Below are 122666 nucleotides of genomic sequence, written 5' to 3'. Positions count from 1 at the left end.
AGGTACACTATACTCACCCAGAATCACTGCTTAATGTTTATATTGCACCGTCAAGACCAGGATTTATAGATCTATGTTGTTGGTACAAAATCTGTTGCCTGGGACTTCTGTTGTTTGGGCCCTGGTGAGCACCAAAAACTTGGTGGCTAGCAAAACAGAACAAGATCAAAGTTTCCATTTCTTTACAAGCAGAACACCAATCTCTGGAGTGATTTATTAATAGAGGAATATCATTACATAGGCTGTGAAAAAAACTGTAGTAATTTTAGGGTTGGTTTACAAAGAATAAATAAAACAACAGTGCAAGAGTACAAACAATGGCATCCTTTGTTATTATGTCACTGCTTTACTTTTGCGACAGGTGTGGCAGGATTTTGTCAAAATGCCATGAGTGACAGTGATGCTCAAAGGCACCACAGAGCTCACTCCACCCCCCAACCCTCATCCCAGGGGCCGGATGCACAGGGGGACCGTAGATGTGATACTGGAAGGTGCTCAGAACGCTGTCTCACTGTTGAGAGTCCTTTGCACTAGCAGGAGAGTAGAGGAGTACCCAGGGCCCACAGAAATGTCTAGCAGAGCCCTTATTTCAGAACTGAATCGAAACAATACATACTTGTTTTCTAAATATCGAGACACTATGTTGGCAAAGCCCTGAAGTCCAGGTCAGTTTGATTCATTGTAATCTGTATTGTTTGATATATACATGCCTGCATATGAGCTCAGAGGTGGCTTCATTGCTTTCTGTGAATAACAAAAAAAAGTAGACACAAAGTAGTGAAGGTTAACAGCAGAGAGTGAAAGCTATTGGGTTTTAATAACTTTTCGAAGATGGAGTCATATTCTTGCCCCAAATAAACTCTATGTCATATACATAGAATTAAGGCTTCTAAAACAAAATCTGCTGTCTTTCATGAGCTAAAATAAATTACTTATTTTTATGTGTGTTGTAATAATAACCAGCATGCATCAGAGGGAGTCAATCAGATATTATTGCACGATTTTAAATGTTGCAAAGCAAACCACAAGCCACAAGGTGCCGCTATTCTCACTGTCAAATAACCAACATTGCCTGCATTTCACTTGCCCAAAAAATTTAGGATGATAGGAAAAGTTGTTAATGATACCTAGAAAAGCAGTTACAAAAGCCGAGGAATGATTTTGCATCCTGATGACTCTCCTTGAGGAATTACGAGGTATGTTATAATTGCTTCACTGCAATCAAACCCATTAAAACAAGGAATTAAATTCAGCATGAACAGAACAACAGAAGGGAGTAAAAGGCAGAGATAGAGCCAGATAAACTCCAAATAACTCTTTGTTTCTTTCCACTCGATCATCACACAAAATTCTGATCAGATGCTTTAGTCTGCGGTGTAATTAGTTTGTACCATATTTAGACAGGCTCTTAACATTTTGGAGTTCATCTCCCAAGATCATGGTGCTCCACTTGTTATGGTATTATGCACAGACTTTTCCTTAATTTAAAATCTGTCTCATTCTTCATCTGCAAATGCCTTCTGGCAGTTTTGTCCTTCTGTACCTGTGAAGTATATGAGATTAAGTAGTTAATGGCTCTTTCCAGTGCTTGCTTCAAGAAAAACTGGTCTGTACTGATTGGTTTAAAATCCATAATGAAATGACCTTGGCAAAGATTAGCTCACCTTGATCAATAGAAATTATTGATTCATTTGCTTTGTAAAGAAAGTTGCAAGTGTCTTGTTAAGGAAATTATAAGGCTTCTTGTAGTAACCCCAGAGTGCTTAAGTACTTGCTGAAATGTATGCCAACTTTGTAATAGCTTGTGGTGATTATTCTCAAGAATTACAGGTTCTCCTGTTTTTTAATAGCTACCTTGCTGAGGAGAATTTCATTCCTTCTCCATCAACGGCTGTAGAAACATGTCAAACAGAAGACTGTCCTACTTCACCTCACTGTAGGACCTTCACCTCACTGTAGGACTAGGGCGCTTACTATATTGTCAGACAAGATCAAAATATCACTAAGAAAGTGTGGACTGTAGGTCATTTGTTAGGTGTTTCTTAGTACATATGGTATGATATTCAGTAGATTTATCATCCAGCGTTAAAAGGGCAAGCTCTCATAGCCCTCAGACTTACTTCTTAGATTTGTAAAGAGGGTATGTGGTAATTTTTATCATACAGTTATCACTAATAAAAAAGACAAAATGCAAAACCCTGAGGAAAAAAAATAATCCGACTGTTTCCAGAATGGCCTAGTTTTAAAGGGATCTGATTTTCAGACAAACTGTTGAATCTTTTGTAGAAATCGCTCTTGGAAATCTCCACTAGCTCCATGGAATTCAGGAATTATTTGTTGTGACACGTGAATTTTTCTTCAAACTCATGGATAATCCTAATTTTTTAAAATTCATTAACGATTGTAAGTGTTTGAATGAAAAGATTGCAGAAAAGTTGGGAATAAAGTAAAACTCACTAATATGTTGTCCTGAATTTATGTTAAAGCCTTATGTCAAAACATTTTTAGGCATATCTTTCTATATAACAATTTCAAAAGGAAGAAGGATTGGATAGTTCATCAAGTTTGCAATTACACTTAAACTTTCACTTCTGCTTAGCCTACTTTACACTGTTTCGCCAATGAAACAAATGAAAATTTACTGATTAAATGTCAGGGTGAGAAGGCTCAACATGAAAGGAAAACTTCAACAACTGTGAGACAGCTACAAACTTCTGGTACATTGCCTATGTGGAGTCAAGTATACAATTAATTTATGTCTCAGGAACAGATTATTTTATCTCATATTGTGAAATTACTTTTAACCAGATGATCTGCATCACAGAATGACCTGCAACTGGATTTTACATATAAAAAAAACAATGTAAAGGTACTGTACAAATTCTGAAGTTGTAGTAAGTAGGTCCTGCAAGTTGCAGTAGGAAAATTTTAATCTCTTCGTAGTTGCTATTTGAAGACTTTGTTTACAAACACTTAAATGCAGATAGTTCAATGTCAGCAGAAAAATAAAGCAACAGAGTAACATGTCTTCTCTAATATGCAGCGTTAGAGCGGTATTTGTGGGACCAATAAGTAAGTCAAAGCTCAGATTTTCCTCAGTTGCTCTAAAGAGAAGACAGCAAATGGCTAAAGACATTTAGGCACAAGAAATAGTGCATAAAAACTCTTGTTCAAAGAGTTAAGAGTTTTGCAGACAGAACATCTTCTTTCACAAAAGGGTTTTCAGAACTCTTCCCGTTTCTGTTTGCATAGCCTTTGATTTGGTATTTTTTACTTAAAGTTCAGACTTTTCTTTTAGTTTGTCAACTCATTTGCTTTGTTGCTTAGATTGAGTTTTTCAGGCAAAGACCCTGCATCTGAGTTTGTTTGAAACACTATAATTTGTTTCAGATATTTTCCACAAATATAAATAATGTTTTCAGGGATGCTACTAAACTTGTGATTTTAAGGATTAGAAATAAGGATTCAAAGACTTTCAAGATTATTTCATTGCCAACTATTCAATTGTTCAGTTTTGCAAGTAATGCAAACTTTCTGCCTGTATTCAAAAAAAGCTAGCTTGTCCTTCACATTGCAGGACTAAAACCGAGTTTCTTAATTATCCTTCCCTTCTTAGGAATCTTTTTACTTTGTTCAGAGCAACTCTTTCAATATCTTTCCCTCTCTCTCACAAAAATACATACAATGCAACACACCATACTGAAACAAATGTAAGAAGCCTCTGCAGGTGTTCTCAGTGATCAATTTTGTTGAATATCTACTGTATTATTTAGATGCCTGTGTGGTGTGCAGTCACATTCCAGCTGTGCTTAGCATCATACACATGTACCAAGGAGATAGCCACAATTTTTCTTGAAGCTACAGGCTGTCTGACAGCAGGGTCCTTTTTTTCTTGAATATGAAACATAAGTTGAAGGAAATGGAAGAATACCACAGAAAATGAGGGCACACAGATGAATAGGCACTGACTGACTACATGTTATGTGTCCAGTTAGTTTCTGAAATAATGAAAATAGCTGTCTTCAACACAAATAGGCTCTTCTGTAGAAAGTCTGTCTAATGAACTGCATCATCGTCTTGAGCAAAGTTGAAAAACTGACTGCTGTGAGAACATTGCATTGTCAACACATGGATCTCTCTGTTGGCTGCCAGTGTGTAAGAGATAATATTATTCTTATTAACATTACTGTACCGGTTTTGGAGACCTAATCAAGAGTCAAGGCTGACTCATATATAAAGATGCAACATATTACGGATATTTGCTACAAAGATCTAACCTCAGCATAAGGCCAGAGATAAATATGGACAGTCAGAGAAGCTTGGACGATTAGTGTGACAGAAAAGACCATTATCACAGCAAAGTATGATGATGACTGTATGTAAAAATATTAAGTTATATTAAAAATGAGAGATGACAGGTAAGCTTTGAGGGCTGTACAAGTAAGGAGAATCCTTGTATTTGAAATGACATACAGCAAGAGTCAGGGGCTGAAGGAAACTAGACATGTGACATGATGAAAACAAAAGGTTAAGGAAATTTTATTTACATTCAGAACAGATGCATAGGAAGCAAGACTGCATCATTTCTCTTTTCAAGGACGAAGAAAGGCTTTTGCAGCAACTAAGTCATAAATTGGGAGTCCAGATAAGAATCTTAGCTGCATAAATAAATAGGAAAGGCCATGGATTAGAGATGTTGTATGACAAGATCCAGATAGCCCAGAGAAGTAACAAGAGAGGTATGAGTTGATGAGTTTGCCCAGTTACCAGCCCGAGTAATTCACACTATGCTGATATTCCACAAGGACAGAGAAAAAAAGGTGGCAGTGGAGAACCCAGAGGGAGATTAATGTTGTTTCATTCCTGCAGAACTAAGAACTAAACAAACAGAAAGAAAAAAAAAATACTTAACCAGCTACATTTTCATTTGGACAGTAGAGAGAGCTCCAGAACAAATAAAGAATTTTCAGTTTAAAACACTAGCTGAATCTGTGTTTGAGGATTCAGTCACTCAGAGAGAAACAAGGTGTTGAGAAAAAAAAGAGATGAATACTGTGGGACTCTCCCTCCTTTACCTATTTTCAACCTGCTAACACTTGCACACGTGCACAAACACACAGGCTGATCATGAGTTGAAGAGTCCAATGCTGAAGGAGTGATTAGAAAACATTAAATGCTTTCTCCAATTCTCTCTCTTATGCCAACTGAAAAACACTCAGTCTTGCTGAATCTTACTTTTGGATAAAATCTTGGCTTTTCGATAGAAAGTATACGAGTAGATGCATGCTGTCTTTTCAAGGTGTAGGATCTCCAGTTTGACCCAACGGTTCAAAGAAAGTTCTGAATGGAGTCACAGAAATACTGATTAGGAATAGAAAAAAAGCTCATATTTGATAGCATCTGTGCATAAATTACCATAGAATTGCTTTAATTGTGCAATGTTACAATAAAGCTGCCATCCTTTATGGCTATTTATTTTATGAAGATGCCAGAGCAGCTGATAAAGCACAATAAGAAGCTTTACATCAGTAGCAATAATCAGATGTAACCATTATTGTCACTTTACAACTTTTCTGCCATGGGATCATAATTACAGCAACACCCAAGGTATGAATTATCCCCTCATGTGTCCCTCTGTAGTATCAGTGACAGTACTTGCCCTGCACACACGGGAGATAACCATTATTAGTTTAGCTTTGAATACTGTTTGAGATCAAATCCACGCAGTAATCCATGTAGCATAACGTAACTGATTTTTGCTGCTGTCAAACCAGATCCTTGAGATGTCTAGATGATGAAGATCATATAGCTTAACACATTTTTGGTAACACAAGCTTTACACAGAAAGTCAGAGCCTTTCTCTGAAAAAATCATAGTAACATCACATTCAGCTAGATCACATTATCAATATAATGGCATAAAAACAACAGCCAAGAAACAAAATATCCCTGAAAAAATGATGTGAATAGAAGCATTTGCATGCTACATACAGCTTTTAATCAGGTAGTTAGATCTAAAATAATTATAATTTCAACTGTAAAGCCACTGCCCTAGTTTTTTACATAGCTGTAATTCAAAATAGAGAACTTTTAACACTTTCTAACATTTCTTATTAGCTTTTCAGCAGAGGGACAGAATACGACTTCCTTGTGATCAATTGGAAATAACAGCAAAAATCAGCCTTTGCACGATAGTAACTATATTTTGTGTGAATTTGAAAGAAATGTGTTAACAGTGTAAAGGCACTGGGAGAAGATTCATTTCCTTTAGAAACCTGTATTATGAGAGAGGAAATAAGAGCAACGCATTTCATATTAGGTAGTACATCATTACTTAATACATCATTACACAGTACATCATTACCCTGAGAAAGAAACTCTTCTTCATTTGATAGCTGAGAGAAGGATACCAGAGCCTCACATTCAGTCTTTTTTCTCATTTTCTTTCAAACTGTAGATGTTTCAGGCAGTGAGTGGTGCAGTATGATACAAGAAGAGGCTCTTTTTGCCTTTAGAGGTAAATCCACACAAAATACAGGAAGATATTTCTAGGAAATAGGTATGAATGTATAGGAGAAAAACAAAATCTCAGCTATTCACTTTATAATACCAAACAATTGCTATTTATTTTCAGTCAAAAGCATAGTATGTGATGGGGAAATTTTGGTTACAAAAACGACCACCATGACCTTCACATAATTTACTGAGGACACATGGACCAAAATTATGTACATTATTTCACCATCCTGTTATTCTTCAACCCTATTATCTTGGAGATGAGGGGAGCAGCACATTTACAACCACGGTTTATCAGAGCAGCCTTAATATTTGTTTGAAGATAAGGCTAATGCTTATCCTAGCTCCCATAAAGAACTTCCATCTTCCTACAAATACTCTCCACTGAGCTAGAATTTATGTAAACGAAATGTTACTATTTAAAAAGCTGTTAAACGCAACCATACTCAACTTTTTTTTAACAGTTATCAGAACAAACACAACACAATTATTTTCTGTGCTGCATGCAATGGAATGGTCTGACCCAAAGCTTTTTAAAGAGAAGGGAAAGAATAACATTGATTTCCAATGCATTCTGGCTTAGCCTGTAATGAAGTGCTCTACTGGTGCTCAGTAAACTGATGTGCAGATATCATAACGGTCATCACAGCAATGTTCCAATAGAAATGATTAGATATGAAAATAAAGTCAAAGTACTGTCCAAACAACTGCTTACGCAATGTGTCATTTATGTGTCACTACATCTCCTGTTCAGATGATCACTGGGCTAACAGAGTGAAAGTTCATAGGCAGACAGTCCTCTAACTTTCACTAATGTAGGTCATTTAGGCAGACAAAAATGCTCTTCAACTGACATTCATCATTTAAAGAGGCACACTGTAGGTTCTTTTAATATATTCCTCAAAGTGCTTTGCCTCTGGCTAAGATCTCTAAGAGCTGTTCCTTGCACTTACATTTTATTGCACGAATATCCTCTAATCTTAGAGCCAAATTTACTTCTCTCAAATATTTTCCTGATGTTCCTACACACCTTATGTAAGTTATTAAATCTGTAACACTGATTGTTTTTTCAGTTTGTTACCTTTTTCATATTTAAATTACCTGAGCATTTAGAGTTTCACACTTCACCAATAGAAAACAATTCCTTTCCCTGGGCCACCTAATAAAATGCTTGATAACAATTTCAGTGACGAAATTTTTCCCAATATCCAATCTAAACCTCCCCTGATGCAACTTGAGGCCATTTCCTCTCGTCGCCTGTTGCTTGGGAGAAGAGACCGACCCCCACCTCGCTACAACCTCCTTTCAGGTTGTTGTAGAGAGCGATAAGGTCTCCCCCAGCCTCCTTTTCTCCAGGCTAAATCCCAGCTCTCTCAGCCGCTCCTCATAAGACTTGTACTCTAGGCCCTTCACCAGCTTTGTTGCCCTTCTTTGAACACTCTCCAGTACCTCAATTTCCTTCCTGTAGTGAAAAGCCCAAAACTGGACACAGTACTCAAGGTGGGGCCTCATCAGTGGGGGGACAATCACTTCCCTAGTCCTACTCACCACACTATTCCTGATAACAGGCCAGGATGCTGTTAGCCTTCCTGGCCACCTGGGCACACTGCTGGCTCATATTCAGCTGGCTGTTGACCAACACCCCTTTCTAGTCACTCTTTCCCAAGCCTGTAGTGTTGCATGGGGTTGTTGTGACCCAAGATCGGGATACCGCACTTGGCTTTGTTGAATCTTATACAATTGGCCTCAGCCAATTGATCCACCCTGCCCATATCCCTTTATAGGGCCTTTCTACCCTCAAGCAGATCAACACTCCCCCCCAATTTGGTGTCATCTGCCAACTTACTGAGGGTGTACTCAATTCCCTCATCCAGGTCATTAACTGATAAGGATATGAAAGAGAATCGGCCCCAATACTGAGCCCTAGGGAACACCACTTGTGACTGGCCACCAACTGAATTTAACTCCATTCACCACAACTCTTTGGGCCCAGTCATCCAGCCAGCTTTTCACCCGGTGAACAGTACACCTGTCCAAGCCATGAGCAGACAGTTTCTCAGGAGAATGCTGTGGGAAACAGTGTCAAAGGCTTTACTAAAGTCCAGGCAGACAACATCCACATCCACAAAGCAGGTCACCTTGGCATAGGAGGAGATCCAGGTTAGTTAAGCAGGGCCTGCCTTTCATCAACCAGTGCTGACTGGGGCTGATCACCTGCTTGTCCTGTATGGGCCATGTGATGGCACTCAACATGATCTGCTCCATAACCTTTCCCAGCACCAAGGTCAGACTGACAGGCCTGACAGATCCTCTTTCTGGCCCTTCTTGTAGATGGGTGTCACATTTGCTAGACGTCAGTCAACTGGGACCTCCCCAGCTAGCCAGGACTGCTGATAAATGATTGAAAGTGGCTTGGTGAGCACTTCTGCCAGCTGCGTCAGTACCCTTGGGTGGATCCTATCCGGCCCCATAGACTTGTGTGTTTAAGTGGTGTAGCAGGTTGCTAACCATTTCCCCTTGATTATGTGGGCTTCATTCAGCTCCCCATCTCTGTCTTCCAGCTTGGTGGGCTGGGTACCCAAGAACAATTGGTCTTGCTATTAAAGACTGAGGCAAAGAAGATATTAAGTACCTCAGCGTGTTCCTCATCCTTTGTCAGTATGTTTCCACCCGCATCTAACGAAGCATGGAGATTCTCCTTAGACATCCTTTAGTTGTTAATGTATTTGTAGAAACAATTTTTGTTGTCTTTTACAACAGCAGAAGAATTACATTCTAGTTGGGCTTTGGCCCTGGAGTGGTCAGGCAGTTGGACTTGATGATTGTTGGATGTCCCTGCCAACTGGAACTATTCTATTCTATTCTATTCTATATCAATGTTTCTGAAAACTGCTGAACCGAAAGAAACCAAAAGTGGTCTTCTGAATTTGCAGCTTATGGAATCTGTTGCACCTTCGGAAACCTTTACTCCATTTCCCACTCGCAATGCACCTCTTCTGGGACTTCAGTGAGCATCCCTTCACGAGCTTGTGACAGTTGTGGTCTAGGTTGCGGCACTCAGGTCTTGGAACACCCCCAGGCTCTGAGATCCCACCTCCTCCCTGGGCAACCCTCTCCAGTGCTTCATGATCCTCACAGGGATTTGGGGTTGATTTCCTTATCTCCAGCCTGAACCTCTCCAGTTTTAGGAAATGCCACTGTCTCTCACCCTCCCACCAGGCAGTGCTGGGAAGTGTCTGTCCCCAACCCCTTGATGCCTTCCCCATGGGCACTGGGGTGTGCTGTGAGGTGCCCCAACGCCTTCTCTGCTCCATGCTGAACCAGCCCCAGCCCCACAAACCTTCCTTGCCTGCCCCATGCCCCTCTGGTTTGTTGCTCTGCCTCCTGCCTGGGACCCCAAGAGGGACGTAGTGCCTGGATGAGGCCTGATAGGTGCTGAGCAGAGGGGATCACCCCTGCCCACCTCCCCCCACCCTGGATAGGAGAAAAAATAGGAGAAAATCCCTAAGATCTAACCAAGTGCTGCCTGTGCCCCCCTGTGGGAGGAATTGTGGCCTGTCTTCCTTTTCTAGCATGACACCAGCTGCTGCAGTAGCAGTGAGAGGGAGCAGCTCAACATCCCCAGCTCCGCCCAGCCCACCGCAGAATGTGGAGAGCACGGCCATGGAGCTGAAGAACCACTGCCCAATATGCCTGGACAGCTGGGAGAAGGCCAGCTACTTGATGCCATGCCTCCACCAATTCTGCTACCAGTGCATCCTGTGGTGGGCTGAGAGCAAGCCTGACTGACCCCTCCGCCAGACAAGCCCCAGTACTTTGCACATCTCTCTTTGCAGGACATAACATCGTGCACTGAGGAAGCCGTGGAGAAGAGCAGCTCTGCTGCAAGGAACAGCAGCACAAGCCAGACACCACAGGCAGAGTCGGCGACAGCAGCAGCAGACTCCCAGTGCCCCATCTGCCTGGAAGACATCAGAAAGGCAGCCTACGTTGCCCGCTGCATGCACTGCTTCTGCTTTGCGTGCATCCGGCGGTGGGCCAGCAGGACAGAGACCTGCCCAGTCTGCAGGCAGCCTTTTGAGCGGCTGCTGCACTCTGTGCGAGGGGACAGTGACTACAAGGAGTACCTGGTTGGCTTGTCGCCCTACCAGCGCAGGAGGCTGGCCATGGAGAGAGCCCACAGCCAGTCGCCGCAGCACTGCTACAACCTGCACAGGTGGCCCACCAACAACCAGCGCTCGGCTGGCAGAAGCGGGCCTGCGAGGACCAGCCGCGCACAGAGGCAGCAGGGTGCAGCTCCGGGGCCCTCCAACGCCACCTCCCAGCAGGCTCCCACAGCCAGCACTCCTCAGGAGCCAACACCGCTGAGTGCAGGAGTGCGCCCACCTGGCCCTGCTCCTGCTCCAGACACACGCAACGGCACAGTGCAACTGCAGCCCCACAGCAACCGTCTCTGTTGCCTCCAATAAAGACCTTGATGCTTTCCAGTGTGTGTATGTTTCTCAACCAAAGAGCAACCCACCACAGGGAATGCTTTCCAACACCATCTTGGCATGTGAATAGCCACGGGGGAGAACTTCTCAGAGTGCACCATGATTTCATTTCACCTAAGTGCTGCAGCAGGTGACATGTCCCTCGTGCTCTCCCAGCCTCCCACTCCCGAGCACCAGGGCAGGACTGCCCAAGCCCTTTGACCAGCTGCCAGGTCCTGAAGACCTCTGCATTGTCTACATACCACTGACTCAGATTGTGCTGACAGGGAACCTCCTGGCCTCCTTTCCAACTGGTAGTTTCCTAGGAGCCCAACATTTTCCATGTCTTGTTCCATGCCACATCCTCCCTCATCCAGCTGGATCCATCTCCTTCCTCCACCTTTGGATTTCCCCAGAGACATCCCAGGATGAGCATCGCACATTTCCACAAGACCCTGAACATCATCCCCATGGAACATTTGGGCATGCCAAGCGCTCCTGCCCTCCTGCATCCTGCAACAACTCCTGCAGTGCTGGGGGCATTGACTCCTCTCAGCCTGCAAGGGCCCCGCACAGTGTTTCTGGGGGCGACCCATCCCAGCTCTGCAGAAGTGCACCTGGGGGGAATGGCTGAGAGCAAGCTGGACATCAGCCAGCACCGTGCCCTTGTGGCAAAGCTGGCCGGTGGTGTGCTGGGCTGCAGGAGGAGGAGTCTTGCCAGAGACTTGCAACCTCACCTGGAACTGAACCTGTCGACGGACACCAAAGGCAACAGGAAGGGCTTCCCTTCAATTTCAAAGGAAAGACATGAAATTAAAGCCCACTTACTCCATTTGAAGCCAACAGAAGTAGCATTAGCAAAAGAACTGGAGGACCAGTCCTTTGCTTACGGGAAATTTCAGGCTTTCTAGCTATGCTGCCTTCAATTTCTCAGTGTATTTTCCCCACACAGAATAACAGAATCACAGATTTATAAAATTTGGAAGGGACCTCTAGAGATCATCTAGTCCAACCCCCTGCCAGAGCAGGGTCACCTAGAGCAGGCTGCACAGGAACGTGTCCAGGCGGGTTTTGAATGTCTCCAGAGTTGGAGACTCCACCACCTCTCTGGGCAGCCTGTTCCAGTGCTCTGCCACCCTCAAAGCAAAGAAGTTCCTTCTGATGTTTAGGTGGAACTTCCTATGCTCAAATTTTTGCTGGTTACCTCTTGTCCTGTCACTGGGCACCACTGAAAAGATCCTGGCCCCATCCTCCTGACACCCACCCTTTAAGTATTTATAAGCGTTGATAAGATCCCCCCTCAGTCGTCTTTTTTTCCAGACTGAAAAGACTCAAGTCCCTCAGCCTTTCCAGATATTCCAGTCCCCCAATTGTCTTTGTAGCCCTTTGCTGTCCCCTCTCCAGCAGTTCCCTGTCCTGCTTGAACCAGGGAGCCCAGAACTGGACACAGTACTCCAGATGCGGCCTCACCATGGTAGAGTCCTCTTATGATCCCTATCCGCTTTCATTATTGTGACCCTCTGTGCTTTAATCACAGAATCATAGAATGGCTAGAGTTGGAAATGCCCTTAAAAATCATCTACTTCCAACTCCCTGCCATGGGCAGGGACACCTCCCACTAGACCAGGTTGCTCAAAGCCCCATCCAACCTCGCCTTCAACACTTCCAGGGATGTGGCCTCCACAGCTTCTCTGGGCAACCTGTTTCTCACTGTAAAGAATCTCTTCCTAATATCTAATGTAAATCTACCCTCTTTCAATTTAAAGCTGTTATCCCTCGTCCTATTGATACACTCCCTGATAAAAAATCCCTCCCCATCTTTCTTGTAGGACCCCTTTCAGTACTGGAAGGCTGCTATAAGGTCTCCTTGGAGCCTTCTCTTCTCCAGGCTGAACTGCCCCAGCTCTCTCAGCCTGTCCTCATAGGAAAGGCGCTCCAGCCCTTTGATCATCTTCATGGCCCTCCTCTGGACCCACTCCAACAGGTCCATGTCCTTCCCGTGCTGAGACACCAAAGCTGGACACAGTACTGCGGGTGGGGTCTGACAAGAGCAGAGTAGAGGGGCAGAATCACCTCCCTCGACCTGCTGGCCATGCTGCTTTTGATGCGGCCCACGATGCTGTTGGCTTTCTGGGCTGTGAGCGCACATTGCCGGCTCATCAACCACCTCCCCCAAGTCCCTCTCCTCAAGGCTGCTCTCCAGCCATTCTCTGCCCAGTCTGTATTTGTGCCTGGGATTGCCCTGACCCACATGCAGGGCCCGGCACTTGGCCTGGTTGAACTTCATGAGGTTCACACAGGCCCACTTCTCAAGCCTGTCCAGGTCCCTCTGGATGGCACCTCTTCCCTGCAGCATGTCAACTGCTCCACACAGCTTGGTGTTGCTGGCAAACTTGCTGAGAGTGTGCTCAATCCCAACATCCATGTCGCGAACAAAGATGTCGAACTGTACTGGTCCCAGTACCAACCCCTGAGGAATGCCACTCATCACTGGTTTCCACATGGACATTGAGCTGGTGACCTCAACTCTTTGAGCCAATTCCTAATCCACTGAGTGCTACCATCAAATCCACGTCTCTCCAATTTAGACACAAGGATGTCATGTGGGACAGGGTCAAACCCTTTGCACAGGTCCAGGTATATGACGTCAGCTGCTCTCCCCTTATCCACCAATGCTGTAATGCCATTGTAGAAGGCCACCAAATTTTTCAGGCACAATTTTCCCTTAATGAATCCATGCTGGCTGACCCCGATCACCTTCTTATTTTCCAAGTTCCTTAGCATAATTGCCATGAGGATCTGCTCCATGATCTTGCTGGGCACAGAGGTGAGACTGACTGGCCTGTAGTTCCCCGATACAGTCTAATAATGTGGGTGTGGAGGGGTACATTCTATGTAGAGGTATTCCTTTGTCAGCCTGAGTGGGCAGCCAAACGCGGATCTTGCATATCCATCCGGGATGGAGGAGAAGGTGATGAAGGCAGCTGGCATGGAGTAAGAGATGTAGGGGAGCTCAGTGTGGCCCAGGGTCGAGGCTGCAAGCCTGAAACCCTCTCCAGCAGAAAAAAAAAATGGGGTGCCCAGCTTTAGCTAGCTCCTAGCTCTTGGAAAGCCAGGCAGCACCGGCTGCAGGGGCTCCTCCGACCCGGGGAGGACATCCGCAAGAGCCAGGCCAACCGCCTCCCACCGGCGAGGCCTGCGGAGAGTTACCTCGTACGGAGAAACAGAAGCTCTGGGGAGAGCCGGGACCCGTCACGCAAGGGCGCCGGACGCCGCTGGGCTCGGCCGGTGGAGGCCCCGGGCGGAGGGAGGGGGCGGGCGACCATCAGAGGGCGCCGCAGCGGTGGCGGGAGGTGTGTCCCGCCGAGCCGGACCTGATCAGGGCGCGCGTTCTTCCCGGGCCGGGCTAGGCCTCGCCTGTCGCGCCGCGGAAGTGTACGGGAGCCGCCGCCGCCAGGTGGGTGTCCGCAGACCCGGCCCGGGCCGCAAGTCCCCGGCCCTGCCGTGTTAACGCCGGCTGGTGCCGAGCGCCGGGCCGGGCCGCGGGGCCTGGTCCGCGGCTGCAGGGGCCTCCCCGGCGCTGGCGGTGGAGGAGCGGCGGGCGCGGGCCTTGGGGCGGGACGGGGAGGCAGGGCCCGGCCGGCAGCGGGCCTGAGGAGGCCGCCCGGGAGGCCAGAGGCGGGGGGCCGGGGGCCGGCGGGACGACCCCTGGACAGCCGGTACTGGCCGGTCTCCTGCGCTCTCCCGCCTGTCAAAGGGCTTTGACTCGGTCTGGCTGTAGAGGGCATCAGTTATTTAGAAAATATCAAAAAAGAATAAGGCTTTCCCATTACAGGAGATAATGGCAAGGCCTCTGAATACACGCTGTACCCAATACTGCTTACCCCCGGCCCTTGCAGGGAAATGGATCATTTAGCTGAAAAGGTTTCAAATGGAGATGTTTAAAACAGGCTTTTAAATTCTACTACAATTCTATGTTATGATAATAGTCCATTGTATATATAAGTTCCTTAATCTGCAGAAAGTGTCTCATGGCCATTACATCAGCCTATTGAATGTTTTTTAAATTGGCTCAAGTTTGGAGTACGGGCCTCAGACAAGAGTTTAGAAGAGATACTTCTGGAAGGATCACTAAACAAAATTTGTTGCACGTTACGATGAAACTATACTTTTAATCTTATCCGGCATGGAGTGCAACAGATTTGTGGCATTTACACCAGATTACTGTAGTTTTGAGGAGAAAACATATAGAAATGTAGTGATTGATATATAATGTCACCTCACAGAAACACGTGGTATTACTGGTGACATTTTTGAATTTTGAGTTGAAACCTGATTCTTCCCTAAAGACCTTTAGAGTTAGGTGCGTTTGCAAAAAGAAGTTCCAGGATTTTCCTGTATTTTGTATGCTGCTTCTGAAAGGCTGGTGGGTTAAAAGCCATGTGGGAATCTCAACAGCTACATAATTTTGTGTCGTTGATCACGCATGCTCCTTGGTCTCTTGCTGTGGCATCATATTTTCTTGTTCAGCATTTCCCTCATAAGTAATCAAACTGACAACAGCAGACTGCCAGCAAGTTTGCCTTCTTTGATGATCATAGCTGGTGTTGAATGAGGGACAACAGAAGAATGTTTTAAACCACCACTGACTTGGGCCTTCAGCACATATTCTTACACCCACATCTGCTTGCTTTCCCCTTTCTCTTTCAGTTGATACTCCTTTATTGTGCTAGAATGAGGATTAAATGGAGGGTAGGTGTCAGTTTAGTAGAGAAAGTTTCTTTAAGACAAATAGCTAGGAAATGTCTGTGACATTTTCAATGTAACTTTTTCCATATTCTTGATGTGTTCCTGTCACTTTGCAGAAAGAGGTAGGATTCGTTCAGGTAATTCCCTTCTTCTGTCAAACCCAGGTTAGGGTTCCAGAATCAAGTACTACATGAATGTAAAGTGTATACAGACAATGCCTGCAAGTTCATAATAATTTTGTCCTCATGTATATGTACACAAATCCATGGAAAACTGGACATAATCCTGTCCAAATATGTTGATAATTATGCATATAAAACATTCAGAACCACAGAGCAAGAGTATATTGGTGACTTGAAGCTGAAATTACCTAAGAGTATATAGCATCATTAAAAGGTACATAGTTGGAGAAAAAATCAGCCATGCTTGTCTTTCCTTGATTGATGCTAGGATAAGGTTTATACAGCTAATTATCTTGTCTAAATAATGGCTAGTTTTAGTGTCATATTTTATTTTTCCAGCAGATGAGGATTTATTAGGTGATGGAAATTCTATTAACAGGAAATGAGTCCAGTTTGGCTTTGCAAAATACAGCATGGGCCAAGTCTAGGCTTACAAGCATCATTTGTTAATCATTTCATAGTATTTTAGTGTAGGGAGGGTAGGTTCTGAAGTTTTGGAAGCATCCTTCTTTACATTTACATATTAATTTTATTCCTCAAACAAATCTTTATAATTACTTTGAGGTAGGCTAAAGAGAGCTCCAGAATAATCATGTTGAAAGATTTTGTGTGTGCCTTCAGTTTTTTAGTTTCTTTGTAAAAAAAGACGGATATGATACAGACGTGAGCAGGACGTGAATGCTCTGGGACATCTGTGCGACACTTTTCCTTTCTTTTTGTCAGTGATGAAACCAGCATGGAAGTGACCCGTGAGGTTGGAGCTCTGCATTCCAGAAACGTTCTCAGCTTAGCTCAGGCCAGTCCTGGGAACCTGTTTGTTCACACGATGGTCATGTGCATGCACTAAACACCCATATGGCTCAGAGATGCTGTTCAGACAAATTGAGCTGCCGCAGTAGATTTGCCTGATGAGTGACTGGTTATTCGCTTTCATCAACTCCTGATCAATAGCAACTATACTTAACCCCTCACAATATTAGAACTCTTCAGTGTTTGTGTAAAACCACTGCTATTTGATTTTATCCACAACCTTTTCATTCAATCCAATAAAATAAGATTAGTAAATTCTACTGATTTCAAAACAAATTTCTGTGGGGGCAGAGCCTTAGGTGCAATCCTGTGAAGCTGAAGTTGCAGCGTGCTTTATCCCAGGTTAAACACAGCAGCTCTGACTGCTCTCCCTCTTAATGATGCTGTCTTGCAACTGTGGGCTTCGGAAGCATAGGGAAGTCAAGCTGTATCATCTGTACTGTGGGGACATGATGCCATCTGACAGTATTTTACCCTCCCTCAAGGCTAGACATCTCAGACTGCTTTATGATGATGGAAGTGCAGAGCATGCCTGGGGCCTGGATGGAGACAGGCATCATTTCATAAACCGAGATTAGTCCTTCGAGTCTTTTTGTAACTGACATTACAGTATGGCCTTAGTATCATTCTACATAGCTGAATAAATTGACAGTCAGGACTCTGTTTTCCTTAGGTTATTTATAAAAGCATTCAGCTGGTCTTACACTAACTCTGGAAACAGCAGACTCTTGCTTCAGTAGTATTACTGGACAATGAAGATTTGCTCCTGAATTCCCAAAATAGTATTTTATGTTTGCTTAATAAAATTTATATTAATAATTTAATTACTTAAAATTGGTAAGGAAGTAAGACACTACTATCTTCTTCTTTTTGTGAAATCCTGAAGCTTACGTACTGATACTGTCTTACTCATTCCCCTTCAGTTGATGTTTTGGTATTTGTTGTCCACTGGACTCAAATTTACCAGAGGGTGGAGGGATCAAAAAAGTGGGTGTAAAGGAGTGAACCAAAGCCATTTTATACACATAGATAGGATAAGATACACGAAAATCTAGGCTTTATTCATTCTGCTGTTCACAGAACAATTTGGGGGCATTCTCCTTGTTTTGAACGCACAAAATTTGGCTTGTGAGGCTGGCAACAAAAGCATTCATTTAAAAACTTACCAGAATGCAAACTATTTGATTTGGTATTTTTATCTTGCATACAAGCAGACCGACATGCTGCAGTTTTTTATGCCAAAACCACATCCATTCTGGGCACCTATTTACTGTGGACGTGAAAATTTCTAAGCGTGACTGAGACTATTTACTGTCATCATGATTTGCATTTTTCCAAAAGGTTCCAAGCTTATTTTTGTATTTATTATGTAAAATCCCAGACAATTCGATTTCCTCCTGGCTAAGTAAAACAAATGCAGTCGGTGCCAAGGACTATGACCAATGGCAGTGTGTGCCGTGCCAGTCACCTGCAACTTTGCAGAGACAGCAAGCGTAGCGCTCCGCCCCTGCAGCTGAGTCTTACTGGTATGAAGCCTGACACATACAGATGAAGAACCCTTTCTGTCCCAAATGGAACAGTAAACCCAAAGCCCATTCATTGCAGAGTACTCTATTTTAGACTATTTTTACAAGGTCAAAGAAAAAAAAAATCTGATTCTTTCCTAGCATCTGAAGTTTTATAATTCAGGCTATAATTTTCAAAGGAGAGTACCTTTTCTTTGTATTTGCTCTGTTGAAACTTCTTCTGGAAACTAGAGTCCTCTGGAAAAGGTGTCTTTGACAGTGCAGTAAGGCTGGTGGAGCAGCCACCACTGCTGGTGGAGCAGAGTCACATCACCATTTGATTTTTCTTGTGCTTCTTGCTTAGAAACATAGCAGTTAAGAAGCATTAAGTTTAGAGTCCACTGCAATGTTTTGTTCTTAGCGGTTACGCTGGCTAAACTGTCTCTGTTAAAACTATGTAATATTAGTACTGAGAGATTCAGTGAATGCAATAGGCTCTTTTCTTACTGAACATCCTGAAACACGCTTATCAGTTGCAGCGTAGTCCTGATCACGCTTAAGTTGTGTAAACTTGTGCCATTACATTGTGTGTTTGTGGTTAGCTGTAGTTAGTAGAACTACAGGTAAGTTGTGCCTGAACAGAAACTGAACAAAAGCAGTTTGGCTTTATGTAAAAGGGGCTTGATTTTCCCAGTGTGAATTCTGATGTCATGTGTCACATCTGCTGACAGTCTCCATGCAGACTCCCTTTTGCTTCTGTTTTTTGCCTTTCAGTCCTAAAATGCCTTGTAAAGGTCCTATTAAGACAGAAGTTTGGAGGAAGCACTGGTGTTATTAGTGATGTTATAAATAGGTGACTTCAGGACTACCATACGGCACCCTTCAACAACACTAAATTTACTTAAACTCTCCCAAAGAAATCACAAACCCATCAACATCTTTCATAAATCAATTTGCTGTTGCAGGAAGGACTCGGGACAATGTGCATACTTTTAATGTTACCAAGTTAAATCGTTTTGGCTGCAGCTTCTTATTCATTGCAGAAAGCATTATATTAATATTCTGATTAGGTACAGATTAGTTTTTTGATGGAATAATTTTGAGTAAGTAGAATATGTCAAGCACTGCAGAAAGATTACTGAGGTTCAAAGCACAGCACTTCACATTTTGTTAATATCATGTAATTCTTACTGGCATCTATGCAGTTGAAACAGCATAATGCATTTATGTCAGCATTTGTGTTAGGGAATTTAAATGGAGCATTTCAGCAAGAAAACGTAGGGTGTTTTTTTTAAATGAAACTACCCTTTTTGAGCTACCTGGTGTTTCTGGCCTGCTGCATAATAAACCATTTTTTTGATTAATGTGTTGATACTGTGAATATAAAAATCCTGGGAAAATGGTTTGATTCTCTGTATTTTAGAACTGCGATTGAAGTATCACATTTATCTTAACATTAAATTTCATGAGCTATAACTTGCCCCCCAAAATTTATTTTTACCTTAACAGGACAATGGTGCTTTGTTTTCTGAGCAGAACATTGCAACTAGCAAGACATTCATCCAGTCCACTGGGGAGACAACTCTGTTCAGCCAGCGCAAATAAGCCAGTGTTGACTTTATTCACCAAGGTAAAAGCTGTTTACAGAGTAAAGCTAGGCAAGACTGCATATTTATCAGCTTTGATATACATGATCCCAGATGAAATGGCTTGGCCGTGCTTTTTGTCCCCTTCAAATATGTGTAATATTGAGCATTTTACTTTGAGGGTGCCTTTTACATCAGGCTTTACAGCACAGTCCTGCTCTCATTGTAGCAAGCAAGTATTTACAACCAACAAATGAAAATTTCAAAATAGTTGTGTCTCAGTGATGCTGCGGTCCATTTACTAGTTGAAAATTGTTCTCTAACTGCCAGTATTTCATCCTGCAAATGGAGAACAAAGATGTACATAATCTGCCCAGGACAAGCATCAACAGTCAAAGTAGGCTTTTCAAAGCACTCATGCTTAATTTCAGCACTGCCTGTGAGACTGAAAATATATCCAAGTAGTGTTGGTAGCACACGAGAAAAAAGTAGATTGTGCTTTACCCTCTTTTTGCTCTATTGGCTGTGTCATGCTAACAGGAATAAAACACAGGCAGTTTTGTCTGTGGCATGAACAAACAGGATTCTTAAGCATATTTAGAAAACATGATGAGCAGGAACAGTCTGTTGTGAACTGTCAGCTTCCATGAACTGTTATTAAGAGCCCGTGTTATATGCAGAGGTCTTCTGTACTTTTAGACGGGATGGCACACAGCGGGCTATGCTATGTGTATGTGGTTGATGTAGCCTTCAAGAGGGGAATAACTAGAAGTGCAAAGCACTGAGAATGTTGACATCAGTATGGCAGTATTTGTTGGAGACGGATGCTATTAAAATAATTCCCTGCTCCTGCACAATGTTTGTTCATTCCATCCTTATCCATAAAGGAGTGTTTAAACTGTGTAACGTATGAATACGTTAAAAAATAAAAGGTCACCATCTGTTTATTAATCACACCAGTGCGTGCTATACTGTAAAGTTACAGCTCTCTTCCCCCCTGCCTGATCCAGCATCAGCTCTTTCAAAATCCAAATGTGATAAGACAGGGAATAATGAGCTTACCTTTGGGTTAATAATTGGAAAAAAGCTCTTTGTATGATTCTTCTGTCTTAAAATTTCTAACAGTAAGACACTGTATGAAATCAAATTTTCTAATAGCAGAGTTCAGGTAGTTCTCTGAAGTGGCCTCTTGTTGAATGTGGTTTTGACTTAAAAGGTTTTTTTATGTCTGATACCATTGGCAACTGCAAAGCAAAACGCAGACTCGCTTCTTCAGGTACACACTGCTCTAATGATCATGATGCATGATCAGCAGAAGTTAGCTGTATAACTGTAGTGGAAGATATGGGAGTTTTCAAAAATGAGAGGTTTTCTTTGACCCCATCACAGATCAAAGCTGTTGGCCAGTTCTCCCTGCTGGAAGTTACGATCCTCCCAGCTCTGCAGGTTGGAGGATCACCGTTAATTCCTTTCAGGCAAAGTCAGACAAGTTATCGTAAATCACCTTCTTTTGCTATTTTAACTGACCCAAGTGACTCAATCTGAAACACATTAGAAATTACTCATGTGACTTCCTCATTCCCCTTCTGTCAAGGGAGATTCTTCTGTCAAGAGTGGTAGCTGCAGTTGTTTTCAGCTGGTGATGGCAATGCTTTGAATATTCATTGCTGCTGACTGAAAGAAGGGGTCTGTGCACGACCTTCCAAACCATGCCCTTGAATCAGCCTTTAGAAGAGATGTTGAAAATTGTTAATTTGCACCATGAGAAAAATAATAGCAAATGAGAAATAATTAAATTTTGTGGCTGAGTAGTTTATTTTCATTTCATCCATGCTGCACTGATAAAGATTTAGAAAGCAGTGAGACAGGGTGGTACAGGAACCCACATTTACAGTAATGATCACTGCTGTCTATGTATGTTACTTTACGAATGATTTGTGTGTTCTACTGTATGTTTTAAATTGGTCTGAATATTTTCCTTTAGAAACCATGCCCACTATGTGATGAAGCAAAAGAAGTCCTTGAGGCACATAAGAGAAGGGTAAGGTATTGCAATACTGTATACATTTTCTATATAGAAAGAACGGTTAATCAGGATTCTTTCTTTGTAAAAGAAAATTGCTTGGATTTATTTGCATCCGTTATTCTTTCATGGGTGACCTCTTCAAAACAATTTCAGCACTGATTTCCATAAAACTCATTATCCAAAAGCATTTTGCGACAATGCTACTCAAATAAGTACTGGCAAACTAAACCAATATACACCTTGTTGCAATAGTTTTTAAAACCACTGCTTTTGTAAATGCTACTGCCTTGTCTGATAGAAGAGTTTGCAACTTTTATGAGCCAGGTAATGGTATCATTTGGGAATAATGTTAGTAAGTGGGGCTTCAAATATTTGAACTATATGTGATTGCAGTGTTTGCCGTTCTTCAGCCAGGTTTTGATCTGTTTCTTGAAGGAAGAAACTTAACAGAAGCCTTAAGAGGTGTTGCACTCTGAAGCCTAACAGGCAGCTGTTGTGTTGCAGGCTGCATATTTGTTGTGGTTGGTCCTCACAGGATGGTGGCTCTACACAGAGGATCGAGAATATTGTCCTGGACTGGAGGGAGTCATTTGTGGACATGCAGCCAAGGATTATGGCCACATACATTTGGCACCCACAAAATGGGCAATTGTCTACAACATGGAAGAATAAATCCAAAAGCACCAAGAAAACAGGCTTGCATTTCTGAAAAAAATATTGATCAAAAGACAAGCAGGTATTGCTTTTCAGTGTCCGCTAGGTACTAACATATTTGTTTTCTGTCAGTTTGTTTTACAGGAGGTGGATATTACCCTTCCAGAGAACTCGGCATGGTATGATAAATACAAATACGACATACCTGTTTTTCATTTAAATGGGAAGTTCCTAATGAAGCATCAAGTAGATATTCAAAAGTTTGAGGATGAGCTTACAAAGCTGGAGTTGCAAAATGATGGAAACCAGTGAAGAAAATGCAGCCACTCTGGTATGGATCTGAAAGGACTGTGCATCATGAACTGTGGGAAAAAGCAGTATTTGTTATCTGGCCTTGTGTTTCTTAGAACATATGGTACCAGCATCCTAAAAAACTTGAGTGACTTCTGTTCTATTTTGTATTAATAATGCAGCCCAGCTGCACCAGCAACAACCTTTTCTGTACCATTCACTTGGTGCTGTCCTGGGCTGGCTTTTATTGACAGAATAAACGCTGCTCCATAACAGCAGATGAAATGAAATGTGTTTGTATTGGGCTTGCATGGCCAGGTTTTGGTAGCGGGCGAGGGGGGTGGGTGCTACAGGGGTGGCTTCTGTGAAGAGATGGTAGAAGCTTCCCCCGTGTCTGACGGAGCCAATGCCAGCTGGCTCCATGACAGACCCACTGCTGGCCAAAGCTCAGCCAGTCAGCAATGGTCATAGTGCCTCTGTGATAACATATTTAAGAAGGGGTGGAGGGGGGAAAACCTGGGCAAACAAAGAAAGCAGCGAGAATATGCGAGTGAAACAACTCTGCAGACACCAAGGTCAGTGAAGAAGGAGGGGGAGGAGGTGCTCCAGGTGCTGGAGCAGAGATTCCCCTGCAGCCCATGATGAAGACCATGGTGAGGCAGGCTGTCCCCCTGCACCCCATGGAGGTTACCGGTGGAGCAGATATCCATCTGCAGCTCATGGAGGACCCCACACCGGAGCAGGTGGCTATGCATGGAGAAGGCTGTGACCCTGTGGGAAGCCTACGCTAGAGCAGGTTTGCTGGCAGGACTTGTGACCCAGTGGGGGACCCACACTGGAGCAGTCTGTTCCTGAAGGACTGCACCCCGTGGAAAGGACCCACACTGGAGCTGCAGCCATGGGAAGAACTGGCGTTGGAGGAGTTTGTGGAGGACTGTCTCCCATAGGAAAGACCCCATGCTGAAGCCGGGGAAGAGTATGAGGAGTCCTCCTTGTGTGGAGGAAGAAGTTGCGGAGACAACATGTGATGAAATGAGTGCAACGCCCATTCCCCGTCCTCATGCACTGCTGGGGGGGAGGAGATAGAGAAAATGAGGAGTAAAGGTAAGCCTGCGAAGAAGGAAGGGGTAGGAGGAAGGTGTTTTTAAGGTTTGGTTTCACTTCTTACTATCCTACTCATTTGATTGGTAATAAATTCGGCAAATTTCCCCAGGTTGAGTCTGTTTTGCCCATGAGGGTAATTGGTGAGTGATCTCTCCCTGTCCTTATCTTGACCCACGCACCTTTTGTTATATTTTCTCTCCCCTGCCCAGTTGAGGAAGGGAGTGATAGAGCAGCTTTGGTGGACACCTCATGTCCAGCCAGGGTCAACCCACCACAGTGTTCCAAGATTGTTAGTATGTGTAAGCTGCAAGTCTGTAAGAAACTTCCTTGAAAAAGTGTAGGGGTCTATCCTAAGTTCTCATTTGAAATGGAGAAGAGGGCATTTACTGCAAATAAAGAGGACACTTGCTTAAAGACAGCACACTCTCACTGAAGGAGAGTCATATCTAAAGAACAATGATCACAATTTGATACAGCTGTTACTAACACGCAAACACTGAATAGTTTATTTTTCTTCTAATGGGATGAACATGTGTTGTGCTTAAGTCTATTTTATCTACAACAGCAAGCTTTGAGCTTCTTAGTACTTGAGTTATTCCCAGACACAAGGAAAAATAAAAAGAGAGTGAATTATAATTGAGCCAAAAGAACCAAATAAGTAATGAAAACAGCATTTATTAACTTCAGATATGTCTCTCTGAATGCTACTAATTTCAGAGTGTAAAATGAAAGTAAGAAACCCTAAGAGTGTCATTAAAAAATTTTCTGGCCTAAGATACAGGACTTCTCCCCTAGACTCCAGTTATGCTTTTAAAAAAAATCCATGCTAATGTGTGATCTTTTCCCCTGCTTAGGGATGCTTATGGCATAATTCTCCATCATTACAAATCCAGTGAGCAGAGAAAACGTGTTTCTCTGATATTATGGGAACAGTGCTTGGTCCTATGGATTAGAGTTCTTTTGTAATTGAGCCCAGTCATTATGCTTTCTGATGGAAAGGAATCACATTTCAGTTCTGTCTGCAACACAACTGCAAATCCATTTATCATGTGGCAAGAATTCCATTTTATCAAGGGTTACTGCAATCCTGTTAGCGCATCGTCAATGTAGGGATGCGAGGTAGACAGACAGAATGCCTAAGTTAAATATAGTTTCAGGAGGAGGAGAAAGATTGATTTCCTGGAAAAGTCAGCTGTTTTAAGTTGAATAGTTTGCTGTAAGTACTGGAGAAAGTTGTTGGTATTTTTTATATACTTAATAGATCCTTTAACGCAGAAACTAATCTGTACCTGCTGCATTTCTGTTCTTTCTACTATAGTGGTGCTCAGTCTTCTCTCAGGAATAGGGACACTGACAAACGTGTCTTCACAGGGGGGAGAATACAGACACAATACCCAGTTAGAAGAGCAAACTGAAATTCATTAGGATTCATTATGGACTTTAGCTTTTGGAGTATGGTTCAATAAGAAGCCAGCTGACCTGCTGTGGTGAAAGTAGGTGGTTCCTATATGGCTCCATCTTACAGTGTCTTCAGCATTTGACAGATCATTTGCAACTCAATTCTGATGTGTTCTGCAAGCTGAAAAAATTCTGGGCAGTGGGGGATGAGAAATTAAAACTTCCTTCCAGTTCAGCAACTTGAGTCCACTCAGGAAGGGGTCTGAAAGTATCCAAGAGTTCCCAGGAAGGAGAGCTGCGCGCTTTTTATAGCAGAGAGCTTTAGGTAAGTTCAGCCACATCATCTGACTATACCCTACAATTGACAGGACTTCAGAAACTTCCATTTCATAGCACTTCACCCTCCTCAAGAGGTCCACAGAGAGAGACAATGGACACGATGGATTTACTACTAGTTTTGCAAGAACTAAAGAGAAGCTTAGAAGTTTAAGCATCTCCTTAAAACTGCTTAAGGCTTTTAATTAGCAATTCTGTAGCTGTTCGATCCAAAACTTAAATTACAGACAACTGTTACTTTTAAAGGAAAATACTCATCCTGACTTTAAGTAAGAAGTTTATTCTTTTTGTAGCCTTACTTTACTTTTAGGGCCTGCTGCTTTACCTTGATGTGGTCATTTACATTGTAGAGGAAGAGTAAGTTGAGGAGATTGTTAAAAAAAACAAGCTGAAACGCCTCAGGAGTAAGTGAATGGAATTGAGTAACGCAACAAAGCGTTATGTGTGATGCCTTCCCCAACATGAGAGAAAAAAACAAAAGGGCAAAACTTGAAATAGCAAGATGCTTCTTGAATTTTATGTTGCAGCACAACTTTGCCCTATCGACAGTGCTTTTCATCACCATTGACAGAAGAACAGGACCCTTGAGACAAAAACTTCTAATTTCTGCAGTTCGTAATGCTATAGTCAAACTTCTAAGTGTACCACGAGTTACTGTTAAATAATAGGTCTGAACTACCTCTGTATCAGCAAGCGTCATTTGCTTTCCTTCTAAAATCTCAGATGGTTTCAGAGGGCCCAGGTTTTTCCTTACTGAGGGTTTGTAATAAGAAAGCTGGCATACAGCACTTTTCAACCATAGTTCAAGTGCTTTTCTAAAATATAGCATTGTTATCTCAAAGATATGGAGGACAGAGGTCATGTGGACTTGCCCCATTTCCCAATATACATCACTGACAGAGGCTGGAATAGCCATCAGAGAGCAGTTTGCCTTTGTTTTATTTTTAATAAGGTCTGCTTGGGGAAGGAAAAAAAAAAAGGAAGCTAAAAGCAAACTTCTTAATCATATAGGAGATGATGAATCCCTTGTTCCTTATTCATTCAGACTGTGGAGGTTTTCTTCTGTAGCCAGTGCCAGATATTTTTTCCCCCTTTATTTTTTAAAGCAAATGATAACAGGATTTTTATAATAGCTTTTGTCTCTGGCATATCCTTTATTAGTGAGATGGAGGTTTTCCATTCGTTCTGGCTGTGGGTGCTAGTATATAATACACAAAGAAGGGGTGGCCGCTTCTTCCAACTCTTCCAGTGTACAATCAAACACAGCCCTGCATTGTGCATGCCTCAATCCTATTTTCCTGGTCAACACAAGTAGCAGATTCAGGTGTGTGAGAAAGGTCGTTGTAGACACACGTGCAACCAACAGGCCTGGACTCCCAGGTGAATGTTCTATGGTGTGGAAAGATCACTGCCAGCCACTCCTCTACAAACACCACACTGTCCTTCCAAAACCAAAATGGGATACACCGCCAAAACCTTCCAACGGTATTTGAGAAGATGTTACTGTTCTACAGTTTTAAGGGAGTGGAAGTCCTGGTGTCATCAGTTTGGATGCAAAAATAGGAGGTGGAAACAAGTCAATATGGAGTGTTGGTGGCACACCTCAAAGAAGGAGCTGTGCTCTAATTGTTTACAGATAAAGCACCACAGGACAAGGTGATGAGCAGGAGGCTGACAGTTGGTTTTGCATGGTAGGTGCTACTGCAGGTTTCTTATTGCAAAATTAGGTTGCATCAAGGTTGATGAAGATGTTATTCCTTTCTCTTAGGAATACAAAATACTGAAGTAAAAACTCTGGGAGACCACCTTCTCTTCCAAAGCCAGCAGCTCTCCTCAGTGGAATAAGGCAGCATTCAATGACTATCTTCACATGTGAACACTAAAAGCTCACATCTTCTAAGACAGAGAGGTGTTTCAGCATTCCACTTCCCTGCCATTATCAGTCCTAAAAATAGCTGTGTGAATTTATGATCCCATATACAAAATAATTAATTAACCTCAATGAGACCAGAATTTTACCTCAAATAGTTAACTACTTTCCATTTCCTTTGACATATGGGGAGACTGAATAAGTGCTTGTGTGACTAGCAGGTCTGCCACCTTCATTTTCCAAAACCAAGAAAGGATGTATCATACGTAAATTTGTGGGGTTTTTCTTCTTTTTGAATATAATAAATGCAGCAGGCTCCCAACACATGCATCTATCTAATCGAATGTGTTAAAGTATAACCTTAAAATGAGATGGCATATGCCCCTGCTGAATATATCTTTATGGAGGCATATGCAACTTTGTGAAAACTGGCAATTTACTCTTTTGACAGTGAACATCGGCAGGAGTGCAAGGCTCCATAATGTACCTTCTCTGTAATGTAAAAAGAGCTTGAATACTAGATGAATTTATTTCCTATTTCTGGCCAATTAAAAAGCACATACACAATGTCCTATCTTCTTCCAGTAACTATAAATAACAAAAAGCCAGCAGGCTTTCTTGCTTATAAGGTCTACTTCTCCAACTCTTTATTTGTGTCTTTAAATTACACACAGTACCTAGAAGGGAATGTCTCATTTCTTTGAGCATAGCACTCCTAGCACAGTGTCTTCCCATCCAAACTGGCCTGTGATACATCATCTCAGGCTCCCTCCTAGCTCCTTAAACACAGCTCTTTCCATAAAACATGGTTCTCATTTACGTTGTATTTTTTGTCCCTCTTATTAGCATCTAACTCCCCAAAATAACAAAAATTCTGCATATAGGCTTAGCCACTTCTGAAAGTATTAAACTCTGTTTCAGTCTTGTGCATGCATTCATCGTTAATCACACAGCCATCTGGATTAACTAGGAGTGCAGCAACACGTGGAAGTAAACAAAGCCACATGTGCAAGTTTTTGCAAGATCATAGCTCTTTTTTTTTTTTTCTGCTCAGTGACAGCATCACTTTACAGTCAGCTTTGCTCTATACTGTACCAATATCATGCCTGTTTTCCATCATGTTCTGCTGGCAAGAAGGCTCTGTCCCATTCTTGTGAAGTTGCTGTTCCTTGGATACCCAAACCTGATTTCTTGCAGGGCAGGACTGGAGCTGTGAGATACAGCTGAACAGGAAAGTTTCAGCAATTAGGGAATTCCAACTCACTTGTGCTGCTTTGGCAAAAGGCATAGTAGGAACAACAAAAGCACCCTCTGTCCTCTACCCTCACCTCTTGTAGCATTTCAGATCAAATTATAGTTCTTGGTCTTTATCTTCAGGTGATAGACAACAGATGCCCAGTTTATCCAAAGGGTAAAATGAGTTCCTCTGGAAGACAAATACTCTCAGGTATCTGTCTTGTCTGTGAAATGAACTGCAGCAGCTGAAGGCACTCCGCATTTTTCCTTCATGTTGCCTTCTGGAGTGTATGCAGTTGATCAAAACTGTATGCACAGAATATAAAGTAAATCTCCCCCAATCGTACACATGCACAAATCTTACTGCAATGAGACAACTACACCCACTTCTATTGGGGAGAAGATGAAAGAACATGTGACATTCATTACTGGAATGCACCTAGATACCGTGGTGATCAGGGCACATAAAACTGTCAGCTTTAATTCAGGGCCTTACTATAGGCCATATATTTTTAGCCTGCCTCCTAAAGAAATGAGACTTGGATCAAGTAATCATGTATCAGTCCAATTCTTTTACTTCCCTTCTCCCCTTCTTCTCTCACTCCTTCCTAGAAACGTTTAACACAGGGACCAGTTCAACAAAGCTGGGGTGGTTTTTTTCAGCTGTTACATTCCTACAAGTTTCCTGAAGATCTGCTCCAAAGAAGGTGACAGAAATCTCTCCATCCATGTCCCCCACTAGGGAAAAAGCATGCTGAATGAAGCCACCATGCATTTTGGCCAGCTGGGTGCTCCCAAGCAAACAGCAGAAGGGCAGCTCTGTACTGGCTGTGACATTTAACATCTCTCATCCAGAAGGCAAATCACAGCAAACATGCCAAGGAGTCACATTGCTGCAGTGGAAGGAAGTTTATGGGATAAAGAACAGGAATCCACTGGTAACCAGGCTCATTAATTTTGTTTCTCACAAAAGAGACTGTTTAGATGGAAACAAGCTCTTGGAATGCATCACTGCAAAGTTCAGATGCTTAGAGACAAAAAAAGTGGTCAGAAGCCACACTTGTACACAGATTTGATGTGTCTACAGGTCTAGATGCATGTTGAAGCTTCAGCTCTAAGAGGAGGGGCATCCGTTGCAACATGGTCTCCGTGGTGGTAAGGGTTGTCGCAGAAGATCTGTTTGCAAGGCTGAGTTCCAAGAGACTTCATTAATGTTCCCACCCCAGTGAACACATACATTTCTGCATAATTTAACTCACCTGCTTTCTAACAAGGTTTACTGAAGGACTCCAACAACCAGTGTTGGGCCCCCTCCTTTATTTTAATACAGTGGTAGCACCTGTATGCAGCTCCTGTTTCCACCTGGAAGAGCACCTGTGTCAAAGGGGGTGAGCACACAGACAGGACCAAAGAGAGGTTTCCATTGACAGGAAAGCAGAACAAAGGCAAAACCCCATACAATTAGGCTTCTAGCAAAATTTAAGTATACCGTGGTGGTTTAATGTGCAGTTGTATCAAGAGAACACAACAGTTTTACAAAAATATAGCAAAATAGATACTATCTCAGCCCTGCAATGTTCATTTATTTTTGAACAAAGAAAGCAAGGTTGCTTAAGGGAGGCCATGAAATGAAGAACTATAATTAAGCAAACAAAAATATTAGCCTTGAGGTTTCCCTTAGGTTATTCATTGCTATCTTAGGAACTTGGAGCTGTCATTTTAGATGGAGCTTTAACTGAGCTTCAGCAACTTCGGTGTTTTCATTGACATCGGCAGGAGCTTCGAGGCGCAGGGGTGCAGCAGGCTTCAGAGAAGCTTTTTCTTGCAGAGTACAGGAAATCTGGTATTTTGAGCTTTTAACGTCTTTTTGACTAAAAACTGATGAATTGTGTTTTCCATGGCGTGTGTTTGTTTGTCTGTCTGAATACAGACGCGGGTGTCGCACTGCCGTTCCCGTGAACGCCGACCCTTCCCGACGGCTTTTGCTACCGGGCAGCCCCCGCTTCACGCTGCCGCAGGTGCCTCCCGGGCGGCGGGGGAAGCCACGGCGAAGAGCACGCCCGCGGGGAGCCCTTGGCCACCGGCAGACAAAGGGCCGCTGGCCCCCGCCGGTGCCGCCGGGCCGGGCCGGGCCCTGCGGGCGGGGGCGGGACCGGGACCGCCTCCCCCGCCGCCGCTCCGCGGGTCAATGAGTTGTGAGAGGCGGCGGCACCGCGCTGCAGCCGCCCGCCCGGCTCCGGGCTGCGCGGCGGAGAGCGAGCGAGCGGGCGGCGGGAGCCGGGTCGCCCCGGCTACCTGGGAGGCACGTCCCGTGTTTGCAGGTGGCCGCAGCGGGTAACGGCGGGAGGAGGAAGCGTCTGCCGGCGGATCTGCCGCCTCTCCCCGTGGGGCGGCGGCCATCCGCCTCCCCACGCTAGTCACTGGTCTCCCGAGGGGCCGCCGGAGCCGGGCTGCCGCCCTCAACTTGGCCAGCGCTCGCCTCCGCGCCCGGCCCCGCCACCACCTTGCAGCCCGTCCGTGCAGATACACGGCGGCAGGGACAGCAGCGGCACCAGCAACGGGCGCGTCCCAACCCCGCCAGGAGGAAAGAGGAGGAGGAGGAGGAAGAGGTCTGTGAGCGTCTGCCCGCCCGTGGATTGATGGCAGCGAAGTCCCGTGTCGCCAGCCGAGCCGAAGGCACGGTGCGTGGGTCGCTCGGGGGCTGGCGGCTTCTGGTCGTGGCTGTTTTGTTGCTTGTTTGGCTGCTTTGTTTGTGTTTCGGAAGGACGGTTGAGGGCCCGGGTAAATGAAGTAAGTGTAATTGGACACACGCAAATAAAAATGCCTGGCTCTGAGAGGAGTGCGTTATCTGTACAGAGATGAATTACTACTACTTTCTTTTTTTGTTTGTTTTGGTGGGGGTTGTTGTTTGTTTGTTGGGTTTTTTTTCTTTTTGTATTATAGCTGACGCTTAATGTTAACCCTATCGTACAAAAAAAATAAAAATCAAACCCCAGTACCAAGAGCAAAAATGACCGGGTTAAAGTGATCTAGCTGAAGACTCTTTCAGTCAGGATTACCTTCATGATATTTTGGAGGGAGACGGGGGGCGAAGACAAGAAACACAGTTTCTTTCTGTTACAGGGGTTGTGACAAACCCTAGACATTTCTGAGGTTCAGCCAGGGGAGCTTCATATCCTTTTGCCTTTTTTTTTTTTTTTTCTTTTAGTAGCTAGGGATCATATGGCTCTTTGCAGATATCAGGGATTAGGAAGCTGCTCAGTAATAATGCCCGCATATGTCAGAGGAGTTTAACTTTCAGCGTCAACAAATTTAAAACTTAATTTTAACCCTGTGTTGCACTCATCTTTGGACGCGGGCTATTGATCGCGCGTACAGGAGGTATGCCGAGTAATGTCTCAACTGTGACTATACAGAGTAATCTACCCATTTCGAAGTTGTGAAACCAGTGGAAGCAGAGGATATTTATCTATTAGAAATGACTGGTTTTGGCAAGGATATTTACAGTCCATCCAATGCCCGTTGAAATAAACAGAAAAACTCTCACTGATGATGACTCATGTCTGTGGGCTTCAGACCAGGCTTCCAGTGTTGGAAACCAGCTGGTGCTGATCCTTAGCAGGGCACTTACTCCTACTCCTCTAGGCAACCCCACTACGGTCCCCGATCCTGTAGGTGACACTCCTACGGTCCCCACCGCTTGTAGTGGGAGGGGGTAAGGCGGAGAGAGGTAGCAGACAACAACTAGTGGGATTATGGCTTCCTTTATCTAAGTGTATTTGACAATTAAAAATAGTCTGGGATATGCGTTCTTTAGGGTTTTAAATGTCACTGACCTTTAATTAATTGCTAATGGCTTAGTCTGTTGCTGTCTCTTAGGCTGATGAAGCAGACGACTTGCAACTTGTCTTTCTGTGTTAATGACTACTGTGACAGTATCTCGGGGTGTACGATGTCTGTTTTGAAACTTCAGATGAAGTGCCGCAGTTACAGGTTTACTCGGGTAATAGACTCATTGGGGAGCACACAGATTAGCTGGTTGCCAGATTTCCCAGACAGAAAGGCCCTTGTCTATCATTTGTTCTGATCTCTTGCTTATTATCGGCCACAGGATTTCACAAGTAAATTCTTTATTAAGCCCATAACTTCTGTGTGGTCTTCACTTGCCGTTAAAGACAGGCTCCGTCCACAGCAGGAGTTCAAGCATGTTTCAAACTGTGTAGTGGCTCACAGGCTTGAGCTCTGAATGGGTGAGTAATATCTGCTACTTCAAATGTGTGTAATTAGGATGAGAGCTATTTTGGTCTATCAAAATACGATTTTGCATATAATGCTTATTAGAACACATCAGGATAATTATAGTTCTTGTGGCATATGTACTGGCAGAGACTTCCCCTCCTTGCATGAGAATGAAACGCTGTCGGGGGCTCCTCAAAGTGACTTTGCACTTGCCGTTGGAAAGTTCTTTATTCTCTCTGAGCTGTGGTGCAAAAATGATACCCCGGTTTCTGCTGGTTTCTTCTGCATTCCTGAATTTATCTGTCGTGCACATCAGATTCTGGTTGGGCTTTCTGCCTTGTCTTGTTATGGCTTTCTGCAGAAAGAGGAGAAAATGCTTTGGGTCATATCTGGACTTCTCAGCCCTGCATAGGGTTGGGAAGGTGGGCTGCCTCTGCTATCCCGTGGGCATGCGTGTGGCCATTGTGGCTTCCTGTTAGATGTAGCTTGTAAGCTGCTTCCCACTACCCATCCCCTTGGATGAACCTTGCTGTAGAGCATGGACCAAATCAGCCAGGGTGATGTAACACCACCTCTGTGTGAGCAGACAGTTAAGGCTTTTGGAGCGTGTCGAAGTGGCATAGGGCAGTGGGTCTTATGGTACCCAAGAGAGTTCCTCCAAAGATAGCACAGCTAATTAATGCAGGTATGGTAGCACATTCTGTGTTGTAGCTGCAAATTTTCTTCTAAAATTCCTCCTTCCACCGCTGGTTAGCTGCAGATACTGTGGATACCGATTCAGGACCCTGCCCGAGACTAGTCTGTCTGTTGCCTGCAGTGGCTGGACAGTAGAGAGGATATTTTGCATCCTCCTTTGACACTGCTGGGGTTGGCTTAGCTTCAAATGTTTTTTAGGCGGTTGAAGACTAAAGAGGTAACAACAGCTATATAGCACGGGCCTCTGGCACAGTTCTGCCAAAGAAATACCACAGCCTGATGTCATGCTGTTGCGGGGGCCAGCCCTGACTCCGTGAGAGGCAGGAGGCGAAAACATGGAAAATGAGTGGGAAATCGGGGAGACAATTTTCTAGCTTGCTCAGTTACTCTTCCCCACAGCTGGGAGCCAGTGGGGCATGTGGATGAAGTAGGACCTCAGGGAGAGAAAAAAGCCAGTCCTCCTTTGCCAAACCTCTGGCTGCAGTACTAGGTAGAGGTGGGCAAGCTCAGGTACTGGCTATGCTTTTACCATGGTCTTCACACGTGCTAATTTATCCTCTGTATTAGTGTGCCCACACTGATTCTGGTGCTTCAGCTGACTCCCGTAATGCTAGTTGTAACGTGTATGTTCTCAACCTGCAGGACTCCATTGGAAAACATCAGAAGGAGAAGTAGGAGGGAAAGGGAAAAACAACAAAGACAGCGGGGAAGAGAGAAAATCTGGCATGTTGTTCACGAAATATGGGCTTATCTAAAAGGAAAATCGACATATGTCTGCTCTCCCTTTTCCAACACCTTCCTGAATTTGTGTGGAGTATTGCTTGTTCCTTCGCTGCAGTAGATACAAACTCTTTCAGACGTGTGTAGTATTAGAAACGTCATCTACATTTGAAAACACAGCTAACATCTGCATAGCTTGTTCTTCGCAATTAGGTTTTTCCCCAGGTCCCTTGATACAAATTTTAGAGGGGTTGTTTTTGTTTTTGCCAACCTTCTGAATGGATGCATCCTCAGACCGTCGTTGATAGAATGACGTATTACTCTAAAGGTGACTCCAGATAGCTAGAACAAGCCCAGAAGAGACATTGTGGGCATCCTTCATTTAAAATAGAGCATAGATTATAGACCAAGGAAAAGTATGTGAGAACATTATAAAGGTAGGCACAGCACATTTCCACTGCTGGGCAGGGTGTCTTCCTTTCTGTCTGGAATCTGGCAGGAAGAAATACTGCCGCTCCTTAGAGCCACACTCTTAAAGGGAGGAAAAGTATTAATGACACTGTGCAGGAAGGCTTGTCACAAAATCGAAGTACTGAAAATCACCAAAGTGATAACACAAAGTAGAATGCTTATCAAGGAATTCTTGCCCTACCCATATGTCATCCTCGCTGTGTCCATCCACTCGGAGCTGTGCTGTAGTTATTCCTCAGTTCCCTTACTATGATACAGCCCTTCCCACAGCACCGTGTGTTATGTCTCTCTCTCTTCTGATTACTGAACCTGTTTTCACATGAATCTAAAACAAAAGGAAGGGAAAAAGAGCTAGGATCTCTCAGTTAAGCTTCATCTAAGGCACTGTAGACCAAAATTAATTATTAATTCCAATTATATTTTATGTCTTGGAGATATTGATATTTTCCATTCCAGATTGATGCCTCTCCAACTTCCTTTTTTTTTGCTGCAATAGCAAAGCTCTTAAACACATGCCTATTTTTAAGCCTGCCAGCAGTCTCTTTGACTTAATTCAGTTGAATGGCCTAGAGTGGCCAAGGGCATTCATTTAATACAAAATCCTCATTGGCCTGATGGCATTATAAGTTGTTGGGGGTTTGAGGGAGGGGGAGAGAGGGACGAGCTGTTTCTTCCTGAAGACTAGCACGATTCTGCCACAGCTCTCCTGGGTCAATTCAAAATGGGAATTCTTGTTGCGTTAAAAATTCTGGTCTCTTGGTACTTGCTTCCATCCTGAAATTAGTCTTTAGTGGAAAATTTAAAAAAAAACCAAAAGAAAAACAAAAAAAACCCCCAAAACATTCCCCTGGAAGTATCAGAACGTCTTCTTGTTTTGGTGTTTCTAAGGTGAAATGTTTAGTTTCCAAACTTTGTGTTTGAAAACAGCATGAATCCGTCTCAGCCTGACAGGGTCCTCCTCAGTCTCTTGAGTACCATTGGTGTCCCCTCCTCAGAGCTCCCAAGCAGGACTGCCTCTCCCATGGGACACTGGGATCTCAGAGGTCCTCACAGGTTGATGGCTCCCAGATTCAGATTAAGACCCGAGGTGAAATGCCTCAGTACATTTTTCCCAATATAAGGATGTGGTATTCTGTGGGCAGACTTCATGCTGACAAACCTCCGTTTTTGATGTGAGACTCACTCATTCAAAATCATTTTACCAGGCCTTGTTCATTCCCATTGAAAAATCTGAGGAATGGCATTTCAAGATGGAATTAAAAACGGTAACATCCACACAACACTTAATTGTAACAAAACCACATGTTAAATCTGTCCCAGGTATGTCTGTTTCTGACCTGGAGTATGTCTGCATCCCCAGTCCTGGCACTTTAGCATCCTTCCACACTTCCTTGTCTTCACCTTTTCTCTGCTTTCGGGTGTTGCGCTTTCCTGTTTTTCCATTTTGCTGGTATTTACTCGCTTTTTTTTTTTTTCTTGCTAGCCTTCCCCTTCTGAAATGTAGGTGGTAGAATGAGCGTATTTGCTAACATCATCATTCTGCATTTGCGTTTTCCTTTTCTCAGCTCAGTGTCAGCTTGTGCACTCTGCACAATTTAGGACAAGGATTTCTGTCGTCACCCTCCTGTGTTTGTACAGTGCCTGGTGCAGTAGGTCCCCACGCTTGGACATCAGCATGCACTACCGTAGTAATCATGGTCGTATCTCTTTGATTATATTAGGGAGATCAGTAAAGGAGATAAACTTCCATGTTCCACATGTGTTTTCTGTATTTTCTCTCATTTACAATTTGTTTTGAATTTTGTCACCTTCTCGTCAGTGTGGTTTACACAAAGAGCAAACAAACAGAAACTTTAATTACTTGGAGAAATGGCAAACACAGAGCATGTTGTGCTTAGGACTGCTGAAACATACAGAGAGCTTTTCAATGCCCAAGAAATTTGTACTTGTAAGATATGAAATAGGAATCAAACAATTTGGCTAAGCGTCATGAGCTGACTGATGTCCTTTCTACATCGCAGCAGAGGTGGGGTTCTGGGGGTGGGAAACGGGCTTCTTGACTTGCCTACATGGGGAACGTCTTCCCCTGTTGTAGGGAAACTGGTGGAAGATACTTCCACCACAAGAGCAGCCTAGGGCTGTTCCTTAATATGTTCCCCACAAACACCCTTGTCTTGCTGTGATGGAGCCAGTCCAGAAGCTTTGTGGGAATTTGAAATGGGGGGGGGGGAACTGCCTCCTGCTCTGGGAACCTCCACCACAGCTGCTTGGAAGGAGACCCTGCTTCTGTTCCACCAGGTGCTCGGTGGAGCTGAAACAGACCTGCTGTGCTTGAGGCTTTGCAGAGGCCAGAGGGGTGGTGCTCAGCTGGCTGAGAGAGGTATGCCAGCAGAAAACGGCTTGTTTATTTTCTAGTAGGACTAGTTTGGGGGTAATTCAGCACCCAGAGTTGTATCACTGTAAGTTACCAATGAAGGGGAAGGAACAAGAATCAGCACCAGGGCTGAAGGGGGAAGGGGAAGGAATGTAGTCCTAATGCTGCTGTAATATGGCTTAAACGGGGAACTGCAGCCCATCTGGTTTGCTGAATGTCACCTAGAAAATTTCTGTGTCCCGGGACCATGGCACTTTAATCACTCGCTGTACCTTCTTATTTTTTTCCTCTCAGCAGTGATGTTATTTAGAGTTGAGGTGGCGGATGCCAACACGTAGAAAGTCTGGTCGCAAATGTACATTGCCCCGTGCAAAGTAATGGCTAATAACATCATCCATGCTGTATTCGTGGATAAGGCAAATAACAACCTGCCTGCTGAAGCTTAACAAGCCTTGCCATTTCCAATTAGCTACAGGAAGACAGAGTGAGAGGTGACAGCTTCATAGCTACGATGTAGATCTCTCAGCTCTACCAACAGCAGCTATTCAACAAAGATGAGCAAGCTTAGGCCGTGGGTTGGGGTTAGGCTGGAAGGAACTGCAGTGTGTACACGAGCTCCTGAACTGCTCCTCAGGCCAGTTAGATTTTATCTAAATAGGAGTGGAAGTAGTGTTTACTTGCTGGTGAAAACCACAGCTTGCTTAAGGTCTTCTGCACATACAGTGTGCCTGTAAGGTGGGTGGGTATGGATACATTCTCGGGTACCAGCTGGCCTCTGCTAACTGTCCCTGTGCTCAGAGCTGCAGAGAGAAGGCAGCTCTATTTCAGAAACTTATAGCTGTGCTAGCATGCAGCCCAGCCCCATCTAATGGGTCCTAAGGGTACATTTACGGAGTTTTTTGCAGGTAGGGGCAAAATTGTTCTACCAGGCTGCATTAGAGTTATTACCTCATATCTGCTTCTGTGCCAAAAACCAGTCATACAGTTCTGGCTTGGCCTGGAGCATTAGGTATACCAAGGTTCCATTTTGCCTCCAAAAGCTTGTGTAAACATACCCTCCTTTGGCATCATTCCTGCTGCGGTGTCCCACGCTGACCCTGGACTGGAGCTTTCCCAGGCTCCAGCAGCACCAGTGCGACAAGCAGAAATGCATGTGCCCATGAAGAAGACCCTACAGTTGCGAGGTGTCGGGTGTTTACCCTTGGGGCAGCATGAAACCCTTCTAACCCTGCTCACCTGTGTTGTCACATCCTCAGCATTCTTCATTGTCACGGTTCAAGAAGGACAGGGAACTGCTGGAGAGGGTAGAGCAAAGGGCTACAAAGACGATTAGGGGACTGGAATATCTTTCTTAGGGAGAAAGGCTGAGGGACTTGGGTCTTTTCAGTCTGGAAAAAAAGACGACTGAGGGGGGATCTTTTCAACACTTACATATACTTAAAGGGCGGGTGTCAGGAGGATGGGGCCAGGCTCTTTTCAGTGGTGCCCGGGGACAGGCCAAGAGGTAACGGGCACAAACTTGAGCATAGGAAGTTCCACCCAAATGTGAGGAGGAACTTCTTTACTTTGAGGGTGGCAGAGCACTGGCACAGGCTGCCCAGAGAGGTGGTGGAGTCTCCAACTCTGGAGACATTCAAAACCCGCCTGGACACGTTCCTGTGCAACCTGCTGTAGGTGACCCTGCGCTGTCAGGGGGGTTGGACTAGACGATCTCCAGAGGTCCCTTCCATCCCCGCCACTCTGTGATCTGGATGGTGTAAGGAAACAAATGGGGCAAAAGGCAGCCCTGTCCACAAGCAGGAGAAGGGACCATTTTACCTGTAACTAAAAGGTAATCGTCACATCCTGGATCTATAAAACAAGATCCACAGCATGCTCAGCAATGTGTGCATATGGAGACAACACTGAGACGTGTAGATAGATTTTTACGGTTGTCACAGCAGCCATCAGAGTATTTGGAGAGGATTCCCCTGCACAGACACAGAAGTTGCTGTGTCTCTGTACCTGGGACAGCAAGACTGGACAAAACCATAAGCTGGTCTGAAGCATTTTTCAGTGCACATAGTTGTTCTGTTGTTGCTGCCCTTTTCCTTGGGTTATTTCAGTCTGTTATTGTTGTTTTGCTGCTGCCAGCCAGAATCTTATAAGCTGATTTTTTAAAAACAGGCCACAATTGTGTAAATGTTTTTTGATATGTGAGTGTTGTAACAAATTCCCATCTAACAGCAATGCGTTTGTTTTATTTTGTTCTCAGAAGGGCTGATTACTAGCATGCGTGTTTCCTGAACAACCAGTTTTCTCTTCTAGTTGTCACACAGTTTGATTTCCTTATACCACAGATTAATAATATCAGACTCATTCCTGCTGGCGAAACATGGTGCTTGACATCATGTTATCTCAAAATAAACAGAAAGGATGAGGGGTCTATTTATAAAATAGGTTATAACCAAGAAATTTGTAACCAGTATGAACTGACAAAGAAACAAGGCATACTGGAAAGAAATGATGGTGAAAGTGTCTGCAGTTTATCAGTCCTTAAATTCAGTATTTCCATAAATGGAGGTTATGAACAAATCTGTCTGTGATAGCTGCCGGGATGTAATATGCATGAATACCTGTAAGTCTTTTGGCTCATTTGTAATGGTCTTCTGTTGTTTGGTAAAATCATATTCAGGCCTGAAAATTGAAGTTATCAGTATAAGGAATCTGTATTAATTGTAAGAATATCTCCATTCATTTTAGCAAAATATTTTTTGCAAATGGAAATTACTCTTTTGGGAACATTGCTCTTCTAGGCATGCAAATTTAATTTTTTATCCTTTTGTTCCACAATATCTAGCAGACTGAAACCATTCTTGTGACAGAGAATAGCAAATGCATTTTTCCAGATCTTGACAAGTGGAATATTTTCATTTCTTCCCAGGTTCTTGAGTGTGCTGCCAAAAATGATTGTATATGTTTCTTACCTTGTCTGTCAGAACAGTTTAAAGAACGTCCTCTTCTTCATTAAAGTCATAATTCTGGGAAGACTGCACATGGGAGGAAGAGTTAGAGCAAATTTTCTCAACCACACACATTTTGCATTCTGTTTTAAGGAAAATTTCTTGCTTACCATGCTTTATTTTATATCCAGCTATCACATCAGAGCCAGTTTGACGGAAGAGTGTTGCAACTTGATTTAATTTGTATAGGTTTCCAATCAGAACTTCCAGTCGTTAAATATATTATGTAAACAGTTTTAAAACATCATTTCCTAATGAATTTTCTTAGAGAAGACAGATAGTGGATTACTGTTAAGAAAGAAAATGTTTTTCTGAAGGTGACTCCAGCCCTTACGTACATGTCTGCATTTCCATATCCTGTAAGACAGCCCTGTAAAGTTTGACGGAAGGTGTTTTTACTTTGCGGACTGCTTCGGTGGGAAACAGCAGGGGCTAATAGAAAACGTGTAGCAGAAGCAGTTGCAAAGGGAAGGAATCCGTGATGGTTACACACACGCAGCTGAAGCAATGCGAGTGAGTCTACTCTGCTGGAGCCAGAGCGCGGCATGAGACTTTCTGTGCGTGTGTGTGGTGCACTTTGAAAGCTCTTTTGTGATGCACGAAGGCAGCTGCTCGATGGCAGAAGCGACCCTAGAGTTTCAGAAATACATTTAAAACAAGTGTATCGCAAGCTGCTTCTGTCTTGTTTTGAAGGTTTGGGAGGGTGGAGTTTTGGGAATGTGTTTGTGTGCTGGCAGCAATGGCGTGGGAGGTACGGAGTTGTTACTCGTTCATAGCGGAGCAGTCCTTTCTCAGCTGGCTTAGGGTCTGCGGATCAAAGCTAGCGAAAACACTGAATTTTGAGTAGCCTTCGCCAGATAAGTGATCAAAATAGCTTCAGCAATCTTCAGAAAGGTAGTTTGCATTCAGCCAGGTATTTAAAAGAAGGGGAGGGAGATTTCCAAACTATGGTTCTTCAAATACCTGTGCTAAAAAGTATTAGCAATCAATGCAGTCTTTTAATTCCATCGATTAATTAAAATTAGTTTTTAATCTTTTCATTTTTGCTGTCCAGAATTGTAACTGTTCCTTTTCTTTGTACTGCCCCTTTGGATTGGATTTTGCTGTCTATGTTTCCAGTGACTGCACAAGAAAGTTTCCTGTCGTGCAGCCATGGCTAATGTAAACTCAAGGCACAATTTTAGGAGAGTTTTGAACATTGTGCCCACAATACTTTTTATCAAAAACACATGAAAATTGCAATTCTGCTATCTCTTTGAGGATAATATTAGCATAGTTCTCATCATCTTTACACTGTACTTACTTGAGTCTTAGCTTTGTGTTAAGAGCTCTTGTGGAGGCATTCCATAAAACTGAACAGAGATTAAAACTAATTGGTTTCTATGTAAGCCATTGTAGAAATTTGAATAGTAAGTTACAAGAAATTATCTTTTTTTCCTGCAGTTGAAAAACTTTGTCACAATAGAGTTCTTTTCCTCTCCCATTCTATAAGATTTTTCATAATGAAAAAGATCATTCATTATATGTTTTTAAAAAGCTATAAACTATGGAAATAAGAAGCAATGTGATTACTGAGCATCACTTATATCCCCAAAGTTTCAATGATGCAAAAGCAAATTACAAGAGCATTTCCAGTACCTCAAGCGAAGATTTTGCAGATAGTAGTCATGGTGGGTTTCTGGCCAAGAAGTAGAGAAGATGTAAAATGCCGGTTTCAAATTTCAGATCTGAACCGTAAGCTTTGAAAATCCCATGTAGAAATTGAAGGAGGAGGTTACTCATAGTATAACAGGAGATGGGAAATGTCACAGCTTTTAGAAGTCAAACCAATGCATCTTGCCACCTTTGCAGATATGTCCATGGTGCATATCTGAAAGACTGTGTAGGCTGAATTTCTCAGTTAAGAAAGAACTATTTTTTTGGTCATTCTGGGTTGTCCCCAGTTCCAAAAGAGTTCTGTAGGTTTGTCCGCTGCTGACCAACTCTGTAGCAGAATCTTCATTGGGACCTCTCTGATTTTAAGTCTTCTCATCTCTGCCTCTGTTACCTTGTGAAATAGCTAAGCCTTAGTATTCCTATATGAAAATACATTCAGAAGAGATTAGTTAATGCATGGAAGTCAAGACACTATTGAGATGCATAGTTTTATAATCTGAAATAATTCTGTGTCCCTGTTAAGAATAGTTTTTAATTTTATCTACTAATTATGAAAAGTATGGAATATGATATCAAGGGAGAAAATACTTACATCTAATTAGGTAAAACTTACGTAGCTATTTTTTCTGAAATTCTCAGGTTGCCTGACAAACTGTTTTACTTAGCTCAATTTAGGTGTTAGTCTTCTATTGCCCACCCCAAATATATGGCTCATGTGTTTAAGTTGAAAATGATGACTGTGAATAATTTGTCAGTGTGTTGTTTGCTCACTGTTTAATCAGAGAATCCCATGACTATTCAGCCGTCGTTTTTTTTTTTTTTCAAGTTGTATGAAAAATGGAAATCCTTGGTAAAAAATATTTTTATATTTAATTTCCATAATGGTTACAAGTTGATCTGTGAGCCAGAAAAGGGTGAGGCAAGGGACACATGCTTTCACACATCCATGTGAATCTTCACCCTTCTATAAGAGAATCCTCGAGTTACTATAAGAAAGGGAAAAAAAACAATGCAGTTTATCTTTGAAAATTGTAATTCTTAAAAGAAAGAAAAAAAAAAACCAAACAAGCAAGCTTGATATTAACCTAAGCACAATTTTGGAGCAGAGCAGAAGGCTTTTCTGCATCGTGTCTGCTTACAGGAGTACATCTGCTGGTGCCAGACTGAGACCTGGCTTTGGTTACCATTAGGAACTGTCCCAGCATGCTAGATTAGGTGGTTGAATACATGCCCAAAAAGCCTGGGGTTATTTGGATGAGTAGATAGAGTCATGCCGTGATGATTGAGTATGAATCTGTTATGAGAGCAAGTATTCATTCACTCTCTGAAAGTCCTGAGCAGAAAGAACCTAAGCTTTTAAATACAGGATACGCCATGCAGATGGCTGCTGCGGTATTGTGCATAAACTTCTAGGCTCACATTTTCATGTACCGTTCTCTGGATTAAATGCTTCAACTTTAGGCAGGAGGGTTCAAATCAGTCTCTCACAGCCTTTTGAAAGGAGCATTCAGGGGTCGTTTTTCTTGTTGGGGAGCTTCCAACAGCATGGTACCCTTTAGTTAAGTTTCAGATCCATAATCTTTGTCCAGTTGTTCTGGTTTGAGGTAAAACAGAACCAATTTTCTGTTTTGTAATTTTACTTTTTAGCTGGGCCTCTTCTAACTGACTAAACTCTGAAAGTAACAGCATATTGTTCAGACACTGTTCCCTCTCAGAGTGATGAGACCTGATTACACCAAGGAATGGTATGCACAGAGGCTCTTGCTTATACTTATTGCTATAACAACCAAGGTCAGCTAACGTCGCTGCTTGCCCCGTTAGAGGGTCAGAAGCGGAGAAGCACAGAGGGGTCCCACCTGCAGGGAGGAGGCAGATGGGACAGGTGACCCCAAACTGACCAACAGGGTATTCCATCCGATATGCATCACACTCAGTATAAAAGCTGAGGGATCAAAGGGGCAAGGGGCTCGCTCTCTTTCTTCAATGGCCGATGTGTGAGGAGGACCATGTCTGTTCGTCTGCCTTTGATCCCGATCCGAGCACTCCTGACTCTCGTTCCAGAATTCAGCTCCTGTCCATCGCTGACTCCAGTCTGGGACTGTCCCTGTGTCTGCTGGTGACACAATTGTCATCCTGGGAGCTGGATACGGTTTTGTATATATTGTATACTATTTTTCTTTAATTTTTATTATTCTGTTATTATTTGCTATTTTCTTATTTATTATTATTTTCATTAAAGTAGTTTAGTTCTTTTTCTAAAGTCGTAAATCTCCTTATTTCTTCCTCTTCTCTCTGAGGAGAGAGCAGGGGGGAGGGCCATCTGTCATTCTGATTGGCCAATCTGGCCAAAACCGCGACACCAATCCATAGGCGTGACCTGGAATTCCCTCCCCCCAAGCAACAGATTTGGTTTAGGACTGTCAAAGGGAGTCTGAAGTCCGACAGAAACTAGTGTTGCATGAGATGCTGGAACAGGTCCCTGAGCAGCAGTGGGATTTTGCTGCCTGGAAGGCTTCTCTTGGAGAACATAGGAAGCCGGTCAGTGGTGCTCTGCCTGTGAAACTCATGTCTGGACCGGCGCCGCATCGTACCGCTCTCGCAGAACTGCAGTGTGTGGTACGGCAGTGATCTCTGGACAAAATCATCCCAACTGGGATGGGGCTACTGTGGGCATGTCTGCGGCTGGCGTGTCAGCTGCAGTGGGGTTGTGTGCAACCTTGAGCTGTTTTTCATGTTTGTACTGGGTCTGGCTGGGATGGAGTTAACTTTTTTCTTAGCAGCCCATAAGGTGCTGTGTTTTAGGTTTGTGGCTAGAACGGTGCTGTCAAGGCTCTTGGTGTCTTCGCCCTCCTTGTCTCATGAGTAGGTTGTAGGTTTTGGGGGATGGCTGACCTGAGCTGGCCAAAGGGATTTGCCATAGCATACTGTGTCACGCCCAGTAATAAAACTTGGGGGTGTTCTCCTCCAAGGTGGCCATTGCTGCGCATCCGTCTGCCTGTGGGAAGAGCGACTGACTGCCCCTGCATCACTTCTTTCTTTTTTCCCCTTCTTTCCTTCACCGGTTAAACTGTCTCTATGTCTACTCATGAGGTTTTTTTGGTTTTGCTCTTCATGTCCTCTCTCCTGTCCCTCTGGGGGCAGGTGAGGTGGGCAGTGAGCAAAACTGTATTAGCACTTGGCTGCTGGGCAGGGTCATCCCACTACAATGCTTTATAAAGGAACTGAGGAAAGGAGCACCAGGCAGGTAATAGGATTGGTCTCCCAGGAGGATGCTACCTTCTTTGCTGATGTTTTTTTCTTAATGAGACGGAAAGCAATATAATGATCATTTAATTTGGGTAAGGTAGAAGGCTCCATAGTTCCTCCTTGAATGCAGATGTAGAAGTCATTAGCCGCAGGACAGGATGCACATGGGGGTTTTTTGAGTCCTGTCCTGTGATCCAGCGCAGTCTAGGATCTTGCTGGCCCCGGAGTCACCCTGGGATCATGGAGGCAGAACAAAGCTTTCATTTTCTTTGCTCTAACTGCTGCCAGTAAACACAAGCTAAAACCTGTTTCTGTTTTGTGAAGTGAGGTGATGGATGACAAGTAGTTAAATAGATGAGTTAATTTGAATGCTGTCCTACATAGTGTAAATATGCATTTCCTAATGAGGAATAACTAAGTTCTCCCTTTTGTATGTACTGCAGTCACACTTACTATTTACAAATGATGCAGCAATTTTGAGTAACTGTGGCTATTTAATCAACTCATTTTTTGATTTGCCAATTATGAATTTGCTCAGAAGGCAAAAACCAGAGCCTTATGTGCCTAATATGAGGCTGCAATGCAAGAGTGACTGATTGGATTGGTGGCTTGTGCTGCGTTAGTGATCTCTTTAAGCTACATCAGTGCCTTCATTTTCCCCCAATTTTTCAGTGGGAAATTTCACCTTAGCTAGTTTGGTTGTTTTGACCTCCTAAAGCATTTGACATTGTCCCCAGTCCTTAAAACAGAGCTGCTATCATTAGCCACAGGCATTTAATGTTGAAAAATTTGTGCAACAATAGATGAAGATGTCAAAGTGGGAAAACGAGTTAAAAATGTCTGAATAGGCTCTGTTTCCTCAGATAAGGGAAGAATGAGAAGTTGAAGCCTTTTGTCTTTTTCCTCTAAGAATATACTAAAGAGAGAACAGTTTGACTAGATCACATAGAATGAGTCCCCAAAGTTGACTTTCTGGCATAGGTGTCACCAAAGCCTAATGGAAATCATTCCATTTTAAACCGAAGTCTTGAATGCATTTTCTAGGCAACTTTTGCCCTTTAGTCCTTCCTACTTCACTGAATTATATTTATCTCCCTCATCATATTGATAAGAGTCTCTTAGCTCATCTCTGGACATCCCAGTGTCTTTTTTTGTAACAGACTATTATCTGTCTTTTTCCCTTGGCTCAGAATATTTGTCAGCACTCAAGGACAGTCGCAGTTTCCTTCGAAAGAAAACTTTGCCGGCAGGCAGGAGGGGTGCTGCAGTGTGCCCCTGGAGGTGCCCCATGGTGCCCAGCAGCGTGGATGGACTATGAGTGGGGACCTGTTTTGCTCTCAGGATGCGCTGGTGCGTGCACAGACACTAAAAACTGCAGAGCTCGGGAAGGGCAGTTCTGCCCTGCTCTGCAGACACAGTCTGTTTTCAGTCCTTTGTGGTCCCATCCCTTGCCCTCCACCATCTTATAATTTAGAAGACCCCTGCAGTGGTCACTAATGCGTAACAGTTAAACCTGTAATCTGTCTCCCTTTTCTTAGCATTTATCCCTCTGTTATTTCCTCATTAGCCCACCTCTCTGAGGCTTTCTGAATGAGGGTCTCCAAAAAACTTGAGCACAAAAAATTTGACGGCTTATCTTCTCCCTTGTACAGCTATTGGTTTCGGTTTTCCTTGTTCTCAGTCTAGCTTGTCAGACTCTTAACGAAGACCCGTAATCTCCTGCTCAGTTCTGCTGCATACTGAGAACAGCATTTTTAATTCTTCTTCTGTGTTATCTGTGGCTGTTAATTTTCTTTCTGACCCTGTCCTGCAAGCAATTAACTGCAGATTGGTCTAACCTTGTTCTTCCCGGTGGTCACAGCAGTCCTTGACATGGATTTGTCACCTCCTCTTTGGATGTGTCCACAAAACCAAATTAAATTTCTCTTCAAAGTCCCACATAATTTTACCTCCTTAATACCTGTCTTATCTAGTATGTTATAGCCACTTCTTTTTTCTCTGTTTGATCTTGTAATCATGTCTGTGTTTTCATTTGTGCTCCCATATGTGATGTTCATGACTTTGTCCTCAGAAAGGTCTTGTCTCTCCTCCTTCAGACCCTTCTGGAAGATAAACGCCTGCCACAATGCCTACAAGGAAACTTGCTGACTGATAATGACACATGAAGGGTAATTCCGAGTAGTTTACATGCTTCTGCTGGAGCATGGGGGATGGACAAGGCGACCTTCAGAGGTCCCTTCCAACCTCAACCTTTCTATCATTCTGTGATTCCACTTGTAAGAGCTATCCTCGACCACTTGTCCAGTAGTTTTCAACATTAACTATATATAATTAGAGCTGACAGTCCATTTTAGTTAAGCAACAGTCCATCTCATAAATAATCACTGTAGCACTATAAAAGGTGAATTATCTAGATGTGAGCACCTTTTACCTAAGTAACTTTTCTTATTCTCCTCTAATTTACAGTATGTTGCTTTTTTTGTATTTGGGTTATAAATGCTTTAGGCCAAGGAGTTTACCTATTTTTTCCCTTTGGAAAGTACTTCATATATTAGCGCAACCATTAAGAAGCAAGTAGCAGATCTTCTTTGGCTGTAATGCCACTATCAATACCAAGTAAGGAGCTCCTTTTATAAATATATATTTTTTTTAATATAAATAAATAAATAAATCTATATAAATATAAAAATGATAAAACTCCATTCCAGAGGGGTTCTGCTGTAGTTTTGCATGTGATGTCCTTGTCGTCACATGCTGCCAGATTCTGGAAAGCCAAGACAAAACAGCAGCTTCCCATCCAATCAAGGCTGAAGGTGCGCACATGCCACTGTTATCCATCGTGCTGTCAGGTACCACGCTGGGTATTTTGAGACTCTGACTTCATACGTTACCAAGAGGAATGCCAAAGCTAACAAAGGCTGATATGCACCTATGCAAGTGGTCACTTCCTCTTACTGTCTAGGAATTTGAAAAGTCACTGAGGAAAAGGAGGACGTGGTTTGGGAAGAGTGACTTCATATTAATGTATGTGTCCTACCTGAAGTGCCTAATGTTTTGGATAGTGAAAATGGCAGGGTCTCATCTACCCTGAAAAAAGGATGATTGAATTATCTCTGAACTGCTGATTAGTTCCTTTAATATTTGAGATGGTTAAGATGCAACATACAACAATGGAAGCATAGCATTGCTTAGAAGTACAACTTTGAAGGCTGTTCTGTTCACTTCCCAGCAGCCCATGTGCAGTAACTGTACTACAAAAGGCTGAGAACAGTTAAAAGTTTGTTCACTAAGGGAGTTGTAGCCCGATGGTGTCTACAGGTTATCAATTGTAATATGAATACTCTCTCTTCTGTTCATATTCTGTAGAATATAGTGATCTGTAAACACGTGAACACAGCTTTTCTTTTCTGTTTTTTTTTTTCCCTGCATGCTTAATGAGGTCAGGTAAAATCACTATTTTCCTTTTTTTCTGTACTAACCAATAATACTAAAACCAATTTTGTCTTCGTGCTGTTTGTGACTAGATTAATTTTTGAAAGGGAATCCTTCTGAACAAAATGTTAGTACTGGTCTTAGGATTTAATATATTTCACATGTGTAATGCTAAAGAATACTCACGGCATCCCCTGCCTTTAGTTTAGACTGTGGATCCCAGACAACTTCTGGAGCTGTGCCTTTATCAGAGCGCAATCAAAGTGTCATCAAGCAGAGATCAAGGGTTTTCCGAGCATTTGTAAATCAGGCAGAGGAGAGTGCTCAATGTTATCTCACTGAGGCAGTTTGCAATGGAGCCGTATGTAAAAGATCTGTAAGAATTTCAGCAACAAACCTCTTCTGCAGCGCCTGTGCAGAGACCAGTTTGTGGCCAGAGTTACAGATACGTTGAACTTACTGCCACAGCAGGTGCACTTTGCAATACAAATAGGCCAATATGTCCCACCTCAATGAATGAGCAGTTTTGTGTGTTGCATGATGCAGATGGACTATTAAGCAAAACCTGAAACTCCTCCCCTTTTGTGTCCGTTCATTTTTGTGCGTCGTGTTGGAGCAGCCACCAGAGAGTCTAGCACCAGAGACAATGCGGGCTTTTAAAGTAGGACGGAAAATCTTGATGAGAAAAAGTCTTTCAGAAAACTGTTCATTAGTATAGGAAGAGGTCCTGTGAACAAAACTGCCCTCCTCTTTAAGGGAAAGTTAATTCCTGACTCTCTCTGATCTTCCTCACAGTTTGTCATGGCTTTATGGACATGTAAGAAACAGCAGAAGGTAGGCATTTCCCCCCTAACCTGTGGTACATAAATATTCTCAGCCCTCTCTCCCTTCCTCTCTCTATGACAAAGGAAAATGCCAGGACTGAATCTAAGCCTTTGCAAATTTCTAATACACAAGGTGTTGCAGTGGATATTTTTCCTTCTCTGGCCTTTCTCAGTTCTGACACTGAAGCTTCCTCGTGGAAAAGGGCTTCGGTTCAGACACGTGTGGTTTCATCCTGAAAGGAATTTGAGGAAGCATGTATGGACAGGCTGGCATGGAAAACTGGAGTTTAAACTTAGTGTCAGTGGGAATGAACTGTGCTCAGTAAAATTTCAGATGGAAAGCAAGGCTCTATGTAGAGACACTTTGGATTTGACTGTGTAACACTTGTTGCATGACTGATCTTAAGGGGATCCTATGCCAACATTTGGTTATGGTGGTTGGAATGCAGTGCAGGACATGTGTGTGGTACGTGGTGCTCTGAGGTGCAGCCAGTGAAAATGACTCCAAATCGTCCTGGTAATTTGACAGAGCCCCGCTGCCGTATGAACTAACTTACTTCTGTATTGCTGCTGTGGAGGCATAACCACTGGAGAGAGCAAGTTCCACCTGGCACGTAAAAGGGGAAACTTGGCAGCCAGGGCTTCCTCTTCCTGCCGCTGCCGTTCATTCTGCGTGCAAGCAGGAAAAAGCCAGGCGGCACTTCTCTCCACCTCGGTTTTATTATTTGTAAAATGAAAATGACTGCCTTAAAGTGACGATTTGAGTAATGTTTTAGTACTCATATCCTTTGTAGAAAGGCATGGTAGGTTTGCATGCTACATAGAGCTTCAGTAAACTGACGATAGCAGTGCTGTTTGTCTGTGATGCCTGAAGGACCAGATTCCTTCAGGATATCTTCTAAAGCCATACCAGGTATGCTGATTTACTTCAGGTAGCCTGCATGACACATCTGTTGGTAGATTATCATCTCTGCCAGCAGTGATCACCAATCACTAAGTTTTCCTTAATGATAGCCAAAGGGAATAGTCATTTGTCTTTTCTCTAGCTTTGCGTTTTACTTCCCTACGCTGAAGCAGTTGCACAGTTCATTTTGCTTCGAGGTTGCTTCAGTCTTCTACGTAAAATGACTGTGATCAAAGCTTCACTTCAGAAAGGAGTTTGAAAAGGTCGTTAACAAGGACAGAATAGTGTTTCTTGATTTTTAAACTTTGCCAGCCCTCAGTTTATTCTCATAGTCTTACAAACGTATTCTCCATTCCAGAAAAAGCTTTGCTTTTTGCCTGCCCCTCCCCGCTCCCCCTGCCCCCCCCCCCCCCCCCCCCCCCCCCCCCCGCCCAGTTCTGGTTTGGCTGTTGTAATTGATGAGCTACTGCAGGTTGATTACCATTTCATTGCCTTTCTTTTTTCTCCGTATCTGCCTTGCGTTGTTACCTGCTTTCTCAGTTCCCCTTATCTTCCTCTCCTCTCCTGCCCTTGGTGGTCTTCACACCCCTCAGGGCTTCTCAGCATCAGCTGCTACCGGCATCTCTCACTTCTAACTCCAGTAATTCGTGTTGGCTGGGCAAGTGCTAAAACGAAAGGCCGTCTGCAGAGCCTTCGCACTGCATTTTTCATGCTGACAAAGAGGTTCTTCAGATGAACACGGCACTCACCGGTAGACTCAACTGCATATACAATAAATAACAGGAGACAGTACTGTGGTCTTAAAGTCTTGGACTCTCTTGTAAGCAGAGCTCTGTAGCAGTGTACAAAGGCTGTTCAGCTACACACGGAAAAATAAATAAATGCAAACTGAAAGAGCTTATCATTTATCTCTGTTGTTTGGCTGAAATGAGACAAAACATCTTTGATGGCTGAGGAAAATCTGATGGTGAATATCCCAGGTAGCTGATGCTAATGGTCTGCCTCTTTAAGAACTCAAGATGCTCACGAAACATATTGATGTGTTTTTTGGGTTCGACATGCACGCTCTATGAGAGCAGACTGGCAGGATGGAAACCTACTCTGGAATATTTCAAGGCTGATACGTAAACCTTTTTTGTAGTATTAAGCTAGTGCCTAATCCTATCAGAAACAGTGCAGTAAGCAGAATTTACTTTATTATCCATTGGGGAAAAAATTGTTGTCTAGAGCTGTCTGCTTCTGATAAAATCCAGCTATAGATTTGCAGACCTTTCCAGACTGAGGAGTACAAATATAAACACGGTGTCCACTTCACTTAATGTGGTCACGGATCCAGGCTGCCCTCTGTAGAGAATTCACTATTGGGTATGTAAAGCTCCAGCCACCTGCAGTAGGTCAGTTCATGGTGACAACAGATAAGACTGTGTCATCACAGAGCAGGGATTGGGTCAGCTAGAGAGGAAGCCTGAAGATAAAGGAAAGCACTCCCGGCAGATCTCTTTTGTCAAGAGGAACGTGTTCCTGGACAGCTGCTTGATGCACTGCCTGTGACAAAAACTGCTGCTCCAGAACTACAGTTAGATATTCGGGCCTTTTTATTTGAAGGGAGGAACGCTGCAGGTAAGGAACGTTGCATTCTGTCCTCTAAGGCTGTCATGATCATACACTGAATCCTTATATGGGAGGGTCAGGCTTTTGATTTGTAGGTTTATTTCCTCTCAGCACATGTGCAAGGTGAACTCCAGATGGACACGCTATTAAATTAATTATCCCATTGCAGCGAGCAAATGGAAAGTTCGGTGCAGCATTTGGCATGTTTTCAAGGCCAATTATTTTCTTACTGCATTTCAAATATAAATTAGCAAAAGATTAGTTTTTAAGTAGTGAACTGATTCGTGAATCTCAACCTTATGTGCCTCTCGTCTTGTGTTGTGTCACTGTCATGATGCACACTCCAGTAGAGAGGGCATGAGAGCAGAATCTCCTGCTCTAGGAGGTGTGACCAAAAGTATTTTGGGTGCTGATTGGCTGTGATGCAGCTTGGCTCATGGTCATTCAGCACAAATTGTTGGAGTATACAACTGATTACTGAAAGGGAGACAAGAATTCTGCTTGGAAGGGGTCTTGAGTTGTTTCGAGTTATTCACAGGAACCAGAATAACACTTATAAATGCTAGGCGTTAGAATTGTAAATAAGCGGTAGCATGCCCGTGATGCTGTTCGGTGACATCTGATTGTGGATCTCTGACTGGAAGTTTGTAGTAGATCTATAAAGAGCCAAAGGTGGACTAATTAGCCTTGCACCATATACAGAGGTAAAAAAATAATTGCATGCTTGTAGTGACTGTTCTGGTCCAGTAGCAGGAATAGAGCCATTTCGTTACACTGTAGGTATTGGATGAGGAACCAGTGCTCCTCTTTTATGCTGAGTAAACAGTTTTTCTAGAACTGTTAGGGTTTTCATGGAAAGTTAAGTGCATGGCATCTCCTTATTCCATATGGCATGAATAAAATACCAATGGCAGAAGCTATAAATCAATTCTAAATGGTCGTTAGTACACGGAAAAATCTAAGGAGAGTTATGTTAGCTTGGTGTGTTAATCCTGCACTCTGCTAGGCACATTTGTCACTCTGGGGAATGTATTTAACAAGGAGCATAAGACAGCAGTAATGAATATGGGGTAAAGCAATAATGGAAGTAGCTGTCAGCTGTTAATTTTTGTTATTTAAGACAGACAAGTTTATACCATATTAAAGATTTTTAAAGTGTTGTGCAATAATATAAGGGTATTTAAAAGTGTATGTGAGGATGCTGAGCTGTTGCCAACAGCATTTTCTTGGCAAAATAATTTTTTTCTTCCCCTGTGTGTTACATTTTATGGTTTGGTTGACTTCATCAGCGCTACTGGCAGCTCTCCAAACCCTGCGCTCCAGCCAGAAGAAGCAGCCAAAGTGAAACTGTGCCAAACCACAACTAATGCAGTGTTGGTTTGTTCAGTTTTCTTACAGGTACAATTTACAGCATTTAGCACGCAGTCATTCACTGACATTCACAGCAGTATATACTGAGTTTCTCAGTATGTATGCTGAAATAAAAAATAAAAAATAAAAAATAAAAAAAAATATCAGGAAAGGCCCAAATCAAAGTCTTGGACCTTAGTACTACCTATGTCTTAGATGTGATCCAAACCTGAATCTACTCCATGATTTTGGGTCTGTTCTGCTTTTGTAAGGGAAGAGAGATTTTTGAAGGTTTTTTTTGACCAGACTCTTCTCAAAAGCTAATTTTTCTTGTATTTGGTAAGATGGTGTCACTTGTAGCCTTGGGGGAAAAAAATATTGCTCCCTTGAGCAATATCTTCTGTTCCTCCCCATGTCTCCTTCGCCCTGATGCTGGCAAAAAAAAAGTCGGTAAGATAAGAATGTGGATCAAAGGCAGCATATGGTGAATTCTTTTTGTTATTTTTTAAAATAAAAATATTTCTTGAAGAAACATACTGACAGGTTTTGTCAGAGTTTGAAAAACTAATCACAATATTTGTATGTTCACATTTGAGTGTTTAGCATCTGTAGATTATCATATTTTATTTATACAAAGCAGTCTGATCTAGTTTGAGGGAGGGAGGAAACGTGCTAGAAACAGACAAGTGGAATTGAAAAAAGTACCCCTAAATAAAAGTATGACACTTAATTCACAGACTGCATCTTTGTAGTCCAGCATCTTCGTAATCACTCAACAAGTGCTAAATGGCAGTTTGTTATACCTACTGTTCACTTAAGGGATTATGTAGAGAAGTATCAATGGTGGCTCTAGTCTGGTATTTGTTCATAAAGAAAGAAGCAATATGTTTATGAATAATTAAAAACTCCACCTTCAAGCAGTGTGAATTAGTTTTCTTTTTAACCACTACTCAATATTAAAATTGTAAATGGATGCTAATTTTCCCTGTTGTTTGTCTGTCCCCCCTTTTTATTTTTAAGTGTGTAACCTTAGATAAAGAATGAAATAACTAATCAAAGCCAACAGTGTTCAGTGTTTCATCTCTTTTTGCTGTTTGTAAAATAGTTTATCTTAAATATGGAAGTAAGGTGATATTCTGAAAATATTTTTATTAAGCATTTGGGGTATAGATACGGTATTTCTTTTCAGTCTCCTCTTGTATTTTTTATTGTCACTGAAGGTTCATTGAAACATTTATAAATTGGAGGAGGAGTTTGGTCAGGCTCTGCTTCCAAGAAGAGGGAAGAGTGTCTTTCATAGAGCTCTCTGTGCCCTTTATTTTTTATTAGAAGCTATTTAGATTTAAGAAGTCCAAACCCAGTGTTTAAAAGTCTTTGTTTATTTGTTTGACTTTCATCTTTATAATGTTAGAGTCAAAGTAGGCTTTTTTTAACTTGCTGAGGTTTCCTGATTCAGAAACAGAGAAGCCAAATGTCTAATATTTCTAAAACCGGAGATAAATACTATCATGGTGATAAAGCTGGGTCCTTCTATGTGAAAAGAGAGACTGAGTGCATCAACACATCAACACATTTTCCTGTCATTTGTGCATCTTTTTAATGGGCTGAAATCCATACTGGCAGCCTTGTGTGTCAGCCCTGAGTGTGGGTAATTTCAGTCTTGCCTTAACTCTGTTTTCCCTGGAAGCATTAACATTTGTCATGACTCTTACAAGGGGCACATTCTTTCAGTTTTATTAAGTCTTCTGACTTTCACATGTGGCTTTCAAAACAGAAGAGAGGAGGGGATAACTTTTTAACATAGGAAGATTTGTCAGAGTGCTTTCTGTGTTTGCAGAGACTGCTTTTCCTGTGCGATGAGATCAGGCAGCTACATCTTTCTGAGCCCAGCTCATTCCTTCCCAGCATCTCTGTAAGACACTAACAAAGGAACAATGAAGATTTACAGGAGTTGCACGGTTAGAAACATGATGGCAGCAGCAAGCCTGACGAGGCCAGTCGTTCCCCTGCCTGTCCCTGCAGCTAATTGTGCCCTCCTCTGACATGATCAGTGTGGAGCTACCATTAAGCTGAAATAGAATCAGAAGAGGACGAAGAAGCTGCAAGTTTCTGGCGGTTTTTAATCATTCACAGGGAGAATGACTAAAACCAGCCTGGGAAAAGGCAGCGTGATGGAGACTTGTCTTCCCCTTTCTGTGGAGACCAGAAGATTTTGTGATGGAAGAGGTTGGGGGGAAGAATGAAAGAAATGGTCTGTGTTGCAATAGTCACAATGTCAGAAGCTTGATTTTTTTTCTAGGAAATTTTTCTTCCTAGCTGGAGGCTTATGGGAAAGAGATTTCTACAGAAAAAAAAATCCATTAATACAATGTGAAATGAAAACCTAATATCTTACTCTTTTCTTACAACTAGATGGTGGGAAAGAGACTTAGCTTTACCAATGTTTGGAAACCTCTGTTTTCTCATTAGTTGAGTTGATTGAGCTCCCTTGTTCTTAGTTGCCACCATTTGTAGCTCTTCTGTGTACAGCATGTACGGGAAGAGGGAATAGCTGGTTGAAAATAAGAAGGGAAAAGAAGACACCCTGCAAAAGGGAAGACACCCTGCAAATGAGAATTATAGCACATAGAGACAAAGTTTAAGCTTGATATGCAGGAGTGAACAGGGAAAAGAGATAGTAAAAAATCCTGTGTATCTAAAAGGAAAAGATGAAAGACACTGAATTCAACTAGGGAAAAGACACTCCACCCCCCACCACCACCCCCAAAATGAAAGGTAAATCCAGGAGGAGGAGTGAGAAATGCCAAGGTGATAGAGTAAATTATTTATCTCTTTCTGATTTAAAGGAAGAAGTGATTTACACTGTGTTGTCCAACAAGTTACAAAGAAGGCCTTAAACTTAGAATTCTTTTAAGGACTTTTGACCATTAAATGAAAAGCAGAGAAGACGTCAGTAGGAATGGCAGCAGAGACAATCCTAGCTGCTTTGTGACCTTACTTTCCAGGCTTATAGGAACTGGGGTCATGAGTCCCCAAGTCACTCACTAGTCCTAGTTTTCCTGTTCACTAGTCCAAGTGCCACTAGTCCCAAGTATGGTTTTGTTGATAGTGCTTTGGGCTGTTGTTAAGTACCTTCCCCTCTCTGTGTGCTGCAGGGGAAAGCTCAGGCGTGGCAGAGCTCAGTGCTCATCCACAAGAGGTAAAACTTCATCGCTTCGTTTTGGCACGGGGCAGCTGTGTTTTACTGTCCCTTGGAATTAGGTGCTGACATTTACCAGGTGCTGGCCTATCAAAATCAGGTGAGATAATGCCACGCATTCTTAGTATACTTTAAAGCAACAAATTATTTTACCTCGTATCTGGGATTTTTCTCTCCTTTCAGAGAACTGAAAGGCAAAGAATGACGCTGATGAGGATTACAGCTTGTTTTATGGTGTAGTCTTCTTGTAAGTATGCATAGCAACTTTTTGTCTTAACCTTTGGGGGTTTTTTAAACAAATAGCCACCTCAGAGTAAGCCATTGCTTACTCTGGAAAGTGATTAAGAGTGCTATACCTCAGGGTAGCTTATTGCAAGTGAAAATTGCTGTCTAAATTAAAAATAACATGAAGGTTAACAACCTATTCCTACGAAAAAGTCTTTGGCCATCAGTAGTCACAACTCACGTGTGTTTGTTGTTAAGTGACCTCGTAAAGTGAGTTCTTCTGGTTAAACTCCCATCATTCCCACCACCATACAGCACCTCCTGTGTGTTTAAATATAAGAAAACATTTAAAATCAGGCTTTTAGCAGCTGAAGCTATGTGTATTTCCAGTGCTTTCGGGATGTGGTCGCAATGCTTGAGGCCCAGCATAGATTTATTCAGTTGCTGGAAAATACACTTCTGAGCTTGCCCTGTAAGTTACTGCCTTGTGTGCTGGCTCAGTGGCTAGGTTATAAGGAAGGTAGAAGATGAGACAGTAAATTAAGTCCTAACAGATTCAGCAGTTTTCTGCTACTGAAAGTTATGCTGTCAAGCATGTACTTCTGACCTCCACAAGTGAGCTCACAAGGCAAGCTCCACGCAGCGGGGGAGTCTCTCCATTTGCTGGAATGCATCTTCTGTGGCCTCAGTTAAAAGAATAAAGGTTTTGAAGTCTTTTTCAAAAGAGAGATGTTGAGCAACTTTAAATTTCTTTCAGTTTTGTAACTTGGAGCTGTCATGCAGTCATCTGTGTGATATGCACAGTCCTTAGCGCAATAGATCACCTTGATTGCCGCTGGGTGCACAGTAGGCTGTAACAATGGGCTCCAAAATGTGCTGTGAGTCTTTGGGGGTGAATCATGGACAATTCACAACGGGAAGAGCCCTTGTGAAGAGGCTGAGAGAAAGCAGGGAGGACTGGTTTTCATGTGCTCTTCAGGCTAGCTAACATGTCTTGTTCTGTCGGGGTGGTGTGACACAAACAGCTCTAGTGTAGTACTTTGGGTATGGTATGACTGTGCAAAATACCTGGTGTTGAAGGTGGGGATCTCTTTTCATTTTTCTCTTTCTTGGTTGGAAGGAAAATAACCAAGCTCTATAGACAGTGCTCTAAGGGATGCACTTACTCTCTAGGATAGAGAATGCTACATTTGTCCTTTGCCTTTTAATAGCACTCTTTCTGGCCATGCAGTTTTCTTAATGGAGTCACACATCTAATCCTTTCAGCTGAAAGAAAAATTGCAGCATTAATGACTAACAAGAAGATAAGGCTTTGCATGCATAAGTGCGAGCCATAAGAATACCATGGAAGGCAGTTGTAAATGTTCGGATTGTGGCTTTTCTAAATGGGTGAGAGGTCTGTAAAGATGGAAAGGGATAACAAAATTTTAAAGTGTTTAGTGAAATAGAACAAGATTGCAGCTAACTTTGCCTCCATATACCATATATGTGGGTGCAACACAGAGAGCTCTGGGTTTCGTTGGCGTTTTTGAATTTTTTTTTTAAAATACTCACACAAGCTAGGGATCCAAAAAGAGCATAAAAGTGCCCCCAGCTGGAAGACTGTAATCCTTTGTTTCATCAGTTCTGTCCTTTCTGGGTCACCTTATGGCCAAACCCATTGAGCTGTTAGTTAAGAAATCTGTGAGCTAGAAGTGGTAGAAAAAGTTATATACCAGTAAGCTGTTTTAAAATCTTGAGTTATTTGGATGAGTGATGCAATTCGCAATGAATTCGTTTTTCTCCATTTGAGTACCTCTATGGGAATAAGTTTGCAGTGCTGTACAGTTTGTATGTACCATTAGTCATTGCAGAGGATTCACAGGTACGTTTTCCCAAGTTTTTAAGGTACTTAATTCATAAAGCAGCAAAAAAAAAAAAAAAAATCAAGTTATCAGGGAAGCATATGTTTTTGAACTGCTAGCATCCGAAGGTACACAGGGAGCTATAGCATAGGAGTTGTCATTTTGGGCTTAGAGGAAAGGGAGGAAAATAAATCCATGGTGCTGCCTGCGTCTTGATTTTTGCTTTGCATACGTTGCTTTTCAGATATTAAAGTATGTGACTGTCGTTTGGAGAGCAAAGGATTTGTACACAGGATTTGTATTTGTTCTTTTAAAACTTCACTGTATGAAAGAAAATGAGTTATACACAGCCTACCAAGATATCTGGGAGAGAACAGGAAGCTGTTTCTGGGAGTGGAAAGTGCTCTTTTTTTAGGCATGCTAAGCTTTGAAATCTCCTTGCTAAGTTCTCATGCTAATTGTGTCAAGATTCTGTGAAAGTAAATGTAGTAGCTTTAAAAGACAGAAATCACAATTACTGGTAGTTGCAGCATTTGAAAGTTCAAAGCTGAAGACCAGACAGAGAAATAATAGTGATGTATAAGCCTATGTAAATTTGACTGCCTGTGTATCGTCTAATTATTGTCTGTGTTTGGCTAGAGTAAAGGCTCCATTACACTGTGTCTGCTCATGCAATATGCATAACTGCAAAAGTACATTTCTTAAATGCTCAAAATTTGGGAAGGTGGGTAGGGAAACAAACTTGGCATGCTGATTTATTAATTATTTTTTTTAGTTCAGAGTCTCCATGGAGTTGTACATGCTGTCCTCTTGTTATATGGGCAGGAAACACTTTTGTTGTAGACATTAATGAAAAACTTAAACTAAACTTCTCAAGATCCTTTTTCAGTTGTGTCCTTTGTCATCTGGTATTTGGTAACCACCTCATCTGCTCAGAATTATAAAGAGCTCCCACTTGGATACATTCCTGAAGCTCATGTGAAAGGACTGGAGAAGGCACGTGCCCAAAGTATCAGACAGATGAGAGTGTTAGATCCTCTCCCAGTGAAAAAAGGTACCTCTAGTTAGGAGAGGATGGGTTTGAATTTTGTACTGTGCGCAGTCACCTATGTGTTCACAACATAAATAGGAACTCTTTATTTGGCCCTATAATAATCTTGACAAAACAATATTTTGGGGGTGCACTGTTATACAAAACTAAGTGAAGGAGAGTTTTGTGCGATGTTAGTGTGGACGTATGTCTGTGAACTCATATGCAGATACAAACTCAGCACTTCCGAGTTTGTTTGGGATTGTCAGAAAAGTCTTCGGGATATATCATACTTGGTTTTGTTGAAGAAATACATGCTATAATACTGAACCACTTAAAGCTTTGTGTGAGTGCTTGTAATTCAGTTAGTGGAAGAAGCAGCCTCTGGAAGGCAGCCCTTGTCCACAGAGATTTCTCAAGTTACTTGACTGTGTTTAGCCACACAACAAATCATAAACAAATCATCTTTTGATTTTACTACCATGAGTTACGAGAAGCCATTTGTCAAGGATGGGAGTAAGCAAACGGGTTACTAGTACTTGGTGTGTTCTTTTGCATCATACAACCGAATGCACTTCTGCAGAATTGACTTGGGATGTTCTAGTACTGCAATGCATTTGGAAAGAGGGATACTGATAAGATTAAGTCATCTCTGTCCTTTTAAACAAGCTATGGTCAAACAACAATGCTGTTCATAATTTCCAGTGCTATTCTGGAACTAAATTGTAATTTCTAAACAAAACCAGATATCATAAAACTGCACGTCAGCTTTTCTTATATTAAAACTTTAATAGAAAAAGGGTAGCCAGCTGATCAAAAAATCTGTCTCCACAGCTTCATGTTTAAATAGTCACTTTGAGCGTGCTAGGGTAATGCATCACATGGAAGTCTGTTCTTCCATCTGCTGGTCTAATGGTATGTTAAGTTATAACAAAAGATTTATTCCCAAAGTCTTGAAATTTTGCACCTTGTATCACTGATGTCATAATCCATTTCCTTTATGCATTCAGTCAGAGCTCTCTTATCAATCCATAACTTTGTAAAATGGCTGCAAGACTATGATGTTTCGGGGTTTTTTTCCTTGTGTTTTTTTTCAGGCTTTTTTTCCTTTCATTTCCTTCTTTTCCTTTTCCTTCCTTCCAGTATTACAGAGCAAAGGGTACAGAACTGGTCTTCTGAGAACGGAGATTTGTTTTCATTGAAGTATCTACGTAAGTTCATGCCATAAAGCCTTAGGCAGTGGGGGAAATTATTTTTCCCCAACTATGTAAGTGAGTGTAAGTGAAGGCATTACACTAAACCAGATTTCTCTTTTGGATCCGAGAGATCCAATCCTCAAAGTGATGGAGGCAAATAAAACTGCTAGATAATAATCCGCTGGTAGTCTTTCCTCCTTAAAACACCTCTCATTTTGAGTATTTTCTTTCTTTAGCTAGGGGTTGATACGTCTTAACTGTGTTCTTGTCTGAACTGCTAAAGAGCTCCTAACTGCAGGTCTCTCTCTATAAACATTTTTATTTCCCTCCACATCTTGGCATTTTCTGCAGTAAGCTTGCTTTCCTCCCTGCAAAGATTTAATCCACTCCAAGCAAGACCAGGGTCAGAAACAAGTCTCACTGCAGGGAAGTTCTTCACCACTGCCGCAATCCAAAATGCAACCCATCTTTTCCTCAGCAGTTTTGATTCTTGACAACATGTAACCAAACCCACCTTGAGGTTCCTCACAGAGTAACCAGACCTTTGCCATCTCTCTTCATGCGACACTGTGCCTCTGTGCAGGCTGCTCTCAAAAAGAGCTGTTTCTACCTGTTCTGTCCCACGCAGAGACAACGTCTGCTGAGAGGGTGAAGATGACGGGGCGCACAAAGCAGACGTTCTCATTTTAAGCTCACAGAGGTGCAGAGTGCTTTTGTATTTTGAGACCTTTTAGAAGGCAGTCACACTGTCCTCTTTGAGGGTGGAATACTGCCAGAAATGCATTGATCTCCATCTGTGGTTTTAAGTGCCTAACACTGAAGTTAGTGGCCTGGATACTTATTAATTCCACAGCTAGGACAATGTCACAGGCGTACTTTCTAAGTAATGAGTTTCAAGTTTTATCAGTCTTAGAAGCATTTATCATTAATGACTGCCAGCATTTTGGGAACATGTGTGGTTCTGTATTTGTGTGGATGTACAGCTGAAGCAATGGTAAGTTCCTTTTCATTATCAAGTGTAGAAACATCAATGTGGCAAGTGCTGACTTCCTGCCTGGTAGGCTGCTTGCAAACGGCATTAGCATTCCTGGCTTTCCAGGTGTTTTTTGATTACTGTGCTTATGAGATGCATTTGCAGCCTGCACTTCCAGGGTCCCTAAAGCACCTGTCTTTGTTGTATGCAAATGCCACTGAAATAAGCAAAAAAAAGGGCAGAAAGCTCAATTTAACTAATTTTTTGTATGACCAACTGGATGTTTGGCTAAATTTTTTTTGCTGCAAATCGCTGTCCTCCTGTAGAAGTATGGCAACTGATCTTGTAGTGTGATTACAGAATGATTTTCATTTTGGCAGTCTGTAATCTCACCTGAAGTGTTAAAAAAACCTGCTCAGTCTGCCTCAAGACTGGTACAGCTGTTTCTGGGTGACTTGAAATTTCTAAAGTTTGAGATAGTGAAGGTAAAATTAGCCACCAAATATTTGACACAAAATAGCTGAATACCAAGTGAAGAATCAGAGAGAAATTGCTTGATATTAATTTTGTCAGCTGGTCACAAAGGAACTAAGTTTAATTGGTGTAAATTCTATTTGTTAGAATCATTAGCATTTCTAACTAGCAATTTGGTGAACTGAGTTTCCAAAACTGTTCTTCAAACATGCAGTATATTTGATTTTTGTCCAGAGCCTGCGGAGATGGCCCTGTTAGGAAGCAGTAAGATGATGATGGAACCTTGCTTACCAGCAAGGAACTCTTGGCCCTATTGAAGTCCATGGCAAACCTGTCCTTAAAGTCAGTAGATTCAGAGGTCATCTGGATCAAAGCTGGTATTTTCTACCTATTCCAAGAAAAGGGAAGTTAATGATGTAAGATGATGAGGCCTCAGTGAAAGTTTTAGGAAAAGGAGATGTTGCACAGAAAAAGCCAGCGTAAATTAGATACCACCTTGGCGGTTGGATGTAGCGGACGGATGGGGAGCTGAAGACCTGCAGTCTGGTTACAGCTTCATGTCCTATGGGGCAGAGCCGTGTGAGCATGTGGAAACTGAATCAGCGCAATAAAGGTGAAACTTTTTGTTGTTGTTACTTCTGGGGAACATTTAAGGTGCATGTTAATGTGTGGTGCACCAGAGATACCTGAGTGTCTCACTGGGTCCCTCACACCTGATCCAGAGCAGGGGCAGTGCTGAATCCATCACCTTCATTATAGGCCTTAGTGATAACAAATGCGTTTGCTAGGAGACTTATCATTTCAAACGCTCATGATGGCAGATGTACCAAAGGGTAATACCAGCGCTCAATATCGATACTTCTTAAATTAGGAAAGCAGATGGCTGACAGCTTCCTGCTGTGGCGCTCAGACTGCATCCCTGCAGGAAAAAAACAGCCCCGAGAGTTGCTGGAAGTAGATGGAACACTCCTGTTGAAATATGTGGACTTTGTATGCTGAGCTGGTCACTAGGAAAGGACATTTTTCTTTGTTTCTTTCTTCTGCTTATTTTACTTTATTGGATTTGCACCTGACTAAACTCTCTCCTGCTGAGTATGCCTCACTGTCTGCTGCTCTGCTTTGTTCCTGTTCACTTTACAAAAACCTGGGGTTTTTCCCAGTCTGGAGCTTTAAAAAAAGCTGTCATTGTTTTCAGGTGTTATGTGGCTGATGCTGTTCTTGGGCCAGTCCAGCAGCGCGTCACAGGACCAAGCTGCTGGGCCCCATTGGGTTGCAATAAACTTTGGAAGCAAACATGTCTGTTGTTCTGTATCACGTTTTATTGTATGGTGCCTAGGGATGCAATTATTTAAAAATTTAAAGTCTGAAATTAAAAATAGCATTCTTTTTTGTTAACTCCAGCCCTTGTGGAAAATAAGTAAATACTTACATATGCAATCAGGTCAAATACTGTTCCTGAGAATACATAGATATCTTTTTTTAAAGGGAATAAAATAAAGTAAAAGACAAAAAAAAAAATTGTGCTTGGCGGAAGGACAGAAGCATTGGATTACACCAGACACACATTTAAGAATAAAATACTGATAGATACGGTATGAAGACTAGCCCCCCACAAAACCATACCAGGCATTTAGGGTGAAAGGTTACTTCTAACACTCTCTAACAAACACAAAACTTCTCATATAGAATATTGAAAGCCTCCCAAAATGTGAGGAAGTAAATTTCTCTCTGAAAATATATAATTCTTCTTAATAAGTGAAGCACTAAGCTGCAATACATACCAGTGATGGAATGAAGTTTATACCTCCTTATCAAAGGAAAAGCTGTATGTGATAAGTTATAGTCCAATTTAAATTATCTGTTTTGTCTGCTTTTTAAGCATGCATAGAGGTATGCAAACATGAAATGCTTTATGCTTTCATAAAACTTAGCATACAGAGATTCCAGGAAGGTCTTTTAAAATTGAAGTGAACTAGTAATTCATGCAACAGTCACGTCTCCAGCTCTCTAGGTTATCCCAAGTTTTCCAGGAAGGACTGTCTTCTAAAAAAATCACATTACTACAGGCATCACTTTAATATGACCAAAAGCCCTAGTTTTGTGTCACATTTTTCCTTACAATTTAACTGTAAGTGCTTCTAAAAAGTACTGAAAACAAAGTATAAAACTCAGTTTGGCTTGAGAAGACTGCGTTCCTTTGTGTTCCTCTTTTAATTGAAGTACAATGTTAATTTCCATGAATTAGTATGTAAGGAAGCAAATGTTAACTGTGTTGTAAAAACAGATTCGGGGCAGGGGAGGGGGGTGCATCTGTGTGAAAATCCCACTGGCTATAGCGAAGGTCTGTCTGCAGGTCATTGCACACAGCAGCCCTGTAAGCAATGGGATAATGCACATGTGCAACTTGGACAAAGTGTATGATCCTCAGACTCACCCATAAAATGAGGAAAAGACGGTCAGTTTATGCCCAAACGTTAAGTTTTATGGGAGGGACCCAACCTTTTCCTCTGTAAATGCTTCTCCATGGTTACGTGGCAAAGAAGCTCCTTCATGAATGTCCAAGATGCCCTCTCAGGATTACTCAGAAATTGAGTTCTTTTCACAGCAACATCATTAGAAGAAACACAATATAAAGAATAAGAGGTTTCATGGATCTGGGATTTATTCTTTGGAGCAATTAACAGCTCACTGAACTGAGGATTTGGTCATCAGTAGTGTCTGTTCTTTGTGGAAGAATAATAAAATTGGTAATAGTTGCCATTCATTTTTATTTAATAGAATAGTGAGGGTTTTTTGTTAGCGGAACTCAGGAAATGAACAATCTTGTTAACTTGTCTTGCTCTAAGTTGTTGGTTGTCATTGCAATGCTCCTCTGCGAAGGACAAAATAACAGAAAATAATTTAGGATTGTGTAGTCTATAAATTACTTTCCCCTGAAGTGTATTCCTGTTCTGAACGGATCCTAGAAAAATGAATGTTAATTAACTGAGTGGTAGTCTTTTGTTTTAAAGGAAAAAAATGAGGAAGATAAAATAATGTTATTAAAAGCGAACAGAAATATAATCTGGTTTTAATTATTCAACAGTATTTGATGGTGATTAATCATTGCTGGCATTACCGAAGCAAAGACAAAATATTTAGTCTAACACTTTGTAAAAAAAATCTCTTAAGTGCTCAAGTCAGATCTTAGATCCTTTTTCTTTGATTCTCGCAGATCTTTACTAAGTTTTATCTTACCTGTCGACATTCCTAACAAAGTCAGAAACTCAGTCACTTGGGCAGAAGAGAAATCAGCTGCGATATTATCCTCTCATCATGTATTATCCTCATCCATAACTTTTCACTGTCATATTTGTTTTTCAAAATAATGCACTGAATGATTTATGTAATGATCTTTCTGGCTATGGCATGTTCACATGCTATTTCCCACAGCTCCTGCCATGAATACTCACTGTTTGTCCCATGGAATTGCCAGCTAATTAGTGTTCCTCTAGTTATTTCTGCTCCAGGCTGAATGACTCTCAAACCCACAAACCACTTTCAGGATAGTCATGGGAACACTTTTGTATTTTTTCTGTGTTCATGTTTTCAGACTAAGCTGTGGAAGCAGAGCGAGCGTCCCCGCCCCGTTTAAAATTGATTTTTATTTTTTAAGATTGAATGAATCTGGTTTGGTTTGTTGAGAACCAAATATCCCTGTCTAACTATTGTGGCTACATGTAGAGGAGCAGAGTGACTTGTATAGGGCACACTGACTCTGATGGGCTCTTTTACTTGTATTCAATTTTAACAGTTTTTCATGTTGGCTGTTCTTTGGGAGATGTGGAGACATGTCATGCCCTGGGGCAATCCCTGCAAGACTGAGGATTGCTAGAATGCGGAAAAATAGTCAAAGCTATGAAATAAATCTGTGGGGTATGCAGCTTGCCGGAGGACCTTGGTAAGCTCGTGCTCAAATGTTGTGCATCTTTTTAAAAGGAACAGTTTAAAAAAAAACGGAACCCATGCCTTCTGTCCTAGTGGAAGGTGGGAGTGGAGATGGCCACCACTGTCGCTTGGCCCAACTTTCAGGCTCATCACCTTAGAAATGGGCACGCACAGATCCCCCTTTGGGAGTTGGGAGAAGAGCTCCAATAGCAGTTGATCAATGCTTTTTTTTTAATATCCTGTTACATTTATATCAGTCTGCCCAAACTTTACAACTGTCTTAAGGCCACTGGGCACGTATTAAAAAATTGATGCATAAAAACTGTAAATGTGATCTTTGCATAGAAATACCCATGGTGCAAAAGTAAGCTAAAGAGACTTCTCTCTTGCTTAATGACAACAGTCATGATGAATAGGCAAGCTTTGCAGAAGGTAAGCCAAAGGATACAAGCAACTGCATTAAAAGTTTTATTGACTGTGATATTTATTAGGATGTGGCAGTAAACACAACTGAATAAATACTGTTGTGAAGCTGTTACAACCCAGGCAGTCTGAAGTGTTTTAGTTTTGGTACTTTACTAGTGTAGAAAAAAGTGTACCATATTCCCGTCCTCCATTGGGATTTCATCCTTCATTTTAACTTTTATCCAGTGATCAAGTTGTACCGCCATGTAGTGACTGCCAGACTGCATTGGGATTGTCTTTGACATTCCTTTTACTTCTCTCTTAAGTGCCACTGGAGGCACACTACTAACAGCTAACTCTTTTGGTGCTGGGGAACAAAACACCTGCATGGGCAGTGGCATAGAAACTTCTGGGGAGAGCAGCAGCTGGGGATAAGGTCAGAGGACAGTCAGGAGGTGTGAGCAGCTGCAGAGAAGGATGGAGTTGTTCAGCTCTGCTTTTCAGTATGTTAGTAGACATCTAACCAGGGATTCTTATGGGTTGATGTGCAATTCAGAGAGTTAGTTAAGTGTTAAGTAGTTAAGTGTTAGTTAAGTGTTTAAAGTTGTACACTCAAAAATGGTGACTGCTACTTTGGGCCGGTCCCATGTGGTGCCCACCCATGGCGTGGTGTTCCTCACTGATGCATAATTCTTCTATTAATCCACCATCAGTGATGTGAAGGAAGAGGAAACAATCCAAGATGTCTGGATTGCAGGTGAAGTGCAGTAGACTTTCCTCTTCTTTTGTCATCAAAAGCGAGCTCTGGTATCCCAGTTCTCATTGTAGTTGACCAGAGCTTTATCTCAGGAGACACAGCAGCATGAAGCGAGGTCAAAGCTGCAATAGTTTGCAGTCCTTTCTGATCCATGTGGTTCTCCCTGTCAACGTGTGAGCTGCATGAGAACATGTCTTGGCATTCTCTTGGCATCATTTTGAGGCCTTTTTGAAACCTCACTTCCTTAGTCACAGAAAATGGCCCTCGTCTCAAGTTGAGTAACACTGATCATGTAAATCGGGGACCCGATCAATGGTTCATTAGCATTTGCGTAATCCTTTGAAAATGCAAACCGCAGTGTAACTGCTGCGTGTTCCTGCTCTTCCATGATACTCCAGCAGCAGTTCTGATTGACTGGTGGAGATTTCATCGGTGGACTTTGGCAGTTGACTTTCAGCAGGTCTGGAGCAACGAAATGAGAAAGAGCTTGTTCTGTGGCTGGCACGTCACCGTAGTCAAGGGCAGTCTTGTGTCCCCCACAGCCAGATGCTTCACAAGCCTCACTGAGCTGAAGACTGGAAGATTAGTTTTTTCCTAACTAGCTTAGGGTTTAGGTAATTGGTTTTCTGAGGGCTTAAAAAATAAAATAAAATTGTAAATCTGACACAAGGTCAGTATTAGTTGTTTGCTTATCTGCTCTAGGCTGTTTGTGAGAAGCATCAAATGCATTTATCTCCAAAATGTTTCGAAATAAAATGCAGTAGCAGTTCATGTTTGTAGCTGGAATTAGTAAATATACAGGGCTTGTTTAAGCTCTCTGTATTGACAAAGTCATCGCAGAATCTTCACACAAGGACAGCCTTACAGCCTCATCCTTTGGGCTGTTTGAACCATCAGATTAATCTTTAAGGTCTGATTCCCTCTGAGCTCAGATCTCTGTGAAACAGAAAAAAATAACTTCTTTGGATGTCACTGGGGACCCTGTGAATGGTTACAGAGATCCTCAGACTGACTTTTCCAAAGGCGAATGGTCCAAGGGCCGTAGAGAAGCTTCTGGTGCAGATCCTCGGCCGATGGAGGCCATCCTGCACGAGGCGCTTAGCTGCAGGTCCCGAAAATCCAGTGGGCAGCAGCAGCTGAATGTGGCCAAGGCCATGGCGGGCAGCTGCAGCACGAAGCTTGCAGGGGGTTATCTTCCTGGATGCTTCATGAGGGGCCATGGTGGGCATTGGCTGGACACCAGACCTCCGCGCAGGCTGCTGCCCAGAGCTGAGGAGTCAGCTCAGAGCCCAGCATGCTCGGAGAGCTTGGCTTTGGGACAGACTTGTGACCATCACCTCGCATGTTGTTAATGATACTCTCTTGTTTATGATACTCCCTTTCTAAAGCATGCACAAGAAGTAACGGTTTGTAATGTGACATCTTAATTCATGTCTCAGGGGGACTGGTGTGGCAGGAGGAGCAGAATGAATTAGTGTGAGTGGGAGTATTAATAAGACAGATAATAGGCTTTGTTTTCTGGGACCGGCCCCTGAAGATGATAAAATCTTAAGAAGTTGGAAATTTAATCTTATCCCTTTCTTTTCCACTCCAGCAAAACGCAAAGCCACTTCTTCATGGCCGCTGAAGTTGTAGTTTCTCTGACTGACTCATGGGTCTGTGCCAAGGCAGGCAGGAAGATGAATATGGTAGCAAATCTTCCCATTCCTGCTTTCCTCCTACTTGTGCCTGTAACCTCTCAATCCATGCAGCTCAATTGTAGCATAAGAGGATAGTTTCCCTTACAGCAGCTTATTTTAAATTTAGGCTGTGCAAAAACCTGAGAGATCAAAGTATTTTCAATAGCACAGGAGGAACTCATCTGTAATAAAGCCCTTAAAGCTAACTTCGTAGCTGTAAGCTGACTTCATTGCGCGGGAATGGTCGGTCAGTCGGTCACTGATTGTGACTATAGGATTGTGTTGCAGAGGTATGATAATCTCGCTTTTAAGGACACATCTTGGGCTGGAAGTAATTGGCAGCTGCCAGGCGAGCGCGCACTTTCATCTGTGACCTACAACACAGAGTTAATTCCTAGTTGCGGTTTGACTGCCTGTCATTCAGGTGCTGCCCACATGAACAGCCAGCATTTCACACAAACCGCAAAAAGTGCAGCGGGGAGGAAGGACTGGCAGTACTTCACTGGACATTACTGTTGCAATCATGCTCTGCTGCCCTTAAGGTTTAGAAACTTAACAGGCAACTCTCCCAGTCCTTTGAGAAATTTTAGATGTGTGCATGTTGCTCTTGCTTGCTTGCTCTCGCTCTCTTACCCACTTGTTCATATTCTAGCTCATTTTGCAGGTTTCAGACAGGGTTTGATCGGGTTAGTTTGATTTGAAAGCTTCTCTTGACTAAATCAAAGTGGAATGATGAAAAATTACAAACTCGAGCGACTATGGCTCGAGTTTTGCTGCGGGAATTCACATTTTGTGTACGTCTGTGTGTTAAAGCCAGATGATACAAGGACGTCTTCATCCAAGCTCATTTGGGTAGTGGCTGACAGACCATCACTGTTTGCTTGTTCACACTCGGTTAGGAGCACAATGTGTTCAGGAGTATAAGCAAGTAAGCAGGTACGTCTTTTTTTTTTTTTCCTCCCTGAAGACTCAAATGGCAATGAGTCGGTTACTGCCTTCCGTTTGCATCAAAAAAAATTAACAGGTGAAATTTGCCACCGTCTGGACTCCTTCACTGCCTCCTGCACTGTCCTGTTGCAATTAGTTGCTTTTGTTGAGCGTTAGGCTCCTGTTGTTTTGTTTTCAGCGAGACATCTGAGCTCTGGCGGGGCCAAGGTTGTTCAGTATTTTGGGGCCGAGACAAGGAATTTTCTACCTCTGATTTGCTTTTTTCAGCCCTGCTTGGCAGTTGTGAGCCGATGGCTGTACGCAGTGAGACTGATAATCTCAGTTTAGTTTCTGGGAATGCTTGGTCACAAATACCTATCCATAATTAGTCCACCCACTGTCTGTATCAGCAGCCAGGAATGTAATGTGCGTGGTGCAGATACTGGCTGTCAGAAAGGGCAGTTCTCACAAACACTAGATGCGCATATGTGTTTTAATTATTGCAAGGAAGAGCTGCACTGAGGAGGGGTTCGAACAAGATTTTTACTTTCAGCTAATTTTTGTCACTCTTTTGAATCAGTGTTCTTCATTAGGGTCACAAATAAATTGTATGCCTGGCAGGTATTACATGGACAAGTATGTCAAGACCATTAAGTTGTACTTTATAGAATGATGTGATATCCGGAATTCATTCTGTGCCCACAGCTGTGGTAAGAGATAAACTACGAGGTAGAAAGGAAGGAGGGTTGTTGGACGATGTGAGCTTCCTAATAAAAGCAATGGGGATGCTTTTGATGGAAAATTGAACAGATTTAAGGACAAGTTTGACTAACTGGGAACAATGCCCAGATGGTATGGGAAATGTAATTAACCTTTGGTAATGCACCAGTCTCAAAATGATGAGACAAAAATTCACTGAGATTCACTAGTCTACTAAGATATTCATACATGAAGTGATCAGTTTCTCTACTTCAGTATCAATGTTATTATAAAATACATATGAAAATATATCAAGACCCAGAAGAAACCACTTAAAAATGCAGGAAGGTAAAAGTGATGGAGATAGCCTAACGTAAAACAGAAAATCATTGACTCTTAGTTATGCAACTTAGAGGGTGAAAAATGATCCTTCTAGCAATTGGGAAAAACTAGGAGACAGTACTTAATGAGGAAATTTGTTTCAGTGCCTCCCTCTAACAAGGTGTACTTTCTTTCCAACCTGACAGGCTGATAAACCTTGGGATGCCATTAAACTGATAATGAAGCGCCGTGCTAAAAATAGTCTGTCTGCTTTTTTTTCTGGTTGCCAGAACCAGCAGAATCATCTGTGTAATCAATTTACTACTGAGTTTGAGACATCTCTGTGTGGAAGCCTCCTGGGACAAGAAGCATCATCTTTTCTCTCTCTCTCTGTGGCTCAGAGCAGAGTTCAGTGCTCATCTCATACTAAATAAGTAGACAGAATTGGAAACTAGTCATTTGATGCTGTTGGTTTGCTCACCGTGCTTGGATTATCATTAAATGCATTTTAAAAGCTTAAGCCTGAGCATTAATTGAACCAAGGAAAGGGCTCTTCATAGAAAATGTGGTATGCTTGTTTATTCATTTAAATAGTGTCCGGTTTTATGGAACCCCTTTGAAGCCAGATCCTCAAACTTCACATTTCATAGCCTGTGTAAAGGGGTCTCGATTAAGAGACAGAACTAGAATACCTAGCTAGGGCTATTGTTTAGGACTTTTAAGGTTTCTATTTTTAGGTTTCATTAGTAGTCATCTCTAGCTATGCTCTCCTCAACCGCTGTGACACTGGACCATAGGTGTCATGGCAGAACATGGTCACTGAATAGACTCTAGAAATTTCTACAGTCTTAATGTGGGGTAGAGCTGGCTGAAATTAAGTTGTTTAGAGTAGTGGAGGGGACAGCAATCCACAAAATCCTGCGTTGTGGAAGATGGAAGTTCATCAACAGGTTATAGAAATCCTACATCCTAATCCTGTGTCAGAGTGTTCCTCCTTACCTACCTCACCAGCAAGCAGTGACAGGAGGGCAAGTCTTGTCCTGCTCGGGAGCTACAGGGAAGAATCTTTAATTACTTGTTTTCTAAGAATGGGTAATGTTTTGGAGGGTGAAGCAGGTTGTCATAAGGCATTGCTGAACGCAGATAATGATGTTATCTTAGCTTTTACTTCTGTCTGTTCACAACTTCTCCAGAAACCCCAGAATTTTGCAGCCCCTGAGGCAAAACTTTGAGCTCTTTAGTTATTTTGCCCTTTGGCAACAATTAACTTCGTGTGGGTTCGCCTGCATCAGAGACAAAGTGCTTAGCCAAATTCTAGCTTTTCCACGCTCGTGGATGCTTTCTCTGCCATCAGTGATGCTTTATGATAGGCAAAGTGGTTCGTGTGCGTATGTTTTGATGAGACATAATTGAATCTATAATAAGATACTGCTTTAAAAGGGTGGCTGGAGGAATATCTTAATCATCACATCCTCAGATCTAATGGGACTTGGCCTTCTTACGGAATTTCGCCAGAGTCCCTTCATTATATCCGTACAGGTAGGATGAACTCCAAACCAGAGCATGTTGGCAGCGAGGTAGTGGCCCACTTCTCTCTAATATTATTCCCTGTCCCAACACATATGAGGCTTGACAGACATGCTTTGTCTTTGAGAAGGGGAAAGTTGCCTTTCAGGCAATAAATAAACTTGAAAAGAATTCATATTCAGTATATATTGGTTATGGGACTGAGTATTTGCTGGGAGCTGGTGAATGTTGTTCCTTTAGATATGGGTATGTGTTGATTTTTTAAACTCGTTCTGGCCAAAGTGACGCAAGTAAAATGTTTCATGGTTGTAAACTGGGGTGTATTCCTTTGAAGTATGAGCGTGAAGCGTGATCTACGAGGCATTGAAATAGTTGTTCCAAGGCCATTCAAAATGGACAACTACATATTTCTTATTTTGTTCTTTAGAATTGTCCATGATGCAAGTTAAGTAAGATATTTTTCTTACAGATCTGGGACTTGCTACTGCTGGATGCAATTTCCTAGACTAGTAGGACCACACTCAGAACTCCTGCAGCTGTAGAAGACATTAGGTGAAGATCACAACTGATGTTATCTTAGTGATAAGGGGCCAGAATCTGAATATGATGGCTAGCTAGGATTTTCACCAGTTGAGAGCGCTATATAGTGCTATAAATCAGGTAAACTATACTGCATATGTAGCCCCTGAAGAAATACATGGCGATGGTACAACTCAGACAACAATTATTAGGCCGCTGTGAGACTGTAGCAGCAGTGGCGCGAGCTGAGATGTCATCCTCAGGCTGTTCCACTGTCACAGTCCTGTGCCAAGTTGACCATGGGCGCGCAAGAAAATCTGCATCTCAGGGTTTATTTCAGTGCAAAAGTGATAATAGAGATTAAAATCCCAATTGAGATCAGCACCTACTCCAAACTTCCATTGCCCTTATTTCCCATAGTACTAAGGCTAACACCTCGTTCACTTCTAACTCTTATTATTTTTCTTGTTGGTATTTCCCTTGGATTTGGATAAGAATAGTGTTGTCTAGTCAACTTTTACCTGTGCTGTTTTGATTTAGTTGTGTCTTGTGGTTTTAATTCACTAGTGCAGCATTTCAGTAATTTGCTTTAAAATTACTGAATAGAAATTGGATTTTTTATGCTTTGTTTGGAGAAATTATTTTTCATTCCCAGGTCTGCATGTCGGGTCTGATTTGTCTGATCAGTGCCGAATTCATTTTACAATGACTAAAAGCATTCTTGGTGTGCTTGTTGCTGGAAAACAAATGGGACTGTCCAGTACCTTTAGCTTATAGTTTTACACAGCACAACACATCTACATGTTAGTGTGGGGAACTAGCACTGGTTTTAATTAACTTGCAGTATTCCTATGTGCTTGCCCCATCTGGAGTGATCCCTAGAGCGCAAGTTGTGGAGTTTGATGAACAACTCTTTTGGCCCAGAATGCAAGTTTAGAGGGAAATCTTTATGTAAACATTGTAGAAAACCATGGAGTCTACATTTTGCTCCTGCTGAGAAAAATAAACTCTTTTTGCTCTCATATTAGTGTATCTTCCTGTGTGGAGGAAAATGCAGTGAGAGTATTTTTAGCTGCTTTTGTCTGAAGGGTAAAAAGAGAAAAGGGAGGAGGAAAGAGCTGAATTTTGAGTCATTTTGCTTTAAAGAATGTTTTCCTTTTTTTAAACAATATATTTGCAAGACTAATTCCCTTGTCAGTAAACATCAAAAGCTCAACTACTGCCAACAAAAACACTACAAGATAAAATAATACAAAGTAAATTCTCTTTAGTGAAGGAGCAGGGCTTGTTAGATGGCACTTCAGAAACACATGGGATGATCACACAGTCTTAGAATAAGAGAAAGCATATATTTTACACATCAATATGTTTGTTTGGGGCATGCTTTGCGAAGCGTTGCATGCAAGCTGAGTTTCATGCGTTTACAAAGTGTCATCAGCTGATTCATTGCTGAATAAGATATTAGAAGACTTGAATCTACCCCAAGGAGTTTGCAGTCTCGTTGTAGTACTGACAAACACAGTGTCTAGGGGGGAAGAGGCAGAAGCCTTCCCTTCCTTCAGCTTAAGTTTCCATTGTATTTCATGCACGTAGGCTTCAGCGCAGAGTACAGGAGATGCTTTTACTAATGCCAGTATCTTGCATAGAGAACTACTGAAAGGCTTCACAGGGTAAGATGTTTGGGATGCATCACATAGGAAGGAGAGAGGTGCTCCGTTCAGGAAGTAAATGTTAATATTAAATATTTATGCAGATGAAGACTAAGGAAAAATAAATTGATATACAGGTGTCTGAATGATTTCCCATTAAATTACAATGCACCAAAACGGAGATATTCATGGTAAGATAATAATCTTTGTTTTTCTATTTTGAAACTGAAATCTTAAAGTCATATTCATTGGGCTGCTAATGAAGTTTTTGTTAGCAAGTATAAGACTGACACAGCCAATATTGCTAAACTCTAGAATTTAATTATAAAGCTATTAAAAAGATAAATGTTTTTAATTTTTCATTTATTTTAATTTGAAAGTGGTTTTAGTATATTTTTTTAACTTTCATACATTCAATGTTTTTTTCCATCAATGGTAAGGACTATGTAAATGTGATGTTTTTAATGAGATCATATTTGAGTGCAGTCTCTACTGCAAGAGCTGGAAGAACCAAATATACTAAAAGTGGGCAAATAATTGACTAAGCAACAATGAAAAAAATAATTGGCTTTCTGGTTAAGCTATCTGTAGAAATAGTCACCATATGTCTTCCTTTAATAATTAAAAACATTTTGCTTTTCATCCCTGCAGTTTTGAGACTCTTGCCTCCATGGCCAGCCAGCGCTGCCTGTGTTCTCTGTTGTGCATGCTCTTGCACAGGGAAGTCACTCGGTCGTAGTCCCCCTCAAGATTTATGTGAGATAACACAGATTACACTGTGAGCCGTGTAAAACCACAGGTTTACAAACTGCCCCCATTTGTCAAAGAATACATTTACACAAGCTTTACACGAACAGGAATTCATTACCAAACCCCAGACATGAGGTTAAGCAATATTTACACCATTTGCAGTTTAAGCAAGTCATTTTTAGCTTGACCTTACCTGGTCAGGAATAATCAGTTGAATTCAGCTGATGTTCACCTCTGTGAGTACAAAATGAAGCACAGTTAGGGATTTATTGTGTGGGGTATAATTAATGTGATGTTAGCAGCCCTCCTTTTAGCCTTGTAGTGGAAATGGTGAGGGCTAATTTTGAATGTTCCCTGGGGAAAATGTGGCATTGGGAGTACATAAAGATGTAACTTTGAGCATTTTCCCCTGAGCTTCATCCTCCAGCTGCTGAACAGTAACTTTGAGTCCAGTGTAAAGCTGGGGGACGTCAACAGGAACGTCTTCATCAAATGCAGCACATTTGGATCGGGTCTGACGGGATTTGTTCTCTTAAGACTTTGCATTTGACAGAGAAGTTGGTCTTCACACTGTCTTCGTCCTCACCATCTCCTGAAAAAATAGTTAGCTATAAAACATCAGGGTGCAGTAGGTGTAGTTTCTGTTCCATTTCTTTGGTGATCTTAGCTGCCCCAACGTGTGCAGAGGTAGTGTGAGTCCCAGAGGGCGTGATGAGATGTGTGACACGGAACGAGCATCCCGCGCTCTCGGATCTGATCTCGTTAAAGATGTCCCTGCTTACTGCAGGGGGCTTGGACTAGATGACCATTAAAGGTCCCTTCCAATCCAAGACATTCTATGTTTCTATGATTATGCTTTTTCTGATAAAACAAGCACCAGAAATGAAAGATCTAAATAGAAGAGAGGGCAAACAAGAGTGCAGAGGCACTGACTGATCGGGCTAAAACTGCTGCAGTTGGAAATTGCAAAAGACAGGATTTCTGACGAAATCGTAGGTACTTGCAGAGAAAGGGATTTCTGAAGGTTTTACAGCTCCTGTGCTAAAGGAAGTGCAGTATCAGTAATACGTATTTTGCAAAAAGGATTGCCACTCTTTAGAAATGAAGCCTGGTTTTAAAGGAGTGACATGGGATTCCTTGTTCTTTGGCCCTTGTTGGAGAGAAATTCTTATGGTGCAAGCCTCACCTGTCAGGTTTTAAGCCAAGAAATAAACATGCATGTCTGGCATTTCATTACAAAATCTGCTTGTCTCACCTGTATAAAGTGACCTAACTTAGGAAAATGAAAGAGGATCCAGAACTTACTTTCTAGTCCAAAAATGAGCTTCCAGGCCTCTTAACTTGCAGACTTTCAGCATATAAGTAGATACTAATTCTGTCACTGCATTTTGGTGCTGAAGTGTGAAAACACCTGCAATTTATGCCATGTCCTGGGATGACACTAGGTGTAAATAAATCACACAGAAACAGCGATTCAGGGCCATGCCATCTCCACACCTCCCCTGGGGGAAGCCACCCTTGAGGCGTGTTCTGGGTCAGACTTCAGGAGCTGTATTTATTCATTAAGCCACATTGTTTCTGTGGGAAGCCAGACTTTCCAGTCCGTACCCACTAATCAAAAGAAATGGAGAAAAGCACTGTCCCAGCACTTAGCATAATTCTGGCAGTAATCATCGTTTTTCAGCTTTGGACTTGGTCTTTTAATAAAGGTATCTTTGGGTTTCTGCCAGAGGGGTAACTGATGGACGCGTGCCTGCAGCCTGCAGAGGGTTGGTGCAGGGCCAGCCCTGCTCCCCGCCTGCAGCCACCGCCAGGCTGGCAGAAAGGGAAGGAGCTGTCTGGGGGAAGCTTTGTCTCATTGTCCTTCAAAATTTGTCATTAAGCGGGGCCAGAAATTCTGTGGGCAGGCGTGGGGAAAGAAGGGAGGGGGAGTGTGGAGAGGAGTTGGCAATGAAGCAGGGAGAATTTAGGAATGTGTTAGGGTGAGAGCCTTCCTCCGTTTGCAGGGATTCAGCCTGAGTACGGTCACCCAGAAATAGGTGCAGGCGAGACTTGGCCTCCAGTTCCAAATATTCTTCGTGTTGTCAGTTAAGACAAGCAGCATAGATGAGGTTTGGGAAAGAAGCTGAAAAATACTTAGTCATTTTGATTTCTGTACTCAAGATTGTTGGCAAAACTCCTACATCTTTCCTCACTGAGGGTGTTTATCTCGGAGCAGTGTGTCTTTAGTACCCCCTTCCAAAGTAACCTTTAGCACCCCCGCTCCTCTCCTCCTAGTGCCTCAGGCACAATGCACAAGCACAGGATGTAACCCCGTGTTCTCAAGCCGGTGTACCTGCTGGTCCAGGGAGCTGAGCGCTCCAGGGACCCTTAGACCAGAAGAACCCGGGTTAGCAAACGGTGTCTGGACCTGAATCCGCAACGGCCATTTGTGTGGGCTGGGGTAACTGAAACAGAGTTACAAGGAGTGCCGGGTAGTCAGAGAGAAAGACAGATCTCAGCAGAGCTTGTGTGTACCTCCAGTGCGTGCAACAGGCAAGTGTAGATTAAGTGTCTGTTCTGGGAGTCTGACTCGCAATGCTAGCCATTGCCAGGAATTTACAAAAGCAAAATTGGCAGCATATACAGAAACAACTATTTCCCAGATTATGCTAAGTAAGGGTGCAATTAAGCACATGAGGCTGTCATATTCGTGCCTATGTTCTGCCAGCTTCTGTGGGCACAGGGAGCGCATTCATGCAAAGGGAAGTTGTGGAAATACTGGTTTTCTGCAACCCGTGTTGCTCCAAAGAACCTGGAAGCAGCTTGTTCAGCACAGGAGGGAAATCTGTTGGCAGCACCATTCAGTATGCTGAATCATAACTTCCTCCTGTTTGTCTAGTAATCCAAAATGTCTTCTAGGAAAAATGAGACAGACAGATCTTGCATTCCAACTCCTCTGAGGAAAGACATTTCCACTAGAAAAGAAAATTCATATCTGTCTTTATACTTTGAAAGAAACTATCATTACTATTTCCAGATCAGTTGTAAACTGTATTTGTATCTTCTGATTTTTTATTAATGCAAGACTAAAATGCCACCAGCATAAATACTTATGGTATGTATTATCATGTGTCATCTTCCATTTTGACAGCCAACAAAAGAAGAAGAACCTAAGCAAAAGACATAATCATAGAATCATAGAATCGTAGAATCACAGAATGGTTTGGGTTGGAAGGGACCTTAGAGATCACATAGTTCCAACCCCCCTGCTGTGGGCAGGGACGCCTCCCATTAGACCAGATGGAAAGCATCCCTGCCCAAGTGGAAAGCGTCCCTGCCCGAGGTAGTGGCTATGCATATATAAAGCAATTTATTAAAGTCCACAGTACCAAAAAGGTAGTTGATTGCTCTCATGAAAAGTGATTCAAGGTTCAGTACATGACAAAAAAACATTAGTTTATGGCTGGGCAGTGATTTTTTAAATGCGTGGGAAGACTCTTAAGGACTATCCATGCCGAACTGCGTTGTGCTGCTGCCTCAGCCTAGCATTCAGTTCTTTAAAGTGCATGTTTATAAAATTACCCTTTACATGCAGCCTGCTGTGTGGTAGTTTTTAAGAGGCCCCGGAGCTCTCTGCAGTTAGACCAGCCACGCAGAAAATGCTGTCTACAGCGTGAAAAATAAGTAAACTCTGGGCCAAATTAAAATTGCCTAATATCAGTGGGGTTCAATATTGCAGTACTTTCTGTATGTTGACTTGCTTTGAAGTGAAATCTTGCAAGGGGTGTAAAGTTTACTGCCCTCCTCAACTGGTAAACAAGTATTACATTTTCGTCTTGCAGCATTCGGTTTTCTGTCATTTATCCTTGGGAGGGTTTGGTGGTGGTGTTGTAGTTGTTAAAAACTGAATGCTGTTGAGCAGGTTGTATGGATTCTTAACAAAAATGTTCACCAGCTTCCTTCTGCTGTCATTTTGTAACTGCTGTGCCCTGGTGCTGGTTCCCTTCTGCCTTTCTCAGGTGTCTTGGTGCCAGTGAATGCTTTGCAGCTCTGTAGTGAATAGGTTGGGCAGCGTCTTATATGTCCTCCTGTATACTGAACCACGTGTGACTATCAGATGTGGGACTTATTTCATCTTCTTAAGTTGTGGAAATTAATTTTTTATCTGGAGGACCTAAGGGTCTTATGTGCACCTCCTGTGGAGTTAAGATATTTTTGCGGAAAGTTTCTGTACCTATTAATTCTCTTTATTTTTTTAACAAACAGATCAAGTGTAGCAATTGTACTGATCTCGTGTCCACTAAGGCTGTAGGAGAGCTGGCATTTCCCATTATGAGTTCTGGGCTTAGCTGCTCTGAAATCTTTGAAGAACAACCCTGGTACACACACAGGATCACGCAACAGGACTGGAACCGAGTCCAGAGAGAAAAGTAAGAGTAGCTGATGAGCTGGGGTCTTGGGGAGGCGAATGCAGAAGGGACAGGGCATGACCAGATGCATGCCACAGGGGACAGGAGCAGCAGGTTGGGAGCCTGGGTCATGCCTGCCCTGCAGGTATCTCCCGTGGCAGAAGGTTCCTAAGCTGTAATTATCAGTTGCCAGTTGCCAGCTGATTTCTAAGAAATACACTGAAAGGAGTTTGGATCTATCCTCCGTGTTGGTGGACAGCATCTAGGGCTACAACTGGAACAGGCAGTTACTCCATTATTTTCTTTACTTGGTAGTCTCAGTGGGATTGAAACCACGAGGGTATCCATGCAGCTCTGCATGGTGGAGTGTGGAGGGAAGAGTCAAGAAACATTTAAAACAATTCCAGCTATGAATGCCTTGGAAATGACATACAGAAGACTCTTTCATGAGTGTCAGTGCTACTAAAATAAGAGTTTCAGGTGGCCAAGGGTGTCCTGCTCTTATAGAAAGGTTTTGGCCATGCCATCTTCACGGTACCCTGTATCATTTCTTAAGAGGTAAAAAAATAGGAAGTCTCACAGTACTCTGGAGTTCACGGAATCACAGAATCGTGGAATTTCAGAGTTGGAAGGGACCTCTAGAGATCATCTAGTCCAACTCCCCTGCTAAAGCAGGATTGCCTGGAGCACATTACTCAGGACTGCATCCAGGCAGGTCTTGAAAGTCTCCAGAGAGGGGGACTCCACAACCTCCCTGGGCAGCCTGTTCCAGTGCTCTGTCACCCTCACCGTAAAGAAGTTTTTCCTCATAGAGCTGAGAATTTTGATTCTTATTTAGAGGGAAGGTGGATCTGGGAGGCAGAGCAGCAATCCATCCAGTCACTGCAGTGCCTGTTTTAGTCTGGAGCATCTTAACATAGCTGCAGTGAAACGGGGCTTAGTCACAGCTGGTTTAACTGCCTAAGTACTTAGCTTCTCACAGAGGTTTGCCAACCAGTCCAGACTTCTGTCCTGCCGTAACTAAACACCTAATAGTAGTTTAATTAAAGCAGAAGTCTTTTGTGCATAGTGGTTTATCTCTGTAAGGATCATGCAATGTCAGGAGAACTGGAAGATGGACATGTTCTATATCATGAGACTACTAAAAAAAATGACTGTCTTAAGAGGTAGGACAGCATAAAAATACTCTCTAAACCTCAGTAAGTGAAAGATGAGTTCCTGCTCTTCATTTCAAAAAACAAAGCGCAGTATACGCTGTAATACTTGTTTGATGGATTCGAAGCCAGTGAAGACCACCTTTTTCACACAACCTCTGATAACTATATTGCAGACAACTTTTGAAACCAGTAATTTGTTCATTCATTAGAGTACGAAACTTGCATTCTGAGTAACTGATAGGATTGATAGAAGAAATACAGGCAGAAGATGTTTCTCTGAGGTGCGCCATTCTTCCAGATTGCAGTATGATGCAGAATTGTATCTGTGCTCCAAATCTGCTGACCTGTCCTGAGGTAAAAATCTATCGATGAACACAGGTCATTGGGGTCCAAACTTCGAGAGTATTCTGTGCAAAGGAGATGGGTTTTTACCTGCAGAATCTGTTGGGCAGACTGAGGCAATTGTGGGCCCATGGAAGAGACACGGCCTTCTCAAATCACACAATGCCAGTATCTGGCTAGGTTTCACTCCTGGCCTTCAGGACAGCTAGTTTGCCATTTCTACTTGATACTGGATTGTAATTTTGAGCAGCAGGCTGTGGATAGACTGCAAAGAGAAATATTCTTTGGGTACATAAAAGTAGATAAATAGGAAACAAAAATGTATCTCTGAAAGCTGATTTTTTTTTAACGGCTGTGTTTTTTAAATAACACTATATTTCTTGGGAAAATGTATCCAGATGGGAAGGTAGTCGTTTTTCATGCATGTTTTTAAGTCCTGAAGCTGGCTGATGCATCTTTGAGTTGCATTTCTTGAAACTAATAGCGTGACTCATGGGAACATGCAATAAGAAAGGTCAATGGATTTCCAAGTTTGAAACTGCATGACTGTGAGTGATGCAATATGTGATATTCTTAGTCCTGAAAAAAAGGAAAAGCGAGCAATTCACACAGTCTCTACATGAATATTTGTTTAACTTTTGCAACCCACTGCTTGAAGTGTAGGATCTTTTTTTCTCATGCAAATCTAAGCCACCCACAGCTTCAGCAGAAGAGCCCCACTGCTTAAAAAAGTCCACTGTGATAATTTAAGTCATCAGCATTATAATGCTTTATGGGTTTAGAGAAATGAGGTCAGTTCATGCACAGTAGGAAAGAGTGCAACAGGGATTCCAGTTGTAGGTGCTTATTGTAAATGCAAATGGTTTCCTCTTTAAATTCCTTTTCAGGGAAGTTATGCTAATTTTTCACATCTCATGTTTGAGTGTAATTCAGTAAGAGTGGCAGTGCCTTCCTCACTGGCATTTTTTGAGTCTCCTGGTTTCTCTTAATAGAGAAGTCATAAATCTTTTAAAAGGAAAGATAAGGATGGGAAAGAAGATATGCTATAAATGCCTTGCAGCATATAAAGAAATGTTTGCAGAGCTCAGTGGGGATGTATTGTTAGTCAACCTAGTCAACTCAACAGTTGACTAAGCCCAGAAGTCTCTGAAACAAAGATTGCAAGTGTTTGGTGGCATTTGTTTGTGGGGCTAAGACACTTTTCCAAAACATTTGCATTCATTCCTGTAATGAAGAAGAAAATTACTTCCAGATACTTCTTAATAGCTACTGAAGCCCTAGAAAGCAGTCTGGACTTTGGAATGATTTAAAAAAAGAACCAGGCAGGAGAGGGCAGAGAGAGGCAATATCATCAGATGATATTGACTTGCATTTTAACACTGCGGGTAGCAGACAGCAGATCAGGAGAGAAAAAAGAGTGTAAGTTGTCCCTAATATTTGCTAGAATGGCATCCTATAAATTATTATGGGCCAAGGGATAAGGGTTGCACTTGAATCTTCTACCCAGCTCTAACATGACCTCAGATAATTTACTTACTAGCAATAGTTAGGTTTAATTTACTAACTGTATCATAGAATCATAGAATGGTTTGGGTTGGAAGGGATCTTAAAGATCATCTAGTTCCAACCCCCCTGCCGTGGGCAGGGACATCTCCCACTAGACCAGGTTGCCCAAAGCCTCATCCAGTCTGGCCTTGAACACTTCCAGGGGTGGGACATCCACAACTTCCCTGGGCAACCTGTTCCAGTGCCTCACCACCCTGACGGTAAAGAATTTCTTCCTAATTTCTAATACAAACCTCGTCTCTTTCAGTTTAAAACCATTACACCTCATGCTCTCACTACACTCCCTCACAAAGAGTCCCTCTCCAGCTTTCTTGTAGACCCCTTTAGGTACTGGAAGGCCATTATAAGGTCTCCCCGGAGCCTTCTCTTCTCCAGGCTGAACCAGCCTGTCCTCACAGGAGAGGTGCTCCAGCCCTCTGATCATCTTTGTGGCCCTCCGCTGGACCCGTTCCAATGGGTCCATGTCCTTCCTGTGCTGAGGGCTCCAAAGCTGGATGCAGTACTCGAAGCGTGGTCTCACCAGAGCACAGTAGAGGGGCAGAATCACCTCACTCAACCTGCTGGCCACGCTTCTTTTCCCAGAATCACAGAATGGTTCAGGTTGGAAGGGACCTTAAAGGTCATCTAGTTCCAACCTCCCTGCCCTGGGTGGGGACACCTCCCACTAGACTAGGCTAGCACAGGATGCGGTTGGCTTTCTTTTCTTTTTCTTTCACATTGCTGACTCATGTTGAGCTTCTCATCAACCACCACCCCCAAGTCCATCTCCTCAGAGCTGCTCTCAAGCCATTCTCTGCCCAACCTGTATGTGTGCCTGAGATTGCTGTGACTCAGGTGCAGGATCTTGTACTTGGCGTTGTTGGACTTCATGATGTTCACATGGGCTCACATCAAGCCTGTCCAGATCCCTCTGGATGGCTTCCCTTCCCTCCAGCGTGTTGACCATGCCACACAGTGTGGTGGTGTTGGCATACTTGCTGAGGGTGCACTCAATCCCACTGTCCATGTCGCTGACAAAGATGTTCAACAGCAGTGGTCCCAGTCAGTACTGACCCCTGAGGAACGTTACTCGTCACTGGTTTCCATTTGGACGTCGAGCTGTTGACCATAACTCTTTGAGTGCGGCCAGCCAGCCAGTTCCTTATCCACTGAGTGATCCATCCATCAAATCCATGTGTCTCCAATTTAGAGACAAGGATGTTTCGTGGGACAGTGTCATACGCTTTCCACAAGTCCAGGTAAATGATGTCTGTTGCTCTCCCCTTATCCACCAACACTGTAACACCATCTTAGAAGGACACCTAATTTGTCAGACATGACTTGCCCTTGGTGAAGCCATGCTGGCTGTCACCAATCACTTCCTTATTTTCCATGTGCCTTAGCAGAGATTCCAGGAGGATCTGCTCCATGATCTTGCCAGGCACTGAGGTGACGCTAAGCGGTCTGTAGTTCCCCGGGTCTTCCTTTTTTCCCTTTTTGAAAATGGGGGTTATGTTTCCCCTTTTCCAGTCAGTGGGAACTTTGCCAGACTGCCACGACTTTTCAAATATAATGGAAAGCGTCTTGGCAACTTCATTCGCCAGTTCCCTCAGGACCCGTGGATGGATTTCTTCAGGTCCCATGGACTTGTGTACCTTCAGGTTTCTCAGATTGTCTCAAACCTGAAAGTAAGTATAGTGTCTGCACTTTTTTTGAGGAAATAACATAAATAACCGCAAATTACTGTCACCGTCTGCATCTGTAATTGTGTAAATTGAAAAAGGGGGTAGACTTCTTATTATGAGACTTCTGCTTTTCATGTTTGTAAACCAGAGTGCTGAATGCAAAAGTAACAGGAATATATGCGAGACTTGCAGTGCTGGCTGAGGGATATTTACTTCATGAGCCAGTGAACAAAGCAGAAGGGAAAAATCACGAGGACACTTTAACCAGCAACTAATAGAATGCCATTCCAATACGTCCTCCCACCAGGAAAACCTGTACTGACCTCTTTCCAGACAGGAATTTGAAATTTCTGAGGATACAGAACAACTCTGAGAATTCAACAGTTTCTCCCCACCCCACCCCACCCCCGTTATGGTACAAAGAAAATACATACAGTATCTTTACTTTTGCTCTGATACCCATAAACATACCGACACACAGACACACAGACACACACACACACATATATACATATATATATATAAAAATAAACTGGCATATATATGACACACTAAAAAAGAATTTCCCCTTATCTCAGGGTTTTTCAACTTATGATCGTTAAACAGGCCTGAAAATGGGATTTTTATATATCTGATTGAAGTAATTGCACAAGAAAGTGAAGAGAAGGAACGCACCAAGAACTATACGCTTATCAGTGATGGCTGGAATATAGTACTGAAATTGGAGGGGCACTCTAAAAGACAGAAGATGGAGGTGAGAAGAGGAAGTCAGAGACTGATACCAAAGGCAAAGCAGAAGAACTAGAACAGGGAAAAAATCTGGTTTAAATATTACAGTAGTAAGGTAGTCTTAAAATAGATTTTTGGCTAGGCAAGAGACATGCAAGAGGAGTGCGTGTAGTAACACAGAAAAGAAAAAAAAAGACCTAATTGCTTGATTTCTTCAGGCATATATCCATCGTGCCAAATTCAGCCACATTTCTCTGAATTTTCTGGCATCTGAAATAAATGCTGATATTCTGGCTTCCCCCATTTAATGTTGCGTCTCTCCCTAAATACCATCTAAACACACGTTCCTGCTTTTGTTCTTCATTTTCCCTCTTCTGTTAAGATATTTGTGACAGATTTCCACCTCTTTCAGGTGAAAAACATTCAGGCAGAACATAATACATATATATGGGTAAATATTGACTTTGGGGTTTTGTGGATATTAAGATTTACAATTCCTTAATGTCAACTTTGACATTCAGGTTTTCTTAGGATCTCTGTGCTTCTCAGGACAATCTTCATTATTTACCACAGAGTTCAGTGTTAAAGCACATATTATTTAATTCTGTAACTGTGCTATTTTCATGCACATACACTGGATTTCTGTGAAAACCATTCTTCTGAAATCATGAAAATGTGTTGTAATGTCCAACTTTCTCTAAAAAAAATTAGGTAGAAAGGGGTTACATGTATTTGCTATGCCGAAGTGGGATATCAGTGCGGTGCTGTACGCAGAAATTTGAATTAACATCATTGCTGGGATACAGCTACATTATTTCTGGTGTGCTTTAAAGCTTTGCATTTAGTTGCATCATCTGATGCTTCAGCTCTGAACTCATCAAGTGGCTGATGGATGTGTTTGTAAAGGCTTGGATGGTAACTTTATACGCAACGATAAACCCACTGTTGTACTTAATGAGGTCAGTGAAGCAACTGGAAAAGAAATACATAATTCTGTAGCATGGGTTTGTAAGCATGGTACTGCCTGGGCTTTTTAAGTTTAATGAAGCAGCTACTCAGCTGCTGAATATTCTTGTTAAATAGTCTCAGCATGGATTTTAAAAGTAAAATGTTGCTGATACCATGGTCTCCTTGGAGAGTCCGTGGCTCTTATTCTCTTAAATAGTCTGCATCTTTTATGTGTTAATGGTTTTGAAATCAGCCATTTGCTTCATTTTCATTGTAAATGAGGGGCAGAGTCTGATTTCCTTCCCCATTCTCTGAACACTATATATCCCCTGTAAGCTGTCTCATCAGCCTCCAGTTCGCTCTCTGGGGCATGCATGGTCTGAAAATAGCTGAAATAATCCTGTAAAACAAACACTTTGCCAAGTGTTTTCCTGTTTTAGATGCCTTTCTAAGAATATAAATCCCTATGTGAAAACTTGCATGGTACAAGTGGTCCAGCACCTCCATCACATCTTTGCATGCTGCAAAGTCGTGCTGCTGAAGACGTCCATTCAGGAGACTTCAGAAAGTTATCACTGCCATTTGCGCAAATCCAGTGAGATCAATTTACAAGATTTCTTTTAAAGCCCAGAGAAATATCTCCGTTTAAAAGAATAGATTAATGGTTAATTTTTAAAGACTGTTTCCTGCTGCAGTACTGGTACTGCGCAAATAACGGTGTCTGATGCAAACGCTTTTTTTGAGGGTTAAATGCCGTGCAGGTGAATGTGCCTGATTTCAACACGTGGATATCATAGTAGTAACCTGTAGGATTTACACGTGACTGTAGCCAAGGGTCTTGAGGCATGCTAGGAGGTCTTTGCCCCCTTTTGTAGGTGGATTAATCCATCCCGTAGGTATGTTGTTCGTGACTGACCTGGAGAGGAAGCCTGGCGGCACATAGGCTGGTCTTCTGCCTGTTGAATCACACAGCCTCCTCTCCCAGACAGGCACACCCAGCAAGGAACAGCGTACAAAGGAATCAGGAATTTACATTCCCAGGCTCTTTGTTACCAGACAACCTGTGCTTTCCAGTTACCATGGTTGAAAGCATCATGCAAAATACAGCGTAAGCGATGGAAGTACCAGGAAAGCAGAAAAGAAAGGCACAGGCAAGCTGTGATTTCTGTCTCACCTTGTGGCATAAATTATTACTGCACACAGGCTGTTATTAAGTGAGTCTGTGTGACAAAAAGACCTGTACAGGATTATTTGCTGGGTCTGTGCTTTGCCATGGGTTCATGTTGGAAAGCACTTGGCAGCAGTGCAGTGTTTTCAACAAGGGATTTGGAGCTTATCGGCTGCTTTCTCCTCAGATTTGTAACTTTCCCTGTTGGTGGACTTGGGCAGCCTTTAAGTTCAAAAGCGCACAAGGTGAAGATTGTATGTTCCTTGTTCCTTTGCAGCATTTGAGGTGGGGGGGTAGGGGGGGAGGGGGGAGGCAAAAAGGTTCAGTCTTTCCGTTTATCACTTCTGACTTTAGGAGTCTGCAGAGAAAAAAAGCAGCGCAGTGGCCCCGGCTTGCTGTTTCTGAGACGTACAAGCTGTTTTTCCGCGACACATAGCGCTGCAAGCTTACTCTCCCTGCTGAGCGGGTTTCGAAGGGCTGGGGTGGGGAGGGAGGGAAAGAGGGGGATGTTTTTTCTCCCGCCTGGTATCCATCAGTGCGGCGGAGTTGCAGACAGGGAGGGACGTGCCCCTTCCCTCCACCCCACCGCCCTCTCCTCCCTTCTCCCTAGATGGGGACCCGCCACCCGCCGCCATGAGGACGAGCCGCTGCAGTCACCTGCCGGGAGTCCCGCCGGAGCGCCCGCGCCTGCCGGCACCCGATGGCAAGACCCTGCCCGGCGGCAGCAGCGGTGGCCCAGCCAGCAGCTGCCCGCAGTATGTCATGCAGGTGTCGGCCAAAGATGGGCAGCTGCTCTCCTCCGTCGTGCGGACGCTCGCCACGCAGAGGTACGTGGGGGGCGGTGGGAAGGGCGGGCTGGAGTGAACCCTCCCCAGCTGCCACCTGCAAGTCCCACAGGCGCTTGAAGGGAAGGTGTGGTGGTGTGCTTTGTGAAGGCTTACCATGATGCTCTTGTGATTAAACCTTCATCCTAACTTTGCAATGATTATGCTACATATGCAATTAAGCCCTCACCATTACACTCAGTGAAGAAGGGGGAAGCAAGCTGTCTAGGGATCCTGCTGCTCAAGTGCGCCAGCTGCAGTAATTTGCCCTGATGCGTGGCGGGAGGCTTCAGCGCGTGCTGGCTGGCATGGGATGCCGTGTTTAGCCCATGTGCTGCTGCCAGCACTTCTGTGGCACGTTGCCTTCATGCTTCCCAAGCCAACGTGCTGAGCGGCCAAACAGGCTATTTCTAGCAGGGACGCACACAGAAGTGTTGCTGCTTCAGCCATCGTCTAAGTGATTGAGAGTGGCTCTTTCTGCTGTCAGTTTAGAATGGCAGATTATTGGTGAAATATGCCCTTCAAAACACTAGCCTGCTTCAGGCTGGCTTTGTTTTCATAGAATCATAGAATGGTTTGGGTTGGAAGGGACCTTAAAGATCATCTAGTTCCAAGCCCCCTGCCATGGGCAGGGACACCTCCCACTAGACCAGGCTGCTCAAAGCCCCATCCAGCCTGGCCTTGAACACTTCCAGGGATGGGGCAGCCACAACTTCTCTGGGCAACCTGTTCCAGGGTCTCACCACCCTCATAGTGAAAACTTCCTTCCTAATATCCAATCTAAATCTACCTTCTTCCAGCGCGAAGCCATTACTCCTTGTCCTGTTGCTACACTCCCTCATAAAAAGTCCCTCTCCAGCTTTCTTGTAGCCCCCTTCAGGTACTAGAAGGCTGCTATAAGGTCTCCCCGGAGCCTTCTCTTCTCCAGGCTGAACAACCCCAACTCTCTCAGCCTGTCCTCATAGGAGAGGTGCTCCAGCCCTCTGATCATCTTTGTAGCCCTCCTCTGAACCCGCTCCAACAGCTCCATGTCCTTCTTATGTTGGGGTCCCTAGAGCTGGATGCAGTTTTCATTAGAAGCAAGAAAAAGGATGCATAAGGGTTTGGCCATATCCAGATTTGACACTTGGGTCAAAATTAAGTTCTACTTCACAGATGTGAAGCTGGGAAGACTGCATAGGTCTTGAAGTAGCCCTGGATTTTCACAAAACAGCAAACAATCCAATCCACTGCACTCGTGTGGAGAGTGAAATTATTAACTGCTGCTGCACACGTGATATGACAGCCTGAAAGGGCCTTTTCCCCTTTCCTTGTAGCAACTTTTTTAAACCCTGTACATTTTGCGCACTTGGATGTGTGTGCAGAGCATTGAGCACAACTTTATACTGTTTTACCAGGCAGATTGAAAGAAGCTGGCTGGCCTGTTTATGCTTTCCTGCAGCTACACTTGAGTGAGGTCTACCTGGGGCAGCCTGCAAAGAGCCAGAAGAGAGACAGAGGGAACAGTGGTGTGCCACCGTACGGTATCCACTAACGAGGTTTTGTCAGTGACAGTGACAAAACCTGCTTTTCTGAGGAGATCACCTGAGATGGCATATGTGGTAGGGAGAGTTTTTGTTTCCAAGAGGTCAACCTTCTCTGCCTTGGCAGTCGGGGGCCTGAGTTGAAGCTGGGGTGAAGTGGATCCATAGTCCAGCAGCACTGGGGCTCACAGCCTGTTCCTGCTTTCCTACAGCTGTGCAAAGCCTGAACACCTTGGGAAGCCATGCCACTGCTTTCCTCTTTCCTGAAAGATTCCTCTGTAAAACAAAGAATCTCAGTAGTTAAAATCAGATTTTTTAGGTTTTCACTGGCAAGAGGAGCACCTGTCCCCCTTTGACCATTAGCACCCACCACCAGGAAGGTGGGTGCTTTGGGGGAGGCAATGCAGGAGGAGCAGCCACAGGCAGCTGCTACACAAGAGGGGTGTGTTTGGCACAGTCCTCCTTCTGTTAATATAGCTCCTGGAGCTGCTTGTGGGATGTTGTCCCAAAGAGAGGGAAACCCTCCCCAGGGACAAGGGCTTACTGCCTGCACGTGCCTCCCTGAAGTGGTGGCCCTGCTGTCACACCAGTACAGGGCAAAGTGCTGTGGTTTCAGGTCCAGCACTCCTTTGCTGTTGATCACTGAAAACAGCTTACCCTGTAGGTCTGGGGATCTTTACTAGCATAAGAGATGCTATCCTGTAGGTCAGGAGAGGTGGCACAGATCATCACTAGCGTAAGAGGTGCCCAGCCGAGGCAGGTTTAAAACTTCCCTGATGCTTTTAGAGATTTCTTGAAGGAAGCCCCCCTCCCCTACAGAAGAGATATTTTAAACAAGAATACGAAAGCGCCTGCAGCCATTATGTTACTAGCCAGCAGCTTGGTGTGCTAACTACAGCGTAAAGTACGCAAGCTGCAAATGTTTCCCACATTGTTAATTCACGCCGTACAGAGAGAAGGAGAGGCGAGATCACAGCCCTGTATACTGACCAGCAGTTTTCTCTCCTCCTCCAGCAGCCCCTTCAATGACCGGCCGATGTGCAGGATCTGCCACGAGGGCAGCAGTCAGGAAGACCTTCTTTCCCCCTGCGAATGTACGGGGACCCTGGGGACCATTCACCGCAGCTGCCTGGAGCACTGGCTGTCATCTTCAAACACCAGCTACTGTGAACTCTGCCACTTCAGGTTTGCAGTGGAGCGCAAACCCAGGCCATTGGTGGAGGTCAGTACGCGGGGCACATCCCCAAAAGCTTCGCTTTAATGAGTGAATCGTGTTTGTTCTTATACAGGCATCGCAGAGCCTTTGCAGCTCTGCTGAAGCTGAAGCAAGCTGTGTGTTTTGGGCTTGGCAAGGTGAGGGCAGGGGCTCAGGGAAAGGGCAGGAATAACAAAGCCCTTATTTTGAACCAAATCAAAACAAGCCAGAAGAATGGGCTTGATGGGTTAGCTTTCCTGTAAATGTGAGTGAAGATTTGGGAAACAGGGTGCAGCAAATTCCTAGTATACGAGCCAGCTTGGTAGAGGATGGAAGAGAGGTAAGTAATAGTTTCTGTGGAACGTGAGGCAAGTGTATTAAATATGTGTCAGGAGTATGTTTTTTTCCATGTCTTTGAGAGAGAGGTAACAAACCAAGGAGCCTTGGAAACCTAGTTTCAATGTGAAGCCCACAAGAAGGAATTGTTCTTGCTCTGTGTCTGGCATCTTTAGCTATTTATGAGTGACCTTTTGGCCTCCTTTTGCCCATATACCAGACTCAACAGTGAATTGGACAACTGTTTCTCCTGTATCAATTAAAATTCAGTTTTTACAAACTGCAGATGCTTTAGTGGCTGCACGAAGTTTGACCATGAAGGTTGGGTTTTTTGGTCCTCAGGAAAAGAAAAAGAAAAAAGCTAGGATCACTGTCGTTACACTGTTAATGATCTTTCTCCTCCCCTATTTTCATTTGGAAAAAAAAACCATTAAAAATATGGTTCATGTTAGAATTAAAAGTGAATTACAAATAACAACATTTTACAAAAGTAGTGAGAAGCATCTTATTGTACCAGTTGGTGACACAGACGCTTACATGCTAAGCATGGTTTCAGGACAACACGTCCTTCCTGTGCATCTTCATTGTTCCTGTAAACTGTAGCAGAACTGGGTGAAGGAGGTAGGGTGTTAAAAATGAGGGGGAGGAGGGGCATATTGTTTTGCTCGTATTCACGGATGAGAGGATGCGGGATAAAACTGACTGCTAGGAACTGGGTCAGGGGCCCATGCAGAGATGGGGTGAGCAGTTGTCATTGAAAACTACCAAAATTTTTTCATGCTGGATTAAGTTAGGCATGCATATTTTGTGTCTAAGCCTAAGGTTGTCTTCATTCTTCCTTAGGATCAGCAAAAAAGACATACATGACACACTATGTAGCACAAGACCTGTAGTCTTGTCAAGCCTTAATCAGAGCAAGCCCAGGCCAGCTGTGTTTGATTGCCCCTGGCTTGTTTGGTGCTTCTAGCAGGACTCCAGCCTCTCCCGGGAAGCTGGTCCCAGTTTGAGAAATGCTGCTGTTGAGTGTTCTCAGGCTGTCAGCGACTGAGCAGCAAAATCTTTATGACTGAGCATTCTCCAGTGAAGATGATGACACCTTCATCCAGCCAGCTGCTCTGAGCCTGCGCCAGGCAGTTTTCAGTTGGAGTTTTGGCGCGAGGACGCTGCTGCTCTGAATTTGCCTTCTGAAGAGGAAGATAAGCGGTGCTGAGGCAGTGCAAAGTAAACAGATTTTAAGAGTCCAGCTTCTCCAAGCTGTTTCCTTGCAACAGCTGCTCGTGATGCTTGCTTTGCACAAATGAGACATGATGCTGTTCAGCGCTAACAACGATTGAAGAAATGGAAAGTGAAGCTAACCCTGCCCAGGCTGGGGGCGTCTGGTCGCTTGATCATTCCCTGATGAAGTGAGGCTTCTTTTTTGCAAAAGCAGTAATAAATAATAGCAACAACAATAATAATAACGATAATAATGATAAAGCTATCTTTTGTTTCTCAGCTGAGGACAAATGAGAACGAGGTGCAAGAACATTTCTGAAACATAGTACACATTGTTAATTGATGTTTTCTCTTTACTACCTAATGTTTTCTTGCTCCTCAGCTACCATACCCACAGTATTGTAGTGCAGTAGTAATTGCATGCAGTTGCAGAAAAGGTTGTAAAAAAAAGCAACTGGCTTTCTTGACCTACTTTTTGATCTTCTACAAGGAGTATGTTTTCGGTTTAGAAGGGAATTGAAGCTGTACTATTAAAGTTAAGAGCAGCAGAGGAAAAGAGTAACTAAGATGGGTTGTATGCAAGGGTACAAATTAAGCAGGAAGATACCAGTCAAACTTCTTGATTTCTGTTAGTATAATTTTTTTGTCCTTAAAGTTTATACTTATTTAGTACACAGTGCTTTGAAATCCAAAGACATCTCCATGCAAGTAATTACAGCAAATCTGAAACTTCCCAAAGCATGACTAAAGCAGATACAAGTTGCTCGATTCTTCCATCTTCTGTGTCCTAAAAGCACCCTCCTCTCTGTCTCCCTGTTTTACCTAGGGTATGAGGGCACGGAGGGATGTGTATCAGGTATAGTAGGACCATCTTTTGCAAAAACCTGCTGTAATATTTGGATGAGTGACAAGCCAGAGTGGTCGCCTGCTTTTAACTCCTGTGTGGGTTGGTTTGTTTGTGGGGTTTTGTTGTTTTTTTCTTGGGGGGGGGGGGGGGGGGAAGAGGGGAGGAGTCAAAGTTCTCTTCATTTAGTAAGATAATTAGATCTCCAAAGATTCCTCTGAACTAGATAATGGAATTGGTAAATGGTCCTTTGAGTGGAGGTGAATGATGAGTTTACCAATGCATTTTAGGAGGTCTCTGTGTAGTCATAAAGTCATTTGTAGGGCATAGTCTGTAGAAGCTTATCCAGTAACCCCTCAGCAGGCCCTATCTCATGCAGAGAATATATCCCATCCATTGATCAGTGACAGGTAATATAAAAATGCTTGAAGGAATCAATCATCATGTTCATCTTTTCTCCTAGAGATTTTCCGTCAGGGAAAAAGAAGTGGTATTTCTGACTATTCAAAGACATATTGTTCACTTTCTTAAAGGGGTGAAAAAAAGAAGAGAACATGGTATTATGTTTTCTCCTCATCCCTTCGCTGGATTGATCACTGCTTCTTAGCGGCTTAGCTGTGGGCGCGAAGCAAATCCCAATGGAAACAAATTGAGACACTTCACTTGCTTTATCTAGAAATGTCATGTCTGACTTCATTCCTGCTGTTAGCACCCAGGAGAGGCTGCAGCAGTAGTGGGCTTTAAATGAAGTGAGCAGTAAGTGGCATGGGTGGTTGTTCCTTCCTCCCCTGTGTACATTATTATGGAAGCAGCAGACAATTTCTTGCTGTGCTTCCTGATTTGATCAGAACAGGCTAGTGAACCCATAGCATTTCTCCCTCTGCACCCCTGGCCACGTTATTAGTTTTCCATTAGTTCGTTATGAAATGAAAGCAAGTGCTTGATAAAAATTTGTTGCAAGATGGCTTTTTGCCTTCTTTTAAGCAGTTGCCTATGTTCACACTAAGGATGTGGGTCCATGCATTCAAACAGGAGTTCTTCATCTCAGATACAAGGGACATATCTACAGCTATATCCTGCCTCCTGCATACATCATGCATGGGATGCAAAAATGCAGGGAGATCACCTCTGCTTTCTCTCCCCAACTTATGTTGGGCACAACAGGCTCTTTTTTCCTGGAATTCTTTTGCAAGGAAAAGCAAAGGAAAAATAGCATTCACGTAGACCTCCATTTCCTCTTTTATCCTTCGTATCATTTGTCCATCATAAGCTTCTCTCTGGTCAACTGGGTTTCAAACTATGTACTTCTCAAGGGAGACATTCCTTTATCTATGCCACAGGACATGTTTTTGTTGTCTGGGGGAGAAACATCTCCCGAGAAATGTACAATTTGCTCTTTGCCACCCAAAACCCAACCAGAGAGGCAGGAAACAGTAGTACAGCCTGTCAGGCAAATCTATCCTCTCAACATTGCATTTGTGAAGCTTCAGTCATTCTTGGTCCACTCTTTTTTTTAACTCAGATTATTTTCCCCGGAAGAATAGTGTTTCTGAACCATGAATCAGGCATTATGGTGGGGATTTACCCCACCTTCAGCGTTCAAGGACAGTGATATGTGGTTGCCGTCCACCATTTATGTCTTTTGCCTCCTGCTATATTGCGTGTAGGAGCTCTGTGACTTGTCCTTCATCAAGTCAAAGAAGTACACGTCAGGGAATGCACATATTTCACCTCCTCCGCAGGTGTTTGTCAAAGGTTGGTCAGCCAAAAGGAGTGGTCTGCTTTACAGTTCCTTGTCTCCATACTGTTGACCTACACATGTCAAATGTGCCGCCTTTGATTTTTCAGTTGTCGGTAAGAATTGCTTTCTGTTGAGCCTTCACAGATGTTGTTAAATGGGTGGCTGACACACTGCAGGTAAGCGCAGAGCCCTCTCATGCCCTATCTGACTTTCAGCACTTAAACTGCCATGCTTATAGTCTGAACTAACGGGTGGAAACTGTTGCACTCCCTCCAGATGACCTGCTTCTGGTGGGACTTCTGCTCAGAGGCTGGGATGATGCTCCTCAGCTCTCCACTGGGACCTGGGACTTCCTTATTTCTCAGTCACTCGTGAACTTGTTCACAATGCCTGCACTGGAGAGAACTTGATATATTGTTGTAAAGGAGCACGAGATGGATTGTGATAGAAAAAGAGTTTTTTTCATACTGAAGATCACTGAGTCCTGTTCATCTCCCTTCTGGAGGGCACCTGGCAAGCTCTGGCAAAGAAAACGGAAATGACCAACATCAATCAGACATAATCTTCTGTAGCATAAGCTTTCTGTAGCATCTTTGGAGCTGCCATTTGGAGTCATATTTTTGCTGAACAACATGTTGCTGTTGAGGCACTTGACAGGCATCAGAAGAGCAAGTCTAGCCATTTTGCTTGATTTCAAAGCTCCTCCTTCAGATAAGGGGATTGTTTGGAGACATCAGCAGTCCACTGTAGAGAGTTAAAAGTAGCTATTTGTCAGTAATCCAAAAGACGTTTTCCATTTACACATTACCGGTACATGCACATTCCCCTCAGTCCCAGGGCTCATGATACTGCAAAATTCAATTCAAGAAGTACAGTCAAGGTCTGAACCCACCTGTTCTACCGTGTCCTAGATGTGCAGCACCCTTGTACCCCTTGTAGTCTTCTGGAAACTAGAGATGTGTGGGATGTGCGCTTGGGCACACGGATATCTCATTGTGAATGTGCCTAGGGATGATGCATCTCAAAGAAAAAAAGTAGCCCTACTTCTGTCTCCCATGCCTTGGTCACCCCACTGCCAGTGAGAACCTGGCTACATTTGACGCAGAGGAGCCAGGCTGAAGCAGCAGAAATTCTAAGACGCCAGAGGAAAGAAGAGTCTATAATATGGTGGTTGGTATGCGTAGACCTGATGTTCGTCTTCACAAACCTGGAAGGATCTCAAAATAAACACAGTGAAATCAAACTGCAGTAATTTCAGTTAGTGATTTTTATAGACCTTCCACTTTTATATGAGCTGCTCTTTTAATGCAGCCAATCCACAGAAAGAAAGCCACTCTAGAAATGTGTGACATTATTAATGTAGGTGCTTTTGCTGTGTTTCAGCATAAAGATCAGGCAAGCTTTATTATGAGTATTATACATCATTTTTATCTCAATTTCCATATTGCTTCTATGTTGCTTCCACTTGGCTTAGTACAGAAATGGACGTGAAACATGGCAGTACAAATGTATTTATGTGCAATAAAATGTTGTTAGAAACAACCCAGCTACAACATAAATACGGTGTAAGAACAACATTATGTGACCACGTAAGTTAGGCTTGTATTGCTTGTGAGTTATTTACATGTTTTAAACCAACCAGGATTTGGTATCTATTGGTTCATTTTTTGCAAACAAACAAACAGACAAAGAGAAAACACTCAGTTAACAGTATAAACTCAGAAGCAAAACAGCATGACTAGGAGAAAAATTAAAGGCAGGATAATCTTCACAATATTGGGCAGAAATTAACTTCAGTTTTTTCCAATCTATTGCTGGCTGTAGAGCTCATGCTAGAAAAGAAACATAAATTTAAAAAAACCCTAAAACCTACATCTGTGCATGAAGTAGTTAAGATGAGCTTACATTATAATTTAAAATTTCTAGAAGCCTTACACTGAAATATGGATTTAGTTTTTGTGCAAGACTTTGAGTCATGCTGGTTTTATCTGTTAGTTTTCTTTCTACTTATTTTTCCTCTCCACTGCTCAGTGAAGCAAGTCATTAGCATTAAATTACTGTAATGAAGAGACACCAGATTTGCTGCACATAGTTTGTAGAAGGATCACTCTTAAAGCCACAAGGAAAATGGTGACTCAGTGTAGTCACCAACAAGGAAAACTTTAATGAATCTTAAGTTTGGAGGAACTGCAGCTGTCAGTAGCGCACATTAGGGCTGGGGGCAAGTAACTTAAGTCTACATTATCCCTCCCTTCTTGACCCAAAAAGGGCAAAAACATAACCTCTTCAAGATGCACTTTTTACATGTAGAATACCATACTCTATTCATTCCTAATGAGGAAAACCGCAGACAACAAAACAAGCTGTTCTCTCTCCTTTAAAGAAAGAGAAATGAAATAGTTGTTTCATGTTCTTTAGAGAAGAGTTTTGCTACAGTGGTTGACTTTTCCCAAGCACAAATCTTTCTCATAGTACTGACAGCAAGAATGCAAACAAGAGCAACCCACCCGCCCCCCTGCAAAAAAAAACATGAAGAAAAGCAAAAATCACTTGTCAGTGAACAGACTGTGCCTTTAAACGATCGCATCTCTAACTGCTCTTTCCTAAATTTAAAGAACTAGTGATCAAGGGCAAAAAACACTGAGGAAAGGTCCCAGGAGAAAGTAAATGAACAATCAGAGAGGAAATAGCTGCTTTGGAAAAGACCAAATTATATTTTTTAAGGACTAGCAAGATGAGGAAAGATGCAGTGGGTTTTCAAAGATAAAGCTATTTTTGTTTTAGATAATGGTATTGTTGACTTCTCTTTGGACATCATGATTCTGTAATACAGTTCTAAACTGCCTGGTTATCATCTCTGTCCTGCTGGCAGCATTTCCCATCACCAATAGGAGTCAGTCAAAGTTTGCTTTTTCTAGTAAAAAAAAAAAAAAGTGCTGAGATGAATAGTTTTATTGCATCTGTCTTTTTGGAGAGCTACCAAGAATTTCTTATCTATCATGTCTTTAGTTTCCATGTATTTGAGCATGTAGATCAGGACATTTGCAATGTGTTGAAATATGGGCTGCCAATAGCAAATGTGCTTTGCTTTTGATTCAAAATGCAAAACGTGATTTTTGTTGATTGATTTTCTTGAATGCATACATTTGTCTGCCTAATTGGGAATACATTCATCCAAAATAGAATGGGAACTCTGGAAAAAAAAAGAGATAAAAGGAAATACTGCTTCTCCTAGAGTTCCACGAAATCTTTTTTTCTTGACACATCTTGAAATCTTTTACCTGATACAAGCATCACATCAAATATAAACTAAAAATGGATAGCAGGAAAACAGAATAGGAGTAAGCCAGACTAACGTTAAAGAGTATAAGATTGTTTAATAGGACCTGCAAGAAATTTCATAGATTTTTGTAGCACAATATAGCAAGCTGTGTTGTTTGTTTTCACAGTGAGAGAGTTACTAGTACTGTTTTTAGACATAAAAGTTGTATAATCCAGGAACGGAACACCACATCTACTGGCCACTGTATTGTTGCTACTTGGTGAAGCATTGTCTGTCAAAATCCTGTTTTTCAGCTGGCAGACTACCCAAGGTCTAGCTTGCAAATTCGGTTATGGTGGGATAGCAACAGCCTGCAGTACTCTCCTTGCACTTAGCTACCACCTAGGGTTGGTTCCTATCTGCACTGTGGTTTATTCTTTTTACAAAACAAAAAAAAATTAAATACACCACACTTACAATGAATAACTTATTCTTTCCACTTACAGAAACCTGCAGATGAAATTAATTTGCTATTTCAAAAAGTAGCTTTGGCTCATCCAGGCATCCACAATTAAAATATTTCCTGGACTGGAATTAAAATGAAGGTTAAACTTAAATAAGAGCAGACTGTGTTACAAAGAGGCCATAATATTAACATAATCAATTTGCAGAGATCAAACCATTTAGTTTCTAGTTGTCAACAGGCCTCTGTCTCTGGGACCAACCTCTGTCTCTGGGACCAAAGGAGCATCTCTGTGGACTGTCACCATGGCCTTGCTAAAAGCACCCACTGAAGACAATAACACTATGCCAGTAACTGAATGTTTGATCTAAGCAGGAAACCCAAAAACTGAAATATAAATATTTTTTCAACTGAAAAGTAACTGTCAAATGTTTGTTTTCCTTGGCAAAACATTAACCTAGAAAAGTTTCAAGTCACCCCAAATGTTTCATTGCATTGAAAACAAACACACATACCATTCTGGTCTGGGAGACTTTATTTTGAGTTACATGTCGTTAAGCTTAGTTTAAAAACATTTAACTGAAATAGCTTAAACTTTTCAAGTAAAAAAGTATTTGAACAAAACGGTTCAGATGTAATTTATTATTTTTTTTTGACCAATAAATGGACGTCCTGGTCTTTTAAAATGTCCTTCATTCAAGAGAAACACTGTAAAAAAACAGGCAATATCAATCTTTCTTTGCTTAAAGCCCAAGTCAAAATGCTCTCACTGGTCACTGCTGGCATGAAACCAGAAATTACAATAATTGCTAGCAGTTTTGCTTGTGTACAGACTGCTTTCATCAATATTCACCGCAGAGCTATCAACGTGAAAAGAATGAAATGAACTGATACGTTTGATGTGTAATAAACTATTTTTAGTTCAAAGGGAAACACATTTAGGGAAGACAATTCCTTCCTGTCTTCTCCCCCCAGCTTCATATGTGATAACTATTTAAATACCTTTAACTAAAAAGCAGTGTGATGGATTTTCTTCATACTCTGTGGTATCTTCTTTGCTGCTGGTACAACTCCAGGAACATTTATGTAAAATCAATTTTCAATGAAAACGTAGTGAACTAAAAAGGGCTTCCCAGTAGAAACAGGTTATAGCCTTAGGATCTGATCTAGAAAACACTATGCATGTACTTTACTTAGCGTTTGTGAGTCATCTAATTGAAGTTAGACCTATGGAGGTGAGTGCTTCCAGGATTTGGCCTTTGGCACGGGTGAAGCAGCTCAAACTTTGTGGAGGTGTTTTACAGAAGTTTTCTGCTGGCAGCTCATTTTAGTTAGGTTAGATAAATTCCTAGTCTGAGCCTCTCCAGGGTGTTCTGGTCCTTGGTTGCTGCTTGTGCTGATGATTTCCTTCTCCAAAGGTAAGGCTTCACTTTGCTGGCAGATCATACAGCCTGGTTTTGCATGCATTTTTAAATATCAGGTAAAATTTTGGAAGCCAGTAGTGGGATCGTAGACCAAAAGTCTCCCAGGGACTGTTGCAAATCCATATTGAGTTCCTGAGCACTAGAGTTGACATTCAGTTGACTGAAGCATGGAGACCCTCTGATGAAGGTCAAGAGCTCAATTTAACCTCTCTAGGGCAGAAAATAATTTAAACTCAGCTCTGTTTTGTGAAGTACCTGCAACAAATCTTTGTATGTGTATTACACGTGGCAGCGTGTGGGGTGAAGGAGCCTTGGGTGTGTTAACAGTGTTTTTCTCACGTCAAATGCAATACATCAAAAATCTCTTTCAAAATGTAAGTAAGATCCTTCATAAAACTGTGACAGCTTTGGGGGTTTTAGCCTACACTGCTGTTCTCGGGCGGCTGTTCCAGAGTTGGATCCTCTGAAGGCTGGGAATTTTTTTCTGCTTCCTACCCTAAATTTATTTACAGCCAGCTGTTATCCATTTGTTCTTAAGCCAACATCAGCCATTAGCTTAAGTAGCACTTCTCCTTCACGGATGTCTCCCTTCAGTTCTCCCTTCTTTTGGCCATCCCCAAGATGCATTTAGAGCGTCACTTTGCTGGGATAAATGAGGCAAACTTTTGAAGTCCCCTGTTGTGGTGTGGGCTTTCCGTTTTCTCGGTGCCCTTTCTGTTTCCCAGTTGAAGCGATCCTGTCTGCACGCAGGAGGAGATCGCCTTTCCGTCTCAGGCGCGCATCTGCCACTGCCTGCAGCCACATTTGCTGGGCAAAGTGACGTATGGCCGAAGATGTTTCCCTGCCCAGACTGATTGCTGCAGCTGCCCTTTTGGGGAGTGCCCGTCCCCTGCCACGCAGATGGTCGGGGTCATTTCATCAACACCTGCCCAGTGTTGCTGAGCTTGGCTGAGCGGAGAGCCCCTGTGGTGGAGCAGGGCGTGCGGTCCAGGCCACTGCGGCAGCAGCAGCACCCACTGCCCAAGGGATGGCAGGGATGGCGGGGGGAGCAGAGAGCTGTCATGCAGCCGTTGCCTTTAGCGCAGGGTTTGGGGGGTGTTTTGCTTGCGTGCAGACCCTGTTTGGTATGTGTCACTGTGACGGAGGAGGTGGGACCCCATGTTTCTTTGAGGGGCTGGGTTCTCATCAGGTGTGTATCAGTCACCAGGGTTGCTTTGCATGTGTCAGTCATGAGCCAGTATTGGGTTGTGTGTCAGGCGCTACGCTTACCTGTTCTTGAATTTGTGCTTGCCACCACTCCTACAGTCAGTCTGTGGCTTGTCACTCTGGCTCTCCACCTGTGAGTCAGGAGCAGGAATCACCGATCACTTTAAGACAGCACTTGATACAGACCAGCATTTTGCTTCAAACGTGACCCTCTTTATGACCTTTTTTTTTCCCCACAAAATGGAAATTATTATTGTGAAGGTCTGAATTTATTGCAGAAATAATTGAGCACATTGACACATTTTAGTAGGGTAGATTTCAGAGTATCATAGCACAGATCTGACAGTTGCATCCAACCTTACATCTCATTCTTTGCCAGCAGGGTAGTCGCTACTGTACTGCCACGCTAATTAATAAGCTCAGCACTTTGTTAGGATCATTGTGTGGGTTTCACTTTCACAAAAGGATTTGCTGACCTGGCTTTTTAGCTATAAAGTAACTTGTCAGTGCACATTTACAAAACAAAAGACTGAAACCTAGAATCTAAACAGAAGCAGATTTAGAGTTTTCATAACTTCTGGAGAAAAATAGGTGCTTGTGATTGAAATCCATACAGCCACTGAAATTACTTATTCATTGCTTTTGAATCCCACTTCAGAACTAGCTAATGAAACGTCTCCAGCTTTTAAGGTTAGGCTGGAGAATGGTGGGGGCTTTATTTATTATTTAACACTACTTTTCTCTGTCCTTGCATGATCTAATACCTGAATTGCTTGGGTTTGATTATTTGTTCATATGGATCAGACAAGACATAAGGAGTGCAGGGAGCCGTCAGCCAGTGGAGCAGTCTCGCACCATTTTTGTCTCCTCAAACTTTCAATCAAGTTAGATGGCACACTGCAAAATGCCGTCTCAATTCAAGTGCATTTTACTGTTTCTCATGAAAGTTAAGGGAGTCGCAGGGCAGAGATGACAACACCTGCCTTAATGTATATGCTTCCTTGCATGTACATATTCTTGCAGTTCTTCCTTCTCACTCAGATCAATAAACAGTATTTCTTGCACTAGCTGAGCTGCACAGATGCCAAAGGGATCACAACAGACTGTGATTTGAGGATGCAACCTCCACTAAACGGACTCTGAAGTGTTGCAGTGTGTTCTTCACCGCCCAGTTACAGGGGTGACAGTCAACATAGCACTGAGATAAGGAGATATTGGCGTTTTAAGGTCTGCCCTGGGAAAGTGGGGAACACCTGCAGTTCCCATTGAGATAAAGAAGTGCAGGTGCTCAGCAATTCTCTTGCAGGTCACCTTTTAAACAAGTACTTTTCACATAACCTTTAAACAGTCACCTTTAAAAGCAGAATCTTCACTACCAGGTGCTTTCAGTTCCTCTCATTTTCCTGGCGGTTTCGCATTACAGGGATTTGTGGAAACCGAACAAGGTGAAAGTTGCAATCAGACCCGTCTAGAAACAACCAAATACAACCTGGAACTGTTACGCACACACCCTTGCATGTGTTTTTAAGTAAATGGAATGAAAGCTCCAAGGAGAGTGGTGTGAGCCTTTCACACATGACTATAGCGTTCTCTATGAAGTTACAATAAAATGCTGCTTGAATGTAAAGATACGTCTTCTTATTTTGTACAAGCTCTACAGAAGCAAGTTTTGGTTGCAGCCTCTTCCTGTTCTCTCCCACAGACCGATGGGGTGGGGAGGGGTGAGCAAGCAGCTTTGTGGGTTCATAGCTCCTGGTTGTGGTGAACCCTCCATGCCCGGTATTCTGGTGTTTTAAATTATCTTGAGCTTAAGACACTGCTTGGAAAGGAAAAAAAAAAGAATACTGAGCCTCCCTCTAACTAGTGTATTCTGTTACAACTTCTTGCTTATAGTAGTAGGTAGCAGTTATGAAGCACTTCCCATTTCCTTAGGATTTTAAAAGTATTCAAGCAAATTAAATGCCTACATCCTGCAAAAAATGTTTATGAACATATTTTTGTGTTCTTCTAAATTCCTGAGTCATACGTGACACTCAGGCTGCTGAGTTACTATGTTGCAGTTAAACCTCACAAAATCCTGTTTATTATTATTTTAATTTATTATTTCCATCTGAGAGATGGTGAGTCTGAGGCAAACTTGTCTACTGGTTTGTGTCCTTCTGCTAGTGCCAGATGAGTGACTGCCTGTTCCTGGTTGCACTCTGGTTTTACTGTCGTTTTGCTCCATATGAAGATGGAGAGAAAATGCTGTATTTGTTTTCATGTTATGGGAAAAGATGAAGCAGGGTCTGGAAATAATAGAGGGCTGCAATGGATACCTGCATGAGAAATATTCATTAGCTTGCACACACTCTTAGGCTTGCCCTGTCTCATCAAGACTCTTGAGTCTTGCTGTTCCTCTGAGTCATTGCTGTAGCACTGTAATATGGAAGAAGAAAATAACCTGAGGTGGCTGTGAATAAAGGGCATTAACTGGTGAAGGGGTGAAGTTGCCTCCCCAACCTTAGTTTCTGGAGATGAAGAGACGGGACTTCTACTGCCACGTGTAATACAAATGAAAGGCTCAAACGGTTTAAGGGTGCATGAGCCTTATCCACGTCCGCTGGCGCAGAGCTGCTGCTCTGATGACTGATAATGCAGTAGCTCCCTGGAGGAGCGTGACTTCCCTTGCCTACAGCATGGCCTCTGCACTCAGAGCCGGCGGTCTGGGAGGGATGCACCAGACTGGGAATCAGTACCTGCCCTGCTCTGGGCTCCCTGCTCCAATCACTCCGGCCGTGGGGGTCATGGCAGCTCACTCCACCTCTGCTGCCTGTTCCCGGCTCTGGCTCCTCTGCTCAGATTGTGGACTCTCTGGAGCAGACACTGTGCGGAACATGGTGTGAGGGCCCTCAGTGGCCAGGGTAGTATAGAATCATAGAATCATTTGGGTTGGATGGGACCTTAAAGACCATCTAGTTCCAACCCCGCTGCCATGGGCAGAGACACCTCCCACTAGACCAGGCTGCTCAAAGTCCCATCCAGCCTGGTCAAATGCATGTGCAGCTCCCAGGCTGGTTGGGGTTCCCAGATACCACAGTAAGAAATATTGGCTATCCTTGATAGTACTGTGCATGTAGGTATATGCTCAAAGAACAGAAAAAACACATAAAAGGATGCTGCAGAGCAGTTTTCACCAAATCCTACAGCTTACATTGGCAAAAATTGCAGGACTGGATAGTCTTACTGTTCAAATACTGTTCAAATCAAATTGAATGATGAGTCTTTTTTATTAAAAGGTCCCAGTGTACTGTTGTGGGCTGAACTTCTTTCATCTGTGATATCTAAAATACTGATTATAGAAACATGGGCGTATAGGCGTGATAGCTGGTAAATCAGCCTTCGTTCCAGCAGTTGACTTTCAGGCACTCTGTTTTGCAAGATTAATACCCTCTTAATAAAAGTAACCTTGTGTGCATTCAACTCTGCTTGCATGTGGATGTCTGAAAGCAAGTTGAAAATGGCTTTGTTAATACAAGTAGAATGTGAAAAAAAAAATCATCTTAAAATAGCATACAAAATATTATCAAACATTTTTTGCACTCTGGAGCTGTCACATGTGATTCTTTCCATATTAAGAAGGGAGCTTCTCAAAGAGTTCAGCAGCCAAATGCCAGGGCCTGCACTACGCAAAGCACATCCCCTTCTGAAGGCAGCTTTTACTACAGCTGAATAAACGATGTGGGAGGTACGCGTGGCTAGAGATGCACATCAGGAGGCAGCGAGGGGCAGAAGTTGGGATGGGAGCTCTCTAGGGACAGCCAAAGCCACATCCTGCATGTGGTCCATGTGCCCTCCTCAAAGGGACTGGTCAGCATTTTGCAAGCAAGCAGCTCATCTGAGGTAAAACATTCTCCCTGTGCTGACACTTGCTTTGTCTGTGTTTTTCCTGCAGTGGCTGAGGAACCCAGGCCCCCAGCATGAGAAACGGACTCTCTTTGGAGACATGGTGTGCTTCTTGTTTATCACTCCACTGGCAACCATCTCCGGCTGGTTGTGTCTACGAGGAGCAGTGGACCATCTGCACTTTAGTAGTAGGCTAGAAGCTGTTGGCCTCATTGCACTCACTGTCGCACTCTTCACTATTTACCTCTTTTGGACCCTAGTAAGTATTGCTTTTCTATTCAACTCACAGGAATAAGCAAAAGAACAAATTAGAAAATTAATTACACAGAGTGCTGTAGAGCAGGTAGGCCCTTGTACAAAACATTGCTTATACTTACCTTCTGTATTGATAAAGTTACATCTGCAAGAAACCTCTTGGTTCCACGCCGTTCAAGTTCTCTGGAAAGCCAGAAAGACAGTTTACCTTTGGGTTAGTAATTCCCAAATCCCAAACACCAGAGGGAATAGCAAAAGGGAGACAGGGAAGTAACATGGAGGAGTTCAAGACAGATGCTATAGGAGGGAGTTTCATCAAAGATAACGTGCAAAAGGTGAAAGCACAGTGCACAGAAAAGCTTTAGGTCAACAACTTGGCTGCCAAAGATGATTCATATTTTACTCTATCCCAACATCTGGCCAATTCTACAATCCAAAAGCCTTGGATGTGGGTGCATCCCATGCTTTCCCCATTCCTCATGCTCTTGGTACTGTGGGAACTCCATGGCAGAACACACCTTACACCCAGGTCTGTAGCAATGTATCTGCCTTTGCAGTGCGGATTAAATCACTGCCTCATTCCTGTCCTGCACCCAGGTGTGCTGTCACTTGTGTGCTGACCCATCCCAAAAGCCACTTGTTTTTTGTCAAGTTGTTAAACTGAGATCAGTTCCTGGCCGCAGCACGCCAACAAACAGTTGACCTTGGAGAAACGAAGAGAACCCAGAGCACAGCTGCCAAAATAAGTGTTACCTAGCTGTGGTCTGGCAGTTCACTGAAAAACCCAGGTTACTGTTCGACAGTTCACACCTCTGGCTCTGGCGGGGGAAGGAGAACAGAGGAGCAGCTGCGGACAGGGAGCGTTCACACTAGCAGGGTAACGCCTGTGCGGTGGTGCAAGGCTGTGAGAGGAAAAGCTCATCTCAGCCTGTGCTGTCCAGCGTGGGGGCAAGACCACTCTCCAGACCCAGCCCAAACCACGACAACCACCCTGCCTGTGGTGCTGCCACAGACACTAGTCCCAGAGGGCCAGCACCCAGCTCTGCTCCTCAGTGCGTATGGCCACATGATGCATGGCTGACCCCTTCCAGCAGTTTTTGATCAGTGTAAGCTCTGAGGAGGTGGCACTGTAAGAAGCGCACTAGTAGAGCTAGCCCACAGCAAGAAACCCGTATGTTGCACCCAGAGCAATCTTAGAAAAGGAGAGGTGGGGGGAAACACAAAAACCCCACGCTACCTAGCAGCTAGCTCCAAGAAGGCTGTGAAAGGTGACATCCCATTTGCTTCATTCATGACAGCGAAACCCTGTCTCATCCATAGAGGACTGCAGGCTAATTTTAGCAGTGCACAAGAGTAGGGAAAGCGCCCTGTTTTGGCACAGCCTCCTGCAGTTTCTCTTTTTGTTGTTTCTGCTTCCATCTTCTGTGAAGCAGCAGCGCTCCCCCTTTGACAGGATGCCCATTTACTCCAGCAGTGAGGTGGCACTTGTATTTCCTGCAGTACTGTGTGTAGACGTGTCTGTCAGGTGAAGATTCTTCAAATTTCCTATGTGAATGACTATCTTAGAAACCCAAACGCTTTCCAATTTACCTAATATACGTAATTCACAAGCACCAAAATGGTTGCAGGTTGGTAAGGATAGCCTGGCTAAGTAGTTGGATTTAATTACCCATGACACATGGACATATCTGACCTTGCTCATTAAGACTTCTGCAGCATCTCAGTTGTAGTCCCTAACACCGCCTGTTGCATTTGCATCGTAAGTGGCAAAAATCCCTTCTGTTCATTTTATAACTTTTACTCCTTCAAAAGCATACAGGAAAATGTGTTATTGGCACTTGGAGAATATGGCAGTAGTGAGCCTGATAGTAAATGCATACCTTGGTTGATTTAATTGAAATACAGTATCTTTAACGACCACTGAGTTGTGGAAGATGTAGTCCACTCTAAGCTATTATTCAGACCAGCAGGAGGTGGATGGGCTAATGAAGCCCTGTGTTGGTCAGGGAAGGGCAAGGCAGGAAGCCTTTCAGGGCAGAGTAACCGTTCTGTTCAGCATGGGGTTAACTCAGTGGGCAGAGCAGAGAGAAGTGATGGGAGGGACTCTCAGGCTCTCTTCACAGTGCAGAGGGTGCCCTCATTGCCCCCACAGCATTAGTACTGGATGGAAGAGTTTTGAGGAGGTTTCGGTGCATCTGCACATTAGTCAACAGGCTCGAGTGACAGCGTTTTCACACACTTTCTCAGAGGGCAGATTTGCAAGGTAGAGATTTAAAGCAACTACTTTACAAATGGCACTGAGCACCCTGCACGTGGAAGACATGGCTGAGCCCCATCAGTCATGCAGGAAAGCCCCAGCCTGCAGTTGCCCTGGGGAGGCTCCATGCCCCACTTCCCATGCAGCAGGGAATGGACCCACAGGCAGAAGCGCTAACCCCATCAAGTGCTTCAGCAGCACCTGCCCTTTAATTTTCAGAAATGAGAGAATCCTGCCCTGCTTGCTTAGTTATGGCTGTGCAGGGAATATATTGAGTGCTGTGGGGTAAATTACATACAACATGTGATATAAGGCTCCTTTAGGTCCTGGAAAAATTACGAAAACTAAAACTTCCTTTTACTTCCAAATAAATCAACTTATTTTCTCTGGAGGCAAAAACTGGCATATGGATTATTTACACACCACAGTTATCCCAGTGAGCAGAGAACAGGAGAGATGCTATTTTTAGCATCCAAGAAGCTATTTTATCCTTTTCTCTAATACAGCCAAGTTCTCCATAAAATGCTGTTGCTTTTCCTCTACATTTAATAACTGTAACTGATGTACACACAGAGAAAAAGCCTGCTACTCCCAAGAAGAAAGCTTCACACACAAAACAGGTTGCTATTTAAACTAAGAATTCAGGGCCACAGTCTGCTTTCTTTTGCATGCAGGTAATCTTGACTCCTGTAAGATCAAGTAGCAGGTTGTAGTGCTACAGCATTTGGCCTTATAGCTTCCAGTATAACATAATGGCTTGTTTAAAACAAAGGCTATCCCAAATTAATTCAGAGTAAGTTCGAAAGATAGACATGCCTCTTGCTATGCTATTGAAGAGGCGAACAAAGGAGTTTAGCGTGCCAAGGACCGATGTAAATCTGGCCTTTGTTCAGCATCTCAAGAGTTTTGCATCCAGTGTAACAGTTTAGGGTGAGTAATGGTGGCTCTGCTGCAATCCAGTAGCTGACATCACTTGGAAACTGCCTCCAGGCAAGAACTCATTGTAAACAAGCTGTCAAACTTAACTAGGATATCCTGTGAAAATGCCTTAAACAAGCAGTTAAAGCCTGGCTTAACAATGAAGCTGTTCCTTGAAGAATCTCATGTGATGCTTTTTGCAAACTCAACCTAAATTCTATCTCACTCCTCTGAAGCAGTCACTGCATTTTGCATGGCATTTATCTTTGCAGGTGCTGTGTGGTTTTTTTGCCCTCCTCCCTCTACCACATGATTTCTGCTGACACTGCAGTGCCTTTTTAAAAGAGATTTCTCATGTTCTTTCATATACAATGTTCCACAGAAATGAAAATACAGACTTTTATCTTCAGGGGCAACAGAGGAAATTGAAAGGTGGGGAATCAGTTCACCTATTGGAAGAGCGTCTTTGGGCAACTGTTTAGTGAATAGGTTTCCCTTGTTAAGAGCAGACAGTTGTAAAAAGATCCAATTTAAAAAAACCCAGAAAGTCTTTTTTTTGTCCCTAGTATGATTTTATAAAGGTAAATAATTTATTTGGTTAAAAGCACCCTTTTTTGCAATGAGGAAAGGATTTTGAAGGATACATTCATAGGCATGTATATTACTTAATATCCTCCTGTACCTTCCTGGCAGCTAGCCTGTCATTGCTGTAGGGGCAGGAAAGCAAGGCAGCCTACACAGCCACTGCTCTGCAAACAGACTCAGCAGCGTCTTCCACCCACCGGAGCAAACCAAGCATGTTACCTCCAGCCTTTACGGCACCCTTTGCCCTCTGAATAGTGCTCCCATACAGAACTGGCAGAGGTGCCTAAAAATCAGTGACAAGTGACCAGCTGCACATGAAGACAGAACAGGTAACAAGACAAGGTTCCTCCTGTGCTCACTGCCTGGGTCCCTCCTGCCCACAGCTCAAGAACACGATAATTGTCATGTGGCACATTTCATCCAAAAGGACCCAAGCCAGTTTACAGGTTTGGGGGTTTGTTTGTTTTGTTTTGTTTTTTTAAACTGCACATGTACATCATCTTGCACAGATGTAACTTGCACTACACTTGGCTGCCACTAAAATAAACAGTAAACTATTTGAAAAAAATCAACCACAGGGCCCAGCTATCTTGTCTATCCATAGCAGTCATTCCTCTTCCACTATTAGCAGAACCACAGTAAGGTTGAAACTGGTTAGCTGATAAAAAATAATTAAAAGACAATCTAAATTGAGATACACATGTGTTGGCAGATGCCTCACACGCACCTTGTTGCATACATGCAATCTTGAACGTGATGCATTCATCTGTAAAGCATTACAAAGTAGAACATGCAACCCCGTCAGTGTTTGCAAACAGTTTAGCTGCCTGCAAGCCTTCACCATCCAGCCGATTACGTTACTTGTCAGTTTAACAGCTTGCAGCATGAATAGTACCTCAAACTCATTCTCATTGTAAGTGACTGCCAGTAATTCTGGTTCTTATGAAAGACAGAGGCAGGATGTCTGGTTTTTTGATGTTACAAAAAAGGGAATGAGAGGTGAGCAACAGCAGAGAGTAGGGCACAGGCTGCTTTTCTCCTCTGCTCTGGCAACTTGGGGAACAAGCCATCTACATAGTAGGTCTCATCTTTGCCTGCCACTTTTTGCTCATTTTAATCCCACCCAATTAGGCTGTTCATCACCTTTCTGTTACACCTGAAGGCGTTTCCCCCCAAACCCCAGTTGATTTCTTGGAGGACCACAGTGACTCTAAACACTGCGCACCTCTCTTCTCTCCCCAGGTATCCTTTAGGTATCACTGTAGATTATACAACGAATGGCGTCGGACCAATCAGCGGGTGATACTCCTAATCCCAAAGTCTGCCAACGTCCCCTCCACCCAGCAGTCCCTGCTGGGCCTGCAGTCTCTCAAAAGGAACTCAAAGGAGACCATCGTTTGATTTGGGCAGTTCTTCACAGGGGCCATGCACTATAAGTATTTTCCTCAAACTCATGGGGATCAGACACCATCCAGAACCCAGGAGTGTGCTATTCTGATTTACAAACTCTTTGCAGAGGAAAAAAAATCAGTTTGAATTCAAATCATGGATGCTGCAATCATATGATATTTGCTAAGCTGCCAAACTTGTTTATTTAGCAGATACTGTATGGAATTCCACAAACTGGTGTTAATACTTGCACCATCAAGTGATGCAAACTTTTTTATTGTTTAAAATATTAAACTATGATAACTAACAATGCAAAACAGGTTTAATAAGTAAGTGCTTTGTTTTTATGATTTCCTGCTCCTACAGTAGTATTTCTTTAGGTAGCTGACAGTAACCGGCGCTGTTTTTTCTTTCCTAAAGCACAGCAATAGCATTTCCCCAGCTGACTTTATTTGAAAGTCCTTTATACCGCTATTTTGGATTATTAAAATTTGTGTGTAATGAGTTCTGCAAATTAGCACATTATGTAAACGCTATGAGGTGATTAGAAAATTATCTTCTCTGTTTCCTATTTGGCAGCGAAGTTCTGATGGGAAAATTCTTCAGTAACAGATTAGCACATGCAAAAGAAAGGAGTGACAAATCACAATAATCTTCTTACTCAAAAGTATTCTAGTACATACCACTCAGGAAAAAAAAAATTGTACTTTTTCCGCTCAGAAGCAACCACATTCTGCACTGCAGTGCACATTCTGCTGGTGTGAATTGAAACTTAGCCAAGTTTACTCTGAATCTACACCAGTCCGAATTTAACCCTAATTTAAGACTTGTTTTTTTCAGGAAAACTCTGCGTACATAATGAGTGAGGTCATTAGACATGTTTTAGGAGCAGGAATTTGTCTTGCATAAAAATTAGCATTATTTTAAAGCTGCAGAATTTTCAGCTTGACAGGTAGATTTAGCAGAGCGTATGTTAAATGTGGCCTCTCATTGCAGCACTGAGACTAAGGCTCTTTTTTAAAGATATAATACACTGCCTACTATGGTGACCAAACTGAATTTGGAGCGTTAAGACTAGATTTTATTCCTGGGTGGCATTATCTGTTTCCCCTTTGCTTTATTCATTCAGCAATTCTTCACTCCCAGAAGAGACATACACTTAATGTAAAGAGACTTATTTTACAGAACTGCATGAAATTTCATTAACAAATGCTGCTAGAACTAGAAATTGATACATAGCCCCCCTCTGAACAGATTAATTTTTTAGAAATGTGTATAGATGGCAATGCCACCATGTGCTTTGTTTTCCAAACTCCGCAGGAGCTGAAAATAAAATGGAACACATAGCAAGATGGCTAATAAATTATAATTCAGATAGTTCAAGGTATTATGGGTGTTTACTATCAGACAAGACCTTATTTGATGTTGTGCGTGCTCTATGAAAGAAAAAGCTTAGTACAAAGAACCAAACCTGTTAGGTTTTTTATTCTGTCTTTGGACCAGTCTGGCTGTAGTCCTGTTATTTAACAATATTCTTTGTAACTGTCAATTTCATGGGGATATAAGAATCAACTACCTATATAAAGCAATAACAGCCTCATTCAGACTGTTTCACAGCAAGCCAAGATGTGCAAGAAAATCATGAACCTGCAGACCTATACTCATTAGTCTGACCGTAAGGTCAGAGGTTGGTCATATGTTTGGCGGTGAATACCTGCTTCTCTTCCAGAGAAAACTATGCAAGACTCTGAAGACATGGATATCAGAAACTCTGTGATGACCTGAGATCTGTACTGCTTTTTTTGAAATGGTCTTCCCAAAGGCAACTATCTGGATAGAAGACTGAACATGCACATAAGCAGGCAGTTCTAGGTTAAAAGAAAACCTGCTAGCCAGGGGCATAGAAAAAAAGCAAGTCCAGCTGGGTCAGGACACTGTCAGGTCAGTGTTTTAATGCCTACACATTTGCTGGAGGTAAGCTTTCTTTAGAATTCTATTACTACTTTTGCTTCTTTGGGAGATAACCCAGAAAGCTGTCCGACAACAGGTGTGTTATTCCTAAGTACATACTATTCTTGGTTTTGTTTCATGAAACAATTCCACATCATCCTAATTTTTTAAGTAGCTACTAGGAAAACAGTTATTCAAATCAAGCTGCAAGGTACATGCACATAGATCAGCCTAGTGACTTGGCCCAGCTTGTCTGTTTCATTTCACTTTTTTGTTTAAAGACATCTTATTTAATCTGAAGAAGGCATATTGAAGTGGCCAGAGAGAAAGTATGGTCCAGTTTAGCAAATACATTACTACTGTTGTTGCTTTGCTTGATGCATAAGGTACAGCAAAACTGACTGGTGAAGTCAATAGCAATAGACTCCCATGCATTTTCTTCAGAAAAACGTATGCCAGAAAAGACCCAGTCACACACTTATCCTTTTGCATTAAACCCACGGAAAAAAAGCATACTTTATAATCTTCCCTGTTTTTCCTAAAACATAAGAACAGGAAGGTAGGTGATATTATTTCTTATTCCTGCTTCTGTTCTGAACTAAAGACTTGCAGACAGAAGGCTCCTCCTGATCAGTGTTGCGTTTTCTTCCACTAGTTCAGGCTGTTGTTGCCACAGCCAAATTTCAATTAACAGTTTTAAAACTGGATCATTACAGCAAATATTCTACAACAGCAGCAATACTAATTTTCATCTGAATAGATGTTAAAGACAACATTAACTGCAGTAGTAGCCACAGCTAGCAAAGCAGTACAGTGACATCTTTTTTATGCTATCCTTAAAGAGTTCCATGTTAAGCAAAAATAAAAGTTAACTAATAAAAGGATGGGGAAAATCTTTTCTTCCTCCCCTCCCCCATTTCTTTTGAAATAATATCACTCAGTTTCCTTCTCAGCAACATTATGCTTTCTTTTCCTGCAGCTGGCCTTGCCATTTACATTCCTTCCATATAAGAAGTTATATAGAAGGAGCAGTATTCCAATCAGTATTTTGAGCTGCAAGTGATAAAAGCAACAGCAACTTAAGCCGCCCAAAAAGGTCTCTAAGAAGCTGCAGACATAATACAGTTTTGTTTCTTCCTCTCACATGCTGCTTGGCAATGATAGAGATTGCCATCCTAGGCCTATAGAGTTAAACCCACACAGAGTCAGCTACAATTCAGTATTAATGATGAGTACAATGCAAAGTGAGGAGGTTTTGCTTCTCCTACAGAGACTAGTCTTGCAGGGAAAAGACTATCACATTACATAAAAGAACAAACAAGATAAGACTTAAAGTAAGGTTGAGCATTGGCATTTGACAAAATGACAATGCTGAAAAGATACGAGGTTCAACATCAGGAAGCTTGGCAACTCCTCGCTTCCTATTGTAGTGAGGAGAATAAAACAGAGGAAGCAGCCATATAAATCACTTAGGGGGAAGGGGGAAAGCACATTTAATGGATAGAAGAAACTGATACAGAAGGATGTAAGTGAAGATTGAGAAATACTATAGCTTTCTGTTAACTGGAAGGAAGTCGCGGCATAAGTAGGATTAAAGATACTTCAGGTTTTTTGGTTTCGTTCCCCCCCCCCCCCTTACTCAACTGTATAGTGCTATCAGATTGAGACTTCAAACTGTCAAAAATACTTCATTTATTAAAAACAGCTTTGCATCAGTTTCACAGTAGGAATGCACACAGGGCGATGTGACAACTGAGTAAACTCAGTACCTAAAGGGAATCAGGGCCAACGTATGCCTTTGATGCGATGGATACCATCAGAAAGATATATGAAAAGCTACTGGGAGAAACACTTATGCACTAAGAGAGAGCTAAAAAAGCTCCCCCTTGCAACTGAAGGTAAGTTTTTAAAAAATAACTTAATAATTAAGCTCTTCATCTCTTATTGTTTATGAGACCGAGCTCAATTTAACACATATCTGGTTAATTAAAAAAGCATTTTCCTTGCAAGCAGAATGGAGTACTGCCTGTTTACTGCCAAATACTGGTTTGGGTTATTCAAAAGTATCTTTAAAAACTATTAGACAATGCAAAATGCAAAGAGGCCCCTAGCTTTATTGATATCTAGCAGGCCCATAGAACAGGGAAGCCTACAGTATGGGTATATAATATGTCATGTAACTGATGACACCACACTGCATACTAATTCATTGCTGTTATTCCACATTTCAAATTTGATTTCCACATACATTTCCACAAGCTTTTTAAAAAACAAGTTACATCTCTCAACAGCTGCCAAGTTTGTTAGTACTTGTGATTGCCTTCAGTTCTTAATTTTTTTTTTTACTGACAGCCTCTTACACCTCATTATGGCAATGCTACAAAACATTTTTTCTTCCCTTTGATATTAAAAGGTTATAGAATTTGATTGTGATTTTTATTCATTGCTGTCATAAGTGTACAAAATACTTTCACAATAAAACGTGTTAAAATACAGAATCAATGTTGACATTCTGTCTACAATATCTACAACATTCAGAAACAAAATGCTATAGTTGCAGAGAAAACCAATGTTACAATTTCATGCCATGACTTACATTATGGAGAAGGTCAGACTTGCTTGCCAGTAATCTTTTCTGTTCACAAATGCAGCAGTCAAATCAGCTATGAAAATCCACATCCAAGAGTTAATTGATAACTGTAGCAAAATCCTATCAAACAGTCAGCTTAAGCTGAAATGTGCCTTTGTTGATGCCACCAAATAAAACTTCTTTGTTCAGGGTTAGTCACAGAACAAGTCCTGTATTTATGCAAACCCATAAAAGGAAACCAGAGGAGAGCAGGAAAGGACTTAGAGCAATAAATGCACACTAACCAAAACCTGAGAAAATAGCTAACTTTTGCCAAAATCCTATGATAGATCTAGTTGAATATTATCAATAATTAAGTGTCCCAGTGTTTCCTTGAGGTTAACCAGCATATACCAGGAAAGGCTAAATAAGCATTCACATCCATCATATATAGCCTCCATTCCTTTTATAAAAAAATCACCAGTTGTTAGTACTCATTGTCCTATTTGGGACAAGAGCTTTAAAAGCTTTTATTCCCCATCAACTACTTACTTTCTTTGCCTGGATGAAAATATTTCATAGTCAATTACCATAAAGCCATGAAGCCATTTCTGCAAAAACAGCAGTCCTCTTTTTTTTTTTTTTTTTTTCCCCACTAGAAGTACTTATGCTGCTCACAGTGCAAACTGAAAACAAAAGGCGCTGTTTCACAGATCTGGAGTTTCCCCATAAAACACCCTCTTCAATCCAGTATCAAGCTGATACACTGCTAAGAGTTAAATTTATCCATGAAAATTTAAAACCAACATTTAAAATTGCTTCTTTAGCATCTGTTGAACAGAAAAACTATTTACATTACAGAATCAGAATAACAGAATGGTAGGGTTGGAAGGGACCTCTGGAGATCATCTAGTCCAACCCCCCTGACAGAGCAGGGTCACCTAGAGCAGGTTGCACAGGAATGCATCCAGGTGGGTTTTGAATGTCTCCAGAGACGGAGACTCCACCACCTCTCTGGGCAGCCTGTTCCAGTCCTCTGACACCCTCAAAGTAAAGGAGTTCCTCCTCACGTTTAGGTGGAACCTCCTATGCTCAAGTGTGTGCCCATTACCTCTTGGCCCATCACTGGGCACCACTGAAAAAAGCCTGGCCCCATCCTCCTGACACCCACCCTTTAAGTGTTTATAAGTGTTGGTAAGATCCCCCCTCAGTTGCCTTTTTTCCAGACTAAAAAGACCCCAAATCCCTCAGTCTTTCTTCATAAGGGAGGTGTTCCAGTCCCCTAATCATCTTTGTAGCCCTTTGCTGTCCCCTCTCCAGCAGTTCCCTGTCCTTCTTGAACCGGGGAGCCCAGAACTGGACACAGTACTCCAGGTGTGGCCTCACCAGGGCAGAGTAGAGGGGGAGGATGACCTCCCTTGACCTGCTGGCCACACTCTTCTTGATGCACCCCAGGATGCCATTGGCCTTCTTGGCCACGGGGCACATTTCTGGCTCATGGGCATCCTGTTGTCCACCAGGACTCCCAGGTCTCTTTCCACGGAGCTGCTCTCCAGCAGGTCACCCCCAATCTGTACTGGTGCATGGGGTTATTCCTCCCCAGGTGCAGCACCCTACACTTGCCCTTGTTGAATTTCATTAGGTTTCTCTCTGCCCAACTCTCCAGCCTGTCCAGGTCTCTCTGTATGGCAACACAGCCTTCCGGTGTGTCAGCCACCCCCCCCAGCTTTGTGTCATCAGCAAACTTACTGAGGGTGCACTCTATCCCCTCATCCAGGTCATTGATGAATATATTGAAGAGGACTGGACCCAGTACTGACCCCTGGGGAACACTGCTTGTCGCTGACCTCCAACTAGACTCTGTGCCCCTAATCACGATCCTCTGAGCTCTGTCTTTCAACCAGTTTTCAGTCCACCTTACTGTCCATTCATCAAGCCCACCCTTCCTAAGTTTCCCTATGAGGATGCTGTTGGAGACAGTGTCAAATGCCTTGCTTAAGTCAAGGTAGACCACATCTACCACCCTCCCCTCATCTATCCATCCAGTCATGCCATCATAGAAGGCTATCAGATTAGTCAGACACAATTCCCCCTTGGTGAATCCATGTTGAGTACTTCTGATAGCTTTCTTTTCCTCCACATGCCTTGAGATGACGGCCAGAACAAGCTGTTCCATCATCTTTCCAGGGATGGAGGTGAGGCTGACTGGCCTGTAGTTCCTCAACTCCTCCTTCTTGCCTTTTTTGAAGACTGGAGTGACGCTGGCTTTCCTCCAGTCCTCAGGCACCTCGACTGTTCTCCAGGACCTTTCAAAGATGATGGGAGAGCAGCCCAGCAATGACTTCTGCCAGCTCCCTCAGCACTCTCGGGTGTATCACATCGGGACCCATGGATTTGTGGATACCTAATTGACTTAATTGATCTCTCACTTGATCCTCTTCAACCACGGGGAGGTCTTCCTTCGTCCAGACTTTCGCTATTACTTTCTCCAAAGTCTGGGACACCTGAGGGCTGGGCCAAGCAGTAAAGACCAAAGCAAAGAAGGCATTCAGTAACTCCGCCTTCTCCGTATCTTCCGTCACCATGGCTGCTGTCTCATTCAACAGCGGGCCCACAGCTTCTCTAGTTTTCCTTTTGCCTCCAATATACTTAAAGAAGCCTTCCTGTTGAGCTTGACATCCCTTGCCAGGTTTAATTCCAAGGAGACCTTGGCTTTCCTTGTTTCATCCCCACGTGCTTTGACTGCATTCTTGTAATCTTCCCAAGTGGTCAGTCCCTTCTTCCACTTGAGCTTTTTCAGAAGCTCCCTGCTCAACCATGCAGGTCTCCTGTGTCCTTTGACTGATTTCTTTCTCTTAGGGATGCACCGATCCTGAGCTTGGAAGTGGTCTTTGAATACCAACCAGCTCTCTTGAGCCCCTCTGCCTTCCAGAGCCCTAGCCCAGGCGTTCTCTCCAAGCAGTTTCTTGAAGAGGTCAAAGTTAGCCCTTCTGAAGTCCAAGGTTGCAATTTTACTTCTTGTTGTTTTGTGAATACTGCCCATGACCCTGAACTCTTATCTTCTCATGATCACTACAGCCAAGGCTGCCCCCAACCTTAACGTCCTCCATCAGTCCGTCTGTGTTTGTCAGTACTAGGTCCAATAGCACTCCTCTCCTTGTTGGCTCCTGCACCACATGTGTCAAAAAGTTATCATCAGTACACTGGAGGAACCTCCTGGAGTGGGCATGCCTGGCTGCATGGCCTTCCCAGCAGATATCAGGGTGATTGAAGTCCCCCAGGAGAACCAAGGCCTGCGATTGTGAGGCTAGCTTCAGCTGTCTGTAGAAACCCTCATCAGCTTCCCCATCCTGATCAGGCCGTCTGTAATAAACACCCACAACAGTGTCCCTCATATTCACTTGCCCCTTAATCTTCACCCGTAAGCTCTCAACTCTCTCTGCATTCACCCCTAGTGAGAGCTCGATGCATTCCAGTTGCTCTCTCACATAAAGAGCAACTCCACCACATTGCCTCGCTGGCCCATCTTTCCTGAAAAGGATGTAGCCATCCCTGACAGCGTTCCAGTCATGTGAGCTGTCCCACCTCGTCTCGGTAATTGCAATGAGATCGTGGCCCTGTGACTGCACACAGATCTTCGGCTCTTCCTGCTTGTTCTCCATGCTGCGTGCATTGGTGTATAAGCACTTCAGAGAGGGAGTTGTGTGTGTAGTTTTCACCCTGGAAGGGTGGTGTGCCCTCTGTCTCCCAGAAATACTGGCACCCTTCCCCACAAGTGCTGAGCTACTACACCCGGGCACCTCATCAGCAAGCCCAGTACCATCCCCACCCCTCTTCAAATCTAGTTTAAAGCTCTCCCAATAAGCCCTGATAACTCTTGTCCTTGAACCCTTTTCCCCCTGCAAGATAAGCTATTCCCACCTGATACCAGCAGGCCTGCTGTCTTATAAATCAGGCCATGGACAAAGCAGCACCAGGCTCGGAGCCAGGCATTGATCTGCTGGCTCTTCCTATTTACCCCCTCATCGTTCTCCACAACTGCAGGGACAGAGGAGAACACAACTTGTGTTTCCCAGCCCCTGACCAGCTGTCCCAGGGTCTTGAAATCTTTCTTCATTGCCCTCAGACTTCTTTTTGCTACCTCATTGCTGCCAACCAGATCAAAAGTGGGTAATAATCTGAGGGCCGTACCAGCGAAGGAAGCATCCTCTTCATGTCCTTGACCTGGGCCCCAGGGAGGCAGCAGAGCTCCCTATGTACTGGGTCTGGCGTGCATATTGGGCCTTCCGCTCCCTGCAGTAGCGAGTCACCTATGACAATGACCCATCTTTTCTTCTTTACCACAGAGGTTTCGATGTGGGTGGAGGTCTGACTAGACCTCACTGACACCTCCAAGGTAGAACTACCATGCTTGTCATTGTCCAGGTTCGCTTACAAAGCACTGTACCTGTTACACAATGGCATCTGGGAAGGTGGGGTAATTGCTCAGCAGTCACACTTGTGGCACCTGTTGCACCAGCCAAGAACTTCTTGCCATTGCCCCCTGTCCTCCAAGTCACCACATTCAGTCAGGCAGAGAGAGGACAGGGAGTTGTCTGTAGCAGGGGTTCTGTCTGCCCGCTTGGTTTCTGTCGCGGGATGCAGTGTTCTGCTCCAAGCATCCATCTCTCTCGCATTCCCTGATGGCCTTCAGCCTGCTTACGTCCTCCCTAAGCTCCATCACTGAGCGGAGGAGCTCGTCTACACACCTCCCACAGGCATGCCCACCACTGCCATCCGACACCAGCACAAGAGCAGGGCGCACACTGCAGCCTGATGTCTGTGTGGCAGCATGTTCCCACAGGAGCTCTGTCTGAGAGGCTGCGTCAGAGCTGGTGGGTGTGGAGCTCATGGATGCCATGGTCTTCTTATGAGTAGATACCACCGCTTCCAGGCCGGGCTGGCAGTCTCTCGGCGCCCTCCAGTGCCAGCTGCCGTGCAAACTGCTGCCACCGGACTGTTGTGTCGTGCCCTGTTTGCCCGGTCTCTCCACCTGCCCCAGGAAGCCCACCCTTGTCGTGGTGCTGCCGGGTGACGCCCAGGTGACACCCACTTGTCGCTTGCTTGCTCCGAACCCCGAAGGGCTTCTTTTATCACCTCGTTTAGATCTGCCGCCGGGGGTGCTGTCTCCGCCCCCGCAGAGCTGCCGGGTACCAGCCTGGGCAGGCCACTTCTCCCAGCTTCGAAAAGTCTCAAAAACAAGACCGTGGCTGGCCTTTTTTTTTTTTTTGCTGCGATTCCCTTCCCCAGTGCGGTCTTACCTGCACTGGAGCTGGTCTCCGTGGCAAGTGTGTATTGGTGAGACGCTGGAACAGGTTGCCCAGAGAGATGGTGGAGGCCCCATCCCTGGAGACATTCAAGGCCAGGCTTGATGAGGCTCTGAGCAACCTGATCGAGTTGAAGACGTCCCTGCTTCCTGCAGGGGGGTTGGACTAGATGACCTTTAGAGGTCCCTTCCAATCCAACACATCCTATGATTATGTACATATTAATTTCTTTCTATATTTTGCTGTCTGCTTGGGCAAATACGATGTAGGTATACGCAGCAGGGATAAAGAAATCAGAGGCATAAGACAATTGGTAGCATAGAGCTACCATTAACTACACTGTGGAAAATAATTTGTACCACAGGGCTGCAATTGATTACACTGGGGTTTAGTAATGAGCTTGTCCACTATAAACAAAGAATGCAGTTTACACGTTTGCTGCTTTTGCTGAGAATGGACCCTAAAAAAAAAAAAAATCAAACTTCTATAGAAGCATGACCACCTGACAGGAATGCACACCTTGCCTCAGGAGCATTCATCATACAATACTAATGCAGCACAAGTCAAACCTCTTGTCTCCTAAACAGATTCTTATTCTGTTTTCCACAGGAGTGTATCTGAGCAGGCACATTTCTGGTAAAGTGTTTTTCTAGTTGCAAGCAGTAGGTTACTGAACAGTTTTTCACCTGCCAGGATGATGCAATTTGTATCTCATCAACTGTGTTACAGATCAGTATCAGATAATGATAGTCCATTATCCGTTGCTAACTCTAAAAAAGACTGAATGTACCCCAAAATAATCTTTACATATTACTGTAACAATAGTAATAGAGACCTACCAAACTTTTAATCACAAGTTGAACACATCTACAGGATGTTGTTCGCTTCTTCTCTAGCTCATTACCTAACTAACAACCTCCAGAAAACACAATCCCATTTCACATAACATTGCATATAGGCAATTAGCTCATTTTTCAGTGGTCAGATTCCTTTACCAAATCCACCGGTGTGTCTTCTCTCCCCCAAACTGGTATAGATTATGGCAGTAACTACAACAGCCAAGATGCTGTATTTTGAATGGAGTTACAAACTAACAAGAACAAGAGCTCTCATCAGACATGCTGTGACAAAGAAAAAAAAATTGTACTGCCATAAAAAAATTTGCACTTGCTGCATACAGTGGTATAATGCATACACCTCCACAAGCTTGAGGCTGGTGTTTTTCAGTACAGCAATGAAGGTCCTCTCTACCTTGCAGTAATCAAAATGCACGTCTGGACTTCGGTGAGGGAAGATGGGGGAACGCTGAGGAGAACAGAAGCTATTCTGTTCAATAAAGCAAAAACTTTCAACATTTACTACGGAACTTGCAAGGAAGCGTAGGAAGATTTGGGTTGCTTTTTTAATATTTGAATAGCAATATCTCCACCTGGTGGTAGGATGTTTCACTCAAGGTTAGAGGGAACACACTTGTGCATGCAGTCCCCAGAAGGGTCTCTTGTGTTTCCCACCATTCTTCATGCTAGTTTACAGCAATACCTGTAACAGCAAAATGATTTTTCTAGAAATCAGCATTTCTCCCGTTCTCATCCATCACAGGGGTGCTGATTTACCAGAATATTCACAAGACGCATGTAAAAGCTCTCTATAGAAAAAATTACCTCCAAGTAGCAGCTCTGAGCTACGCGTTCAGGTAAGAAAGTCACAGCACTGTTCATCTTTGTGACAAAAAACAGGCTGTACAAAAGCTACAAACAAGAATGCTTGATTATTCTGGCAGGTTCCTACTACGAATTAAGAATTAGGTACCCAATGCCTATGGGGCAAAGTATTTTTCTTTACAACAGATTGGAGAGATTAGAAGTCCTATCTAACTAGGCCAATCAAGTCTTTACTGGAATACATTGCTAGCCTGTGCCATTAGTTTTGAAAATGACAAACAAGGAATGGAATTAACAACTTCCTATAACATATGCATTCATTTATATGGTGTATGCCTACCAATATCTGAGACTACAATGAATAGAAAGCCATTATTCCTATAGATCAAACTGGGGAGAATTCAGAATGTTAGAGGATACAGAGCGGTGCTTTAAAGACATGAAAACATTTATACTATGTAAACATTCAAATATAAATAGAAAATAAAATCAAGCATTATACTGGGGTTTAATGCAGTTGTTTAAACCACCAT

General features: G+C 42.9%; 2 protein-coding genes across 2 annotated transcripts; both read left to right on the top strand.

Moving 5' to 3' along the window:
• Positions 1-14304: 14304 nt before the first annotated feature.
• CZH5orf63 (chromosome Z C5orf63 homolog) lies at positions 14305-23083 on the top strand. The gene is made up of 4 exons (XM_054186098.1): positions 14305-14444; positions 19743-19863; positions 21804-21860; positions 22632-23083. Exons 2-4 carry the CDS (start codon positions 19747-19749, stop codon positions 22809-22811), a joined length of 354 nt encoding a protein of 117 aa, XP_054042073.1. The 5' UTR covers positions 14305-14444; positions 19743-19746; the 3' UTR covers positions 22812-23083.
• A 7947-nt stretch (positions 23084-31030) lies between these two features.
• Positions 31031-114979, top strand: MARCHF3 (membrane associated ring-CH-type finger 3). The gene is made up of 5 exons (XM_054186096.1): positions 31031-31415; positions 87936-88152; positions 90687-90894; positions 105293-105502; positions 110501-114979. The coding sequence occupies exons 2-5, from the start codon at positions 87959-87961 to the stop codon at positions 110657-110659; spliced, it is 771 nt and encodes a 256-aa protein (XP_054042071.1). The 5' UTR covers positions 31031-31415; positions 87936-87958; the 3' UTR covers positions 110660-114979.
• Positions 114980-122666: the final 7687 nt, after the last annotated feature.

The sequence above is a fragment of the Rissa tridactyla genome, chromosome Z (assembly GCF_028500815.1).
Source record: "Rissa tridactyla isolate bRisTri1 chromosome Z, bRisTri1.patW.cur.20221130, whole genome shotgun sequence".
Lineage (NCBI taxonomy): Eukaryota > Metazoa > Chordata > Aves > Charadriiformes > Laridae > Rissa > Rissa tridactyla.
Note: the sequence above shows the minus strand (reverse complement) of the source record. Positions and strands in the feature narration are given on the sequence as shown.

What these genes read in the sequence shown, in the direction of transcription:
- MARCHF3 (XM_054186096.1), top strand. Translation starts at nt 87,959, where the DNA reads ATGAGGACGAGCCGCTGCAGTCACCTGCCGGGAGTCCCGCCGGAGCGC. An exon ending in CGGACGCTCGCCACGCAGAG is followed by an intron (nt 88,153 to 90,686) that starts GTACGTGGGGGG and finishes CTCCTCCTCCAG; the next exon opens with CAGCCCCTTCAATGACCGGC. An exon ending in TTTACCTCTTTTGGACCCTA is followed by an intron (nt 105,503 to 110,500) that starts GTAAGTATTGCT and finishes TTCTCTCCCCAG; the next exon opens with GTATCCTTTAGGTATCACTG.
- CZH5orf63 (XM_054186098.1), top strand. Translation starts at nt 19,747, where the DNA reads ATGGTGCTTTGTTTTCTGAGCAGAACATTGCAACTAGCAAGACATTCA. An exon ending in TGTTGACTTTATTCACCAAG is followed by an intron (nt 19,864 to 21,803) that starts GTAAAAGCTGTT and finishes ATTTTCCTTTAG; the next exon opens with AAACCATGCCCACTATGTGA. An exon ending in TTGAGGCACATAAGAGAAGG is followed by an intron (nt 21,861 to 22,631) that starts GTAAGGTATTGC and finishes GTTTTCTGTCAG; the next exon opens with TTTGTTTTACAGGAGGTGGA.